The following is a 144,179-nucleotide window of genomic DNA, read 5'->3' as shown; positions in this document are numbered from 1 at the left end:
GAATGGTGGATATATTAGGCAGCAAGTGAACGGTCAGTTATTGAAGGTGATGTAAAAACAGCAGGAAAAATGGGCAAGCAGAAGGTTCTGAACCACTCTGACGAAACCCAAACTGTGATTTCTAGACGACTGGTCAGAACATCTCCAAAACATCAGGCAGTTTTGTTCTGGTATGCAGTGGTCACTCTCTACAACTGGTAAACTGGAGACATCTTTAGAGGTCTTGTGGAGTCCATGCCTTGATGAGTCAGATTTATTGTGGTGGCACAAGGGGGGCCTTCTCAAGACCTTCTCTGTGTTGAAGTTAGCTGTGAGCTGATTGGTGTATATCAATTGCAGGTCCTGTTGAATCTCTTATGCAGGTCCTCTCTGATGAACTGCAAACTGAGGAATTGACATCAGGATACTTTATAGTATCATATGGTCATTGTCATGAAAAAAAAAACATTGTGGCCAAATGTCATGATTAATGGACCAATAGAAATGCTGCAAATGACTTCCACTGAAAGTGAAGAAGGTTTTTCCCATTCTGTAAAATTGCCATTTTAGAGATACCATGTTTTTGTGGTGACACTGACAATATTAAAAAAAAAAAATAACTAAAATATGTGTTTTTCTGTTTACTTTCTTTAGTCAGCAGCTGTGCTGATGGAATGCAGGTATTACATTTATGTGGAAATGATGTGAACATTTGAACCAGATCAATTCAAAGCATTTATTTTTTGGTGTAAATTTGAGTGGTAAACATCACAGAAAAGGCCTTTAGCTCACAGACACACAAAGCTGAAAACAATTACTGTAGGACAGGCAATGGGTCAGGTTATTTTTATTCTCCCTCTCTCTCTCTCTCCCCCTCTCTCACGAACACTCGCTCACAAACATCTACTTTGTGAACAGTAGGTAATTTGGTAGATAATTACAAGGGTCTGTAAACTCGTACAGGTACGTGGAACATGTGTTTACGATCGCTCACAGGCTGGGACATGTGTGCTCACAGGGATACATGAACAAATGTGCGGAATGTAAAAAATGTCCCAGCAATGACAAGTGTATCAATTTCCCAAAGCCAGAGGATAGAAAAGACACACACACACACACACACACAGTGAATCACTGGAGATAAATGCTGTGTGTCTGTTGGTGTATGTCTAATGTTAAATCTAACTTCAACTGCAGCATTTCTAGGCTTTCAAATAAAATCACGCTCAGCACACTGCAGCTGTCATTACTCATAATACTGGTTAATCTCACTGTAGTTTAGTATAAATAAAAAGGTTGTACTTACTGTAATGTGGGATTTCTGGTGTTGTTTTTAAGTTCTGTTTAAAACCTAGAGCCTAGAGCCATTTACTGCAAAGACACTGTTGAGGGTTTTTTATACCTAAGATTAATATTGGAGCTGCAGACAGTCTTGATCACATCAAAAGAGCCCATTACGTTTGGTAATTTAGGTTTCACACACTACACTTAATGAACAAAGTATTGGGACATCTGCTCGTTTCTTCTGAAATGAAGGGTTTCTGCATCTGTATCTTAAAACCACTTCATATAAAGGCCAATGTGATTGGCAGCCTAAACAACATCTTGTCGCAACAAATTAGTGTGAAAAAAGTTTGATGTGATGATTGGCATAAATTTGCATATCTTCAGGAGATGAAAACAAAAACAACCATTTTTCTTTTCTTTTTTTTAGAAATAGAAAAGTAATTTATCTAAAGCCACTTTTTTTTCTTTTATTCTGTGAGCATTTCTATTGGTCCATTCATCATAAACACACGGTGTTAAAACTACTGTGGCTGTTCTGCTTATAATCATTCATGTACTTAAAAAATAATATGTAACTACTTTTGCATATAGAAAGTACAATTAAACAAAATGAATAACCACACTTAAAAAGATAAAGATGCAAGAAATAGATCTCTGAGCCATGCTGTTGAAGAACCACTTTTGGTTCCACAAAGAACCATGATTATAATAGAAATGTGTGTGAATGTGAAGAAGGTTCTTCACATTTACACATTTATTTTACACACATGCTTCTTTATAGAAGCAAAAAGTGTTTTTTCTGTGGCATCGCTCAAAGATCTATTTGTAGCACCTTTATTTTTAGTAGTAATTAGTAGAGTATACGGGTTAAACAGAAAGCTAAACCTGTTTCCATGCTTCCTGATTTGGAAATGAATCTCCTAAACTATTAAACTCTGAAAATAAAAATAAATAATTCAGTAACTCCTAACACTTATTTGCTACCATCAAGTTAACATGCAAACTATGCACTTCCTGTATTAGCCCCGTAGAGTTTAAGGTGAAGGTCAACAATGACACACTTTGTCTGGACAAACTGATGGTGCTTCAGGGGCACATGCTGTACAAAGGGCTACAGACGCTGTGTTAAACAATTAAGCAGTTAGCCTCTATGAATCAAACTGACACAACTCTTGGTGAGCTCAGCGGGCCGTCAGCGTGGATTGTGATTAACAAGTCGGCTGAGTGTATCGGCTCCCCGTCAGGCTGCCTGTCAGCATGAGCTCTTCCAGTGAATCCGAAAGTGGCCCCCTGGGGACAAATATTCTGACAGCACTGAGGGCTGTCAGTTAATCGCCCATTTGTCTGAGCTATGCGCCCATGGCTATATTTGGCATGATAGACGTGTGCCGGCAAGAGGTGTGTGTCAGCGTTCGGGACTGGCTGGGCGTGCAGTCACGTTGACCCACCATCCACACTGACCCATCACCCTGGGGATGAGCACACGGCGGCTTCCATACGTCACGCTCGTCTGTGTGTATGTGTGCAAGGGTGTGACTCACTCGCCCACTGGATATGAGTTTTAGCCCCACCCTGCTACTGTCTCGGGGAAAAGGAAAAAAAAAAAAAGTAGCAAATTTCCAGAAAAGGAAAAACGAGCGTCTCCTGCACGGATCTGACGTGATGTGGTTCACTGACGCCATTCTTCAGCCCTGCCGTACGGAGGTCAGTTGTTCAAACTGATATGTGAGACAAAGCTTTGAGTGGCGGTGCTCTTTAAAGCGGGACCAAACGTCAAAACAGATGCTGTTTGTTTTGACTGAAATCTTGCAGTGACAAGATAAATACAGGCTTGACAAATATAAACAAACATTTCGGATGAAATCAACAGTGAACGCCTGTAATACAGGGCTGCGCCACTGTCAGGACACCCGTTTGCTTTGTCACTCTGTCTACTGAGTGGTTAAAAATAGCAGCAAATGGAAAAAAAAAAGAAGATACTAAAAAGTCACATTTACTTGGAGAGACTTTGGTAAAGTTGTTAATCTCTAACCACCTCCACTGAATAACAGTGTAGATAAGACCATGATATACTGTGTTTTCACGTAATCCTGTTCTCACACAGCTGGAAAACTGTAAACAATGGATTAGACCAGTTCAAACACAAGCACACACGGTTACGTCTCCCCTTCCAGCAGCGCAAAGACTCCAAAAGAACGCCCCCTTCTGTCCGGAAGAAACAAGCCATTCCTAGCGAAATTTCCCAACCAACCATCCTTCAGGTTTGAGCCATGCCCATGCACACCTACAGCACTATTTGTTATGATGAGGACATCAGGGTTTTGAGAAGGAGACACCTAATATGGTAACATGCCTGGGATTAGACCCCTGTGATTCATTCCCAGGGGAAGCCCCATAGCGGATCACTCTGGAATGGCTGGATTTGTCTGGAGAACACTTACTGGTGTTGTCATGGTGGAATTTTTCAAAACAAACATGGAAGAGTTCGGGATGACGGCTCGCTTACCTGTCAACGTGCCTCTACCTGTTCTCTCCAGCCAGACACCTGCCAAGGTGTGTAAGGATGAGTTCATTTTTACAACCTGGGATCAACGGGATGTGATACGCTGTATGGAAGCCTGAAGCATGGCTGGGAATGGCAAAACCTTGTAACCTTGGGAAACTACTTTCTTTATGTCTGCATGAATCACAGGCATATTCAGACTATATCATAGAGCTGAGGATGACGCTCATCTACACTGTTCATCAGGATGCTGGTATAATGTATTCTTGTGTTGCTAATGGTGTGTGAAATAACCAAGTAATCAAGAGTACTATTAGGAAAAAAAAATGTATGCATTAAAATACATCAAATAAACCTAAAAAAAAAAACATCTGCTGGTTACAGTTACACATCTCACATTTGACAAAAGAGCCCAGTATGTAACATATGAGCTTTTCAGTGGACAAGTCAGAAAAATAATTACCTCCTAATTATTTAATAAAATAATTTCTGAAGAAATAAATCACTAACACTTTAAAATCAGGCTACATTAGTTAACAGTTATTACACCAGTAATAAACATGACTAATTGTTAACTATTAACACCAGTTAATGCATTATTAAGTAAATATCATTATAAATTAACTAAATGTTTAAGTAATGTCTCAGCTAATCTTTAATACAACTATAAATACATACAACATCAGACTTAAAACCATTAAACCCAAGTAGCCATTAACTGAAGTGTGGTGTGTAAATATTTGGTAGTGTCTGAAGCATTAATTAAGGCAATTACGGCATCTAAAATGTCTAAAAACAACTTCCACTGCATATTTAGCAGTTTCCCTGAAGTGAATCTAATCAGCTAGGAAGCCAGGCCTGAGTTAAAGGGGCTGTATTGGAGCAGGAAACACTAAGATGTGCAGGACAGGGGACTCATAATAAAATAATTAGAAATAATTAGAAATAATTATTTAATCACAGTTAACCACTAAGCAACATTTTACACATCTTCACTGGAGACACGGAGATACTGAGATATTACTTAAACGCTAAGTACTGCCACGTGATTTTAGGTACACACACACAGGTTGTATAATTCTATTGCCAAGATATTGTCAATAGAAATGGACACTCTACAGCCACCACACATGAGCTTAGGGGGTATTCAATTCCAGTTTTGAAGGGCCAGAGTTCAGCAAGGTTTGGTTATCTCCCTCCGAGAACACATCTGGTTTTAATTTGTTAATCGGCAAGTAGTAGGTGTGTTTGAGCTGGGAAATCCCCAAACCGTGTTGGACTCCAGGCCTTCAGGACAAGAACTGGATATGCCTGGCTTAAGGTGTCCCCAGCCCAAATGCCATGTGTCAGGTCGAGGGGGACAAGATGAAGGAACTCCTTCCAATACCCTTGGGGTAAGTTGGAGTGGTGCTTTTAATCCATAGCTAATCATCTAACATCTAACCGGACCTCCATAATGCTCCTGTGGACGAGTGCAAGCAAACCCTCTTCCAATATCTTGTGTAAAGTCTAAAGAGAAGAAAAATTATATCTCTATTAACCATCATGGTTTCAGAAGAAACATCAGTGTGAACTTCTGGATACTGTACATGCTTCCAACTTTTAATCAACATCTTCCAGCATCTGTCTGTCTGTCTGTCTGAGTGACAATGCAAGGTCTGGCACCTCCCCTGGCTCAGGCTATCTGATAAAAGATTTAGTGTCTTCATGCAAGCGATTCTATCTTGTGGAGTTCAGTGGTGGGAGTTAGCTGTTTACAAGATTACACCACTCCAAGACAGAACAATGCATCTGTTGTTTACAGAGATCCCTTTAATAAGGGCCACATTGAGACAGAGAGGTCTGGCCAAAAACAAACGCCCATCCCCTCCAATCTCTAACCTTTGCTAACTCACTGTAGAATCTGTCTGGTTTTGAGAAAGCCTAAACATTTGGAGAGTGGTACAAGCTCCTCAGACAAGGCTGTGCCCATTGACTGCTTTGTGGTAGCTTGTAAAGGAGATGTTTATGAAATGTATCTATGAATCATCACAAGTCTGTTTCCAACACTAAACAGTAGTTTGAAAGGAAAGACAAATGAGATTGTGAAGGAGATCTTTTAAAATAACAATTCTATGAAGCTTTCAGACTGTCGAAATGGACTGAAATCTGCTAAATATTCCGAAAAAAGTTTGATCACGACACCATTGTAATTTAATCTTCTGTAGACCTTTAAATTCTGTGATAATTGATGAGAACCAATGCTGAAAAATCAGTTTTCTACCCATGCTGATGTAATACGACTGGACCTGCGTCCTCTGAGGGGCGTACAGACCTGAGCTATGCAAGCAGGAAAATCTGCTCATTAAAATTTGATGACCTAAAAATCTGCACATTAATCTTCTGTCATTTCCGTCTTTTCACAATAATTGAAACACGCAAACTCATTTACAGCGATTGACTGACTAGACTTCCAGACAGGAATTAGCCATGGGTGTGGAGATGACCTCAGTGACACCAGCAGTCCAATTTGGCAGCTCTGAGCAGTTCATGGTTAACAGGAAGATATGGGGGATGTTGCTAACCGTGGCCTTCACTTTCCCGAAGCCTCTTTTAATGGGCCGGAGGCGCATGTGAATCACATGACGGGCCGAGGGTGGTTTCCTCCTGTTTGTGGCCGTTTTCGTGTGCTTAATCCCCGGCCTTTACAGCGTCTAGACTTTGCTGAGAGGGATCCAAGTTTGGCCCACTCGCGACTGACCCAACCGCTGTGATGAGGGGCGACTTCAGAGAGGCTCTGCGAACTTGAGACCTGAAGGTCTGTTAGCACTAAATGACTTCCTGAAACCCTGCATTCCCAAACCAATAGACTAAAGTCAACAAGGATGGATTTCCAATTTTCTTGGGGGAAAAAAATCATGTGGTGTCATATGCGGAGCAGATTTAGACAAGAGAAACAATGTCTGCATGGAATTTTGTCTCTGCTGGCCTTCGGAGCGCGTGTAAGATATTGTCGCTGCGTGAAGAATCAGTAGACGGCAAAGATTATATATTCCACTGGCCCGTTTGAAGAAGAGCATGGAACAAATTAGTGCGGTTGGAGTATTCACAAGGCGACGTAGACCAGTATAGCCCTTTGAAGTAATTTTGGAAGCACTGTGTTGGCAACACAACCTGTTCTGCTGCAAAACAGCATGGGAACACTCTGATATACAACATTAATTTATGTTATTTGTTTTGCAGTGATTTGGTATTGTGGTGATGTTCTCAGGCAGCAGAAGTTTCCATGGTAGACCCCAAATGATCCAGTTTTGTCATCAACATGTTTGTTGGAAGAAAAAGCAACATGGCTGAAAGACATAAGACTGCTTTTATTCATGTTTTGTCAAGCTAAAACAAGCATGTCTGTCCAAAACAAAAACTATAGGTAGACCATTTCATTCCACTGGGGTTTTTCCACAGCTAAGCGTTGCTCATTAAGGTTTCTGTGGGTGCTCTCACCTGGATACCAGTGTGTTGTATGCTTTAAACATTAGAGGATGTCAATGAGCACACCCATTCTGCTTCCACTTCTCTGGAAACTGGAAACACAGAGAGAGAGAGAGACAGGGAGAGCTGGAGAGCTAGAGAAGAGACTCCAGTCAACGACTCTAAACACCTTGAGTAATGATTCTATTTTGGGATCATCAACTCTGAAACATTCAAACATTCTCCTTCCACTTTGACCTCTCTTTCCACAGCTCTGCACTCACTCACTTCAGATATGAACCTAATACTAACACATAAAAGCACTTAGACACAGACTAACATTTGAATCACTTACATTGGAAAGCTCTGCAGGCCCTTACACCATGCTAACTCACGCTAACGTGTACTAGAGAGGCTCTCTGAGAAGCTGGCTTGGAGGGAAAAAAAGAAGGGAAGCTCTTTTACACTGCATTAGAGATGGGTTCACCTCAGGGACGGAGGGTCACCTCGTAATATCAGGCGCTGCGTCCATAAACGAACATGAAAACTGCCTCTGCCAACTTAGCTTTCACCGCTCAGACTTGTTTGAATGCGAGCCTCTGGCCTACAAAGGCAGAGCACGTTGCAGTTTGTCACTCCCGATGGGCTTATGTATGTGTTTATGTGGGGACACATTGAACTCGATCTGTGAACCAATTATTCATTCAATGGGAGCCCCGGGGAGAACAAACACTGCGTATACTAAACTCATTAGTAATTACTTGATGACACTAGGGGGATGTTTTGCTAGGGCAGATGTCAAACACTACTGAAAGATGTCTCTGGCTAAAGCAAGAGATGCTGGCTCACAAGACCACTCAGAAGAAATACTACAGGGAGCGATCCAAGAGTGTGGCACTGTCATCATAACATATCATATTTTATTGATTCCTAGCACTGCTCATGTCTTAATACTAGGAATGTCACAATGTTGCTCTTTCACAACGATTTATGCTGCTTCATATTGAAAGTATTAATACTGGACACTGCAGCACAGGTCTGAGGGGAGGAGGGGAGGACAAGCATGAGGAGTTTCCAGCCCCACTGTAGAGGGAAGCAGAAAAATGCTGATAGAAAAGCAGGAGAAAACAGTTTCTGGAGATGTCTTATGGTGAGCAGCAGTGTCCAATTCGGGAATATATGTTTAAAAAAAAAAAATAATAACCCCTCACCCTCAGGTGAGGTTCAGAGCCTTGCTCAAGGACCCAACAGTGGCAGCTTGTTGACCCCGGGTATCAAACCCACAACTCTGTCATCAATAGCTTGATACTAGGCTAAGAGGCTGAGGCTCGACCGGGCAAACCATCTAGTAGATAAAGGTAGTGGTATAAAGTGCAGATAAACCACAGACAAAAAATCATTTCTGAGAGGTAGCCCCACAATTTCTTCCCCTTGTGAACCCCCACCCCCAAGCAACGGTACAGGGAGTTTGGCCTCACCACAAAGGACATCAATAGAGTAGAGCAATAGAGGAGAGAAGCGAGCCAGCTAGTTTGAATAATGTTAGCTATAGGGGAGAGTGGGGTAAGATGGGTCGACCTATAACCACAAGCTCAGGACGTGTGGCATTAGCTGAAATCTTAGCAATGTTTCTAACTCAAATGGACAACAAAATAACAAAACAAAACAAAAACAAAAACAAAACGCTTTGTGGCTCAACTTGCCCCATGCTATCCAGCTGATAGGGTCAGTAGAGCCATCTGAGAAAACAGATACTAACTATATACTAACCAAGTCAAATTCCACTACTAACTATTTATTAAGCACGTCTCATTCGAAACATATTTAATATTTAAAATTCTAAATATTTATTTAAGATTTATTTATTCAATCCCCAAATCTGTTGTTCTGTGTTTATGAAATGCATATTTTCCATTAAACTCTCTGCATGTGTTTTCATTATTACACCATTCTGAGTAACTCTTGATACTGCTGTGCTAAAAAATCCAAGAGATCAACAGCTCTAGTAATACTCACACCAGTCAGTCCGACACCAACAATCATAACCCTCTCAAAATCACTGTGATCCCTTTTTGTCTTCATTCTGATGGCTGATGTGAACATTACCTGAAGCTGCTAGCTCACATCTGCATGATTTTAGGAATTTGTGTAAAGGTGTCAATTATAATTTCTTCTGTAAGCCTGTAACTAAGATACAATGTCAGTAATGCCCAGTAAACACTCATTTTAACACCACATGTTTGGCTTAACATCATATCAACATGAATAGGTAAACCACCAGTTCAACCTAGCCCCAAGACTCTGGCTCATTTTGCCCCACAGCCACAATGTTGGGAATATTTTAGCCTAGCAAATCAGAACTACACTTCTGCTAATCTTCTAACATGTGCTGGTTTATTAACATATCTGATATATTGTCCTACACTGAGATTAATAATGTTTAATGTAAGACTGAATATACCCGATATGCCCAAAAAGAAACAACAAAAAATTTATAGGCAAAAATGTGATTACATGGTTCAAACCTACATTGTAGCACGTAAAGGAATGTGAAAGACAACCGGCAGTGTGTGACTCCTAAATGAAAAACAATGGCTCAACATGTTTGGCGCACAACGTGGTCTTCATAACGGTCATGTAGTTTTTAGTGCTGAAAAAGCCATTTTCAAAACAGCCCCTTATATCCCTTAGAAATAAACAGACAGTTTTTGCACTGTGCCTTTAAGACTGATCTACTGTTTGTAAACAGTACAGTAATAACATGCCTATCTCATATCACGTGTCTATCAAAATGTAGTCCGGGCTAAAAAGTATGGAATAAAATTCAGACTAAATGAAAAATCCAGCATCTGTCAGTCCTCTTAAATGTCTGGATCCTTTAGAAAGCTGCAATAATGCCTTCATTTCCCAACAGACGGAAACAGCAACATTTAATTACTGTTCCCGCATCTTCCATTCCTTATTAGTTCACTGTAAATGAGGGGATCTAAAATGGGAATATGTGCGATATAGAAATGGAAATATCTGTTCACCGAACTGAACATTTCATTTACACGAACATTGCCAGCATTTAGCTGATGCTCTTATACAGAGTGACTTACAAGGTTACTCGTATTACAGAGGTCTTGCCCAAGGAGTCTTATTGGTGTAGTGCAGCATAGTCACCCAGACCGAGAATCGAACCCCAGCCGATTCCCAACCACTGAACGAAAGGCTGGGATTTTTGAAGAATGTGTAAAGTTGGTTCACAAGTACAGCAAAGACATACATTCTTCATTCTCCCACCTGACTCTGTAGAGTCCCAAAGCCTTTTCAGTTTCTAGTCCAGGGAATACCTACAGACCGCCAGTCGAGGTGGCAGTTCCGTAGGCCTCGACACTTACTACTTATTGAACTGTGGGCCAAAATCTGACAGGAAAACAAGCACACAGTGATGTCAGCTTCGTCACAGAGTTCCAGTGTGCTCTTTCTGTACTTTTCTCACAAGACTATAAAAAAGAGAAAGAAGGTGATGGAAGTGATGTCATCTGTAAAAACAGCAACAACCTTCTTAATGTGTGTACCCTGTCAAGGATAAAAGCAGGTTATGACGCACAAGAACGCAACAACGGCAATGGAATTTGAGAGGAAGTGGGCAATGAAATCAGGTTATAAGTCACTTATGATTATGGCTATGTTTGGTGAAGCATTGTGGAGGGATGACAGGTGAAGTGTGGACGCACGCTGGCCGCTGACGCAAAAAGAAACCCGTAAAAACCAGCAACTCATCCGCTCACCTCATGACCCCCGGGAAAGTTGCGGGATCTCATCAGTGTTCTTTATGCCACTCACCTTTTGTGTCATCTGACCCTTAATCTCCCCTGCTTAAAGGAATGGAAGGCAATTGTGTGCATATTTGGAAGATAATTACGAAAGGCATAGTTTAGAATGAGAAGCAGGAAGAGGCTTTTACAAAATGCTCTTTCGTGAACTTATTTGCGCATGGCATGAGTCATGTAGCACAACTGGCCGTGTGCTGGGAATTGTGTGCAGCCCCATTTAAGTGCTACAGCATTCAGCTTTGACCCTTTAAGCTCAGTGTGACCTTTTTGATGTAAAGGCATTGACCTGATTTCAATGTGTGAAAGAACAGGATCAACGTGACGCCAACCTGTCCACTTGACTGGTTCTACTAAGCAAAAAAAAAAAAAGTTAGATTGAGACTATACTGTCGTTGAGGAGGAGGTGGAGATGAATTTAATACAGAATGTCAGCTGGGATATCTGGGATGGTTAAAAGTGTAGTATGTTATACTATTTTAAAGATTGGCTTGTTAATTCAATGTTCTACCTGTGCCACTAGATGGGGCTTTGATTAGAATGGAGTAGAAGAATACATTAGGGTGGATATCCTTAAGCAAAGTCTGGCATTTTTAAAGTGGTACTTCCTCATGTGGGAGCACAGAGGAGAATGAGAATACACATGACGCAGGTACATATTTTCCACCTTAACCACATTGCCCACATTTTCTGCAGTTAGTGGGATACTGCAAAGGTCCAGCCAACGTCGGCAGACGTGTTCATGAAGTTGAGGGTAATCACATGTGTAATACTGTGCTCTTTCTTGTGCCCTTTTTGTGTATTGGCAGATCCATTAAGGCCAGCCACAGCTAATGCAACTGCACCGCAACTCATGAGTCTAAAATCTTCTGTGATTGTGAAAGATGAATAGATTTAAATCATTTTTTTAATTAATGTTGATTCTTCCTCGTGGCCTCAGAGAGAAGAGCTAAGAGACAAGGAAGAGATGCAAGAAAAGGAAAAGAAACTCAGAAAAAAAAGAATGACACCTGTTGAACTTGCCTACACACGTCTTTTACAGTCATTTAACCCCCATAGACAATGGACAAGACACACGATGCCCTCTGGGTCACTCTTTCCGTCCGTCACTCTCTGCCACTCTCTCTCTCCGGGATATTGCACATAATTTGTGAGCCACTACCAATCCCTGGGAGACTCCTGGAACTTGTGGCAGAAGTAGGATGTCTGATACTACATACACAACATGTTCAAATGTTTGTGGACACTCCTTTTAATGAATGTTTTCAGACAGACGGCAGGACGGACGGATGGAGGGGTGGACGGAGGGATGGATGGATGGATAGATAGATAGACAGATAAATATAGATGGCTAAATAAAAACACCAGGCTAAAACCTAGCACATCTGGAACAGCCAACAGTTGCACTGCTGCAGCTAAGCCAAAAGACCTGTATTGTTACCAACAAAGGAGTTGGTGGTTCTACTCATGAACATCATAATATGGGTGGTGCATTTGAATCAGCTCTTTTAAGGCACCAGGGCAAGGGTGGGGAACTCCGGTGCTGGAGAGCCAAATTCCTGCAGTTTGGAGCTTTTCCTGCTCAAACACACCTCACTCAATGTGTAAGAGCAGGGGAGTCAGCAAACTGTGTTGCACTCAGTTTGCCACAGCAGCACTAGAGTGAAAAGGAAAAAACCTTTTAATGAAAGTCAATATAATATTTTATATAATTAATTTTATTTCAAATCATTTCGAGACACTGTTGGTCCATTCATGATGATTTTTTGACACAATGTGCCACATTCAGATTGTCAAAACATGAAAAATGAACACACAAGGTCTTTGTGCAACAGTGATGATATACCTGTATATGTAACAGTCAGCAATTCCCCATGTTATACAGGACACCTCACCTATGGGCATTTGTGCTTACATTACCCTGTTACCTTGTTGCTGGTTCACTTGGTGTCCTTTCTTAGTCCAATGTAGGTAGGTACTGATCACTGCATAGCAGGAACACCCCACTAGACCTGTCTGATTTTTTGGAGATGCTCGGACCCAGTTGCACCCCAAGTGTTTCAGATGTTTATGCTTGACCACATGTCCCTGCTTCTAACACATCAGCTTCAAGAACTGACCATTCACTTGCTGTCTATGTATATCCCAACCCTTGACAGGTGCCACTGTAACCAGATAATTAGTGCTATTCACTTCACCGGTCAGTGGTTTAATGTAATGGCTGACCGGTCTATGAACATGTGCAGTCACCTGCAGACTGCCACGTAACACTTCTTCTCCATGCCAATTCTCAAACTGCTGTTTATGATTTTGGGCTTGTTCTTATTTCGGTCGAGTGTCTTTCTGCCCAAAACACTACCAGAGCATTTTCTTGATTCAAAGTCAGACAGAGGTGAGATTTTGAAGTTCCACCTATTTCCTGCATCTCTCCAGATGTATAAATCAGTCTTAACTAGCAACCTTAGTTTATTGTTTTTAGCATCTCATAGGGGCTCCTGAGTGGTGCGGCCATAAGCGCTGTACCCACCATCAGAAAACTGCAAGTGCGATCTCCAGTGATGCCACAGCCATCCGTGGCTGAGAGTCCACAACAACATAACTGACCCTCCCTCTCCTTCATCATTCCCACTGTTAGCCAAAGCGGTCGTCTGTTAGCTGACAGAATTGGCAGTCAGCGTTCTCTTCTAAGCAAGTTGTGCTAACGTCCTCCGTCTGCTTCTGGACAGCCAGGTGTTTACAGCTATTGGCAGTGTTTTGATTGACCTCAGTCTACATCTCAGACACATCCATAAAACACACGTGAGTGTTGAGTGACATGGAAAGGATATTCCGAGGCATGACTGGGGAATCCAGCTGTTTGTGAGAATGTGTGTGTGCCTGCACTGTTGTCCGTGGGTGTAAGTATGTGGTACATTAATAATGTAATCATAATGTCTGAGCTAGTCTCAGGAGCAAATGCTTTGTACTCAGAAATGTGTTTCTCTGGAACTGAATATAAGGATATCTGGTTGGCTGTGATGGCTCCCATTGCTCATCTGTCAATCCAATGCCTTTATGACTGCCCAAGTAGACTGTTAGCTACCTAGCAAAGTGTTGAGGAGTCTCAAAAAAATAAATACACTGGACAAAAGTATTGGGACATATGTTCATTCATCGTTTCTTTTGAAATAAAGAACATTAAAATGTTATACTTTTGATTTCAGAGTATAAAATCTTTCATTTGAAGTGTATTTGTTCTTTTTTCTTTTTAGTAGTAGTGTCTGTTTTGATGAATGCAATCAAATCCTTACAGCATTGCTCCAAAATGTAGTAGAAAGCTTTCCTTGGACAGTACAGAGTTATTTCCAACTTGATTGAACAAGTGTCCAAATACTTTTGTTCATATTGTGTGTGTGTGTACACATTATATATATATATATATATATATATATAGATAGATAGATAGAGAGAGAGATTTTACAGAAAAATACTATACAAGTCTAATGGAGAGATGAACGTGTGCCTCAGTGATGCAATATGAACATATCGAGGAGGAAGGGACCTGCTTAAGATCCAAAGCACATCACCTCATCTGTAAAGAGACAAAGACAGCTGTGGTGAAGTGAACAGAGCTTCTACTTGCCCAGGGCATCAAAGGTCATTAGTACATTTGCACTCAGCTTTAGGGCAACTATACAAAATATAGTACTGCAGCAACTGTTAAGCTTTTCATGGCCTAAAAGTGTTGCTAATTGATAAATCGATCAACTTGCACCTGAGCTAAAAACCAGACTGATGGCATAATGCCTCTGAAACAAGCAGGAAGCATACATTACATTTCTGAGAAAGAATTATCAGGGGAGACAAAGTCTATGGGGCACAGTAATCACTTGCACAGGGCATGACATTTTTATTAAAGATAAGATCATTTGTCCAATTACTTTTTGTCCCGATGCTAAAGCGTTTTAACAAGTGGAGCTAACACGTCATGAAAACGCTGGCTCTCTTCACAGCTCAATGGAGGTCTATCTTAGTTGGAGAGGTCAAAGGTGTACGAAAGCCAGTGCATTATGACTCAGAGACCCCCTCAGCCCACTCCCCCTTCACCACAGGGAGCGTGAATCGATGACAGGCTCTTTTTTTTTCATCTCTGTTCCTTTGTGATGTTAAATTCACCTTCAGTCACATCAAGGTGTTCTTTTTATCTCCATCTCTTTCCCTCTTTGCTCTCTCCTCAATGCCTCCCTCTGTTGTCTTCTGACACGCTGCCTCATGGCTCCTCATATGTAACACATTCACTTGCATGCCTCTTCTGCTCTCCTGTGAGCACGTTCGTGTGTATGTGCCGCTTTCAACGTATACCGGGCTGCTAATGCACCCATTCACCCCACTCTATAGCTCCCCTCTCTGCCTCTCTCTTGCTCTCGCTCTCTCTCTCTCTTTTACATCCGCACACTGACAAAAATGCTGCTCTCCTCCCTCTCCTCTGTCATCAGCATGCCCGGGGTGACAGCTCTTCCACGAGAGCCGCTCTCCAGTTAATTAGCTAATTAGCGGGTCTGCTAGGCCTGGCCATAGCACCGTGACTCACCGCTATAGGACCGCCGCTTCCGCTACAAAAGTGAAGCCGGGCACAACGGGCTCAAGCCACAAATTACCTCCTGACACTGGGGATAAAAGATGAGTATGTGACTATGTGTGTGTGTGTGCACGTGTGACTGTGTGTGTGTGGGATATGCACTCACCATACAATAGCAGGTCGCGGATGGGCTGAAAGGTCACTGGGATGTAGCGCGTAATGAGCTACGCTCGGAGGGGCCAGCGGGTTCTCGGCTAAATGCTTTTCATTTATAACGTCGCCTACGTATGCATGCACTCCTCAAACTCATGCATGCAAATAAGGCAACGCTTTAATTAACCCTTCCACCTAACAGAATCTAAAGGGGCCATGGGAACACGGCCATATAAGGGATATTTGCCATTTTCCACGAACCCAGGTCCATCCACATGGGTCGGCTGGAAGTGAATGTGAATGACCCCTAAAAATAGCCAGCATGCAGCAGGTTCGGTCAACTTTGCTTTCTGCCCAGTGGCAGAGGGGATTTTCATTCATGGAAAGTAAGACCATCCATCACTGTGCAAGCAAACGTCTCCTCCACGTGAACGTGAAGCCGCAAAAAATGATGTATGGACCCAGGCGCAACAGTTGCAGCCATGGTGCTGGAAAACAAACCAAGGTCCAGGGACCAAGGATGTTCGCTTATATCAAATAGACACACAGCGTTTTCCGATCCATCCGCCTCCTTAGCCAGGTGTATCTTTGCTTTAGTCATTCTTCAGTCTGCTTAAGATCTCCTACAGATAACGCAAGTTTGACCATCTATGTTATTTGTCACAGTACGCCGTGAAAACTCATCCCATTTTATTTGATTGGCAAAAGAAATGCAATATCTCTTATCTAAGGCATCCGATACAGTCATTTACAACTAAACAGCAGAACAGGTTGCCAAGTGGTGCTGTTGTGTAAGCCTTTTAGCAATCTATTCAGATATACATACGAGCAAATAGTAGAAAATAGACAGTTATACTTTTAAATGTTAGTCTTGGCTGACTCCCACTCATACCCTTTTCTCAGAATACTGCATCTAACGTTGAATATACACTACGTGCACTTCATTCCAAAGTAATTAAACAAATCCAGATCCCTTTTCACTGTGTAACCAATTCATCAGGAGGTGCATCCTCCTGTTTGACAGGTAACACCGCTTGGCTTGGGCGAGTTTGGAAGCCTCAGTCGGGCTTAGCTGACAGGCCGAGAGACGAGTGGCCCATCAGAGGCAAGTATTATCCATCCTGGCTGAGCTTAGAGACCACACAGGAGAAAGATATATCTGTCCACCCAGGGGAAACAATGTCATTCAGAGTCACTGTAATGAGGAATAGGATTTTCCTCAAGTGGTGGATGTTATACTGCTTTTGGGACAAGGAGAAGAGGGACGATGCTTTCCGGCTGAAGGCTGGCCATGTTCGGGACAGGGCGCAGGGCTTGAAAGAATTACCATACCTGTGAAGAGGCCGTAAATGAATGAGATAAAGAAAATAAAGTGAATGAGAGAAAATCTATATACAGTAAATGTTTAGAAACAGGCGTCAGCATTCTTCTAAATGGGTTGCAGTGGATGGCTAGGAATGCTTTATGCAGGAACCACAGTTGCCTTGACTTGGGGTATCAAGTTCATCAATAAATATTCTTCTTGGTTTCACTGGCGGCTTGTGAAACCTGCCTATGAGTACATTATGCAAGCATGCGCAGCAGACTACGAACCATGGGGGAAATACAGGGTCCACTGCTGCAGCTGGAAAAGGAACAGTTTGTAATCATGACGACGCCACGACACATCAGGAATGCAGGGGTAAAATCGCTTCGGGTCCCAGGGCCTAGGCCCGAGCCCCCCTCATGGAAGCAGAAGCAATAAAAGCGCTCATAGGAAGTGGCGTCGGCTGACAGAAACGCTCAGGCCGTCGGCCTCTGCTGCCCTTCCTCCTGTTACAGCACTCAGGGGGTATCCGGTCTCTGTCCTAATCTGGCTTCTGCCTCTGATCGGAAACACACATGAGTGCACAAACACATACACGCGACCCTTTTGGAGATTTTGTGTTCCGCATTTTTGCAGGAGAAAGCCCAACCTCATTAGTTTCGGTGACGTTGCTACACGTTCTCCCCGGAGTTCTACAGGCAAGGCTGATGAAAATGCTTGATAAATGAGCATATCCATCATTATCCACCTGAGAATAGCTTCAGCGCTGCAACATTAACTTCGGTAAGCACGAAAGGCCTGACTGCACCCTCGGAGAGCATGTCGGGTAAAGACCCCGTAACAGCATCCCGCTGAACGCTGATGAGTTCGCGACCCCGGCAAACAAATGTTTAGCCGGCTGCTGTGTGCACATGCAGGAGAATGAGTGAATGAGGAGTGTCAGAACGTGGGAAGGCAGCGGCGCGGGCCCCTGGATATGATGTAACGCGGTGCTTTCTGGCCTGTGCAGTGCCCCTGCAGCAGCTGGGCTGGGTGTTTAGACTGCAGCCGCTCCTCTGCTGTCCGAAAGAACTGTTCCCAGTCCCGGCCCACCCCTCATTACCCTCATGTCCCAGTAAACAGAACACACCCAATGGCGGGACTTCAGAGGGAGAGAAACAGACAGCCTCACACAAACTCAAAGACACATGCACATACATTCTCGGACTCGCTCGCTCGCACACATACACACACACACACACACACACACACACACACACACACACACGGGTGGGAGACAGAGAGAAACTGAAGAGTCATCGCTGCAGTGTGAGGTCTGGTGAGAGCCAGACTGCAGCTACAAAACATTGTATTTTTCCAAACTGTTTTTTCCCCCTTTATCATTCTAAAACACCACAAGGCAGTTAATCATCCTCTAAAGCTACAGCACTTTTACGCTAATGTAAGCAGGGGATATCTCCTCCATTAGTAGAGACATTAGGGAATTTAAAATGTTTACAGAACATGGTGGAGGAATTTTTATGGAACCACCTTCAGAGACACTTCAGAAAAGGGGGGATGGGCTGGTAATGTGGGGTTCACTGGCCAATATCTTCCATTTGAAATTTGGAACAAGCTCACTCTATATACTTATATTCTCCTTTAAACAAGACTTTAACAAGCCAATAACATCAATTTGACTAAAAACTGGAAACATGATATCCCCCATTACTTGTTAAATTACAGAAAGTATGTGCTAACAACAAATACTTTTGGATGAAAAACAGAAAACGGCGCTTAATAGTGATCATTTAATGGTTTAAACATGGGGAGGCCAAAAGCTTAAAACATTAGATGGGCACCAGACATGCTAAGCACAAACATTTGTGCTGAGTAGATGTGTGGGTGTATGAAACACTGGAAAGCTAAAGATGTGGGTCATATCGTTGATGTCCAATGAAAAACATGCATCTCCATGTGTGTGTCCGTTTTCCCCTTCGTTTGAACCCTGTAGTTGCCCTGTATGTACTGTGTAAGTAATTCGGGATGAATACACCAATAGAATAATTATTTTACATTAACAACCATTCAAAATTAAGACCATTTTCACTTTCTCCAGTAAAGTCACTATTTTGGAGATACATGTTTGGACAGAGGCCATATACAGCTATATGAAGAGCAGCTATACCACATAGAAGGCACTGCAGTAAGAGCACTAACTAGTGTCAAGTTCAGGTTTGTTCTTCTCTCTGTTTGTATACACATAAATCCACTAAATGATGTTCTCATTATTTTACACCTACTGTGCTCAATAGGACGGATATGAGGTGACTTGGCTAGCAATGCTAGCTGAAGTAATATGCTATTTCTGTCTAAATTTGTCTGATTACCTTAAAAACTTTAGACTGATTGCCTTATGCAGTGTACATTTCAAGCCACATTCTACTAAGGCACTGGTTACTTTAACCCCCAGATACTCCATATTGTTACTGCCTTCAGAAGTCGCTGATTAGCATTAAATTTGGTTTGGAGGTGAAACCTTTAAATATTTCAGACTAGTTAAAATGAAATCACAGATATCGCTAATTACTATTTTTACTAGTGAGAAATACATTATTACTGCTACAAATCGAAATTTCAGGCTAAACCGTCAGCATGCTAAGTTCCCCGTGGCTTGGAAGCGTAAGGGCCCGTGGTGCTACAGGTCAGCTTGACCTCAGGTCTGAGAAGCTTCTGATCTTGTAAATGTGGTGAATCCATTATCAGTGTGGTGGGTTATGTGTCTTAGCTTAGCATTGGCCGATCTGATTGAACAAAGGGGAGCACACTGCAAAGATCTGGTTTGTCAGAACTATTTGTGATTATCACGATTCATCCAACACATAGCAACACCCTAACAACCACCTAATGTACTGTAGGAACACTCTTTGAGCCATCTAAAACGTCCCAGCAACCACCTAGTAACCATTTGAAACACCACAGCACAGACATACCAATAATATGCTTAGAATAAGCTAGTCTTTCCTTTGCGGAGAAGCCTAAACAGTTTGAGGTGTGCCTCTTTTTCAGGATTGCCCGTTGTGCTCTTGGAGTGCTTTTACCATGACACTCACTCCAAGGGAGAGTACCAAGAGTCCTGAATTTGTAGACAATTAGTCCAACTGTAGGTTGATATACATGCAGGTCTTTAACAAAGATGTTGTACCCTTTTCCAGCTTCATGGGTGTCTATAGTTCACATACTCTCTCTAGCCTGCATTGTTTGTGTATAAGCTAGTCTTTCCTTTACGTTGAAGCTTTGAACAGTTTGAGGTGTGCATTTGGGCATTACAGAAGGGGTTAGTAAGGTAGGCTTAACATTTCTGTGCCTCAGAAAGAGATAAAACACCATAGACTCTGGCAGAAGGGCCCTCACAGCGAGGCAAACGGGCTAGGTCTTGGCAAAGCCCAAAGCTTCCCCATGGGAGCACCACACATCTCTGATATACATGTCCAACATGTTTGTCCCTCTCAGTGAGGTTACAGCTGAGAAGCCTCTAGAAGTTACAGTTAAATCAAAAAGTAAGTGAACCCTCTGGAATAATCTGCATTGTCTGCATTGATTACTCAATACTTTGGGTCAGCTTGAGGTCATGGATCTTTTGATACACCTTTGAATTCAGTGCTCTCTCAATGCACCATCTCTTCACCATGCTTTGCTGTTAGGATGAAGTGTTGGTGTTCAGTGTTATTTTCCCTTCAAACATAGCACTGTGCATTTGGGCTAGAACAGGAAAAGCAGAATATTTAAAATATTTTCCCAAGCATTCTGGAACATCCCGGTGGTCTTGGGATGGCTTTATCTTGCAACAGTGTATAAAAATCTAGTAAGCTAAGTAGTAAGCTATTATCATCAGACCTAAGATTATCATCAGACCTAACGGGTTTTATGGTCAGATGAGATACAAATTTCTGGCACCAAACACCAGACTTGTGTTTGAGTCAAGGTCATGCAGAAGTATGGTGGTGGATCTGTGATAGGGGCTGTTTTTCTTCCAAAGGCCCTGGGAATCTTATTAGAATACATGGCACTGTGAACTCGTAATCTAGCAGGCTCTGCCAGGAGGCTAACGCCGGGTTGTGGTCGGACGATATAAATCTACCCAAAAATGGTTCACTGACCACATAATCATGCTTTTGCAGAGGTCATTCCAGTCTCCTGACCTAAAATCCATTGAAAACATGTGGTGTGAGGTGATGAGGACTCCACAAGTGAGGTCCAAGAATAATCTACAGAGATTCTGCATGGTATGATGTGTTCTCCCATCTCGCAAAGCATCATAAGAGAATATTCAGTGTTGTTATCTTGGCAAACGGAAGGTACATAAAGTACTAAATGTAATGCAAATAGGCCAAACGTTTTTGGAATAGTCAAAATGTAACTCTAAGGTTAGATTTCTCCCATTTTTAGCAAGATCAGGCCGTTTTTTTTTTGCATATATCTGGGCATCAGAGACTGCTGTGACCCTCTTCCTCTCCTACTATTCAATGAGACACATCTGGCCCACTTTACACTCCCACCTCAACCAACAAAGGCTGCCAAGCATGTGTCGCAGCGTATCATGAAAACCGCTCTGGAAATCTTGCCTATATCACAGTTATGTAATGAGATCCGTTCATACACAAAAGAAGCAAAGCGCTAGCCCCAGGCTACTCCTGAGCTCACTACAGATGCTTTGAAACGGTCCGCATCGTCTACAATTACACTGACCACAACGAAGCCTGGGAGGTGTTGGTCAGGAGAGGTTAATCATAAGCAAACTTCACCTGTGTCTCAAAAACAAAGTCCTTGTTTTAATGAAGAGGGGCAATTTACAGCAGTTTGAGGGCCTACGGGAACACCTGTATACAATTGCATCGTGAAATAACACTGATTCGTCCAGATCTAGTTTCTGCGTCTGTGACTGCATTGTGGCATTGGATGATCAAGGACAGCTGGGGGAAAGGAGCAAAGAGGGTGTTTTGGAGGAACTGGCTCTTTTAAGTACGTATACTTGGGACCGGTTACCAGATGTTCATGATATCACAAGGAAGGGCTGTGCATGCTAGAGCGTCTGGGTGGACTTTGTGTCGGCACGTGTTACGGTGCTGTGATTGAGACAGAGGCAGATGGCATGCATTTCCAATGACTTCCAAGCCCAAATGTCAGATCTGTGGAATTCCTAACATTTTAACATTATATCACAGTGAAGAAAACAGGCTCAGAAATAACAATGAATGTAACTGATAATGTTCTCACACATAACTGCTGTCTAAGGTTTTGGAAAGGCTGCCAGTCACACCAACCCAATAGTGTAAACAGTACTGCTACTGACCTCTATTGTCAAAATACGTCTAGTCCAGGCGTTCAGACTGAGGACTTAGAGAGAAACTGTCATGTTAACAGGGATCATTTGGTGGCTCTTCAGGATGTCAACTGTCACACTCTGTGTTTAAAGCCTCTAAAAGCTTCTGCCTTCTGAAGATCATCTGCCTATCAGATGATCTAGTCGGAGTCAAAACAGGTGTCCATTCCCATCTTATCTGGTTCTTTTTGGTCATGGTGGGCCCAAAGCCAACACAAAATAATTGGGTGCAAGGCAGCAATATCCCCTGAACAGGGTGGCTGTGAATCACAGGGAATTACCTAGAGGACAATTTAGGGTAGGCCACACACTTACATTGCACATTAAATGTTTAGATATGATTATCTTTTCTATGGGATTTAATACAGGTGAGCATGCTCCCTTTGTTGGCTTGTAAAACCATAACATGCTGTTACTAACCAGGGGCTGGATTAACAAAAGCTTTCCTAAGAAGAAAACATATGAAGGATTTTAGGATTAACATTAAGTTCATAAGAATGTTGTTAAATGCAATTCTCCATAAAATCTTAAGAAGTTCTTAAATATGATCTTATGATCTTTTTAAGACACTCGTTGTTTTCTTATTACAAGAATTGTAACAGACTTGTATGCTGTATATTACATAAACAGTGCATAATAACAGCGGAGACAAAATGTAAACAGAATCAAACATTTTCAGTAAAAACAAAAGCTAGAAGTCATTTTTTCTCAGGTAGTAACTGTCAGAACTTCAGTTTCAACTATTTAAACTGATCATTTTAGAGGTGTACCTACTGAGGACAAGTGTGAGGCCATTGTCAGGTTAAGAAAATATAAGAACATTTATTTGAGAATAATAATTGTTCTTAGGATCTTTAAGTAAAAAGTTAAGAGAAATCAGAAAATTGGGAAGAATTTGAAAGAATATCAATTTATCTGATGCATGCAAAAAAAAGAAATATTTAAGAAGAATTTATTTCTTAAGATACTTCTGTGATTCAGGCCCAGGTTTATTTTGAGATATATTTGTGACAGCGCTTTCTTAAGGAATAAGTCCAAATGTGACATTTTATTTATTTGGACAAAAAGATTTTCAGATTCTAACAAAAGTGTGTGAATTCTGTGCTGTTATGCAGAGCAATTTAGAAGTGCTCTGTTCACTCATAAAATACATCCTACATACAGGCTACTCTGAAACACCTCAGCTAAGATACCACCATGCACAAGAGTCAGTACTGATACCTAGATAGAATGACATACAAGTGAATAAGTGAATAAGATGAATGAGTGAATAAGACATTTTAATAAGTGCAAGATTCATTTAAAGTTGTTCCAGGAGTAAACTGCAGATCTACAGAGCACAGATGGAGGAAAAAAACAATTAAATCAATCATCTGCAGGCTTTCACTTTCTCTCTGTCTCTGTGTTTCTCTCCCTGTCTCTATCTTTTACTCTCTCTTTTGACCCATGTCTACTGTCTGCTGAGTTGAGAACCTGTTACCCAGACGTTCTGCACCCAAGGGAGCCCTCAAAGCTCAAAAGTCAACTCCTTTTTCCTGTTTAACCAAATAATGACCTACTCTCCAGACAAAGGAGGAACAAAGCACAGCCACAGAGGTTCGGGTGAAACGGGGACCTTTTAACGGAGGGGCACACTTGCGGCATTTCTCCTGGTTCCGAATGACCAGTGCATGGGAGGACGTGTACAGGAACTTCGGGACATCATGAAAACAAAACAAGCAAAAACAACATGCCTGTTTCATTACATGATAACAGCGGAGACTGCCACAAACAGGACACAACGCATTTTAAAGCAATGAAAAATAGAGGAAGGACTTGGCCAGCATGAATGGATAGAGGTAAAAAGTCCCAGCCTGCAGTGTTTCATGAGGCTGGGTTTTTGCACATGCCATGCACAATGCTGTCCCAGTAAACAGCTGTATCAGAGCAAGGTCAATGCTGGTGAAACACTCATATCATGGAAGTGTCATTTATCAAAAAGGATGAGTAGGTGATGCTTTATTCCAAGTAAAGGAGCATTTGTGCCCACATGCTTCAAAAACAGCAACAACAACACAACAGGTTCCTTGGAAGGTTTTACGTTAGGCTTGTTTGAGCAATCGTGTGATTATCTGGACTGTTCCCCAGAGCTGGAAGCCACCAAAAAGTGAGGAAGGGAGCTGACTAACTGGAACAGCGCTTAAGCTTGTCTTAACATATATCCAGGGCTTGAGGTGAGGTCTAATGCTGTTGAGAATAATGCTGTGTGATGTCTCTTACGATGAATTTCACATAGCTAAAAACATTCTTGGTGTAGTCAAACGTCCTTCTCACTCATACACTCCATGTCCAAATGTTTGTGGACACCCCCTACTAATGAATGCACTTAGTTACTTCAAGTTGCACCCACACAGATGTGCAAATGCACACTGACAGCTTGTTCTAGTCCCTGTTGAGAAGTACTGCCAATAGAATAGGACTATCTGGAGCAGAAAAACATGAACCTATTTTCATTATGCCTAATCCCAGGTGTAGTCTAGAGGGGTATCATTGAGCTGTGGAGCAGTGGAACTGTGTTTTCTGGGATGATGAACGGTGCTCTATCCAATAGTTTTGGGATGAGTTGGGGAGTCAGGGTTGTGATGTTTTCCCAGCATAACCATTATCACTGTGCAGTAGGCAGGAACCCCCTGGACAGGGCCCCAGTTCATTGCAGTGTAGCCACACACATTCACTCACTCACATCTAGGGGCAATTTAGCATAGCCAATTTACCTACCATGTTTTTAGAAGTGAAAGGAAACTAAATATAAATGAATAAATAGACTAAATGAATAAATTAAACTTCATTTAATGTAAAACTCTCAGCTTGTGACATCCCTCTGTTGTTCACCCTGCTGACTCATGACTGTGTTGCGAAACACAGTTCTAACAGCATCATAAAGTTCGCAGATTATACAACTGTGCTGGGTTTCATCAGCAAAGGCGACGAGTCAGCATACAGAGAGGAGGTGCAGCAGCTGACAGACTGGTGTACAGTCAACAACCTTCACTGGAATGTAGAGAAGACCAAGGAAATGGTTGTTGACTTCAGGAAAACAAGACACGACCACTCTCCGCTCAACATCAACGGCTCCTCTGTGGAGATCGTTAAGAGCACCAAGTTCCTTGGTGTCCACCTAGCGGAGAACCTCACCTGGTCCCTGAACACCAGCTCTACAGCCAAGAAAGCCCAGCAGCGTCTCTACTTCCTCCGGAAGCTAAGAAAGGCCCGTCTCCCTCCACCCATCCTCACCCTCTTCTATAGAGGGACCATAGAGAGCATCCTAAGCAGTTGCATCACTGCCTGGTTTGGGACCTGCACAGCCTCTGACCGCAAGACCCTCCAACGCATTGTGAGGACAGCTGAGAGGATCATCAGAGTCTCTCTCCCCTCCGTCATGGACATTTACACCACCCGCTGCATCCGCAAAGCAACCAGCATTGTGGATGACTCCACCCACCCTTCACACAGACTGTTCTCCCTCCTGCCATCAGGAAGAAGGTACCGCAGCATCCGGTCCAACACGACCAGACTCTGCAATAGCTTCTTCCCCCAAGCCATCAGACTTCTCAACTCAACTCAACTTCTGACCTGATGTCTTTTCTGTTACATGCATCTCTCTCTCTCTCTCCAACCATTTACCCCAGGATAAAATGGGAAGCATTTTTGCACAAAGCATTTGCACTAATAAATTTACTACCTCACTGGACTCAATATTTATTACACACTGCAGAATTTGCACACTACCCCCAATTATTTATTATTCTCTGTCTGTACTGTGTTGTGTTGTCTGTCCGCACTTGTTTGTGTTGCACTTGTGTCTTGTATGCACTGTGTCTATGTTGCACCACGGTCCTGGAGGAACTTTGTTTTGTTTCACTGTGTACTCTGTATGTAGTTGAAATGACAATAAAACCCACTTGACTTGACTTGACTCTGTAAAGCACAAGTAATTCCTCAAGATGAGACACTAACAGTCAAGTCAAAACCTGCTTCTTCCTGGTCAGGGTCACAGTGGAACCTGAGGCTACTCGACAGGACTGGTGCACTCCATCACAGTGTAGTTTCAACATCCATTCACACCACGGGACAAATTAGCACGGTCTATTCACCTATAATGAGTTATTGGAAGGTGTGCGAACACCAGAGTAGCCAGAGGAAATCCACACAGTGACTGAAGCAAGGACTGAACTCACAATCCCAGGCTTCTGGAGCTGTACGGCAGACACACTACCTGCTGCACCATCCAGACGGAAACTCAAAAGCGGTATTATCACAGTGGAGAAACTAATTTTAATAAAATCATAAATTTTAAAACAACCTTTATAGCATAGCCTATTTATTCAGTGTTTTCTTTAGGTAATGTAGTAAATGAGCAGTCCAGTGCATTAAATCAATCCAAACACACTCTTCTGACATCTAAATTGTGGACACAAGTGATGATCCTCTTTTACTTCTTGAAGCAGATCCAACACACACTCCTCTGCAACAGCTGTGGTCTGTCCGGTACGATCAGCACACCTAACCCATCAGTTGACATGAAGTTACACTTACAAGAGCTCTTCCAAAATCAAATACATCCAGGTCGCTGTGGCTAGAGGCCAAGATGTCTTTTCATGTGCAGATCACCCTGAAGACAGTTCGCACCTGTCTTTCCTCTCTAGAGGAGACATCCCAGTGGTTTTGGGGTGGCTTCTGCTGTGTGTGTGTGAGATTGTCATCAGGCTTTGGTGCTGTCAGGGCCGCAACCATTTCCTCTCAGCACTCCCACACTCTCTTTCTTAAGTTACACACACACACACACACACACACACACACACACACACACACACACACACACACAGCTGAATTTCCCTCTGGATACTTGTGTTATAACCTGAGGCCCAAGCTAGCAAGGGGTCATAAGTGTCTCAAACCTGTTGCCACTGCACTTCTTTTCACCTTAGCATCTGTCGCTCCAAACTGCAAGCCCTCAAACACCTGTGCATGAGCTGATGCAGGAGCTGAAGGCAGCGGTTTCAGGATGGTTTTGGGATAAATCAGTTTTACGTCATGCTGTTATTTACATTATTTCTGGGGCCTGTTGCACTTGGCCGTTTAACCTGCTCCAGTCAGGATGGTCCTGATTTGAGAACACGAGGGCGCAACCTCTGCCTTGACTTTCCATTTGTCATAATAAACATTGCTTAGTAGCCATGTGGTTTGTGGTAGGAGTGGGTCCAAATGGCAAAGCTCTTCCAGCTGAATAACTGAGAGCTGGACCCTTTACATAACCTAATTTATGCAACTGTATACAGCTGCCAGAAAATGTCAAACAAAGATTCAGTGCTTGGTGGCTACAATTCAGGTACAAACACATTTAGGCTTGGGTTCAACAACTGTAGAAAGCTCAAAACGTGGAAGGATGTTCACAGCTTGAACCATGGAGGTTGACTGGAACACCATGTTGATAAGTGAGCTCTTGTTTAAACATGTAGGTGATGACTGCTGCCACCCTCAAGTTGAGGAAGTGCTTTGTAGAAGTTATGACCCTCATGTGTTAGAGATGCACAATAAAATCTTGACTTTTCACAGGGGGCTCCTACAGCCTCCTAGACTGTTGCTGACTGGGTCTGGGCTTCAGCTGGAAAGCGCTCACCTCTCCCTGCATGCAGCACGCTGTGAAGGCTAAACCAAAAGAGTAACACAGCTCCAGCTCCACCAAGCAGTCAGATGACTTTCCCATCCCACCTTTGCTTCTCCTCATCCTGCTCCACTCGTTCAGTTGGTCTCTCTCTCTCTCCGAGAGGGGTTCACTCCAGCTCTGCTTATTTCATCTCCTCGTTTCACCCGTCGATCCTCTGGAAACTATCGGTCGCCACGGCAACGGCGTACACACACGCAACTGGAAGTGACGGTGGTACGGGTCACCTCCCATTGGCTGGAGCTGGAGAGATGCAGCGTGGGACGCAGGGAGGGGGCTAATGTCAAGTGCAGCTGGCCGGGCTGGATAACCCGTTTCCTTCACCGACGTGTCAGCGGAACCCAAAATGAAAACAGGAAAGCACTTCCCAGTGCTCTCCCAGGACTCCATATCCGTGCGTTCTGAGGTCCACCGCAGAAAACAAGCAAACGAGGACCTGTAAACATAAACAAGGGTCTTTCGTGCAGCTGATTAAGAGCAGTTATCAAAGTCTCTCACACCTTCAAACTACTTCCAGGGGAGTGATAAACTCACACGTGAAACCAGCTGGCAGGCTACATATTTGACTGTCAGATTGATTTGTTTATTTCTTGTTTTTTTTTTGTTGCTAGCTCTCTCATGGGAGAGCAGCTGAAGGCAGAGGCAGACCCAGAAAGTCGTCTGCATCATCGGCTCTATTCACACAGACATAGAAACAAAACCATCAGGCGCTGATGTGTGCTGTCTCCTGCTAAGTTCCCCCATATTACTGAAGCTGACCCTCTACTGTATATTACTGATGCTTACATCTCTACTGCCAAGATGGTGCAGGTCCACATGCATTGGTCTGTGTTTCCAAAGGTATTTTACAACATATATGCAGGTACAATTTCTCAGCTACTTGAGAGTATATTTCACCGTTTCCTTGCTATATCACAGTCATTTTGTCACAACGCATTTAGAAAACCCAACCCTGTAATGTGTGCCACCTTGAATTTAAATCACAGTACATTCCTGGGCCGGCAGCATGCTATAGATTTGGCACCTGCACGCTTTAATTGACCAATTTACCAAAAGTAAAAGAGCTCAGAGCTAAAAAACACGTCTAAAGGCAGATTATGATTTGAGCTTTACTTCATCCAGGAGACTTATTTAAAAATGTCTCCAGTGAAATGAACTGGAACCATATAAACAGATGACTCATTCAGGAAAACTCCCTTTAACTCAGAACTGAGCGGGACTGCTTCTCACGGAGCGTCCAAAGCAAGACTCAGACCCTCAAAGCGCTCGGCTTCAAATCCGAACAAGACTGGGTCTCTAGCAAAACAACCCGCTACAACCAATCACGCTGAATGTGTAATAAAACCATATGACAGACGTGGGCTGAATGAACCTGATGGACTTTTTCCCACTAATAAACAATCAAAAGCAGTTGTGTGTCCTCTGTTGCGGTCAAACTCGTGACGCTGTCCTGCCGTGACCTAGTCTGTGTTTGACATCAAGTCATTTGTGCAGAGCAGACGGGAGGAAATCAGACATGAAAAATCTGGCAATTACTGACATCCGAAGCAACGCTTATTCCACTGAGGGGCTGAGGAACTCCACTGTGGGCTACTACAGACTCAGAAACTCACAGATCAGACTGAGCTGTGACCTTGGACATTGCACCTGTCGAGTTCATGGATTCATAGAGAGGTGGAGTCAAGCTACGCTCATGCAGTGTATAAACATCTGCTTGAACCAAGAGAGCAAAGTCAAGTGTAATTTTATTTCCCTGACATTTCTTACAAAGATGTTACAAGTTATGCAACATACAATTGTCTTTTTTCAGAACAAAATTGAAACAGCATCCCATGGCCTATGATCAGAATATCTGGGAGGGTCCATTAAGCTCCTGAAAACCAGGTTTAGCTTAGCAGATTATAGTCTTACTTAAGACAAACTGGTATCCAAATGATCCCCCTTTTACCAGTATTTCAGGCCACTGGCAATTCTGTAATACTATATAAGTATGTTTTCTGCTTAACTGGCTATGGAGTAAGTGGGCTAAACAACAGCTCTGATGAGAACAGAAAGCATATGATTATAAAAAAAAATCAACAACAACAACAAAAAAGCTGGGTCCAGTGACGGTCTTCTGGTGTGTGTGTGTGTGTGTGTGCTGTAGGGTATTTCCCCACTAGTTTCTGCATCCAATAAAATATGTGAATTTGGCAAATACAGTGATGGAAACTGAACTTGAAAGTTTAAGAGGCTGTCTGAAGAGTTTAGAAATGGATTTTCCTTATTCCCATTACTGGGCTGAAATACTTGAAAGATGTGAAACCTTATCTGGTGGTGAGTCAGTGTGTGTTATTGATCAATCAAATAGTGAGGAGTGTCTGAGCTGACGTGACTGAGGGTCAGAAATTCAGACAGTCTTCCACTGGACCAGCCAACTGGAAGCCCAAGACCTCAGAGTCTGACCTGCATGCGTCATTATGTCGTTATTGTTACATTTGCGGCTTGGTCTCAGATGCATATCTAACAGATTAATTACAAAAACATAACCACTGAATGTGGGAGGTAGCACAGGATTTCCCTCCACAGTGTCATGTGTATTTTAAAGGGTGGAGAGTGTTTATTTGGTTTGAGGCGGGTCCTCGTCATTTTTTCGCCATGTCTTATTCAGCTACATTAGCGCACCGTATTTTGAAAGACAGTCCGTGAAGCCAGAAGGCTGTTGATGACATCTTCGCTATATCCCAGCGTGTCTTTCAGGACTTCAACTGTATGTTGACCAATCACAGGGGGGGAGGTTGCCTTGCCAAACTGAAAACTGCTGAACCGGACAGCAGGACCTGTGTAAACAAATAATCACCAAATTGATCAAATGTGCTTGTAAAAGTCAGTCAATAAAAATATTTATAAATGTAGTATGTTAGTATTTGGTTGTTAGTGGCAAGCTGGTCCCAGTAAAGCTCAAACACATTCATGCCTAAAAGCAAATCAGCGACTGAGAACATATTAGATGATTGTGAAAGAAAAGGATGGAAATATCACATGAAAAAGCTATATTTTAGATATGGTGTAAATACCATTATATATAAAAAAGAAGTGTTTCTCAGTCCTGGACATGGTACCACCACCGCCAACATTGGGAGCCTCCCTAGCATTCTCAAGGAAATGCTGTTAAAAGTGAAGGGGAGAAGCTCAAATTGAGGTTTGTTAATGGACAGTAATCCAAATACAGCCTAAAAAGCACAATTTGGCTAATTTGAAAATTCAGTTGTGTGTAAATGATTTCCAGTAATGTTTATTTAATGTGTTTTAAAGGTTTACAGACTTTCTTTGACAGACAGACATTAGTGTACGTTAAGAATTTTGGTATCACTTCACTTGGTCCACCGTAGATGCCTTGTAGATGCTCACCTGACATTCAACTAACATTCACATGAATATGTATTAAATGCAAGTTGCAACTCCAAGTTGAATGTAAATGACTGTCTGTCGAATGTAATATCACACCTAACTCCAACCGTAACATTAAATCAGCCCTAGATCCTAACCTTTACCTTAATGTTCGGTGAGCACCTAAGAGGCATCTACAATGGACCATCCAAGTGAAGTGTTACAGAGTTAAGGTTCACAATATCTGAAAAACAATTTAAATAATAACTGTTGGGAATTGTTTTATATCATAATTGTGATGTTTAGTGTTTTCAAACCTCTTTATACCCAAAAGTGTATATACAGTATTTCCTGATGGGAATATACTGTATGCTACACAGGTAAGAAGCGGCAGTAGAAAAGGCTGCTCTAAAGGCAGAATGCCATCATCTATTACTGCCAAACGTTATTTACAGTAGCTGAAACCGTGAAAGAGGCCATATTACACACTGCATAACATCACAAGTGTTCTTTATGGTTACATAAATGAAGTTTGACCATTTCATGAATGCGATTTACTTTGGAAATATGAAATCATCTTCAGTTTGGACAGGTATAATTGTATAATTATTTGCTGGAATAAAGAATGATGTCAGAAACTGGTGATAAAAAGATGACAATAAGTAGTACTGTGTGACTCACTTCCTTAAAAAAAGTTCTGGGATTATTACAGGCATTAGCATTTCAGTCTTTTCTTTCCCAGGTCCAATTAGTTCTGCAGAAACTAATTACCAATCCTCTTTCACAGTCATATGACATAGCTTAGGCAGATGTGGAAAAGCAAATGGATGACTGATATTCATAAATCAGTTCATGCAATGAAAAGGTGAGCACCCACCCACATACTGTTTTAATATGCAGAACTGAGCAGTTCCTTTCACATTGCTTTGAACGTGTCTTCTCCTACGCACCTAGAGGTCAGACCCCCTGTGGATTGCTTTAGCCCCTTACTGGCACTCTAAAAACATGTTTTGATTGCTTCACCTCCATATTTAATGCTTCTCTACACCAGGACACAAAGTTTTCAAAGCACATGTCGGCAAGAGGTAAGGCCTGTCATTTGTTATTAATGGCACACTGCAAGCATTGTGTTTCAAACACAAAGTAAGACAACACGAGAACTAGGGAAACTTGAGTTGGACAAGTCACTCAGAAAGAAGGAGCCTGTCTCTGACCCAATCGTGCCATTTATAACTATTTCCCGATGTTCTTTTTTGATAGATTGTGCTTCTCATTTGACGCAGGGAAACATACGTTCTGGCCCGGCCAAAGACGCCGATGTTCGTGATGTCTGGGGTTGATGCCAGGGAGATGAAATTACTGCTTTGATTTAAACATTCTCAGTCAAGCAAAGAAATGTCCAAATAAATCAAGATGTGTAATAAGGACTATGTGTACTGGAGGGGAGTCGTGTTCTATATGTTTGAAACCCAACCCAAAAGACAGTGTCTAGGTTTGAAATACAGCGCTGCTGTAATCAAATCGTTAGGGACCAATTGGAATCCTCTTGCAGGGGAAACATATAGTTCCATCAATATCTTTATCAACATCAAGCAAAAAAGCCACGTGCTAACCACAGTGCTATGAATAGTATATACAAATGTTTGGCCACCGCTGGCCAAAATATCTGTTACTATAAATAGATAGATAAATAAACTAGTAAAAGACGACTTGGGGCCAGATTTACAAAACATCCTCCATACGTTTTTTTTTCTTAGAAAAGCTTAAGATAAACACTAAGAAATTGAAATGCAATTCTTTAAATAATCTCAATAATTTCTTGAATATTCTGTTAATTATTTTTAGCAGAGATCTTAAGACACTCGTCATTATTTTCTTATTAAGGACAGACATTATATTTTCTTATTACGTTTATGTAGTTATTCACAGCTTTTCATAAACAATGCTTAAGAGCATTTTTTCATTTCTTTTTTCAATATTGAGTTAGACCTGTGCAGTGGAGAGCAAAACCTTGTAAAAACAGAATCAAACTAAGCGATCAAACATTTTTAGAAAACAAGAGCTACAAGTGAATTGTCCTAATGTAGAAATATTATTTTAAGAACAAACTTTTAACCCAGTTGAAATTGACATTAATTCCACTATTACAACTATTGAAACTGTTCATTTTAGAGGCATACGCATTAAACTCTTACACTACAAGCTGAAAGGTTAAGAAAATATTAAAGAAGTTTAAAGTTTAGGTCACTTAAATGATTCAGTGTATAACTATACAGTTAATCACTGAACAAACAGCAGTAAAATGCTGACTGCTGTCTGTTCACATGAAACAAAGACAAACAACCTAAATTAAGTAAATAGAAATATATACAGAGATAATATATATGTGTATGTATATATATATATATATATATGTGTATGTATATATATATATATATATATATATATATATACACATACATACATACACACACAAAGTTTGCACTTCACACTTTTTTCAATATCAATTGTTCTTAGAGTTTTTCTTAAGTGAAGTTAAACAGAAAACAGAAGATTATTATTAATCCTGTGTCTTATCATAACTTTTTTTCTTAAACATGTAGAAAAGCACATTTAAGTAGATTTTCTTCCCGGCCCCTGATTTCCCAAAAATATTTAGTAAGATTTCTTTTTATTTTATCTTCATTTTACAAATTAAAAATAACAAAAAAGGAAAAGGGCCTGAAGAAAAATGTTGGGCAGGACTTAGTGAACCCTATCACATCATCTTAATGCATTTTGATGGGAGCTAGGAGTCCTTCAGTTCTTGTTTGGGGAATTTTTGCCAATTGTTCCTCAAACAAAAGGAAATCTATATATTCTGTAGTCTATTCTATCTATAATTTTGGGCCTAAACGATGTTTAGTCCTTACAACACTATGAATTAAAATATCAAAGAAAGAGGAAGTTAGAGTTTAATGTTTAAATTAAGATGCATAAAAACTTCACATAGTACAAAAATGCTTCGCTTGGCAGAAGGAGTGTTGAAGCGTTGAAGCTCGATGACCCAAAACAAAAAAATCACAACACCGAATTATTCAGTAAGCGCGCAGGGCAGTGAACATGGCTTCAAACGAAACCAGAGGCAACTGGGTGACGGCTGATGAGGATGAAACAAGCATTAAAATAAAAGACAGAAAAGGGAGGGAGATGCAGAACTTGAACATGATTGTGTGCGTGTGTGTGGTTTCGCAGCCTCAGCAGTTAGGAGCGATGCCTTAACCACATCCTCCATTTTCTCCCTCCCTCTCTCCTCCCCTGCTTCTCGTTCCTCTGTTTCTGCTCACAGTGCCACGGGCTCTTCATTGTCTCCAGTGTTAACATCTGCTTCTCCTCAGCCCATAGCCTGGCGAGGGAGAGAGACACTCCTCTCTCCTCCACAGGCATGGTTCAAGGGTTTCCTTTCCTTCTTCCGTAACAAAGCCCTCTCTGTCCTCTCACCAATTCAGTGCTAGATTCGTCCACTGCTGTTGGGGCTCTTTTCTAGGCTATAACAGCAGACTCAAAGCTACAGATCTCCTTTAGATGGGCATATGGGAGGGACCAAGGGGAAGGCAATCAGACTATAGTCATGGCAAACATATATCTTTGAAGGAAAATTTGTTCCTGCTGTCATATCATCAATAAAGACGTCAAGATGTCACTCTTTGTCTCCGCTTTGGAAATGTATTTATGGGGTACGATAAACCACCCTGATATGCTAAACGGACAACCACTAGCTGGGCTAAACGGCCCCTGACATTTTGTGAACGATATGGAAACTGGTGTCCTGTGGGCCTCTGATTGCATGTAAATATTAGCATCCGACCATGAAACACTATCAACCCCTTCCTGAATGGAAACGGCATGAGAGTAGTTTTCCGGCGTTTCCATGGCGATTCCCTGTAGCATTAGGGACACCAGCGCTGGGCTTTTTCCTGTAGCATGGGCAGATAGCAGTAATGATTTAATCTGGTGGAGGTTACCACCATTTCCACTGCCTAATACACAGAGCACAGTTTTACACACTTGTACAACGCTCCTCCGGCCAAGCTTCTTGACAAAATCCTGATGGTAAATCCTGACGGCTTTTAACCTGGACTCCCTGGGTGGTGCTTGGCTCAGGCAACAACATGGACAACATCCAGTGCAGCATAAAGAGGCAAACTAGAATCCGAGCCAGGACAAACCATACCTCTTACAAATTCGTTTTTAAGAGGCTGCTGAAGAGTTGAAGGTTTTCATCAGAAGAATTCATACTTGGAGGTTCTGGGCTTCAGGTAGATATTATCAAGGCTGAAAGCCAGGCAGAATTCAGAGAAAGTTATGAGGAAATGATTTCTAGGAAAAAACAAATCCCCCCATGATATTATTTATTATCTGGCATTAGGAAGTACACAGATACCTGCAAGGCTCATCTATGCATTGATGGCATAAAAAGAGACAAGCAAGAGAAAGTAAGATCCAATATGAGTGTTATGGTAGGGTTGAGCGGGTAAGAGAGCTTAGATGAGTAAATACATTTATGAATAAATAAATGCTAACAGTGTAACAAAGGTGAAGCACCACTGTCCTCCGTGGTGTAGAAAGGGGTACAAAAGTTTCCACCCAGGCAAACTCATCATCTTATACCAACAAGGTTCCTTGACAAAACTCCTAAAGCTGTAATATATATATATTACTTTTGAGGGTGAGAAATGCAGTGTCTTCAATTAGCACTGTAACCTGAAATATGGGGGTAAAATTTACTTTTAAGGTTGTTACTCAATTAACTTATTCTTTAAGCTGTATGTACAGTTAGTCCTACTGCAAAAACACCAGCACTGACTCTTCAACGCCTGATAAGGTATAAGAACACATCTGTAGCAAGACATTTGAGGGCATTCTTCCATGTAGAGTATCCAGGAATTGCTCACTCCCCTGATTCTCAGGCGATTCTATTAATCAGTCCTAAGTTTTGGCCTTTGGGCAGGAGCCTGGGATAGCTATTGCAGAAGCTTGATTCTGCAGTCAGTGCATAGTCAAGATATGATACAGTCAAATGAATTCAGTTTTTCTTGTCAATGTTTACCAAAATGCTGTTCTCACACTATAGGTGAGGTCTGGATGCACTTTATATATATTTGCTGTTGTAACAAAGAAGGTGTTTTATGTTCATATTATCTCAATCAGGCCGTATGGCTTTATTTAAAAGTGAGCATGTGGTAATTTCACTGACCAACCTGGAAAACACCTGCATTCTAAAACATAGAGTTTACTTGTTGGAATCAATGCGTGGACTACTGCAATAATTTAAGCAGGCGTAAAACTTAATTTTGAAACAAATAACTAAAACTGAGACTTCTTTCTCACGTAAGAATACACTGCTAGTTATCCCAGGCTCACACTACACAATCTGGAAGTGTTGTGACTGTAAGTGTGACTGTTAAGCTCTCTCGCATGGTAGTGCCTCAGTTCTTGCATGTTTTCATGGTAAAAGATAAAAGATGTAATTCCTGGTGTCACTGATCGGTCGTGAAGTCTGCAAACCCAAACCACTAAAATATTCCCTATCACAAGAAAACAAGTTGAGCAATGTGAAGAGTACAACCATCTGATGACTCTGAACGTTAGACCTGGCATTAAACAGATGCAAATATCGTCACAAACTGTTGCCTCAATTAAACTTAACTAATAAGCATGAGGTCATTTTACCTAAGCACAGGGCTGCATGTTGAGAGATCAATGTCTGGTAAGTTAAGTTGCCTCTGATATTTCCTCCACTGGGTTGACTATACTTTCATTAATTCTGCAGAGCTCTCTAGTTTGACCTAGAGAGTAGTTTGAAGGTCTACAATGCTCACTATTAAACAAAAATATACGCTTTGATTAAAAGATGCTTTACACAGCAACGTTCTCCAAAGCAAATTCAGTTTTGTTTCAGGATAACTGAAAAAACATTTTTAAATATTCTGCACTGGACATCTCTTTCTCTCTCTCTCCCTCTCTCTCTCTCCACTGGCTCTCTTCCCAGCATCAAACAGCAGAGGGACAGGATAAGGGGAGGGTAGCATTTGTGAGGCTTCACCGCGATCCCCCCACAGCCTCCAGCAATGACTGGAGCCGTCAGCCCTGGGTGAACATCTTCATCAGAGGTGCTTTGAGCCCACGCAACAAGTCGCCCCTCTCAGTCTCTTTAATCAGCCACCCTGTCTCTTTTTAACTTCTCTCTGCATCTTTAATAGGCGCGAGTGAGTGAGAGATGAAGAGTATGAGGAAGACAAGTGTGGAAACGGATCAAAGGCGAAAGAGGCATAAGGGGAAGAGACCGAGAGAAAGAGAGAGAAGAAAAGACCAAGGGCTTTCAAAAAGTCAATTAAACGGTACTTTTCAGCACATCAGTTTAATTTTATATTACAAGATTAAAGGTATGGTATGTTTTTTTTGCACCAGGTTCCAAAAAAGTATAAGTGTAGGTGGTGAGAATGTAAAAATTAAAACCAGATGAATTCATTCATGATGTCTGGAAACGGTGAGTCACTTCTGATGCTCTTTCACAAAGGTTGAAACAGAACTCCATTCATTCCAGTTCATGTTTGTGTGTAATGACTCCAGAAATGTGTGCCAAATGAGAAATAGGGGAAATCAAACATTTCCACAAGAGTAAAGTCCAAACTAACACTAACACACCTTCTAACTGCACAAGCCTTCATGAAGGAAAACGACTGACTGAAAGTGCGAATGGAAGGCTGTAGTCTTCAGCTCTAGTATGAAAGAAATAAAAGATATTTTACGACTTGGACAACTTAATCTTAAATGATCCCTGCCAAACCATTTAAGGTACACTCGTAATTCTAAACTTGAAATACTCAGAGGAAAGAAGAAAAAGGAAAAAGGAACTGAAGTAACACAAATTAAAAGCTAGACAACACCGTAACGTTGTATGTCTGAGAACCTGTATCATGACTAATAGATTTCCTGTGAGAAGTTGATGTGGGATGACCTAAATTCTCCTAAAATGAAAATAGCCAGAGGTAGAATCACAACAGAAAGAAAAGGGTTCCACCGACGTTTGATTTGAGAGAGGTCCCTCACTGCTCTGGGGCAGTAGCTGCTTGTGCTGAAAAGCAGGCGCCTTTCAGGTTGGGTAGCCCATGTTATCTGTCCACTGGTAGACATCAAGACTGAAGAAGTGTTTCTGGTTGAGAAATTCATAATTCTTGATCAAAAGATGTTTGTAAGGCATGTACATTACATTCTCAGCTTTAGCAAAGAGGCGATAGTGGCCTTAAGGGCCAGAGCACACAGAACGGATACACACGAACAAACGTTGGGTTGGTGTGCCACTGTTGTTTGTGTTCGCTTGTGTTTGTCCAGTAATGTTTGGTAGGACTCAACATGCTGAATTTGTGTTTGTTCGTATTTGATGAAGTTCAGACAGATCCACACTCAGCTGTGCATCCACTGAAACTCTGACAGGATCAGGGATTCCTCGATAATGCCATTTTTTTTGGACGGAGAGGATTACTTATTGTCAATACCTCAAAGCACTCTTCAAACGCTCCCCTGAAAAGATGCCGTCCTATTATTGGTGTCTTGTCATCTTATACACGGTGTAACTAACCTTTTTAAAAAGCTGGTGGTGCCGCTTTGGTACAAACTGTAAGAAGACAAATCCAGGTCTGTCTTTATTTTCTATTTTTTATTTAGCAATTTCGAAATGTTTAATATCCATTGGAGGAGCTCAGATGCTCTGAGACTAAATATGGCACGCAGCAACAGCCAAACACCCCCCTCTCCCCTCCGGCGTGAGACATCTACCTGGAAAAATACAGAGCTGTGACTCCGGACAGGTCTAAAATGATCAGCCGATTGGTGAGTTCAGCAAAAAAGGGGTTAATTTAGTCTGTAACGGTCCCTGAGAAAAACTCACAGAGGAAAGTCTTAAGTACAAAAAAGACAAAAAAGTCTTAAGTATTTTCTCATTTTTCTAACAGATGTGCTGATTGGTTCAGTGGTGTTTGACTGGTAAGTCACAGACCACCAGTAGGTCATTAAGATGTTGTGGACTGTTTTAGTGTGTTTGGTCGATGTGCTCTGATCTTAAGGATACTTACATATTATGCATAAATGTGTCTTTATCTACCATAGCAACTGTCTTCCAGCTTTTTTTAAGATGCATCTCACTGACTCCATAGATTTTTAAATAAACTGCATTACTCCGATTGTTTAGAGTCCTCATGAGAACTAAAGTTACATAAGTGAAAAAGTAGATCACTAAAAAAGGAAGTTGGATTTCCTTAAATCTATTCTCTGAGTGCACACCAGACTCCATTTTCAACTACCCACTTGTTCCATCACAGACAGACCTCTGTGACATACAGTGAGGGAAAATGCCACAGTGGTGACACTCTGAATGCTGAATAGTTGATGAGAATATAAACCACGGTGACAAGCACTGCTTCTTTCTTGTTCCTGACTGGAAAAAAAGTCCCTTGTCAATTCACATGACATCCCGATGTGCGACAGGGGAGAATGCCAATGGCTTCTGGCGGTCTGACGTGAGCTGCATCGTTCTCCGCCCACAGCCTCTCTTGCCATATTGCGACCTACCCCCCTCTACCTGGTGAAATTTCCCACAGGAACGAATTTCTTCGGTCCACCTCTGACTCAGCCCTGCTGCTAAAAAGAAGGTGGCTGCTCTCTCCATGACTTTGAATTTTGAGCAGACATGCATTGAATCTGTTGCACCTGGAGGACAGAGTCTACTTTAAAGCTCACTTTCTAATGACGGTAGATGCCCGGTTGACTTTTCTAAGACACGACTAAATATTAAAATGATTTAAAAAGGCTATTTAGACAACTGTAACACATTTAACATTGCTGTAAACAAAACTGTCCCTCATGTTCAATGGAATATAGTAGAAACCGAAAATTTGGTACCGGCTTTTAAAGTTCAGATCCAGCTGCTGCAGTGGCCCTACAGTCCCCCAGAGTTCATCTGTTAGCTTATTTTGTTGAGCAAAACAAAAAAGAGCCTTACTGGAACTGATAAGAGCGGTGGCAGCCAAAACAAAAGCTAAAATTCTAACTCTCTATTCCACCTTAAATGGTACCGCAGGTACAGTGTGTACATTTCAACAGCAGAACAGAACTGCTGCATTATTTAAGGGGGAACGGCGAGTTCAGGGAACAGCAAAACTTTAGCTTAGAGTTAGCTCAGATTGCAAATGTGATGCAAAAACAACAAACTGTTTTTACCTCACTTTGATTCATCTTAAGTTAGAAGTAACATTTTAATGTGAAATGCTCAACACAACATTGTAATAATGGCTGGAACATTTAACTAAATAAGGGTTTAAAATTTAATTAGAGATTAGTTTTCAAGTAAGTAGGCAGCTGGTACTTTGCAAATGACATACCATGAATTCATTCCCCTATTAATGCCTTCATGGCCTTACATAATCCACTGCATGTGCAACACAGAAGAAACAGAAATAGCAGGATGTTCTAGGTGAAGAGTAGAAGCGGCATAATTAAAGAACACATCAAACCCGAGATGACACATTGAACAGGGACGTAGGCAACAAATCTGTGCAGTGCAAGGTGTGAATCTATTGAAAAAGTAAACTGGGAGAATAGGAGAAGACAGTTTTCACCTATTGTTTCAACCTATTGGTTTTCTAGAAGAACTGAGTTGTGTGAAATGTGTGAAGCATGATCGTCTCATCTCCAATTCCATGGTGCAAAATTTTAAGATTAATTTACTGTCTGAAATGAAGCCAATTAATTAGCATATGTTTTGGTCAATTTTGTAGGAAAATACAAACAAGCAAACAATACTAAGCAAACAGGAACATTCAAGGTGAACAGAAACAGAGGTAAGCCACAGTTAAAAAGTCAAATCCACTCTTAAACTGCATCAGAGAACCGTTGTAAAAAAATCCGGCTCACAAACACTGCACATTAAACTCCCTGTGGTTACAGCACTCTCACCTTAGCTACACATATTAGCAGTAGGCTTCACAGGGAGCCGCACATCCAGCTAACAAGGTGGCTCTGCCAAGGCCGTTTAGTTCAAATAAAGGGGTTTATTTTGGGAAATGCCTCACAATAAACTGTTTTGCATGCTCACTAATGAGGAAGCTTCTCGCAATCAATGGCACAAAAACATCTACAGAGAGCGTGCTCTTTTTTTCGTGGCATTTCCCCTCAGCAGACAGAAAAAAAGGAGGAAATCTGCAGTGTGCTTAACGGGTATCTCAAGTGTTTCCTTTTTTTTTTTTTTTTTTACTGGGGATGCTCTACCAATAGTCTCTCTAGCTCACTTATTATTTCCATTCTAATATAATTAGCAATTCTGTTTTTGGAATTGAACGGGTGAAATGACCAAGTGATTATGTAATCTGATATTCAGTTGTCAAATTATTCTGGATGAACATTCCTGCTCTTATTATTTCTCAGTGTCTGCACCCTGATACCCATTACATAATGTTAACAAATGCATTCTCCCGGGCAATTAATGGACAGTTCTTTTCTTTTGTTACTTTTGTTGGGATTGCATTACTTGGTTCTGCCTTCTAAAAAGACAATGAAGGTGTTCTTTGGGAGTGCACGTTTTCACTGAGAAAGAATGAATGCAATTCAGACTGTCTTGTTCCTGGGATAAAAACTGACAAGGGGAAAAAAAACAGCACACCAATTACACTGGGCAAGCTATTAAATGAAGAGAGGCATGTGCTTTATTGTCCTTGCTTTCCTATGCTTGAAAAACAACACTTTGGCCACATGTGCTACAGGCCTGAACTTCTGCTGCACTTAGGCTGTGATGAAGGGGAAAAAGAGGCCTGATTGGCTGTTTGCTGCTATGCAAATAGCTATTGAAGATTAGAGGCTCTAAGTAGGTACAGGAGTGTGATGTATATGTTGGTGAGTTGATGGGTCAGGGCCTCTGGGATGGAAAAAGGTGTTTGTTGTGGTTTTGTTGTGGACCCTGCTTTGTGGGTCATTCTTCACAATCACTCTGGATTTAGCTTGGATAGCAAACAACAACGTGCAAACTTACGGAATGGTAAACAGCAGACTCACAGCCATCAAAGAGCCTGACTGATTGTACAGGATATCACTCTAAAGACTTGTTGACGCACAACACATTTGCCTCACAGTTCTGGAAGCATTTGGAATTTGTTGGACCAGTCTTCATTACGTGACTCCAAAGGCTATTCTGGTGCACAGAGAAAGTGTGAGGACTCTCAGAAGGTGCAAGACATATTGTTTAGGAATCAGGTGAAACTACAGGAGAAGTAAAAGATTCCATGGAGCTCTAAAAGGAAAAAGGTCAGGGGGGTTTATGAGGAATTGAGCAACTAGCCATGGAAAACGATTAGAGCTTCTTTCCTGTCAGTGTTTGCTATTTAGTCATACAGATCATTAGCAGAGTTCGGCTCATGGCGTCTACGCAAGCAGTCTATGTTTGTGTGTTCTGCAGGGTACAAAACTTCTACTCAATCTGCACTTTTCCTAAAAGAGACAGAGCATGAAACCCTTCCGCTGGAATGCTCTACAGACTGATTCCTTAAGAAACAGTGGAAACAAGATGACTTTTGGGGCATAGAATAAAAGTTCAGGAAGTGGTTGAGGCTTAAGCTCCTGAAGGCACAAACCTCATCCTTTGTTTTTATGACTGCTACGATATCCATGCATGTCACTGGGTCAAATTCACTTGCTGGTCTACATCTATCTTTGCAGAGTACAAGACTAAGAAATGGACACCTTATCTATTTATATACCAACTGTGTAGTATCTATCACAATATTATGAACTTAAGAAGTACACTTTCCTCCCAGTGGCCACTCAGTATGTACAGTATGTCTCTAACCCTTGGCAAATAATGCTTTTCTTTAGCCAGCATTCTTTCTAAGGTCGTAGGACAGTTGTTCGAGACATAGATGGCAGAAAAACCACAGACCAATAAATGCTTGTTTTGCATATGTGAATGATTGGAATGAAAAGGCCAAACTCACATAACTGTCTCATTGGGACTGCCAGATCCGAGAACTGCTGTGGTTTACTTCCTTGCTAATAGGAAAACCGCTTCACTTTCATAGAAAATGAAATAACATTCTATTGTTCTGGACATGAAAGACAGAGAGGTAATACATCACACATTCAGTGGAACAAAATAAAAGATGACAATGATCCTTTGAAGAAGAAGTTCATGGGTGATTTGGAGGTGATATAAGTAGTTAGAGGAAGAATGGCTTCTAAAGAGGTTAAAGGGATTTCAGCATTCCAAAGCTCAATGGTCAGCAGAACACAGTTTACTCACAGCTATTGACTGAGCAAAGCGATGGGGGACTGAAACAATAGAAATCAGACGACACAGAAGATGCAGTTATACTGTCTTCTCATACCTGGCACCGCGATTCTTCCTGATGTAGGGTGATCCAGCTCCAAAATCAGATCATTATGTGCAACCTGAGGAGAAAATAATTAAATGATTAAATACCAGAACAGCTGCTTTTTAGTTTCTTTTCAAAAATCAGATTTCATTTACATTTATGGCATTTAGCAGACGCTCTTATCCAGAGCAACTTACAAAAGTGCTTTGCTATTTACCCAAGAAAAACCTCCGCTAGTTAGAATATACTAAAAGTTCAAAGATATCTCTAAGCTTTAGACATTACTAAACACAAGTCAATAAGCTGACCATAGTACTCTGCTATTCGCCCAAGTACTCTCAGAAGAGGTGGGTCTTCAGGCTGATTTCAACAAATGTATTTAATGCATTTCAGTAACCTTCCAAAAATGTCCTTTGCAACGAATGTCTCATACTTTCTATTTTCTTTGTGTTGGCGTGAAATCCAACAGATTACACATTCACAGTCACATTTTGATTGACAACTACTGTATCAAACTTAACAGTCCAGTTTAGTTAAAAATATGGCGCAGGCCTGTCATACTAACCCTAATTTACATGTATCGAGTCTGAAGAGCACATTGATATTTTACAGATATCTGCAGATAAAATGCTTTAAACCATACGAAATAAAGCTGACATAAGAACACAAGTTTGCTTTACAAGCTCAGCAGACTGTTAATAAGCTAACAGGAAACTCCCATTATTCTCAGAGAAAGGCTTTAAGCCTACATGTCCTGTAAAAATGCAAAACACAGAGTAAGTCATGCAAATCTTACTAGCTTCAAAGTGTGTAAAAAGCATTGAGCATCTGGGAAATTAAACAAACAGGCATAAACAGTTATTTGTAAAGTGATGTTTCCAGTATGAAACTGTACAGCTGGCACATATTCATGACACTATGACACAAAGGTTAGATGCATGTATGCTTAGTGATGTGGCAGAGTGAGTTTATGATTTATATTATATATATATATATATAAATATTTTATTAATATGCAGTAGAAGGTAGACTCTGATTCACTGTAGTCAGTTAAGAGTTATGCCTATCAAATATGACATCAAATAACATATAAATTCCAAAAAGGAAAGTTCCAGTATATATTAAGTGTCTGCAATAACTGTGAAGTTACACATTAATAATACTTACAATAACAATGTAATATAAAAATAAATAAAAATAATTAGAAGAATGAATAAGAAGGGGCTTCACAAAACAAAATAAGGGTAGAGAGAGTAGGGCTGGTTTTCTTCACACATATTGAGTCTAGGCTTAATGAAGGAGTCACACTCAGCAACACAGAAAAGGGTAACTTGCTCTTACAGCCTACAACTGTAATCCAGAGGCCAGACAGTCAACCATTACATAAAACTTACAAGCACACATAAGTGAAGAGAAAGATGTATTTATGTATTTATGATGTATGTATAATGGAAAATATGTATTTGTTTGTTGAAGAATTTTTAGTGCTGTCACTTTTTTGAAGTTGTTTGCATTTAATAATTCAGAAAATAATTTTGCTTATTTATTTACATTTTTGTGTCATTTTTTATTAATATGCAGTAGAAGGTAGACTCTGATTCACTGTAGTCAGTTAAGAGTTATGCCTATCAAATATGACATCAAATAACGTATAATTCCCAGTCCCAGTATATATTAAGTGTCTGCAATAACTGTGAAGTTACACATTAATAATACTTACAATAACAATGTAATATCCTGGTGATTACTGCTATTCACTGGTACAGATGTCTTACAGTAGTATAGCCTGTGTAAATACATGGGTATCAACAGTTTTGACTACTGTAATTACTGTATCTGAATAACAAACAGAAAAAGCTATTCACTCAAATACAACTACAAATTTTATTTGAATGAAAAGCTTTGACATTGGACATTGATTTTCTTCCCAATTTGTATCGCCAATTATCCAGCTCATACATATTCTCCCCCCATCACATGGAATGCTCCCGACACTGGGAGGGTGAGTGCAACATTATCGTGCAATCAACGTGCTTAGAGGGAAGCGCCGTAGCCAGCATTGCACTGGAGTGATGTGGGGAAAAAGTGCCAGCTACCCACTCTGGAGTGAGCAAGGCCAACTGTGCTTTCTCTGGGCTTCGGCTGCCGATGGCCAACTAGCAGCATGACCGAAAGTGAAACCAACAATTCTCTGGTCATAGTGACAGTACCTTATTCCACTGGACCACTCGGGGCACTAATTACACATGTATAACCACATAAGTCAGACTGTTCTGTTACAGCTAATCTTATTATACTGTCATCTGCTACAGTAATGCATCTGTAACAGTAAATACATTTCCAGTAGTTACATTGTTGTTGCAGGGCTAAGTACAATGCGTAATTACAAAGTTATTAGAAACACTTACATACAATGAAAGACCATTTCAGATACTATGCCTCTTAAAATAAAGTACAAAAGCATATACCTAATGTAAGTAACTCATTTAATACATTTCCTGCATTGTAGTAAACAAGGAACAATGTTGCTACAGTAAGCAGTGAAAGCAACAACTGTTTTTTTCCAGAATCTACTTTTCTATGTAAAGTCCTGCTGTGATTCCATAGAAAGAAAACAAGGTCAAAATGACAAACGATGGCAGCCTTGTTTTAACAGTAGTAACTGCATCATTTTTAGGAAGCTATCTTGTTTGTTCAAGTCAGCGTGACCCTCTGAAATGAGCTTTTTACGGAAGCATAGCTGACGTAAGCAACACGTTTCCCGGCCATGTCACATTTGGAAAACAAGGCACTGCAAAGGAACAAGAAACTCCGTAATCTGTACAGAGTGTCTCTAGCAATGAGTACTAATGAATACTAATGGCACCCCCACTAGAGAACCAGCACCTTAAAACACAGCCAACATCTTAATTCACCTGTTCCCTCTTAGATGTATTGTGCAATTTTAATGATGTGGTGGCTCATTGAAACTAGCCGAGAAATCATATGTACTTCATTACACTAACGTAATTAATCGTATAATTACAGTATAAAGTTATGTTAGAATAGTAACATGGCACGGTTAACTCTAGGCATCCAAGGGCTTTTTCTCAATTCTGACTGTAATACATGTGGATGAAGACCATAAGAAAGGAGAAATCAAATGAAACAAACTGAAAAAAAGAAAAGTTTGAGTTTTCCACTTCTTTTGCTCTTCAGAGATCCTCATTGCTCCCATCGGATTCCAAGGGCTCTCTATCTTGTCTGTCAGAAAGCATTAGCACTGTACATGCACATGTCAGTGAGCCAAAGCCAGACAGTTATGTAACTAGACATGCAGAACACCAGACGTAGGTGACGCCCTCCAATCCTCCTCCCCTCTCTCTCGTTCATTCAGCCTTCCCCTTGTGACTCCATGTTCATCCTAACTCATCCTAAGAGAGTTGCTGAATAGAGCAGACAGCCATGTCGCCTCAGCACGTAAAGCACTTAGGCTGTATGGATATGTGGCAAATGCAGAGCATCTTCACAATTCTTTAAATTATATATATGTCGAATTAATTTCTCTTTTCTTCCAATTTGGTACTGCCAGTTAAGCAACCCGTTCGTACCTTCCCCTAGCACTAGCAATGCTCCTGACACTAGTGTCCTCGAAACTAAGCCACCGCTTTTTAAACTGCCGCCAAACGTGGCGTCGCCAGGCAGCAGACACGCTCGATGAAAAGCCCAGGGTTCCCAGCTCCACCATGCCAAGCTAACAGACACTTGTGCTGGCCATCAGCGCTTAATACCGCCATCTCCCCACCCAGAGAGATCTCGTCCAATTGTGCTCTCTCCGACTCCAGAGAGAGCGCTGATGGCAAAGCGCCATGGCTCTGGATTCAAACTCACAACCCCTGGGCCATAGTGGCTATCCAGCCATATCTGTGTAGGCTACATCAGCAGTTCTGTCCTACTCTTGCTCTCTCATTTATGAATCTCAAAATCACAAAAGTCATGTGGTCATGCTAGAGACATTGTGGAGGAGTTACAGAAAAGACCTGTATGAAATTTTGGCTAAATGAAGCTGTGGTTATTAGAATAATTAAGCTCCACTGATTTATAGGGCTTTGAGCCCGATAGTCTTGAATTACTGCCCACTGTTCACCTATTTATTTTCCCAACTAAACAATGTGCATTATATATATCCGTTGTTTGTTTCTCTTCCACTTATGGTTAATAATATGTTTAATTTACATTCATTTCTACAACATCGCTTTGCTTTCAAACTAACAAACAAATAAATAAAAATAATTAGAAGAATGAATAAGAAGGGGCTTCACAAAACAAAATAAGGGTAGAGAGAGTAGGGCTGGTTTTCTTCACACATATTGAGTCTAGGCTTAATGAAGGAGTCACACTCAGCAACACAGAAAAGGGTAACTTGCTCTTACAGCCTACAACTGTAATCCAGAGGCCAGACAGTCAACCATTACATAACACTTACAAGCACACATAAGTGAAGAGAAAGATGTATTTATGTATTTATGATGTATGTATAATGGAAAATATGTATTTGTTTGTTGAAGAATTTTTAGTGCTGACACTTTTTTGAAGTTGTTTGCATTTAATAATTCAGAAAATAATTTTGCTTATTTTTATTTTTATTTATTATCTTTTTTTTTGTGTCATTTGACAGTACAGTACAAGGTTTTGTATTCAATTAAACTTTGACCTTTTTAAATATATATTTTTCCATAAAATTAGGATTATTTTCACAGCATGGTCAAACAACCATTTCCTCACAGCCTTTAACAGACAATTCTCACTTGAAAACTACCATAAACATTAATTTGTTTATTTGTGACTTTATTATAGTCAACAAAACAAAAAGTTGAACTCATAAGTGTGGTGACGTTACCAGTTAGCAGCCAAAACAAGGCCGAAGCTCTAACTCAAAATATCTGTTCTACCTGAAATGACGCAGCAGTTGCAGTTGAAATGAACGTGAAACTGAATTTTACTAGTGTTTACTAGTGTTAACAGCATGTCTCCTTGCCCAAATTGTGAGGCTGCATTATTTTATATTATTTGTATATACACAAAGATTAGATTGGCAAAAAATCTTGATCTGGACATCCCAAATTCACAAAAAGAGAGGGTGGTGGGGTGGACAGACCCAGACAGGAAACACAAGAGAGCAGATGATATTCAACAATGTGTTTGCCACAACCGGAGACCTCAGTGAAAGATCCACTGGCTCAGTGTCCTTCAGAAAAGAAAAACAGAAAGGGCTCTAAAGCTTAATGTTGAGGAGGGGTCGAGGTTTAATCTGACCCCCCAGAGGCTGTCTAACCAATTCATGAACCATGCCAAACCTCTCAGGCTTTCAGCAAGGCTTTATCGACCATATGCTACAACACTTAAAACACTTCTGACAGTTCTGTGTCTGCCTGTTCATAAACATCATCAGGTTGTGTTTGACAAGTCAGACAAGGTCACCGTATCCCAAGAGCAGTTCGTTTGTTAGAAATGATATGTGCATGTTATAATTACTGAACAGAATCATGGTCATACAAGCTTGCAGACAAAAAGAGAAAAAAAAATTGAGACACCAATCATCACTTGTCACTTAAAGAGATGAAAAAAAAAACCCTGGCAAACCCAGAGAAAGAAATATGCACAGAAGCAACATCGGACATTGATTAAAGACAGAAATTATTCATGCACTGGACAGAAGTGCGTCCATGGGTTGAAGATAAATGGTGGAAAGTGCTCCCAGAGGCAGATCAACACCATGTCCATTCAGCTTGCACTACGCCATCACTTCACATAGTCCTGGATGCTGGAAACCTTTAAGGATTGGACTTGGAAAATAATATCTCTTCTTTTATAAATTATTCGTCTGTTTGCCTCAGACTGGGGTGAAGGAGGGTTGTGTTGACCTGCACCAGGTCAATGGCTTGGACGTTGCATCAGGTGAGCATGATTTGGAATGGCGGGGGGGGGGTGTCTTTTTTATGGGGTCTTGTGACTTTCTGGTTCTGGTTTTTCAAGAAGAATTTTGAGATGAAAACAATGTGAAAAAAGTAGGACCTTTATATAGGGCAAGGTAGTATGGCTCCAAAGGAAATCTAGATGCAAACAGAGAAATCTGAAGAAAAAGATCTCATTACTAGAGACAATCTCTGTTTACAGCAAGAATCTCACTGTAAAAACTTTCAAAATTAGGGCCTCTTCTAATTAGATCAGCCGCTTTTCAACCAGTAGCAGCCTTTCCCTTTGAGCAATGTAAACAATGCGTAATAAATAATAATAAAGAAAATTCTAAAGAAATGTACTGTAACAAAAATGGACCTTTTTCTGTGTTTAATGTTTGGCAGGTCTCCTGTTGAGAAGTCTGTTATGTAATTTATTTGACATTGATTGGACTGTAAAAACTTCAGACTTTAGACTCACACTGTAAACTGGTATGGTTCTAAACCCACGTCTCTAAGCAGCTCTCCACCAAGTGAAACAAAAACCTGAACAAACCTGTAATTAACAGACAAGCTACCCTAATCCTCTGGATAATGGTGATATTTTTAATTCAGCATAATTCAGAACTGTATGTTGAAGACCACACACAGCTCATCACCACAACTATTAATAAACAGTTTTAAGGTAAATTCTACTTTAACTGAGTTAATGTTAAAATATTCTTTTTAATGTGTCGAATCATAAATAATTATTAAACAATGAGAGGTAAACTTAGCTTTTCTTAACTTGGCTGTTAAGGCGGCTTGATAAAATAATCCAATTAAACAGGACTGTACATTTGCATTTTTATTAAAACATTAAAAGCAAAGACAAACACTAACTTGCACAGTTGTCATAATCTGCATGGCTAAAATTGAGGTAAGTTAATTCATATTTTCCTATTTTATTTAGACATGCAGAGTTTTTTTTTATATATGATAAAAATGCTTTAAATGTACTTCTGTTTGTGCTTTCAAACTGTACTTCGTTTTACCTTTGAGTCATTAGCGCAGCTGATTTGAATACTACCACGTGACCCCATGTCACCAAACCTGACCACCAGCTGGCACGGTTTTAAACATATTAATATTAAAAGTCATTTGGGGAATGAAATGAAAAAAACTGCATCTAAATCTTGTCTATAACCTCAAATAAACATTAAAAGCAGTGGCCTACTTAAGTAATATAGTAAGAAAGAATGAAAAGCTGGCCTTGTAAATCCCAACATAAGCATAACCTAGTACTACATGTGACCGCCGCTTCCGACTATCTAGTGAACAGCATTAAACAATCAAGCGTAATCACTGCGACCACAAAGTCAGACTGAATAAAACTTTAGCGAGACATGTGGATAGCAAAACTGCAGCCCGGAGCCTGTGACTGTGTGTTAACCTCTTGTACTGGAGAGCAATAAAAGCCTAAGTGCCAGCAAGCGACTGGCACAGCAACAGCACAGCCACATGTGTCTTGCTGAACGGATTAAAAACCAGATTGGACTCCGGGCCTCAGCGTCTGCGTGCAGTAAAAGCCATGTTTATTTGTGTTTCTTGCACTTTTTAATGGCCGACTCTGGAGGTTGCCTTCCATTCAGCAAGTTCCGTCCTCACTGCTGTTCCCTTCCCCATATCGAGACGCAGTAGCTGGCAAGCTGTGGGGTTGCGTAGGTGGAAGAAGGAGGGCTGGGGAAATTAATAAGGTCTCTGCATTGATGGATGGTTTTAATTTAAACTTCATACATGTGGTATTTTTGGCACATTAAAATGTATTACCTTATGTGTATTATTTAGATTTGTTCAGTTAATTCAGTGCTTGGGCACCAAGACCATGTCAAAGCTATTCGAAAGCTACATGTATTGCTGGGGCTAAAAAAATAAAAATATAAGGAGCCATTGTGTCCATTGCTGTCAGCACAAAATCTTGGATTAAGACAGTACAATTCAATGCAAATTCATTGCATGTTTGGGCAAAGGCTGTACCATGATGTACGCATTAAAGTACCAAACTACACCCATACTCTAAGTGGCTTTACATAAGCTTCTGTGGCAGCCATTAGACAGTAAGACACGCATATCGACAAGCACATGCAGTGGCAACTGGGAGAGTACATGTGCATCCAACACTGAAAGTACTGTACTAAATGTGACAGGGTAATGGAACCCAGATGACCATGTGACTCATGAGTGAATGAGGTCTAGAAAACAAACTTCAGATCAAAAGTATGAATTCTAACATGAGGGATGTGGTGTGGAAAGCCTGGAACGAGAAGTAAAAGAGAGAACACAGAGGAGAATTGCTCTGGTTGACCATTCACTGGCCAGGGCCGAAATCCATGCTGTGAGCTGAAAATGAATCCCAAATGAATAACTGCCTCAGAAGTTCCAAAAGGCTGAGATATGGCATTCTGCTTCTTACTCTTTACTTCACTAGATGCAAAAGACTGAACAGCAAGATAGACCAATAAGAACAAAACCAAAACAAAACAAACAAAAAAAAAAACACTAACAAAAAACAATGGGCATACTTTTGTAATGCGGTGGATTTTTAACACACACTTACGCAAACAGTGGCTAACAACTCTTGATTAACCAAAATGAATGGATAGTTTCCATCCAACAGCAGACAGTATTTAACTACCCTAATCTGGCATATGATTATGTATTGTGAAACGTGTGGTGTGTGTTCTTGGGAAAACCTCAACTTCCACAGAAGGAGAACAAAAGAGCTTTGAGATATACAATTTTTTTTAGAGCAACAATGAAACATGCGGTGGATCTGTTTTATCCCATCATTAATCTTCATCATCATAGCCTAGCTAAAAGTGGCAAGCATGACAAGAAGGTAGGTTAAAGTAGGGTAAAAGCATAATGTCATCATTTACACCACAGGATAAAACATATCCGATATCCAAATCAGAAATTATTCAAATATCCAGTACGCTTTTTAATTACTGAATTCCGCTACTTTAAATTGCACCCATGGCTAACAATTGTATTGGAGTATGCGCACACAGCTTACTACATACTGAAGCAGACACACATGAGGCTGCTCTACAGTACTGAGGAAACGTTTTCCTGTGCAGTATGTGTTTATTAGCTCAGAAAAACACTGATATTAGAATACAAATAGACAATACAAACAGCAGAAAATCTGTGCTCATTAGAACATCTCCAAAGCTCTCCTAATGGGAGTCTAGTATTTTTTGTAGTTATTATCCAACACCTGGTTTGATGGTAAATCAGGGCTTAATGATGGTAAATCAGGTGAGCTGCTGCTGCTGATGGAGTTGAACACATCCTCCACGCTGTGCTGGCTGGATTGGGGGGCGTCCAGGAGAAACCTGGCGGAACCGAGCTCTGTTCTTTAGACTAGCTCACCGACAAGATCTCACTACTTTCTTTCTTCAGAATGAGAAGCTCTTGCTCATTTTTACTGTATTTATGTCCACCTGCATCTGTTCTAATGGGATCTGAAGCTTCTACAGCAAAAACTCTTATTTCTGAGAGACAGTTATAATATATTGCACTCAGGTGCCTAAAACCTCTATACAGTACTAAACCAAAAACAGAGGTTTGATAAGTGAAAAAACAAGGACTTTGGTAGTATATGGCAAGTCATCAGCAGGCACACAGAAGCTCGGAATGATTTCACTGATTTTGTCCAGGATTATAAATACTGGCTCATAAAATAATAATAGATTTGGTGAAGAAAATATTAAGGGTCAAGCACAGATTACAGTGCCAAGCTCCACTGTATTGAGTGCAGCTTATTTAAGAGCAGCCCTAAAACTATGAGTTATAGTAATGAAAGTCTAATGCAACACAGATGCACACTCTTACATTCCAGATCAGACATATTATACACAGCTTTTCTTCACTGAGTCGAACTACAAAAGGGGAGCGGTGTTTCCATATCTTTGTTCAAAGCAGGGGATAATTATGGAGAGCTAAACACAAAATGCTAAGATGTAGAGGTGAATAATTAGTCAGAATTCTTTTATATTTATAGTTTTTATAGTAAACCTGATAAATAACGTTCAAATTTACACATGGACATACCAATTAATAAGACCTTACATGTTAAACTGACAGTTGCCATATTCATCTTCAGCTGAACTGTCAAATCAAATTACAGACTAAAAACACTGTTCCAATTAATCTCATGATCTCCACCTGATTTCCTTTTCCCTCACAAATGTCACCTTAATGAACACAAATGCATCACATTAACAATAGTTTACAACAGTGATTACACCATAATCCAGGCTGAAATTTGAACCAAATGCTTGTCTAAACCAGTCTTATTATATTTCTTGCAGATGGCCTACTTAAGCTCCCGTTGCACCTAATTGCAACCGTATGAATACAATGTGTCATGAACGCATCTGTTCACAGTCTCAGAGATCTTGCTTTGCCAGTTGCTCCTAAGCTTTCCACAAAAGCTGCAGAAGCACAGGGTGTGTTAGCTTCACACGGAGCATCCAAAACATGGGTACTTTTTGCCTCTATGGCTGTGATGGAGCGCCTGATAATTAAGTAAAGAGAATGTTCTGTTCCTAAGGCTTCGATATCTCACCCTCCATCTTTTTATTCTCATTCTTTCCACCACAATCAGACCCTCCACCCAAGCCCTTTTACTTTTTTTTGTTGAGTATGAATACAGCTTATTGAAAACATTGATCTGCATGATCCTAAGCTCATGCTAGGTATGCCAAGGTGTATACATCTTTTACTATGACATTTAATTCTTATGTAATTCTTACTTGTAAGGCATGTTTCATTATCATTTGAACTGGATGAAATCAAATCAATCAAATCAAATGAACAACAACAACATAAAAAAAAACAAAAAAACAGAAACTGGTACAGAATGTAAATTCAATGTAATTCTTTTGTTTTTGTTTATGTATATCTTCACAGTCACGCAAACATTGTGACATTGTGTCAAATGTTTCATGATAAATGGATCAATGGAAATGCTCTTTTGACTTCAGTTAAAGGTTAATAAGTTTTTTTTTTCCTGTAACAATTTTTGCATGGCAGAGATGATACATTCATAATATTTAGATAATTAATAAATAGAATACGCAGCAAAAATAACTTACTGAAGAAGAACTTGAATGGAAAATGCACAAAAGCAACATAAAACTGTTCTATACGTGTGCACTAGGTGGAGATTCTGCTGAGAAGGAGGGGAACAGTAAATCAAATGCTTGGTTTTTCAGTTTCCCAACATTTCCTCTTTCACAAAGGGCCAGCGCCCAGTCCTGTAGAGGTCACACCAAGGTCTTAAACATGCTGCCCTAGATAAAAGAGGATAGCAGATAAGTATTTTGCTGCCTCGCAAGCGTGCTCATTGAGTTTGCTTTGATTTCAGCTCATTTCTCCAAGTTAGACGCCGCCCGGGCTGAGTGCTGGCCTCATCAAGGAGCATGTGGTGGGGGTGGTGGGGACTAGTAGGGAGGAGCCAGCCCAATCACCTCTGGGTCATTGCATAACTCTCTCTTCTGTACATCAAGGGCCTGTGCCCAGGCACACTATTCGTCTATGCCTGAGGTTATACTGTAGCTCTCTACACAAGCTAATGAAGACGGGTGAATCTCGGGAGCTGTTATGAATAATGAAAGACTAGTTAGAACATATATGTATGAATTTTTATGCGAGTTCAACTAATGCTTTCCTGTAGGACGCAACACTGCTGTGGTACACAAATCAAAACACCCTCTTGTTTGTCATGGCATTAAATCAAAAAAGGATTTCCGGTGGACAGATGTGCTGATAAATGTTTGATCATGAATTACGAGTAGTGCAACACTGGATTATGGAGTTGAACACATGTTAAGTGCAGAACTATTACTCATGTCAGCAAGGTTTACCTTCAGGCATAATATAAAGCCCCCTATATGAGTGGTTCTCAAAGCAGTCCTCAAGGCCTCCTAGATGGTCTACATTTTTGCTCCAATCCAACTCGCTGCACATTGGGCCCAGAGGACCAGTTTAAGAACCACTACTCTGTATGGACAAACTGTAACAGAGTGCATCCTATACAGCATTTAACAGATGAATTGGCAGGTTGCTTAACTTATATTCAAGTAGAAAATGAAATGTGCTCCACGGAGATCCTGCCCCATCTTTTAAATTTATGTTTTAGGGCGTTTTCACATCAAAAACCCAAACCAAAATTTATGTTGTTTACATGCAATTTAGCGAGTGCACTAAAGAACTTTGCATGATATACCTACGTCCCGTCGTCATTATATTTAGAGGGACCAACTTTTGATTCTTTGGTCCAGACTGAGTTCTGAGGCACCTTTTACACCTGCTAGTTTGGTTCGGACAAAATTAGGAAGCTGTTAAAGCACCCTAAATCTAAAATATCCATCACAGTGGGTTACGAGCATGAAACACTTTTGGCTAAGGTAGCACCGTTTGAGTGGCAACACAATGTATCCATTTTCCGATGACAGCAAGTGATACTTCCCATTAGGTTTCGATCATGGCCTGCAGGCCTTGTGCGGTTAAGGTGTATATTAGGTCCTCAAGCCGCAGCTGAACTTTGACTCTGCGGTTAAAAAATCCCTTTCACCAGACACATTCCTGCTGCTTCTTGTTTCAAAAACAGCAATGGTGTTAGTAGCTTAGGGACTCATGCCGTGACCTCGGCAGGACGTGCATGGGCGTAAGGCATCCGGGAAGTCAGACCCTGCTCTTGTGGGACAGGGATCGAGTACTTCACAGCTTTGCTATTATGGTTAGCGAGAGATTACTTGTAGAAAGGGGCAACTGAAGCCTAAGCTGGCTACTATGTGTGTGTTTTGGAGCAATGCACAACCCACATGGTTGACTGGGAGACAACTGCCTGCAGAACGGTCAGTGCTGAGGCGCCATGCTAGGAGAAAAGGAGGAGGCAAGGTGTATGTGTGTGTGGGATGTAAAAGCTATTGTTGACTAATGACTGTCAAAACATCATCTGATACTTCTGCTGCCTTCCAGATGGTTAATGATCCATCATCAGTTAGGGCATCTGCTAAGCTAAGACTATGAAGAAACTTGGCACAACCAATCTCCAAAGTCGCAGGTCATATGAGGCTTTGTGAAATTCGTCATTTACAATTTGACACGTTGAGCAAACATGTGGTAGGATGGATCTGGGCCATAATACACAAAATGAGATTTGACACTGAAGCCAATGATGCATGCGTTCCCTTCTATAGAGCACAAGACAAATTCACTTTAAATGTATCCCCACTGCGCAAGAGGGGGGGTATTAAAGCTATTACAGTCTACTATTATCTGTCAGTCAAGGCTGAGGGATGTAAGAAAGGAAGCCATCATTTATTAATGTCTCGCCTTCATGAAAGACAGCACAAAGGCAACCTCAGGGGGTTGAAGCAGTAAAGCTTGGATTTGACTTACTACAATACAGAATGAATTTAGATGCCTTCTCAAAGCAGTCTTTAGGGGTCCTTACATACAGGCCTTACAGAAAATACCAGCATTCTCTTAATCCCAGTCTTGGGGGTGGGTGGGGTGGGGTCACAACATGATTTAAAGTTTAGCCACCTTGAGGACAAATGTTTTGGTTCACGAAAGACTCGCGGCCTGAATCGGATGTACTGGAAGGACTAAACTGCAATACTTTGGAACTGCAAGCGGAAGCGCAGAACTGTGACCTATGGAGAATCCTTTATAAATAATTTCTTAAAAAAGCATGGAGATCAAAAAAAGCTCTAATCTGCTATCTTTAGAACTTCACAGGAGACATGAGGCTAATAAGCAACAGTGGTGCTTGGAGCAAGAGAAACTGAAGAAGAGAAGAGGAAATAAAACAAACATTTCTCAGAGGAAGAGGAGGGAAACCCCTCTGTCAAACCGAACTTCCTTAACTTAACGTGCCCAAGAAAACAAAACCTGGCAACCGTGTCCAAGAGGCCAAAGCAAAGACAGGATCTACCTGGTGTTTACACAGGTGGGCTTCTATTCAGCCATATGGTTGGTGGAAAGACCAAGTGGAGTCTGGGACGGAAAAGAACAAAAGCAAGAAGTCACAGAAAGATAGAGATGGGAAAGAGAGAGACAGAGCCAGAAAGTCATGGAACTGAAACAGAATGTAACTGGGGGCTGAATACAAGCGATTCTGAGAGGATGGGTGGAGGTAATTGATTCACTGACACACAGTCCCTGCAGAGAGGATCTTTTGGTCTTTTAGCTCAATCCACTTAAGTGGCTTTAGAGGTCGTCTCTAAAGCCAAAATGCGTGTGGTATTCTCTTTTTTCTCCTCTTTAACCATGATTCCACCAAAAGCGCTGGAGACTTCATTCTGACAAGAAAATGTGCTGGCATTCCAGGCATGGACATCTTTGCATTCAACCACTGTCCCCACTGCGACCACACTCCCACGCCGGGCTTTCGAGAGTGGGTGAGCGTGCGTGTGTGTGTGAGTGTTTAGAGGTTAGAGGCCAAAGCCATGTGTCTCCAAGATCCTAGCGTGTGTTTGTGTGTATGAGAAAGACCACAGGAGAAGACACACCTCCTCATCAGTTGGCCGACAGTCAGTGTGGTCTCTAATTACTCCGGGGAGAGTTCCGTTCACACAGCCAATTACAAGCCACCATTCTTCACTCCATATCGCATCATTCGGACCCTTCATTGGAGTTTGAGGGAAGCACACTGAAGGGGTCATCTGGTTGGAATTGGCAAAGACGGTTCTCAACTGAAGCCGTCATACGGACTACTACGGCATTCAATCATGAATAAACAAATTGTTCGACTCATGATGTCAGAGTACATTAATAATGCTCCCTAAATGCTTCTCTGTGAATACCCCAAGAAATATGATGAGCTCATAGGTGAGCTCATATAAAGACGGGGAATTCACAAGCTGTACAAACTGCTCTCAAATAATCCTAACTTCACAATGTGACCATTGTTTAACGGCTTCTCTTTGACTGCACTCTAGGAATCTCATTTGTAAATAATAACATATAATTTAGCAGGTTGCTACAAGCTGTTTCCAGCAAAGAATAACTCCTCACCCAAATAATAAAATCCCTATTTTTAGCTTGCACAGACAGATGCATATCTGGGTCTGGGTGATTATGCTGCGCTACACCAGCTGCTCTGTACACTGTGTAACTAATTCTGGATGAACTGACCAATAGAAATGTTCTAAACTGAACTGAGAACTGAGGCCTTACGTTCACCAACATAAATGTTTTGTTGGATTAGGTCTATAAATAGCTAATATAATGTAGAAAGAAGAAATTATCTATATTTAGAGCTTTCACCAGTCTTTACCTGCTTATACAGACCTTGTTTGAATATTAAAACATGCTTTATTACCTGTATTAGTAGAATTTAAAACAAGTTATATAAACACTGTCTATGGCAAGAAACAGGCATGCACCAAGAAATTCTCTCCACTGGCTCCTACACAAGGTCGGCAGGCAGCTTGAGAGATTGACGACAGGGAATGTGAATGTGTAGCAGATCATAGAGGTGAGCTAAGGACAGGAGGCTGACCCAGATACAGATTAATGCTCTCTTTGAGGCCACTTCTTGCAGGGAGGCACTCCTGGAGTTCACTGACTGGCTCCTGTTCAATGCAAGAGCACTTCTCTGGAATGAGCTATCTCTCTTTAACCTGTTCGATATTGTACTGGAATATGCTTGAGATTTTGTTACTACAGATATTAATATTTCCAAAAATAGCATAGTACCTAAAAAGCAGACAAGTACTAAACGTAAACTTCATTTTGACAAAGTCTGCTTCAAAGATTCTAATGTAAGTCAAAGTGCAAAGCATCATTAATGACGTTATACTGGAATGGAGTTTCATTGGGATTCTGTTACTTTAGTGGGGTTAATGCAGATGTTTTTACATGCATGCTCTCTGGAGAAAAGTAGGCACCCACACCTGCTGCATAAAGACTTTGGCGCTTATATCTTACATCATCAAAATTCAAAGCAACAGCCTCAATAAATCGCTTGCTTAAACATTCCTATGCCCGGCACTCTTCCGACTCTGAAGTGTGTGGGAGAGACCCGCTTTAGAGAGAGGCCCAGATAGGAAATGGCTAATTGCTTGTAACTAGATCGGTTCTAAATGAAACCGTGTGGTGATATGCTGGGTTTTATGCATTAGGTCCAATTGGTGATGATTGGATAACGACTGAGGTTTCACTAATCTCTAGGATCAGTCAGGGAGCGACCCATGAGCCACGGCGGCAGAGCTGTGAGCTTGAGATCTGGCAACCGCGGACCACATCTGCAGACCAGCAAAAAGTCTATGCTGATATCTTATGCCCCCAGTGTGAACTTAGAGGAACACTTTATCCATAAATGAGCTGTTGAATAAGTTATGCTCATGCCGTGCCGGACAAAATATGGTCACCATCTTGCCGAAAAAATAACTTAATGAGTGAACGGGTCAAAGGAGCTGGACTAAGAAAAAACAAACAAACAAACAAACAAAAAAAAACAAACATATAAGACAATCTGTGTTATCGTTCCCAGATTAATGAACTATTACATGCAGAACCAAAACCAGCACTTCTCACATTCTGTTGTAATTTAAATGTCTAAAGACATACTGGTTTTTAAACCATTTTCCACCATCAAGTGTAGCTGTGTCCAGTTCTACCTGATAATTCTCCACTGACACTAGTGATTTATTGCTATTAGAGGAACCCAAATTCTTACGGCCAGTCAGCCGAACAATTACATCATGATGTTGCTGGTCAACAATTGGCATGGTTACATAGAAAAAATATAATTAAATGGTGTTGATTAGTGTCCTTCCAGTCTGCCTCTATTAATCGATTCCCTTTTGTTTTATTATAATGGCATTAGTGCAGCATTTAGATCACACTTCAAATTATTATGATTATTATATTATTATCATGACATACATAAAAACACTGTAAAAAGACAGAAGAATAATGTTTTAGGCACCTAAACACTTTTTTTCAAACCATTTTAAACAAACATATATTTAAACCATTTATCTGGGCAATAAGGGGATGTGTGTTTGTAGAAACCCCAGATCACATTAGAACTGATGCAGGGAAACATTAAGTAAAAAGGAGAAATATTTATATATATATATATATATATATATATATATATATATATATATCAAAACTCAATCTGAATCTTGTGAACTAGTCTCTCACTAGAAATCTTGTGAAGTTTGGTTCCAGATTTCTCCTAGACACTCCAGTACAGCCAGCATAGCGTGAATGTGTTCAATTACATCACCAGCTCACCTGATTTACCATCATTATGCGCTGATTTACCAAACCAGGTGTTGGATGATCAATGTGATGATGAATGTTAGTAGTATTTATTCTAATATTAGTGTTTTACTGGGTTAATAAACACATACTGCCCAGATAAGGAGCTTTTCCATCCTAATTTTCACACATGCACAAAACCTTTGCACAGTACTGTATGTTATAAAATCCAGGGAAAGGCTGTGCTAGTGAACTAGTTGTTTGGTAACTTGACCCATACACAGACTGACTGGAGAGCTTGGTCATACTGCTGTCATGAATGTGCTTCCTCCCACATGTCACCAAATCTCCTCAAACTGCAGCTAACACAACATCAGCTGAACATGCTTAGAGGAGAGCGCTAACTGCCAATTCTGTTAAATCGCCTAACACACTTGTGCTAGCTGGAACTGGACTGAGCTTTATATTTTGGACTCCCAGGACACGGACTGGCTGTGACATCTAAAGCAATACTTTATTTCAACCCAAAACTATGCTGCTCAGCTGAATGTATGATTATTAGCTTTACAGGTAGCATATAACGTCGCAAAATCTTACATTATGAACAACAGCAAATGAAACATCCACCACAGATAGATCTACTATACATTTTATAGCATTAACCGACAGAGGACCTCATTAGGCAGCACAGGAAATGTTTGTGGTGATAGAGTGCTGTATACCTTTAAATTAAGTCCTAATTAGAAATGTCAAACAAAAAAACGGTCCATCCATATAAAGACTACCATCTCTCAAAGCCGTTTGCAGCACATTCTACTTTTATATTGAAGATATTAAAGATTTCTATTCCTGAGTGTGAACTTTACTAAGGCTCAAATGAGTAATAGAAGAGCCACGCGTGGCTCACAAAATCCCAGAGTGGGCTGAGGTTTGAATGACTCATCCCGCAGAGTTTAGGGGAGTACCAGTCAGTCAGAAATCTGTTGAACGGAGTTGGTTTGCTGGCACAAAGGATACTGGTCTGGTGGAGCAAACTGCAAAGACTAGGCCTACAAATAGCATGTGTCCACCAAAGCATGAAGCCAGATTACTCAATTTGATAATTAGAGCATGAACGTGCTGGGACTCCATTTTAAGTAAACAGCCATTAGAAGCTGCCTCTGCTCATCTTTGCTGGTACAAACTGGTCTTTGCAATCTGTTTGTCAAAGAGCCCTTCTGTTTACACGGTAACCCGTGGAGTGGATCACTCGACTCATTTCTTGACCACTATGTAATTGCAAACTCTACACATATGGTCTAGAGTATGGATACAGCCGCTAGCACTATCCACAGGATCCCACGGTGGAGTTCTGTTGAGAAGAAAGACTCTGACAGAAGGGCTTCTGTTCTTAGACTGAAAAATGACGCTTCTTTCCTGTCCTGTAAAAGAAGAGTCTACAGGTCATTTGGGGGGGACTCTTATTGTCCTCACCTCAACAGTAATCTGCCTCAGCTGCTGCTCATCTCCAGAGCGTACCAGACAATGATTTTAGCAATTTTGAGGTTCCATCTGTTTTCTTGTTCATAAGACTGGTACTATCATGTTTAGAAAACATTAGTTGGAACATACAACATACTCACAGTTTAACTACTAAACTATTCAATTCTTGTGTTCTAATATGGAGAAACGTCCAGTATTGTCTAGTCACTTCATGTCATTTCAGATGTTCTGCCCAATGAAAGAGCATCCACGCTGACAGGGTCTGTGTGAAGGGAACTGGACAAAGTCTCTCAACAGTCTCTGCCCTCTTCCCAGGAGAGGTTTCCGGAACACGTGATCAGCTTTTAAGTGCCTGAAGCTCGTGTAAGATTCATCCTTCAGACCACAAACATTTGGGACGGGGGAGTGTGGGGCAGACTAGAACTGAGGACATCAAAGAGGCAGCGAGACATGCATGTATCAGGGCAACTCTGAAACGTCTGCTTCGTTACCAGGCTTTGTCTCCAACGGTCTCAAAGAAGGTTTAGTTCAGTTTACTTTTTCCATACCGGACCATGTATTTGATAAACCTCACAGAACTGCACCGTCTAATTCTAAGCTTGTGTAATCAAAACCAAAACTGTACACTCGAAACAGCAATGATGGTTTATTAGTTGGTCTCTTGCGAAACAGTAAAGTGTGTCTGTACAGTACGTAGTGCATATGGTAAGTCTCTTTGAGGTGGGAGTGATCTTTATGCATCAATCTACAGCCACTATGACACCTTTGACAGCTAAAGGTCTCTGTGGACTGTTTATACATGTTCTAATGTCTGTCTTTTCTCATTCAGTCTTCACAAGGAGTGCATATTCAATTTTGTACTTAAAGCAAGATGCATTTCAAGAAATGGAGAATTTAGTTATATTTTTAAAGGTCAATGCAAACACTGCCATTTCCATTACTGCTATTTAAAAGGTTCCCCAATGCTGTTGTTGCATTTACCAGATTTGTAAAGAATGCATTGAAGCAAAGCTAAAAAATCTGATATTTTTGGTGTTCACATTGCAATCAATCCTCACTTTGATTAAACAACATTAATACAGTTTGTATCGATTCAACATCTACAAAAAAAAAAAAAAAAAAAACCCTTCTACATGATGATATATTTTACTACGTTTAGCTTCGACATACGTGTGGTATGACTCTTCTGGCAGCAGAGTTAAATGAGGGCAAGCTTCACCAGCGTTTCACCAGGGCTATAAAGCATGAACGTTTAGTTTGGATTTGCAAATCTGTGTTATATTACATTTTATGCCTTAACATTGGTGCATCATCAAGAACGCATTACTAAGGCTGTGAATAAGGAGGCAGCTGTATTTTGGCTGTAATAATAACCAGTGTAACTAGTCTAGCTGATTTTAGATAGGTTAGGCAACTTGAGTCTTTATTATCATGCAACGCTGCACTGGTTACCTCTAGTGGTGGACCATTAACTAATCTAAATAGGCAGCCTCCATAAACTTTCCAATTACTTTTTTAAAAGTAGAGGAGTTAGAAATGTCTTATTTTTCTGTACAGCCGTCCTGATCCGATACAATGGATCGGGGACAATCCAGCTGTTTTTTAACAGGTATTTTAATCTCAATCCAGTTCCAGTTATTTGTTTAACACGCCCTCTGGCGTCCTCAGGAGCCATGAGCTGTGATTGTTCTCAGTAGGTAACAAAACAGTTTCATCAATGTGGAACTATTTTACAGTGAAAAATGAGATAATATTATAAGAAAATAATAATGTGGGGGCTGAGTGGTCAGGGAGGTCAGTCAGACAGGGTAAGATATTTAACACACAAAAATGTTAATGTCAGAATGTCACAATTTATTATACTTAAAGTTATTTAATGTCTAATGTATGTTTTAATCATGCTATGTGTGTCGTTTTTTAATCATTCACTGCATTTAGACCCCATATAGCTCAAAGTCCATTATAACTATATATATTCATATCATATAGTTATAACTATATTCTTGAAGCATCTCCTGGAACATGGAAGCTGTAGGCTGCAGGGTTCTTTATACAGTTGTTATATTACACTATTATACTATTATATCCAGTTTTATTTTTTTAAACAGTGATATTAAAACTTTTAAATGCTTAAAATATAAATACAAATTATATAAATACAAATATATAATAAAGTAATAAAAACATTTTGAATTTTCCCTCTGACTAAGCTCTAGGCTCATGTGTCTGGAATCCCAAAATCTCTGTGCTGCAGGTCAAACTGTATGAGTGCAAGCTCATTGAGTTTGATTGCACATAATTGGCCAACAATGGTCTCTCAGAGGGTAGTCTGAGAGACTGCCCGGAGACTGACCAACAGGCCATTGCATTGAGCCAAACTTGCATGCTTCAAATCACTGCCTGGATTTAAAAAACTTAGGGGGTCTTTCTTCCTCACTAAAAAATTAAGTATTATCACTTGTACTCAAATGCTTTTGTGGCAATGTGGCTTTGTGTAGCACCCCTGGTCCCACAGCATCAGTTTAAACTGGAATTCAGAGTTTCCAGTTCTTATTAACATATTATGACAGATCTCACACTATTGGGATAAACCAGATAAAGAAAAACAGATACATGTTGGAAAATAAAAAGTTTACACAAACACACACACGCACACACACATATTTACATATGAACATCACTATAGGCCCTGCACTGGTGACAGGACTGTGGAGAGATGTTGAGCAATTTACTCAAACAAGGCAGGATTCCAAAGCAAAGGAGACCTCTATGGACAGAAGAGGAGAATACATCTCCCCATTTCAGACAGGTAAGAAAGGGAATGACAACTCAGCATGACAACTCTGAGGGTAAAAAAATGTGTCTCAATAACTTGAGAAACACACCAGTTGGAGCCAATCTATCTGAACAGCTTATTTTCCTTCCTTTACTAACAATGATCAACTTGTTACCCATGCAGCAATAAAAGAAATAGTTCCCTGATAATGTTTGTTAGAAATATACTGTATATGGATTTGTTTTGCTGTGACAAAATTATCCAACATGGAGACATGGATATACATATCCTGTGCAAAGGGATTCCACCAGTAACGATGTTAATATTCAAATGGTTACTGTAAAAGCTTAATCTTATGTTAAAATCACAGGCTGTATTTTAAACTCCTCTTACAGCTTCTTAGAGGGATCTGACTGGCAAAATTGCTTACCTGGAAACAGCAATCTCTATGGAAGGTAAGAACAGAACTATCACAAATCCACTGTGCCATGTTAATTAATGAGACGTAGACCAATCATCCATATCATTAGGACCAGTAATGTGAAAAAAAAAATGGATTATCTTCATCTACAGTAGCGGGATGACAGACAGCAAGTGAACAGTCCGTTTTTGAAGGCAATGTGTTAAAAGAAGGAGCACATAGCTTGACCGTCTGAGTTGCCTTTGAGGTGCATCCTGTATCAGCCACGCAGCTGATGTCAGCCCAGCAACATTACACTTGCCTAGTTTGTCATCTTATGGATGTGAAAGTTGGGCAATCAAAACAGACACAAAAAACCCATCATAGTGTGTATTAAACTGTGTTGTAGGACTACTAAAGATTAAACATGATCAATATTTTAGCCCGTCTCAGTGTTCAGTTCCATTGTCTGCTCTCAGTCTGAGGTGGGGCTTGAGTTTGTGAGCAGGCAGCTACTTCTTTCTTGTAAGAAAAGATGCAGTGCACGCAATGACCAATGCATCAATAATGGCCCCTCCACAGACAGACTCAAAACTAATAGGCTAATTATGGATGGATGGCTGGATGGATGGGCATTTAAAAACATGCTTCCAAAGTTTGACAGGTATCTCCCAAACCAGTGTCAAGTAAAAGCCCATTGCTCTTTAAAAGAGTGTAATTGCAAGAACAATAAATAAATATATAATTACATCAATAAAGCAGTGACACAAAATGGTCACAATTATTTTGGGACAATATTTTGTCCAAAACAGTGCAACGTCTCTCAAAAATGAAGCAACCACATGTCCAGTGCCTCTGCTGGCTGGTTGCAGTACGACGTGCAACTCCACCTATCCCTGTACGTTTCAATGAAAAAACAGCCCCTTTTCCACCTCATTTTTCTCCTCTAAACTGTTGTTCAATCCAAAATCCAAACAATTAGTTTTCCCTGTGCTAATATTGGCACATTTTATTTTCCCTCAGGAATCCATTTTTAAATCTTATTCTGAAAGAAGTGATTGACATTTCCATTCTATATAAGGTGTGAGTTGTCAGGCAACTAGCTAGTTAATCATGCTTTTAATCATGTCTTGGGTTGTCGGTTGCATTAACAGGTACAAAGTCCTTTGCAGTTTTTCTGGCAAGTCTAATGTTATCAAAAAAAAGTGATTGAATTAGTTGTTGCCACCTAACATTAGAGTAGTTATGTGCTAGACTCAGTACTTGGTCTTAATCAGCGCTCTCGCACACATTATTGTCTGTGTATTTATGACCATTATAGAGAACAAGTACACAAACAAATTGAAAAGTTCTATCTAGCCTCATCTTTTACTCACTCTTAGGTTTTATAACGCATCTTATTTTTAACAAATTAAAAGATTAAACAGTTGGAAAAAAATATTCAAATTTTAATTACAAAAGAAATTCACTTGCTGTCACAACCTGGCAGCATGTACTCTTAAAAAAAAAAAAAAACTAAGGATTTGTGAATTTGTCACAAACAATGACAATGGGGTCATTGCACTTTCGCAAATAATGTAAAAGAAATCTCCAGTGTTTGCAAACGAGTGTATTTGTACATGATTCTGAAAGAGCTCTTGGCCATTTATGTGAAGGATGTCATGCACATGAGGGTGCCGTTACAGGACTTCCATGCCTGTAGCAACTGTTTCAGTGGGAAACAAGCAGTTAAAAACTTAAAACAGGGACCTAAATAGGAATTGCTGCCGAGAAATGGACTTCCCAACTGCAATGATATGGTTTTGCATACCTCAGGTCCCTGAAATGTCTAGACTAGACCATCAAGGCACTTTACATTTTTTAAAACTTAAATCATGTTGTGTTTACTGTGGGACTGATTTAAGTTCTGGTAACATGCAGCTTCAAACAATACCCAGGCTCAAGATCACAAGCAGTATCAATTATACCTTGCTGAGCAACCAGCCACAAAAACTCTGAGAAGGAGATGGTAATAGTGATAGGTGAAGCACGGCATTTCTAAGACATTCCCACAAAGACCTGTGTCTGACTGTTGTGATGTGAAAAAAGAGAGTGAGAGAAGTTATGGGGATTGAGAGAGAGAGAGAGAGAGAGAGAGAGAGAGAGAGAGAGAGAGAGAGAGAGAGAGAGAGAGAGAGAGACTTCAGCAGATGTTTGTCGACGGATGCAAATGTTTCCCAGGTGCCCTGAGAAACAGTCATGAGAAATGAAAATGCAGTGGCGGGGCAGCATTGACTGAAGGTCATTCAAGGACAACTCCCATGCACGCCCAGGCCAAACAGGATTGCGTGTTCATGGACTGTAAACAGAGAGGCTCGGATACACTCAGCACATACTCCACGCATCCATATGGCAAAGAGAGCAAACATAGATGGTGTGCTACACTGAGATTTGTATAAGATGTGGATGAGTCACAGCAAGCATCAAATGAAAGCAAAAGCTCCATTGACAGCTCCTTTGGGAAAAGGCTACCACCTCCATTGCTTCACAAAAGTTTAACTCTGTGTCACTGTCAACATGAGTTACAGGCTTCAAAGCCTCTGAAGGATTACAGAGAAAAGTCAATTTCTGTGAGCGAGAAAATAGATTGCAATCTGAGCAGTGTTACTTCTGAGCTCCTGAATGCTTAGAACCGCAAAGCCCCAAATAGATGGAAAGTGTCAGATTTCTTCTCATGATATAAAGACAACAAGATCAACAACAAAACCACATACAGTTTGTCAGCAAGAGCTATCTTAAGTCTTGCTGGGGATTTAGATATTCCGCCTGGTTGTACAACCTCCTTATGCTATTTAAACTAGCTAAATAAATACTGTAATTATTCACACCCTGACCCTATAGTTATTTAAATTGATTAAAGATGCATTTATGTGTTAAACTGCTGAGGGGAATGGAAATGTTCAGACTTATGTCACATCACAGAACCTAACTGCTTACTCACAGCACCTTATTATTATAATAATACTATGTTTATACTATGTACTAAGAGATATTATTCAGAGAAAAGTCCAGGAGGGTTAGGGGGCTGAGGGGGGCTTAATGCGAAGAAGCTCTTCTTTCTTTTCAGCATGCTCAATGTGGTGCACAGACCTTTTCTTTTCCATTTAAACTGACAGAACAAGTGATTTCTATATTGGCAGCAGATGTAACTTGCCACAAATACGAAAAAAGCACCACGTGATAAAAATCCAAAAATGTTGAAAGTGTCCCTGAGTGTTTTGTGTTGTTTCAGTGCAAAAATAAATAAATAAAATAAATAGAATGAATAATAAAATAATTTGTAACTACAACAAATGTTTGTGACAAAGTGGTGCTTTTTTCAGTATGGTGCTTTTTCAATATTTTTGGCCATGACTGTACATAAATACACAATAACACTCTTCTTAATAGTCATTTCTAAAAAAAGAGAAATGGCGAGCTAGAGAGAGAAATAAAAAAAGAAAGACAGAAACAGTGAGAGCTGCAGAAGGTCTCCACCTGTAGCTCATCATGAAGCAGTTGTGCACAGCTGTGCTTCTCAGCGCCAGCACCCAGAATCATTAAAACAGGGCCTGCATTTACTCGGTGAAGGTGGGTGGGGTTGAGGGGTGAAGCACACATAACAGACGAGACAAGAACCCTCAAAATCATTAGAAAGAGAAAAGACAAGTCCAAAGGTCTGAGACCCATGAGGAAACCACCTCTGGGGCTAGCACATGCTGGACACATACTGACATTTACAGCACTACAAAGACACACAAAGTCTACTTCCAGAGCACAGTTTCACCGTTTCCTCCACCCTCTCCCCCCCCTCATGGGATGTGGGGAAAGTTTGGGGGCCACTTGGACATATAAATGTCGTCCCAAAAGGAGGCGGGCATAAATTATTCCGTATCACGTAGCCATTACAATATATCAGCCGCTGCTCTCAACTCATCTCCCAAACCTGAGTGTTTCCTTTAAAGAGGACATAAACTCACAAGCCTGGGAAGAGAAGTCATGGAGAGTCAACAGCATTCTGTGATGGGATGACCTTTAATGACCCTACTTCAATAAACCACTGCACTGGTGTTTGTGATAAGGGTTGGTCATGATTTATTCATTACTCAAATTCTATTCTTTTTTGCTCTTATTTTCATTTGACTTCTATGCTTAATATGGTGGCCATTCATATTCTATTTTTGTATATTAATGGATTTTTTACATTTCTATAGAATGCACAACGTGTCAAACCTTGAGCTACTACAGCAGAATATCATGTCAGGTTCCACTTCTCTCAGTCAAGAACACAAATCTGAAGCTGCAGTACACACAGGTTCACCCGAAACTAGACAAACGTTGCCTGGTCTGCTTAAACCTGACTTCCAAGGCACACAAGATAGTATAATCAAAATTTGGCACCAGCAGCATGTATTCATGAACCCAACCTGCCTTGTGTCAACAGTCCAGACTGGTGGAGCTGTTGCAATGGTTTGTGAAATATTTCCTTGGCACACTTCGGGTCTGTTAATCCCTTCAAGGCCACAATTTACCCATTGTCTAACCTATATATTGTTAACACTAGAGAGACACAAACAGCCAGAACATATTCCTTACATGTATGGCCAATAAATCTAATTCTGATATTATAAAGTAGTCTCAAACTGGTTGCATGAACATAACGTTGTGGTTGGTGTGGCGCAACAGATAACACCACTATCTGCCAGTGAGCTACACTGGGAGACTGGGGTTCGATTCCCGGTCTGGGTGACTGCGCTGCACTTGAGTCCTTGGGCAAGACTCCTAACACTACATTGGCCCACCTCTGTAATACGAGTAACCTTGTAAGTCACTCTGGATAAGAGAGTCAGCTAAATATATACATATATGGTATTTATTTATAAATAAATACAATAAATGTAAATGTAACGATGAGATCTGTGTTGTTGGATGATCACCACCCCTCCTCATCCCACACTTGTCCCACAACTTATCCCAAAAGTATTGGATGGAGCACCATCATTCCAAAGAAGACTCAAGTTCCACTGCTCCACAGCTCAATGCTGCCCAATACCCATCTAGCCCTTGCCTGCTCACACCAATCATAACTCATCAATGGCTTTCAATGGTGGAAGGATATCTGTAGCATACATCATTAATAGAAGAAAAAAAAAAACAGTTTAGATCAGAAGAGCCTTTATCTGTTCAAACAGAAATTATTTGAGCTCGTTTGTTATTTATGAAGTCCTTCATGTGTTGAATGAAGTGTTACAGATGAAAAACAAATTTTGCACAACATTGGAGTTCTGAAGTATATATCTAATTAAAAAGTTTTATAGGCTGCATAATGAATGCCATTATGCCTTACAGTCTATGCAGCAAGAGAAGGGAGACGTCTATAACATTCGATGCAGCAGGCATTTGGGTTCCACACAGCATGCCTCGACAACCAAAACCTTACACACTTTTACACCAGCTGATTCCTTTCAGCAGCTGCTCAGGCTAATTGAGTATGACCACTGGGCGAGTCCTGCTGAAGTATTCACGAGAGACATCACCCCTTCATGATTTTCCTGTTCATTCCTTTCATTCCCTCATCCTCTCTTTTCCTCTCCAGGAAGTGCTGAAGAGCTCCTTCCCCAGGCACCCAAACCAAAAAGCCTCATGTGCCTGCTGTCACGCAGACAGCATGGTGACTCACCAGACAAACACATGCATGTAGAATAGAGAATGGTAGATTAAATAGTTGGAGTCATGTCATGGTTTGGTGCAGCGATTAAAACTGACATAAGCATTAAAAGATAGGAGCTTCGATATGTGTAGTAAAAAAAAAAAAAAAAAAAAATAATAATAATAAAAAAAAACCCATTAAAAATTAACATCTGTTACGAACCACTTTGGCCAATTCTTTATAACAATAAAACTCATTAATGCACAATTTCGCTGTGTAAACGACTTTAGCAGAGTCACATGTCCTTATCGGTCCTAATCCCAACTTAAGCGTCTTATCTATCAGTCAGTTCACAGAAAGTAACTCAATACAACAATATCATGGTCAGGTGGATTCTGGACTCAGTCCTTGTGAAAATCGGTTGCTTGGGAATTCCACACTAATTCACACCAGACCCTTCTCTGTCACTCACACAGTCTCTCCAAAATATCCCATCACTTTATGTTTGTGCCGCATTCCCCAAAGTGTACCACTCAGTCCAAGAACAACTAACACCACGGGAAAACTAACACCCAGAACCACAGTCACGGGAAAACTAACACCCAGAACCACAACCACGGAAAACTAACATCCAGAGGGGCAGAGTTGTTCAAGTTATTTTTCTGAAATGTTTCCGACCCAGGCTGGTTTGTTTCCTATTCTCACTTAGCTCTAGCTTATTTTGGTCATGCAACGAAAACGCTAGCTGAACATGAAACTGATGAGAAAACCTGCTGAACTTGGGTGAAATCAATCAATCAATGATTATGATCCATTTTTCAGTCGTCCCCCTGCTGAATTTTCTCACCTGAAGCTCCATTCATAATTCTGTTACTAACAATGACACAAACTGAAAAACCCAGTGACCAACACAGCTGTTTCTGACCTGTGAGAAAACAGAAGCAATAGTTTTTCACCTGTTTTCTGTTCTAGTGCTGGATCTAAAAGAGTGGGAGTGTCTGAGGATAGCATAGGGAGGGGAGCTTGCTATCCGGAACAATGGGATCCAGAGAAAAGGTTAAGAGTTGAACCAATACGGTTACAAAACATAGCATCATTTTCACAGAAGCTGAAGACCACAAAAATGAATCTGGGCCTGATTTCTTTGGCCAACAAATTGCAACTGTAGCTAGCTTTCACACAGCATACAAAAAGGGGAGTAATAGAGGTGAAGGAGCTCTCACAAGAAATCCAATGCAGAAAAGAAGACGTTTAACAATTCCTGCTTTCTACACACACAGTATTGTCCCATCTTTGGCTTAGCAAGAATAATGAACATATCAAGTACCTCATTGACAAGGCAAAGATTAAGCTATAGGAGATGCTGAATTAATTAAACTTACTAACAAGCAGAGAACAAGTAACACCATCAGCAAAGCATCTTCTTACACAAAGAGATTCGGTGTGAATAAAAATAAAACAATAAATAGGCAGAGATGGAACGTACTACTGAAAGTTGCTCACGCAGTTACACCGGCGTTAAACAATCCATTATTTCATATAGACTAAGTCATCAATGGGGTCAAAACTGGTGCTTGAACTAAAAAAAACTAGAAGAAAGAGTACTGTAACCTGTGGAAGTCAACGGTGCCTGCAACATCTGTTTAAACTCGGCTGCTTGGCTGTTGGCTCATTTGGGTGCATTTGAAGGTCCACGGGGCCCGGAAACATCCCCTTGCTTGTAAACGGTTGGTGGAAAAGTCTGCCGTGAGACACCACCAAGGTCAGTAATTATCTGTTATTGTGTGCAGCTGGATACGTCTAAAGGCTTCTCTCTTGTTGGCTAAAGACGAGCATGAAAAAAGAGGGAAAACCTGCCGGCTTTAGGACCTTTGGCAATAATTCAAAAGTGTTGAAAAACGCTAGCCTAGAAATTATGTTTGTTGGCCACCTTTCATACAAGCTATTTATAAAAGGTTTGCTGCATGGTGTATGAAGGAAAGTGCAATGGACAAGGTTAAACTGTTTTAAATACAAAGCTACTTGTTAAGATACACAGTATAATGGGCAATTAGCAATGGCTAATTTTTCCTATAAATAGAATTTTTATTAATAAGAGTTTTTGAAGAAGAAATCTAAAAAGACTGAATTAAATAATATAACTTTGAATTAGTAGATCAGAAAGAATTTAGACAGCAAGTGTAGCTCAAAGGAAGTTGAAGCATAAATATGATATTCAGAAAGCTGAGAACACTGATCAGGAAAAATAAAAAAGTAGTATGAACTGTAAAATGATTTGATTATTCTTTATCTTGCTTTAGCATCTTGGTTCCTCTTAGTGTTTCTTTCTCATCATCTTATGGATTGTTTTTTCCAGCTGAGCCTGGATTTCTAAAAAACAGCTTTCAGAGATTTTCTGCAGTAAAAAAACTGATAAATAAATAAAACTGAATTAAATGAACTCATTTACATTGAATAATCTCAGAAACAAGCACAGGCCCGTGCTTAAGCCTTTTTCTCCATGATATTTAGACCCTGCAATAATGCAGGGTGCAGTTAGCAACTACTGGAAGAAAGAATAAGGGCCTTCTTTTGTCCGTGAGAATATTTAACATTCATCCGTTTTCATATCTGCTAGCTATTTCAGTCAAGTCCAACATCTGTGCAACAGTGCTTTGGAAACATCCAATATTAATATTAATATTTCTGCGGACCGGATCCAGGTGTGCAGCTTGGCGTGGAGATAGTGGATAACCTGCTCGTTTGTGAACAGCCACTGGCTTTGTAAAGTCAAGACACTGATCGACGATCCAGAGGCCAGGAAACACCAATTGCAGCACCAGACCAAAACATAACCTTGCTGTCACCACTATGATTTATGGAGATGAAGTATGAGCAATGTGATACATTGCACATGCCAAACAGAGAGGAAAACATAAGTGCCAAATGAGCGGACGTCATTGGAAATCATTCTTAAGAGTAAGTATCACGAAGCAATGTTAATGTTTATTTTATAGACTCAAAACTGAATCCATTTTCTTCGTCATAGAATGAGAGGTGTGGGTGAAGAAGACGACAGCCTTTGGTTTCTACAAACTAAATGGATGACAATACGTTTTCCTATTACTTCTGAGTTCAACTGGGCAACATATCAAGCTGAAGGTATTAGGTCCAAACAGGCTTCAAAGAGATGAAGAAAGGCAAAAAAGTGAGCCAAATGTTGAAATTCCTGGTGCTAAATTCCAGGAAACCTCCCTCTAAATGCTCAAAAGGGGGAACAATGGTATGGTTTTGTGAAACCAATTGCAATGATTTTGCTAAGATGACAGCTGATTCACCTGTTATTTAGCAAGTATTATTTTTGAAACAAAACAATAAAGATCAACATGACTTGTACTAAGAACAACATACTATACTATAGCCAGTGTAGAGAACATTTCGTAAACTATAGAATGTGAGTGTTCCTAAATGGTAATGGTCATGTTCTATGCCCTTTAAATGAAAAAGGTCTGATGGAACTACCCCTGCCTGAATATACAGGTTTGCATTGCCACACAGCATTTTCAGCACATGAGGAATCTCTGAGGATTGACCTGGAATTTAAACAAACCAAAACACCTCAAAATTCTTGAATAATACTTAAAGTCATGTAAGATACTTGATCACTTCTGATTTCACAGAGAGAAGATGCACAGGAGACAGAACAGAAGCACCTTGAGTTATAGGTTGTCTAAAAAGCTGACTTATAGTAGACATTTCAAAAGGCTAAAGTTACCGAACTTCCAGTTTGAGAGGAGGAACCCAGAAAAATGGCTACAGTTGAAGATTTATTGGATGAGTTTCCATTTCAGGTCAGGTCACAGGGAAAGACAAGTGTCCATTATAATAATCTAGTGGGTCAGTTCATCAAGTCAGACAAATACTCTTTCTAGGAAAACATGACCTGAACCTTCATTTGTGTCCTGAATTGAGTCGTCTGCTTTCCTCATTTGTCTTGACCTCGCTCCTCCCGTCCTCCACTGACTTTCCATCTCACTCACTCGTCTTCACCTCTTAACCTCCATCTCCTTACACTCATGCTCTCCATCTGGTTTTCTGCCGGCCACTAGTGTGGTCCCTGCTCTGGACTGTCGTCTCAGCTCGCTCTTCACGTCCGCTGGCTAATTTCCTCCCTGCCCCTACAGCTAGTGCTGATTTCTCCACTGAATCAGGCATATGTTCGCTTTCCTTCCTTGAGTAGGGGAGGCAGGCAGGCCTGAATCAGACTCCTACACACATCATCACCAGATGTAGACATTATTGTCAGAAGCCAGAATTTCACAGGCCGTTTCTTGCGATACATCCAGTCTGTACAGACTCTCAATTATGGGGGTAGGGAAAAAATAAAATAAATTATATATGTTTAATTGTTTTTGTTTTTTTCTTACCATAATGGAGAGTCTGTACACACTCATGTATCACAAGAATGATGTGCATATCTCTGGCTCTATTTATGCTTTCATCGCCAGGTCAAGTCATACCAAGAATGATTATTCTTAAAAATAATAAACAAAATATTTCTCTTTCTTTTTGAGCGGTTCAAACTGCCAATCCCAGCACACCCAGAAATCAATGCTGGCTGAGCCACTTATATGTTGTAGGTGTGACAAATTAAATATGTGACCTAATCACAAATGCTCAGCTCGACCAACATTGCTCTAATGTTTTCCATGTAGAGAGCAGCAGGGTCACATGCACTCTCTGACTCCCTTACATGGATAGATATTAAACTGTTAAGTTCAGGCGATAAGAGACTAAAGCCTGACCCACACTACAGGATTGTTGGGCTGATTTTGAAGCCGTGTTGCTCCTCCCAACAACCACAAAAGGTCTCTTGATGTCAAGGAGATCTTAAACTATGATCTTCACAGATTATCCTGTAGTGTGGGGGTGGTCCTCCGATCTTTTCCCAGTGAAGTCAAGGCTGCCCAATAGTGCAATTTAGTACATTATTCAATACATGTTTAATATTTATGGCTCCATTTCCTGTAGTGTGTGGTGGATGCAGATTTTTTTGGAGTGTAACACAATGGTAAAAGACCATCAACCAATGAGAGCCAAGCTAAATGAAACCTGTTAGTGTATGTATGGGTGTATTCGCCGCAATGTAGGACTGGTATCTTTCTATTGTACTATGATCTGCATTCAAACCTACAGCACTAGACATATGAGAGACCGGTATAAATGAAGAAAGCTGAATAGAAAAGTACTACATAAAAAGTAGGATGCATGTAATCCTCGCCACGTCTGGGCATTTTTGTCTCCCAATCTAGGGAGAGAGCTTCAACATGCAAACACGTCTTCACAGCAACTGTAATAATCAGCACATTTACTTTGCTTACCAACATGTGTTTTGGATTAGATCATTGTGTGTAAGAAACTTCTGTATATTCAGCTAATGTGAACAGGTTCACATTCCAGTGGTGCCCAGTTACATCCCGGGGGTGGGGGGGTGGGTGAGTGCTAATATGCCAAATAGTGTTTCAGTGTCAGTGGCAGCAGACACTTTTGTGCTTAGGTGCATGTCCCCCAGTTTCCCAAAAGGACCACAGTGCTAAGAACCTTATTAGAGAGAGGGTTGAAAGTTATATTGTTGTGTTCTCTCTAATTTATCCCAAACACTCTGTTTGTTTAATTCCCTCAACAGCACACTTGATTTAATTAAATGAAGAACTGCTGGGCAGCCTTGAGAAGCAGTTAAGGGATAGCCAATACACAGACAGTCATAAAATTTCAGTGTGCTGCATTAACTGTATTAATATTTGTTTATCAGTATTATAAGCATACACTTTTCCAAAACATAAAAAGAATATGTATTATGGATTAAAACGTAATTCTGCACAAAGACCTTAGCACAGTGTAGTGCATTTCAACATTCATTATAGTGTTATGTTTGGATATTAATAGAGTGCGAGTGACCGTGCCACTCTTAAAGGAGTCTAAGATTGAGAATGAGAAGGCTGACCTGTGGGTCAGAGAACACCTGCTGGATGGTGTTGATGGGGCCGCAGGGGACTCCAGTGCCTTCAAACCGTTTAAGCCACTCGGCAGTGGACTCCTCCAGGAACCTAAGGGAAGAGGACATACTGCACACTAATACACCATTTCAAAGAAACAGAAAAGGAGGGGGAAACAAGCACAGACACAACAATATGCCCTGAAATGCGAAGCACATGTGGTCCAGACGCATCTAGTACCTGCACCCTTAAGCCCTAGAGCTCTTCTCCCAACCAAGATAGTCTCACACACACACACACACACACACACACACACACACACACACACACACACACACACACACACACACACACACACACACACACACACACACACACACACAAAATCTGGAAGATATGCTGATATTCAGTACTGTGGAAAGCTTTAAGGAAATTGGACATTAGAATGAAAAAGCTCCTTATCTGGGCAGTAAGTGTGTGTTTGCTCTTATTCATTCAAAAGGTAGTGACTCCAATGCTCTCCCCATGGGAGTCTAGTACTATTTATAGTGATCACTACAAATCAGTTTTGAATTGGGTCACAACATACTTTTGTCAACATTAGAAATTCTTGTTATTGTTTACACTATTTGTGTTTTCCTGCATTTGTTCTAATGTGGCATGGAGTCATGCTGGTTGTAAATAATCTGCTTAGGTGCTTAAACCTCTGCACAGTACTGTATATCAATATGTCAGACATTATTTAACAGTATCAGATTGAGACAAGTGTGTAATAAGTCAGACATGTAATTCTATTAGATCCTGTCTCCATATGGCCAAGAGTACTCTTGTTTTAGTACACTGGTAGCAATTTGCACTAGAAGGACAGAAGGGTTTATGTATTGGTGCATCTCTACTGTATTATATATTTACAAACTGCTTAGCAATAAGTAGTAGTAGTGGTAATATTGTTGTTATAGTTGTTGGAAAGTTTCCAAATCTGTCCGCAACCACTCAAATAACACATTTCATCACCTGGTGCAGTCTCTCTTGCTGCTTTGGACAGGTGTATAGCATGCCTTCACTCATTCTCTGAAATAAATGTGAGCATCATTTCTCTTCACAGATAAATACTGGCACAGAGAGGTGCTTTGTTTAATAAAAGTAGTACATCATGCACAATATACCCATGACTGTTAATGTGTGCAAATGTTTGGTGTGGTCATGTGAACAGATTATAATGCACAAATGTGGCACAAAAAATAGTATAATTGGTTGTCTGTGAAATAAAGCTGAAATAAAACAGAAATACAGGACTGGATACAAATGCCACATGACAAGGCCACTAAAATATAGAGAGCACATGAACAGTTTTACTCACACACAGGCTTATGAACAAAATCACTGGTATGATGCATGCAATGTATCTGCAATTATTTGACATATACTTATGTTATTTATACAGAACTGTGTAATTTCTTACACAATTTCTTGTCTTTATTTTAAATATGCCAACCATATTGTAATTTCCAGTAACTGAAACCTGATATCTGGCTGCAAAGCCTGGCCCCCACTTCTAAAAGGCTACTGATGGTGAGGATTTGACCTGATGCTCCTGTAGCTGTCTGCAAAGAGGTCAGGCTGCAAGTTATTGACAATGAAAAGCTGAAAACTACACTTGACAACATGGCTGTGCCTGGAACAGGAGTCTACCTTCCAAACTCTGACACTTTAACCTTTAACAGGAAGCAGAGATACAGCCTAATGAGAACCACTAGCTCTCGGAGAGAAGGTGAACATCTGGTAATTTGCTGGATTTCATCATGTTCCTGGCTGGACATGGCTGGAGGAATGTCTCTGGCCATCATAATCCTCTGACCCACTGCATAGTTGTCACTGCTGCATGCCTGAACAGCAGGTTGAACTGATAAGAGAGCCAGTTTACCTGTCAGACAAAAGTTTCAACAGGTCCTTGCGGTGCTGCACTCGTAATGTGTTGGTTTTGTACTTTGGATTTTCTGCCAAGTTACTCAGGCTCAGGACCTGGATGCCAAGAGAACCAATAGAGGAACAAGGTCAGAAATGCAAATGTGAAATAGCTAGTTATTTACACTTAAACAAAGATTTGTATAAAAAGAATATGCGTTTATCATAATATTTAAAATATGTAAGGTGTCTTGCTTACTTTGCACACACTGAAAAACTGATGGTCATTTCCAGCAGCCACAATCAGATATCCATCTTTTGTTTTAAAGCCCTTTTATAATATATAAACAAGGGGGAAAATAGTCAACAAAAACAACAGAAAATGTAAAGTTGAAAAGTTTCATAAAGCACCTGCTTGTTCTAAACTTGCAATATGCTCAAACTGAAAGTATCTGTAATTTTCCTATTTACTATCATCTGTAAAAAAAAAAAAAAAAAACAACAAAAAAAACAAACAAAAACTTATGTACACTCCATGTATGACTAGCTTCACTATTTGGCACTATTTGGAGTTGAATGGGTCTTGTCTTCTCTCAAAGTCTTCAAACAAAAGTATTTTTCCCCAGCCACATTTAGAATTGGCAGCACAAGTATTCATTTCAATTTTCTGAAATCAACACAGAGTCAGAAATACATGCCATTTGTGCTGCACACATGGGAATTGGTCCTCTGCACTTCCCATCCATGCAGTGAACAAGCACACTAGTGAGCACAAATGCCCAGAGTGGTGGTCAGCTCTAGCTGTTGTGCACAAGGAGCAATTGGGGGTTATATGCATTGCTCAAGGGCATTTCAGTCGCATCCTGGTGGTTTGGGGGATTGAAACGCTTCTCTAACCTTCGGCCACAGCTGCCCCCTCAGGCCACAGCTGCCCCATTTGCACCTTGACCAGATGATTTTGGTAGCATCAACATCCTCTGGCAGAATTTACACATTTAGTACTCCAAAATACCTCTGGTTAATGTGGCCAAACAACTTTATAACAAATACTTCTTCTTTGTCTTTGTCTATAAACTTTAGCTGAGCTTGAAAATGTAAATTACTCTCGGATAGCAGCCTCTCAATCTATGGCAATATAAAACGGTCTTTACTGAAGACAGTGACAATGGTGTTCCACCATCCAGATGCTGGCAATGGTGGTACCACTGTAGTTTGGTCCTCCAGTCTGGTCTTCCAAACCTTGGCAAACTGGCTACACCTCCCAATAATTAACTATACTTACAATAGTTTGAATTCATGATCTTTACTGCAGTTGTTCATAAATGGCTCAAATAGATATTCCTGTGTAAATCGATGAACATTTTCCTCAGATCTGCACTAAGCTACTTTGACTTTCCTATTATACAGTGTGTTGGTTAATCCAGAGAGTGCTGTCAAATATATTTTATTTGGGTAAAGAGAAGCAATCAACTGTAGTCAATCATGATCACTTACAGGAAGTTAAAAAGCTTTAAAATATATTTAAAAGCAAAACTGGAATAATAATCTAAGTTGGTATATGTATATTTCTGACAGAGTTTTGTTAAGAAATATATATGTGCACCAATGTTTTGTTTTATGCTCTATTAAAGATGTAACATTGTTCACTCATTTTGTACATTTCTGACCACAATTATAAACATTATAAATGGACTTAAAGCACTCAGCGCTTACCCTTCCATTTACATGGGTAAATTAAGACATCAATAATTGTCTCTTGGCCATAGAGGCATATCTTGAAACAAAGCCTGCATTCATGGCTCAATTCTCACTTAGGGAAAGTCCATTTCTATGTCTGTGCGTGTGTGTGTATGCTGGTGCCCCCACAGGCAGTACAAAAGGGTAAGCGGGGAACAAAGTGCACACACCACAGTTAATGAGACTGTGTTTTGACAAAATGTAACCCATCAGATTAAATGATTTCAAACGAAGGAATCAAGCATGAGCCATGAGGCAACATTGCTGGGCACCGATGCTCTGGAACAGCGGGGAAGGAAAGCCTGTTCCGCAACACAAACACCTTTTGAACTACACACACACTCACACACTCGGATCCTGGCACAGCATGGATATCTGACTGACCTCCAGAGCAAGACTACACCTCTATCTCCTTCATCCCAGGATTCCTCCAAACTCATGCAAAGCAGCCTGAGGCTGGGAGCAAATGCACAGCATGGTTTCCAACTGCCTTTAAAAAGGTGAGTGCCCTTGCTCAGTGAAGTTAGCTGCTGAGGGTCAGTCACTATTTAGAGAGTTTAGATCAACCTCAGCAAATACAGAACTGTGCAAACGTCTCAGAGGCCTCTGAGGTGATCTGTCAGGCAGTTCGTCTTGGCTTATTTGTTAAAATAGAAGCATTAACATTAGTGTATATATATATATATATATATATATATATATATATATATATATATATATATATATATATATATATATATATATATGAAACCAGTAAAAGTCATCTTTTACAGACATTTTAACAACTTTTGCAAATCACTGTACAATACATTAATATAATCTCACAAGTCACTCCTTTAGCTCAAACAATGGCAGTCTTACAATATAGCAGGAAAGTAACTGTACCCAAAAATGGCTCTGCAATTATTATAGTTCTATAATTACATATAATCCTTTCTGGCAAAATACACAAGCCCTTTTAGGGGTCATATGGTCTAAATGTAATCCGATTATCTATTCTGTAAATGTAGCAGTTTTGAGTGATATAACAGAAAAGTTCTGCTTTAACTTCACTAACATGCCCCCCTCCCTAGCACATCTTTTACAAGTTGGACAATTAATATACTCTAATTTCAGTTCCTAATCTAATCATAGTTTCTTTTGGAGTTTTTAACAAACACTGGTATGTTCCTCTGACCTTTAGCTGACCCTGACTGGTGAACATGGCTGAATAATGGTCTCACACTGGACAAAGGGCTGTGGTTCTGTAGCCCTTTCATTCCCATCTCATCCACAGGACATTCAGCTTGGAAAAGAGACAGCACATGCCAGAGTAGGGCAGCGCGCTGGCTGCAGGCCCAAGCTGAAAAACGTGCAGCGGTATGTGGCTGCACAAAGAAAAGGTTGAGAAAGTTTAATGTACGCTGGGCTCTATCTAAGCACATGCCGCTAAGCCTAATTTAGAGCAGTGACACTTCACAACTGACAGGAGTTAAAGAATCTGAATATAATACGGCACCTTCACAGGTAAGTAGATGAGCTGTTTCAGAGGCACGCAGATGAGAATGGTTAGGCAGTTTAAATGGTAAAACTTTTCTGAATAAATACAATTAGAAAAGAGGGTTCTCTTCAAGGGTTCTTTAGTAAAGGCAATGAATCCATATAGAACTATGACAGGTGACAGAACCATTGCAATGCTGAAATAGTTTTTTGCCTGATTAAAGGGTTTTTCAGGTATAGTTAGTTATAGTACCAAAAAGGGTTCCGCTACTGTTGCATGTTAAATAGCCCTTTTCAGTAGTACCCATATGCCTACACAGTGTTGCACTATTCAGGGAATTTCTAAAGTTGGGAAATTTATTATTGGGTAACAATGGGAATTACCAGGAATTAATGGGAATAAAATGGGAATATTCTAAGATAAAAGTACAAAACCTACAAACAGTTGGCAAAAATATTCTGAAGCATAATCTAAAAATAATTAAAAATTATACCAAAACAGTTAGAATAGCAAAGCTGCTCCTCAATCCTTGGCACATTACATACGGAAGGGGTACTGAGACCACACCCCCTGCATTCAGCGTTCATTCCTCCATCACATGTACAGCATATGTCCAGATGATTTCTAGAAACCTGACACTCACTACTAGCTTGTGAGGAAATACACTTTATTTGATTTGATGTTAATAATGAATGATTAATAAGTACTAATTCTTGGTTACAGAAACCCGCTGAGGCAAAAAAATTAGGTAGCTATCCTATGCTTGCCTTGGTAAGCTAACCTCTTGCTAGTCTGCTAGCCTGGGTAAACTAGTCTCAAATGAAATTGCTTATTAAGCTTTTCTGATATACCAGATAGAATCCCACTGTTACTATCTTTATTTAATAGTTGCTAAAATGTTTCAATGATATTACTGTCAATAAAAATATTTCCTGACTTTAGGCAGTCCTTTGGTCCAAATGTGTGCTTTCAGTAGTGGTCAGTGGCAGGTTTCTAGAAATCATCTCGACATTTGTTGAACATGTGATGGAAGAATGAACAGTGAACATGTGCCTGGACTTGAGGTGCAGCTTTGCTATTCAACTGTTTTGGTATCATTTCTAACTATTTAGCAAAGAAATATGATTCTGTATATTTTACCAACTATATGCAAGTTTCTTACATTTAGCTTTGAATATTCCCTTTGTAGTCTCATTAACTCCAATAAATACATGTTTATTCCCATGCTAAATCGTTGTATTGTTATGCCTTCATGTCTGCTGAGGACAAAAAACAGTACACTGATGATAGTGTATGATATAGTTTCTTTAAATTATCCAATATTTCCTATTAATTCCAATACATTTTAATTCCAATAACATTTTCTAAAGTTCCCAAATTTTACATGGAAAGTTTACATTTTGGAAATATTTCCAAAGTTCCACAACTAAATTTCCCAAGCTAAAATTCCCAAGGAAGACTGGAAATTTATCGGAAACTTCCACCCCTTTGCAACCCTATTCCTACAGGTCACTCAAGTTCACGTTTGCGCCATATATCATATTTTGTAAAATAGTAAAAATGTGTAAAAGATTTTGCAGATCCTTTAAGTCCTGCAAGTTGTGAGGCGGGACCTCCATGGGTTGCATCAATGACCTTAGGTGCCCATGACCCTATTCAGTGTCCTGTGTCCCTTTGTCCACTGTATGCCAAAAAAGCCCCACAAAACCTGCCCCGTTTTGGAATTGTCTAAACATCACAGTTTGGCTCTTGTCAGAGTGGTTCAGATTTCCACGTTTGCCTTTTTTCAAGAACTGATTTCACGTATGCTACTCTAGATTACTGTTATGTGCGAGAGACCAAACAAAACTTACCATATGTGTGAAAGGCAAAGCGATACAAGAACGGTCCCACAACGAGGTTCACAAGTCTGGGACTACAATGATGCATTATGATGCATTATGATGTATGAGTTTCTTATACTTCCAAAACAACAAGCTGTTCTTGGTTACACAAGTAGTTGAATCATCGTTTAGTCAGTTTAGTGACGTGGAGTGGAGCTACAGGAGAAAAGACTACTGAACTGAGTGCGATTTTGGTCTGTATTTTTTTTCCTTCAAAAAGCTCAGAGGAGTCTGAGAGGAAACCACCAGAGCAAATTTTCTGGCAAGTGTACAACGAAATCTTTTCCGCTCGTCCACCACTAGAGTAACTGAATCCAGCAGCACTGCAAAGGGACAGTTTCGAGTTACGTCTGGGCTGATAATCATAAAGCATCGTAAAGTAAAATATGACTTGGAATCTGTTTTCTGTGCCTGAGATCAGCACTCCCACACAAGGTATTTAGGAAATGAATGACTGAAGGAAGCAAAACCTGCCAACTAGATTAGATCATTATCAGAAAGATACTTTTAATAGAAATAATAAATAAAATCAGATATTTACCTGTATTATTTCTGTAGTATATTTTTTGTTTTTTGTTTTTAAACAGAGATGAAATTACCGCTCTCTGATACCTTCAGTGTCAAGACTTCGGTGGCCATCTGGTTAATCTGACAATACTGTAAAACACATGCATTTATCATTTTTCATTGTTCATTGATTTCACATAAGCCCTTTTGTCTTTTGTCTTTCCATGTGCTTTGTGTTGAGCGCAGACAAGGGCATATAATTCTCTAGGTCCCTGACGAGTCACTTAGAGTTCTAGAATGGCATGAATTCTCCCTGAGGCCACCAATACACTCCAGTAAGAGGTCCCAGAGCGTCCATGGCCATGGGACCTGAAGCAGCAGTCTGACCTCCACTCTAAAGACCTGGTTAACCAGCATGCTTCCTCTCTAATGGGGGGAACCCAGGCAATGCCTACAGAACACAAAAACAGAAAGCAGCCATCTCCCAAACTGCCGCTGCCCTTTCACTCGAACAGAGGCTTTAGGGACACAATAGTGGGCGCGGACATGAATGAGCTGTCAGCACCGCAGCTATTCTTGATCAATGGCTTTGAGTCTTGGAACACAGTAGACAAAACCATTGCCTAAGAGAGGACTGAAATGAGTCTTACGGACAAAACAGGAACACATGGATGGCATGACCTCAAAGTAGTAAAGCAGTGTCAAATCATGACTAGTGCCTACAATGTGCATGTGCACCAAACTATCATTGAAAAGGTCCATACAAGTCACATGTTGGGGGTAAAATGTGTGCTTAAACAGAAAGAAACAAATGTATCATAACAAGAACAAAGCAGGGACTAATGCAAATTTAGTGCTTGACCTGACCTCTAGTGTCTGATCTACATATTTGCTTAAATAAAAGAGTGGTGAAAACTACAAAATAGTTAAAGAAAAGTGCGCTAATACAACATGGCTGTGTTACATGTGGTTTTATGGATCTTTTAAAGTGAATAATATTGTTAAAATTTTATATGTAACATCACTATTTAATGTTTTGTATTGTGCAACACATCATTGCAATATTGGACAGGAATTTAGTGCAGGGGGGAAGGGGGGGGGGTCTAAGATTAACACATACAGGATCATAAATACACATACTCCCACTTTATTAATTCAGTGGTGCTAAAAATTCCAAATTCCTCTTAACATCCTGTCAGTGATCATGATTGACTTCGATTCACCCACATAAAAGTGGTGCATCTGACAGTGCACTTTGGATCAACCACCACACAGTGCAATAGGGATGTCAGTTCAGATCTGAGAATGAACATGCCTCTTGGAGTCAGGTCATTTCATGCACAACTGTAGATTTCAATATCATAAGTTCGAACTACTGAGTGCAAGTACAAGCTTCTAGAAGCTGTAGCTAGATTGCCAGGATCTGGAAGAAAACGTGAACGGTCACCTAAGAAAAAACTAGTTTAGTTGGTTGGGAACAACCCAAGAAGCTGTTGGAACACTAGATTTACCATTCACACTTGAGCAACATTTAACATTACAGCTCTTGCTCCAAAATAGACATATGTTTGCAGCTGACCACAAGACCTCTCTGAGGCTGCCAGTACACTTTGTGCATTAAACAAAGCAGATAAAACATTGAAGAAAGAGAACTAACTTTAGATTAAACTCTAACTATCAGCTACAAGTTTAAAACTCGGATACAACTTGGTTTTCCTACAGGACGATCATAGGTGATTTTGGAATGGATAAAGCAGACTAAGCTTTTGGAATGGCCTTTCCTGACCCATCAAAAATATGTGGACTGCACTTGAAAGTCCAGAAAAGACAGGAAATCAACACAAACAGCATTCTGCCATAAGCTTGGTGATGGCTAACATTAGGCGCAACTTGCTGAGCAACATTTAACCAAATATTAGGTCATTCAATATTTGATCATATTACTTTTAAATAATATTTACATTACATATTAAATGCTCTGATACTGGAACTAGTAAAGACATCACACATAAAAGGTTATATCATGCACTGTGTACTTTGCTCTTCAACAGTGTTGAAGGCCACAACAGAAAACATCAGACAATAATCCAAATCATGTAAAGAAGCAGATCCCCATACTTTAGGAACAGTTTTGTTTCATACATTTGATTTAGTGTGGTGCACAATGTTAAACACACAGAGAGAGCAGATGAAAACGAAGCAGCAACCCAGCTGTCTTCACATGCTCTCAGGCTGCTTAGTTCTAGTCTTCGCCAGCTCAAACAGGGCAGTCTGAGAGACTTACGCACACAGCTCGCTGTATTTCTGTCAACCTCTCTCCGGTTGAGGGTTTCTGCTTATTCGTAAGTTAACGGTCCAAGTAATGCAGGACAACCAAAGCAGCCAGCATGGAGAAAGAGAGTGTCAACAAGCATATAAAGAGCAAGATGGTGAACTGCTGAATCACACTGATGTGGATTTATTTATTATTTTGTGAAAATTATTGTAGTGAGTTCATCAAGAAACCTTTTAGAACCCTTTTTAGAACTGAAAGAATATATAGCTTATAAAGGAACTAAATTTTCAGAATCAAGTGTAGTCGAGTGTTTAATCCATTAGGGAAGGAGTTAACTTGCATGTGCAATTAACAATGTTATAGCACTGGAATAAACCCTCAGCACAAATATGGAAGCTATCAGAGCCCATATATTTGATGTCTTAAAAACAGAAAAGAACACTAAAACAAGTCATACTAGCTTGCTGGAAACTTTGTGTCGCATGCCCTCATCACGTCACACTTCCATTCTAATTTCACCAACACTGTACAGGAGCAACAGCAGCTTCTTCAGGTTTTCTGTTTAGGCCAAGTTATTTAATATACCCTGAGCAGCAGCCTCCACATGATGACATCTCAAAAATTATTCTGTCAAACAGAGAGGTTAACCACTGACCAACGGAACAATAGTCAAGAGACAAAAGGCATCCCCTTTACCACTCCATTCTCGTAGTAGTGCACATAGCTGGCCTAAAGGAATTTAAGTCATTAAGGATATGTCTCCTGTCTGTTTTGTCAATGAAGGCCAAATCAATCACAGAGAACACTCTGGATGACAATGGCTAAAAACCCAGTCACCCACCCAGGTGAGAGCTGATTCCTGTTGGTCTACCATTCCAAAAGGAAAATCTAAGCATTAAGAGTGTGCTGAGTAAAGAACGGGACAACAGTAAACCAACATTATTGAAGTGACTGGTTACTCTATCAATTAGTTTTTTTGTTTTTTTTAAATAAACTGCATATTGGATTAAATCTGAATTTAATTAAACACTGTTTAATGTTTAGACATGTGGTCACCAAGCCTGATCTAGGGAATCACTGAAGATAGCGAGGAAGCCGATTTTGGTAATGACTGATAGCAATGCTTCTGAATGACCTAATAGCAATGCTTCTAAAATGATGGATTATTGTGGGAAAGAAAACTAAGCAATAGAGAGAGCGAGTCTAATTTTAAAGCCAATGAATCTTGTTATTGATTAGGTGGGCCGATTATGGTTGAACTTCTGTTGTACATCACTGCAGTATGACTGTATATAGAAGTCATCCACAGCAGAACACGAGGAAACCTCAGCACGGTCTGTTACTGCTAAAATTACTTTTTAACTGTAGTAAAGAACATGAAATAGTGTGTCAATGTTTACTTTTTATCTCTGTTATAGTTCAGCAAACACAATAAATGCAGCTGGCTGAAGAGATGAGCTGCGTTCTCGTCTAAACTCCACAGTTAAATTCTACTTACCAGTCATCAAGGCTGCCAATGCTGACAGACTTCCCCACCCACAGGGATACAGATACTTACTGAAAACGTTTTTTTATTCCTCCGACATTTTTGACCTCCTGACCACACGAAAACTATGTTTTGGGTTACTGAAAACTGAGCTTTTGGAAGATGCTCTCCAGGGTGGAGGTTTTTGGAAAAAAAAAAAAAAACTGTTCTGTTTTCATGCAGACGGATGTTTTTGCAAAAAGCTGTAGCTGTTTCTTGTGTGAGGACCTGCTTTAGGACTGATGGTCGTGGGAGATGCCCAGACTGTTTATGTGCTCCGTAATGTCAGATTTAATTGCATAAGGTCACTGACCATAGTCTATTTCATTTATCTTTGTTTTATCATTAAATGTTAACTAGTTTGAACAGAAATGTAGAGTACTTGTGGAATCAGCCAAGTAATTATACTTAACCAGTGAAAAACAATGACTAATTTTAGAGATCTTATCAGAGGAAAAGGAGAATGGTTATGATGTGGACTAGCTGTTGCACCCTAATGTAAAATGAGGTACTGGTCTACTGTGTATTTAGAATTTAGACAAACTGAAGAACAGGGTGAAGGGTCAACTTCTTCAGGCACCCAGATAAATACTGAATTAAAAGACATTTCAAATCAAAATGCCAATGTTAAGGAGATAAAGTATATTTAAAATATGAGGAAGAAACTCAATAAATGAAACAATTATTAATACTATTATAAACTTTTAGATCTATGCTATCTGCCATGCTATGTGAAAATTAAAGCAGCCATATGTAGAAATTAGTATTTTTTGCGTCAGTGCTCCCCCCTACAGTTGGGTAATATAAGTCACTTTTACTCCACTGCGGTAAATACAAATTACACTTTAAACACCCTCTTGGTAAACATGAATTTAACAACTGAATAATACAGAAGTGGCATCTGAGGGGAAAAAAAGAGCAAACAAAGTAATACAGTGATATTTCAGTTTTGGCGCAGTTCACACGCAGCTCCAAATGTGAACATGATTCTGTAGCTGTAAAAATGCTAATTAATTTTGCTTTAAGTGATTTTCAAGTGAGAATAAATAAGCATTTGGGGGTATATTATTATTTTAGATATAATTAGGTATGATGTGATGAAGGACATTGGCCAGCTAAAGACACATTCTCTACACATTCTCCTAGTACCTGATAAGGGACTATGCTCTCATGGGCAGTTCCCCATCTTCTGGCTTCTTTTCCCGCATTGAGATAGTTTGCAGCAATGTGAGTGAGACAAGCCACCTGAAAAAGAAAAAAAAAAAAATAGAAAGAGAAAGAGATTTAAACCTCAGTAAGTTCATTACACCCCACTGTTTTGTGAGTTCAGGGAACTCTCGCATGGCTGACACAGCAGTTTTATGTGGCTGTGGTAAAAAACACTGCTACCCCTGGAATCATGAGCCATTTCTGTCTTTTTGGAAATCTGAACCAACAACAACTGCCTCAATGCTCATGAAATTACTATGAGCTGACCTCGGCAGCACACAGAAATGAAGACATATTTAATTTACTTGTAAATGTCTGGTTGAAGACAAAAAAGATTTTTGTACTGTTGGATTTTTATGATGCCCAGGTGAGAGAAAGAGAGAGGTTGGGCAGCTGAAATAACATTTTGCGATGTGAACCAAAGCTCTTTAAAGCTGTGGATGCAAACACTGAGAGGAAGACGGAAAACTTGCTGAGATTAAAGCAGGTTTGTGATGATTTGACATAGTGCGAGGGACGGTGGAGTATCCAGTAACACGGCCCATCTCCAGCTCCTTCTCAAGGCCAGCCAGACCTCCACAGCTAGCCCGCCTGGCTCAGAGCCTTGGAGAAAAGCCATTCATCACATCACAGCTGCTCTGTTCCACTGACCACCTAACATTAGGGTTTTTTGTTGACCTTCTTTGTGTTTAAGGAATGCTGGTTGCTTCCTGTTGGGCGATTTTTTTTTCTTCTTTCTTTCTAATATATAAAGTGAAGATGACTTTGACCATAGACACTTAAACATAGTGTCTTTATAAAGCAATCGATAACTCCACTGGAGACTGTTATTATATGGCAAACATACATCTCAAGTAAGATAATTTGAGCTTATGCAGGTGGCGTGAGAATGAAGCGCATAACTCTTTGATTTTAACCTACCAAAAGATTACGCTCGGATTGCATTACCTCCATCACTATTGTGCTTTAAGGCAATGTCCATACTCATTACATTACCGTTTTAAACAGATTAGCCTAGATCCACAACTGCTTTCAATTTTGACCAATGCTGTTCCCAGTGGGAGTGGTTTGGTGGATATGCAGACTGTCATTTTCAAGCAAAGCCAAAAACAGTTCACACCATTTTCACTTGGACTAGATCAAGACAACTGTCCAGACATTCATAACACAGCACCCACAATGGGACTCCCAAAAAGCCAAGAGTCCATCCATTCACATTACATTCACAGCTCTTTGTGGGCAGTTATCAGTCTGTCTTCTGTGACTCCAAATTAAAACACAACTGTTTGAATTAAAGCAACATCATGTAAACTGGACTTCTCACTGGAGCGTAAGGCTTGTACTTGGCACAACATCTAAGCCGATCTAAAACGTCTGAGCAGTTTTCCTTACCAGGAAAAGAACCATTCCAACAGATATGCAAACAAATCTCCAGTTAATGCTCAAATCAAGAAATGACTTTTTACGGTATGTCCTTATTGTCCAGTTGTCTTTAGCATCAGTAGCAGCTCAGTTATCACAGCAAAATCTACACCCAATGCCAAAAGAAAATCAAGCATAAATCATGTTCAATAGCTCACCACAGAGCTTAAGGATTCAATTATATAACTCTCAAGAAAACAATTTCCACATACCTGGCTTCAGAGAACTGAATCAATCCAGTATGTTGGATTGTATTTTAAAAACAATAGACATGGGCCTGAATAATAAAATAAATCAAATACTAAATAGTGCGTGTGTGAGTGTGTGAGTGAGTGAGTGAGTGAGTGAAAGAAATGTGTATATGCATGCAGTATATACATAGAAGAACCATGAGATCCTCCGCCAGAGGGCAGTGTAGAGCATATGTATTATGCTTTGGTTAAGTTTCTTAATTGTCAGTCCAAAGAAAGTAGCACAGAAAGACCACTACAGCCAGCTAAAGGCTACCACTCAGTAGAGAAGAATCTCCATGTTGTGTGGCCAGAGGGCCTCTGGCACCACAAAACGACAAACCCTAGTTTTAAAATGGTATGAAATAAAACTTAACATTATTTAGCGAATACAGAGTGTGGTATCAGTTAACCACTTCTTCACACACACACACACACACACACACACACACACACACACACACACACACACACACAGTTGAAATATAATGTGATCAGGCTAATATTAGTCGTTTATTTTATTTGAAATTGACAACTTTCAAATATGATGCCGGTAATAATTTGTCTGATCCTGCTCAACTTTATATTTAGCAAAAGGGAAAAATGTATGCAATGTTCATTTGCCAGGGTGGCTTTATGCTGATGACTGCACTAGGCCACCATAAAATGGCAGGAGGGTTAGATTACTATGGCCACAAGAGGAGCACCATGGAATGTAGACCGTTGAGAAGAGAAAGGGGGTGCTAGATATGTGGAACAAGTCACTTATCTTGGGTCTCACCACAGCAGAGATGATTCCACAGAAGGCCTGCGAGACCACATACTAAACTGATGCATCCTACACTTCCTCTTGAGCCATTTTAAAACCAATAGAATGAAAACAGAGCTATAATAGGGTTCCTCTCCATGTGGCACCAACCCTCAAAGCACCTAACTTCAAAATCAAGCACAATGAGCCATACAAAGCAACAAAAAGCGGGGCAGACAATTAAAAACTCATGAAGAATAAACGACGGGAGGGGGAAAAGAGTCCAAGAATATTCACACAGACCACAACAGAAGAGCAACAAACAATCGCATTATGGAAATCTTTCCTTAAACCACATCCTTCATTTGAACTTGTAACATCCAAGGGACAAGTGCTCCCACTGGTTAGTTCTAGGAATGGTTCAGTAGCATTATGTCAGTAAAGCGAAGAGAACATGAAAAACTGTAAACTTACACTTTTCACTTTTGGGGGGGGGGGGGGGGGGGGGGGGGAGATCGGAGGGGTCTTAACAGCAGAGACATGACCAACATACAATCAGCATTTTTTCTTTCAAAAAGTGGCATCTTTAAAGAGATGATGTTGTTCAGATGTCTTGCATACACACGTGTATATATACACACATATATATATATATATATATATATATATATATATATATATATATATATATATATATATATATATATATATATATAACCCAAGTGTGCAAACGTTTAACTCTAAAGTGTAACTCTCTAAAGGAAACAGAGGAAGACTTTATGCTTATTGAAATTAGACTGCACACAACACTAAACCAAATTCCCCAAATGACTGAGAAGGTGCAAGTTAAACAATAAGGTTCCCATAAATAATAAGATAAATATTGTGTGTAACAGATATAGATTATTATTTCTGAAATGACTGGATTAAACAGATTATTATTCTTGAGGTGCCCGAGTGTAAGTGAATTGAATTCCATGTTATGTTAGAAAACTGATTTTGGAACAGTGTATTCAGATCACAGTGTATTTTGAATAAAAGAAAAAGCAAGCCTTGCACATTATTGATCTCTCTGTCCAAACTCACTTGAAACAACATTTGCAATTTTTTGGGACATTTTCTTTTCCCAAATTCATGTCAAACATAAATTAAATCAGATGTTCGGTGGAGCAAACTAATTTCTATTGTTCTGAAAATAAGTATGCGTCAACATGTGCATCAATGAGTTCACACCTGTGTTTAGTGAATGCAGAATGTATGTGTATATGAAGACAATAAAAGTCACTTGAATTTGAGGAATGGTGGCATTCAATTCTGCTTTACATTAGGACATATGCAATTGTACAGTGCCTTTCAAATCAGATCAATCCTTAGTCTAAACCCATTTCCGTTCCATTAGCACTTCCTGTGACAGTGCACTGAGAATGACAAACAATACTGCGGTCAACCTTTGGTCAGCTTTGAAAACGGTCAGTTTATTTATTTAGTTATTTTCCCTGAGCCTTTCAGTCTGCCTATTAAGTTGATTTGGTTGCTTTCCAGTGGAAGACCTGACATCATAAGAGTAATTGAACTATAATTTAAATACACAGTAGGCCATTTAGTGATAAGTCACACTAAACAATTTCAAACAACCAAGAAGTTAAGAAACATAGACCATATTCCAAAGGTCACCCTACACTTAATTAAAACACCAGGACATTGTGCATAAGCTTTTAATACCTAACACGAAAAGTTTGGAATTTCAGACTGAATAATGTTTATAAAACTCAATCTATAAAAAATATATAAAATAAATATATAGGATGCATTTCAGAACGCCTTACTACACAATTAAAATACATACATTAATAAAAAACAACAATTTAAAAGAACAAAGAATCCCATTAGCTAAGGTTAGCTGCACACAGAAAGGCAATACTCTGCCCTGGCCAGCGGTTCTAGTCCTAGCCCAAGCAGAGGTGAACTGTATGTCGTCTGTTTACAACGTGTGAAACACACGAGCAAAGCATAAAGTATTCACCAACAGCAACAGTGTCATCCTTATGACTCATACATTGCCATGGCGCCTAATGAAACCCTACTGTTAAGTAAACTCTTCTCCAGGATCACAGAAACATACTGTCAAGAGGCGACCACTTCAGCATGTAGACATGTAAACTGTGTGGTGCTTCACACTCTATTGATATCTCCAGTGTTGGGGCCTGAGCTTTCCCCCTGGTTTGCTCTGATGGACAGCAACAACAAAAGACCACTACGTGTGCATTTCCCATTATGGTATGTCCTTTCTATTCAAGGTCCTTTCAGTTGTTAATAAAGTGTAGAAAAAAAAAAGAAAAAAGAAAAAAAGAAATACCTCATAAAATATACATTAAAGTATTACATATTTATTTTTAACATAAACCTAAAAAAAAAATCAAGTATGGATATATGTGGTTGGACATCCATGGTCAAATTACAAATGATTTACTGTGAAAGAAAGTCAAAATAACATAATCAGAACAAATTTCTGCACATTTTAGTTTAGAAGTGTTTATTTGCTTACGTTAACACACTGAAAAAAAGCAACTAATTACAACAGACATACCAATTTTATCAACTGCAGAATTCAGTAAATAATCTACCAAACGACTGAAAAACACGAGCAAAGCACAAGTATTTACCAGCAGCAACAGTGTCATCATTAACCCATCAAATACAATAACCATTTTATTGCCAAAACACCAAAAAACTGATCAAAACTCAGTCAGGGAGAGTTTTTTAATAATGTATATTAAAATTCCTACTTTCACCTTCATGCTCTGTGTCTAACAAAACATGGGTAAAATTATTTACGCTTCGATAAAGGAAATCGGTGCCATGTATGAGAAGCGAACAACAACAACAACAACAACAACAACAGCTTCAATTCTTGAACTAGGGCTCCCTCTTGCTCTCTTGTAGCTGAATAGGTCTTTAAACGCTATTTTTTCAAAAAAACTCTAATCCCAAATAACAGAACCATAATACCAGTAATGGCTTAATTACTTTGAAATGTAATTCTTTAGATTTAAAAATACATTTTAATTTGTTATGAACATATTTCAAAACAAATAAAAGATAAACTGTACTGAAACAAAGGTAATCTCATGCAGATAGGAGGTGAATCAACATTAATGCTATATTTCAGTTCAAAACTAAGTCTATATAGAAATACAGAAATTATGATTTATTGTGAATTAGAATTAAAAGATGATAAGACTTACCTGTGAGGAGAGCAGGTTGCAGTCAATGTGAAGGCCTTGTCCAGTCTTCTGTCTCTGCAGCAGGCCAGCCATCACAGCTCCCTGAGCATACAGGCCAGTAGCCAGATCAGTCATGGCAACGCCAGGGCGAACCGGGTCTCCATCCTGCAACATTAGTTACACATTTAAAAATGTTATGTATCCCACATGTTATATGTAGCCCAAAAAAACTATTACCTCACAATCTATTAGTATGCATGTCTCTGTTGGGATAGGTCTGTGAAAATGTGATTTTTACCAGTCAACATAAGACATGGTAGACTAGGGTGACACAATATAAGCTCACCTCAGGGCCTGTGATGTGCATCATCCCAGAAACAGCAGATGCTATAGAGTCATATCCAGGCTTGTGCGACTGGGGTCCTGTCTGACCATACCCTAAAACAAACACAGCTGTTTGAACAACTCTCTAATCCATATGAACAAACTAAACAATCATGCTCACATAGACCTTTGTGCAAATCTCCAGCTCTCCTGTGTATTTAACCACGACTTGTACAGACTAAGAAATAAGCTCAGAAAAACTCCCAGCTAAGACATACTTTCTTCAAAAAATTATTTTCATGAATTCCAATAACCACTGAAGCAGTCCTCTTAGGTTCTGGGAGAGAGGGTCTATAGAGATAAAGGTTCTAGGCCTGTATTTATTGCTCTGGCAAGAGGTACGGTTTATTCAGAACCTGAGTAGCCCCGGTTAAACCATTGTGTGTGGTCTCTTTTTGCTTATTATTTTTTTCCCCATGTGTCTTCCAAAGGGCGAAACCACCACTACATTTCATTTCAATGATTCCTTTAACAAATCTGAGCCAGTTTTTATTTTTAACTTAAATATTTCCAACCTTAATCTAAAGTTTTATGGGCTATCAAAACTACACAAAATAAACAAAACAATATTAACCAATTACTAGTGTCCACACAATATTAATTGTCCTGTATAACTAAAGTTAACACATGATAGCGGAGCACATCCAGAATCCAATCAGCCTCACTGAAGAAAAAAGGGAAAACATACCACCCAAACTGCTAGTAAAGCTAAACACAGCAGAAGGAAAATGAGCTGCTCCTCCTATTCACGCTGCCCACAGAAAAGGCATTCAGAACAGACGCTCAGGCTGAAGCCATGGCTGCCAAAGCAAAATAAACTCTCAAAGACTACAAGCACAGCACAGTTTGTTTTCCATGAATCAGATGTTTGAGAAAGGACTGTGGAAGAGGTAAAAGAAAGCCGCCCCCCCCCAGCCTTTTTCAAGGCAGGCTTGAAGATGTTTGTTCAGAGAGGTCAATCAGAGAAACATTGAGGACATTACTTTAGAATTCAGAACATGGACATGAATGTGACACTAGAGATGCACAGTGACTGGAATCACACCAGTACGAATAGATAACTGCTTAAAACAACATCAGCATTGGAGAACTGAATTCAGTTATCGAAGGTGATGTGTTAAAAGCAGGAAAATGGTTCTGCATAAGAGTCTGAGAACTAAATTGTGAAGGCTAAACGACTGGGTCAGAGCATCAGGCAGAGCTTGGGGGAGTTATCTGGTATGTAGTGGTCCAAGAAAGGACAACCAGCAAACTGGCCAAAGGGTCACGGGCACCTAAGGCTTATGAATCAGATCCATGGGGGCCCCACCTCACAACTTACAGGACATAAAGGATCTACTGCTAACCTCTTAGTGCCAGATACCACAGAATGCCTTCAGAGGTCTTGTGGAGACCTTTGATGATGGAATGAGCGCCGCAAATTAGTGAACAGCATCTTTTTCAGAGTGTCAGTAGGTCATCTACTAATAAAGGAGCATGTATGTTTAACACATATTTTGTCAAATGAGGTAATATTTTCAAATAGCGATATATCAGGGTCAAGGAGTATCTTTATCATGCTGATCTCAACAGAAAATGCTTGATCAAATATTGGAGGAGGAAAAAAAAAAAAAAGAATGAATCTGATCCGATCCTGAAACAAATCTATACTGAAATCACACACATTCATACTGTGTGAGATCATGCTGTTAGCTCTGTACTGAGTAGTGTTTGAGAAGTCTGAGCCTATTTTCATGTACTTCAATAAAAATCTAGACAATTATTAGTTAAAAGAAAAAAAAATATTGTGCCATATCTATATATTGTGCACAATGCAACTGCTAGGATAAGAATTTTTCTGTCCTAGCAAAACAATTACAACAACTACATCTACAACCATAATCAACAATAGACCTTTTGCCAAATGTTCATCAAATGTGGTTCAGGTTCTGCTATGGCAACTCTGACACAATGTAGAAGGAATCCTGTCCCAAACCTCAGCGTGTCTGAGTGTGAGGGCACGCCTACGGAAAGACACGTGTTGACAATAACTTGTGTTCCCAGACGCCACTTAATCCGCCTTAATTTGCTGTAAAGAAATTAAGCCTGAATAGTAAAATGAAGGGGATGGGGGCATGGTCTCCTCTGTGGAGAAGGTGGTTTCAATCACCATGGGCCATGGAGACCTCAAACATCCAGTGGGGTGGGAACGAATAGTGTGTGGCATCTCCCTTCTATCCCACACTAGGTACACTCAACCACCAAAGCCTTGAAAGTTCAGCTGTGCGTTTCTGGGAGTTTAAGTGTTCGGTGTTCAGCAGATCTGGTGGTGCGTGCCTCACGCTATAAAGGCACTCATGCTATAAAGGAACATTTGTGCTTCACAAAAAAACAAAACACTGTGAAATCAAAACCATTATCTGACTGTGTGGGCAAATTATACAAGACATAAATAGTGCCCATTCAGGAAAAGTTGTTAATGTAGATGTGGCAGCACTTTTGGTTGATGCTCTTGCTGCAATGTGGTGCCATGATGGAGGCACCATGCTGCAGGCCTACACCATTCCTACAACAGAAATGCAACAATGAAATGTGTACAAAGACCATGTAAATTGTAAACATCAAGGATGAAAGGATTTTCTTCATCCTGAAGATATGTACACATTAAGGCTTAGACTTTCAGTTGACTGATACAGCCACTTAGGACCTGGATATGCGAGTTAGAGGATTTCTATATAAATAAAGAAAAAGATGCTAGTTGTTTTTCAGTGAGGTTTTACTGCATGCATAAAATAAAATGGTGTGGAAGGGTTTACAGATTTAGCCAGTGAACTGTGTCCTGTGTGGCAACCTTTGCAAAGTAAATGTTATCTTTAGTGATTTTACTGCAAAACTACTGGCTGAATTATTTAAACATGGTCTTGTTTTGATAGATGTGGTTGCATTGACTGCACAGAACTGTTGAGCACACAGTAAATTATGATTCTCCCAGTCAAAATGGCAACACAGACATACAGTGAGGTCACATGAGACAGAAGAAGCGTTGATAAAAAAAAAAATTAGGATGCAATAGTGTTTAAGCATTCCTTATATGCTAGTTATTGCCATTAATTGCCATCTAAGCTCACAAATGTCTGACCATACCAACTCATAATATTAAAATACCCATACATACTTTATATCGCTGTTGTTTCCTATCTATGTTTCATAGGGTAAGCATGAACTATTTATTTAAAAAAAAAAAGAAAAAGTAAAGTAAAGTAAAGAATACCCACCTCACACAAAAGAAGTCATTATCAGACTGGTAATTTCTGTATTAAATACGCTGAGATATGAGCAAGATCAGGTCAAATAGTCAAATAACTAGCACACTTAATCCCTAAGAGCAGTAGAAACAAGTGAGATGTGAAGTCTTCACAGAAGGAAAACAGCCTCTCTAATTCAAAGCCCCAGGGGCACACTCTGGTCAGCCTCCCACCAACCATGACAGAACTTAGTGAGAGGAGTACGAAAGCTGAAAACAGTGATGTCAACGTCTGATTAATCCCCTTTGCTCGTGACCTAGGTCTTTGGAGCAAATTATGCCTCGACACAAAGCGCCAGTTCAGCCTGTTGCCTGCCAAGTCACGGGTTTAAGATCCCCAAAGGAACATGGCTGGTTACATAAGCAATCAGACCGCACAGGGTATTGGGTACCCATCTGCTGACAAAACTGGACATCAATAAAAATGGGTCAATCCAAACCACTGTCTTGTGCCCCCTAGGGCTAAAGCAATCAACCAAGCACTGACAGTAAATCATGTGAATGACAGTACGGGTCAGTTTGATACAAATTACACAGGAGTGGGGACAGAACTAACAATTTCACTAAAGCTGTCAGTGTAGGCGACACATCAACTGCCCATGAATTAATGGCTTCCTCCACTCCTGATTGCGGCCTACAATTAAACACTAATTAGAACACTACTACATCAAGCAGTAAGACAGGAGATTGTGAGTAATGCTTTTTTAAGGGCGAGGTTAAAGAGCACACATCCTTATATCTGGAATTTGGCTATGCCTCAGTTTCACGACCAGTGTAAGATATAAGCTTGCAGACACATTCAGTACCTTTTTTAAAAGGTCAATATTAACAATCAGCCCTAACAAATGCTTAAATGTAAATGCCTCATTAATGCCCAAACAGCTCACCCTTGTTTTTGTTTTTTTGTTTGTTTTTTTTAAATGTGATAGTCGGGAGGCAAAACAGGTAATTAATGCTTAATTTGGCTCAAGTAATATGGAAATACCACTCCAACTAGGCTGTTTCCGGTTACAACAGAGTTACCATGGTAACATCCTTTGCAATAAAAACTAATTTACTTCCACAAAACATTTTATTAGTGCTGGGTGGTATGACAAAAAATGATCACATTATTATTTTTTTTTATTGTAGCTGTTTTATAGTATCATAAATCATTTTCTTGTATAACGGTTGTTCTTACTGTTGATGTCTGAGCTAAGTCAATAAAACTGCACGTGGACGTTGGATGTATTGGATGTTGGATGCAGAACAGTTAAAAATGCACAATTGTTTGAAAACAATTTGAAAAGCTAAGTGACCGGTAGCAACATCCATTACTCTATCATGAGCTCACATGCGGTAGCAAACTCTGTCAGATATTTGAACATCTCACTAGTTTGTTTCCAACAAATTGGAAAAACTGATCAGTGATTATTTTACAACAAAAATTAATAGCAAAAGGAAGTGATCAGCTATGAAGAAAGCATTAACATAATGCAAGTCTATACTGTCTGCAAAAGGCTATTCAAATGGCATATCTGAAAGAATTACTCATTATTATTATTATTATTAATATAAAGAGCAAATGAGAGTTAGTACAACAACCTAGAAACTCTTGGTAAAGACATGAAAAAGCACTTTCTATTATTCTTTTCAGCAAAGTAATATCCAGGAATTTGTTCAAACAAACCACTGTAAATAAGCGAGCACCATGTCCCCCCAGGACATGCTCTGTGTTTATAAACAGAGAGCAGAATAAGCTTAGTAAATGGTCGTAGTAAATGGCTGAGTAGTAGTTATTGTTGTGCTGTTAACAATGTTGTTTTAAAGTTCTTGCTGTTGCTGTCAACATTCAGCTTGCTAGCTGTCCTGACCACCAAGTGTCCCGTTCCAAACTATCTTTTCAAATTCATAAGAATGCCATTGAGTAAAATATAAAACAAGGCTATCGGTAACAGCCACAATTAAACCAGTCATCAGCTATTCATAAAACTACATAAAAGCTATTAACTGCTTTATATTAGAGAACACTGACAGACATATGGACATAACTTCTTATGTTCATATCTTCTATTAAATGTGTGCTTGAACATCAGGCTGAGTTCATATCTGGGCAAAGCCTTGATCTCATCTCCACTCACTATTGGTTTGGGGTTCAGTCTCAGAAAAAGGCAGAAAAAAAATTAAACAGTGTAAGATGAGTACTGTAAATCACTTCAATTTAACTGTCCACCATCCTCCATTTAATGAGGTCTCATGGGCTACGCCTCCAGGCGTATGAAGGGGTGGGGGGAGAGAGGCTGAAGCTGGAGAATTTGGCTGCAACTGTGACCTTCACATGCAGAGAGAGGAAAATTTGATAAATAAAATAAATCAGTTATTTGCATACTTTCCACCGCTCACCATGAGAGATACAGCTACAGCCCTGATTCAGAGATACCTCCTGACCAGAGATAAACATGGTTCTTGTTTTTTGTGTTAACTGTATGCTGGGTATAGGTCAACATTGCAGCGGGGTGAATGTACCAGCAACTGGATGATTTTGTTCAAATCCCTGATGAGTAAATGTAAGCATGTTTCTCATGAGAATGAGAAATTCCAACTACATAAGAAATTTTGCAGAAGAAAGTGATGTTTTGAAGAAATCTGAAAGAAAACACTCAGATCAGATTTTCATGTACAACAATGTCTTAAGGGTAACTTCAAGTACAGTTCTTCAGCGCCCTCCTCTGTTTACCAAGTGTCAAAAACTTTCCTCCCACAAGTACATGACTTGAATTAAGCACAACCACAACAATTAAATGTTTCATTCAAATTGATATACTCATGATTTTATTGCACTGGTCTTTGATCATTCAATTTGAATTTGTGCAATAAATCAAACTCTCATAACAATGTGTGTCCCTGGACTTCCTCTAGATAACGAGAAAATCAAAGTAAACAATGATATGAGTGAATTTTGTTTTCTAGGAATGTGTTATTTGAGATGTGTGTGATGTACTGAATCCATGATGACCACGCGTGCGCCCTCTCTTACTTTGTTGCTTATCGAGTGTGACTTGCTTAGGGATTTATGGGAGCTTGACACGTGAAACCGATCTCATGGCAGCCATTATGGTGACAAAGCCCATCCGCTCCAAATTAGAGTGGCAACAGAGCAATTTTCAAATAAAGCCTTGTCTCTTTCATGAGTACACAAAAAGCAGACAGTAAACTCAAACTAGCCTTTTCACAAGCCCAAAATGTACTCATCCGTTCATCAATATAGATGGTTTACAGCAAAGCTGGAATTAGGACATCACAAATTTGGCCACATCAACAATGAGAACACATTCTCACTGCATCTGTTAATTGCTCTAATTGAAGACATTAAAGTCACTGACTGCATATCATCTCATTTAACGGAGCCTATTCTTTGGTCAAACATGCACGCCAAAGCGTCCCAAAATTACAACCCACCTCCGTTTTTTCCTTTGTAATGAACTGCTTGGTGTTGGACTCAAGCATGCAAACAAGGGATGTTCCGATCCAGTTTTTTGCCCCAGATACAGGTTGAGTACCTTACTGCTGAGTATCAACAGATAATAAGCCAATCCAATCTTTATGTTTGTATAGATAATACAGCCACACAATTAACATAGGTGATGCTGCTCATTAATACTGAACTGAAGTTACTTGTTACTCATACTTTTTAGTAAAGGATTCATATAATGTGATTATCTGCACTGATTTATTTTGTTTGGCAGCCTACTTCTACTTCGTTTGACTTTGACCATTTTATAGTGTATTTTATACCTTATAAAACAGTGTGTCTGACCTCCCTGATAATGCAGCTTCCAGCTTTTTAAAAACACTGTAGCGAAATGTTTGATGATGCACTGTATGGACAAAACTACAGCGTCACCTGCTCTTCTGTAAATCTTTCTGTTTCTTGTTTCTTCGTTCTGTAATATCTCTTCTGTTTCTTCTGTAAATCAAGGGTATTACAAAGAGTTTATCCAGCTATTGTTGGAGTAATTGTCTCTACTGTCCAGAGAAGGCATTCTACTAGATTTGGAGCACTGTTGTGAGAATCTGTTTGCATTCAGCGACGAACATTAGTAGCATTAGCACCCCACCTCATTCATAACTCCCCACCATAACCAAATGTATTGGCTGGAGCACCATCATCAGAGAACACAGTCCCACTGCTTTAAAGCTCAAAGCTGGGGGACTTTATACCCCTCTGGACCACACCTGGCATTAGGCATGGTGTCAACAGGTTCATGGTTATCTGCTCCAGAGAGGTCTATTCTATTGGCAATAGGTTCTGAATGTGCAGTACAAGGCTAGTCTTATGGTAAAAGTGCTAAGTTGCACGGTATTTAAATTCTATTCCTTAAGAATCTGTGCTGCTATGTTAAAAGACTGATGATGAATATGAAATGAACGGTGCTCAGCACCTGTTTATTGTGTTAATGGACCAAAAATCTCAGAATCAGGGTCAGATTCTAATGAAATAAGCAAACGTGCTGTTTAGAAAAATATGGCAACAAACAAACAAAAATGTAAACAAACACAAATATGGTATGTAACAACAACTTTCATCCGACATTGAAAAGATGAGGAAAAAGCATCCAGATAAACATGCAGTTTTAGCACTTGACAGAGTTTTAGTTCTTTGATTCTTTTCAATCCTGACAGAGATTAAATTTTACATTGTTATACAAGGAGATTTTTTGTGCAAGTAAAATATCTCAATGTCATCTGAAATCATCTCCACAAAAGGTATCCAGTGCTGTGGTAAAACATCAAGTACTGAAAACTATGTTGTTCAAATAAGAAGGGCATGTGTACCTGAGATGGAACAGTAGATAAGTTGAGGAGCCACTTCACTCAGATGCTTATACCCCAATCCCATTTCATCCAGCTTCCCAGGAAGGTAGTTCTCCACCAGAATATCACAACTTCTGGCAAGCTGACCAAAGCACCAAGACAGTAAAGAAAGTGAGAGAGCCTGTATGTGTGCACCCATAAACACTTTCACAATCCAAGACATACTAGCATAAACAGTGGGCAATATAGGAGACTGAATCACTGAATCAATATTATAAGTGTCAAACATTTACCTCTGTTACAAGTTTGGCCCCCTTTGCATCTTTAAAATTAACAGCAATGCTCTGAAAGAAATGCATCATAAATCACAAGTTAAAGGTACTAATGTGGTTTTACTGTTGACTATTAAATGGTGTAAATGTGACAGCAAGCTAAGCAATGGGCCATATAACCAGTGCCAAAAACACTGTCTCTATAGTAATATAAACCAAAAAGACAAATCCAAAAATTACTGCCACATGGATATACAGTATCACCATCACAGTTAAACTAGATGTTGCATAGTGTAATGCATTACTTGACAAGGATTAAATGAGTGTAATAAAAACATTTCATTTCTTTCATTAAATCATTGTCAACAGTGCAGCTTCATCCAGAATAGAGTAGCACAAAATCAAAAGATCAACATTTTGGCCAACAATTAAATAATCTGATGTATTCATTACTTTCATTACTCCTATTACACTTCTCCAATTAAATAAAATATAAACATCTGACATTGATAAAAAGGGGACAATTTAAGAATAAGATTTATCAAGTTTACCAGGTCCAGATAAAGGATAAGCCTAGACTAAAACAATTTCGAACAGTGAATGACCACTGATACTTCATTTAGTTCTAGATTAGGTGTAATTATTGTCCAGGAAACTGGACAATAGTGTGCGATCAATGACAAGTGAATATTGTGACGCTCAACTTTGTATTATTATTTAAAAAATATATATATACAATTCTGTAGTTTTCGTAATTATGGTATATAATGAAGCTTACTCTGACTCTATGAAACCATTCAATAGGACTGTAATGGTGCTCAACTGCAGTGCAATTACCTTTTTATTCCTGTTCACGCTGAGAAAATAAACACTCTCTTCACCCAAGAATGGTGGTCCCCATGCTCTTGTGTCATCTCCAGGTCCTGTCATACATACAATCTTCTTTTAGCAAATGTCACAAAGTCTGCTTTCAAAAACAGAATTGTCTCCATCTAATATTTCTTATGTCTCATTTCTCATCAGGGTTTTGTATAGTTTATTTTACAGAAAAGTAATACACAAATATATCGCAAAGCTTTCCCTAATATAATACTAAATAGCTTAATCAATCCTGGGTTATCAGCTCTGAATTACATTTACAGCATTTAGCTGATGCTCTTTTCCAGAGTAACTGACATCTGAGTCATGCCACACAGGTAGGAAAATGAGAATTAGAGTAAGGAGTCTTGCCCAAGAACCCTGATTGATGGAGAGTGGCATCACCCAGCACCAGGCATTATATGGACATCTTTTGGGCTAAATCTGGTTGGCCCGCCATGGACTTTATTTAGCTCAAAAAGAGATATTGAAAGGCAGACTATGGTTAGTCCGTCTGATTTGGTCCAAATTTAGCCCAAGTTGGACCACACACAGCCCTAACATAACCATTAATTAATCTTACAAAAATGTTGTGTACAAAACCAAACTAGTCTTCCTGAACGTAATGACCGCTCTTTAACAACATAATATATTGCCAACCTGAAAAGAACAAGATGCGAGTATCAAATCCCAGTCTAACAGCATTTATCTGATAAAAACATGATTTAAATATGGTTTCAAGCAAGCTGTGAAGTGAAGGGATTTGACTGGTCAGCTTGTGTTACATATCGCTAACTCTTAATTATTAAAGTGAAATGAACAAATTAATTTAATTTCCTGTAAAACACAATAAAACCAGAATAAATACAAATAAGCATGGGTTTTGTGAAAAGTAAAAATTGTGTCTTGTTTTTAGTAAAGTTATTGATATGTTGGTTTGAAGAACCACAGTTTGGTTTCTGACTTCTGTGTATATTCCAGCCACAGTATAGCTTATCTGATTTAATTTAATAAATGACTGATTAGATTAACCAGGTATTGGATGGCAAATGTAATACTGGAGAAGACCTTTGGTCTAATGTTCCAGCCGACTGCCCAGATAACTGTATGCTTAAAAATACTACCTTGGCTTTAAACACAGTACATGTTTATTCATTCTCAAACTCACAGAAGTGCTGATAAGGGTCTGCTGGTTGTCCCAAACTGCTTTCACATACACATACCTGGCCGCTCCACTTTGATCACCTCAGCACCCAAATCTCCCAGGATCATTGTGGCGAAAGGACCAGCCAGTACTCTGCATGTAACAAAATATACTAAGCATCACCATCTCTAATATCTCACAACCAACAGAAAATCATGGGCAGTTTTAGGTTCTAGTACAGGCCTGCTAATAAAACATGAGAAGTACTTACCTGGTCAGGTCTAAGACTTTGATGCCATCTAGTGGTCTGACTTGCTGCCTACCTAAACATGTGCAGAAAAATATAATAATATTCGTTATGTTAATGAGTAATAACTCCAGTATGTTGTTTGCTGGCAGTTCCTTGTTTTGTTCTTTGGACCTGCACCAATAGACAGTCATGCTTCATTGCTGTGATACAGCATTATGTGGATGATTAACAAATATATGGTCATAAACTATTTGTAAGGCCTGGACAGAAACAGTAGGATAATGATTTGTGGTTACAGGTTGCTGTTGGCAGTGACAAAAACACAGTTTTTAAGAGCTAAACGTTTCATTTGACTAAACAACTCAAATATGCTTTGGATAATTGGCTACATAGTGGGACACAGTGCATAGTCAAACGTCCAGCATTGAGTACTGTATAAACAACCACATTAACCAGCCTACAGAATGTACCAGCTGTATGTCATGATACCTTTCAGGTCGGACGTGCAAGGCCTTCTTGAATGCGAGCAGTCGGCCTTAATCTGAAGAACACGAGCTCGTATTCTCGTTAAACGAGAGAGGAGTTTAGCGCACATCTCCACCGACATGTTGCAACTACTGTCTGGTCAGAAGAGGAGGGAGGGCTGGAGGCATCCTGGCTGTCCCGCCCTAAGAGTCACTCAAATAAAAGGCAAGTCACTTTCAGGCACTATTTCAGGTTTCTACAAATGCCTCTTCCAGCTGTAAGGATAGCCGGGGTCTCGCAGGGCTGACCTTGGTAGAAACCCACGTGGAGACACGAGAAACACCTACTAACCCGGCTCGAGAAGCTGTGCAGAAGAACTACACATCCCATGATGCTACAGGGCGCAACTCCGCCCAGGCCAGCAAACAGACACGCCTCAATCCACTAACCCAACGCTGGAGACCGCCACAGGGTTGTCGATCATGGTATTTATAACCAATCACAGACAAGGAGGGCGTGGTCTTCCAGCGAGGGGGCGTTTAAACGTTCAATTCAATCGGGGGTAGCTTTATTTGCATGCCTGCCTGCCTGCCTCACGTACAATATTAAATGCAGGTGAATGCAAGTTAAAATGCATGAACTAACTATAATAATGTCATAAAAATAATAAAGAAATACAAACTTAAATATTGAAAAGCAAATGAAAGCAAAGCTCAATTTACAACTTTTACTAATCACAAGACATTTGCTTTCAATTTAGCCAGCTGATTTTGTGATTTTGCTTGTAAACCATACCTCTTCAGCCCAGACCATCAAACCTAGCTACATATAGCAAAAGCTAGACACTAATCAAACTACTGCTCTGGCATTAAGGCATGGTGCCTATACGTTCAAGACCATCTTCAGCCATGTCTCAAAAAACAAACAAACAAACAAACAAACAAACCAACAAACAAAAACATGTAGAAACAGTTTGCTACTCCAACAAAAGCAGGATAAACTCGTTTTAGTCCCCATGATAGCAGAAGAACCCGTGGATGAGCAGGTGTCCCAATACTTCTGTCCATGTAGTGTAACTAGCTAGCATCCGGGTATTATGGACTAACCTAGTGGCCTGGCTTGTGACTCACTCTCTCAATCACCTTCAGCAAGATTATCCACAAGGGCAGTGTTAGTACTAGTACTGATTGCAGCGCCCTTGTATTTTTTGTTTATTTATTGTATGTTGTTTTTATGTATTTTTGTAATTATCACACACCTATGTCAAGTGACACAGAAAGGAAATTAACAGAGACAGGCATGTATATTAGAAATGAGTGAAATATGAATAACTGCACCAAATATATGCATTTATAAATAGGACTAGCTAATATATATATATATATATATATATATATATATATATATATAATCATACACAAATGTGCATTTATAGATAAGACTAACCATCTAGTTATTAGACCTAGTAGGTCTAAGCACCTCATGAACCTGGCCTGACTTGTAACTCACTCTCTCAGTTACACTTAGCAAGTGTTAATACGTAAATCTTTTGCTGTGCCCCTTTATTTTCTGTGTGTTTGTTTTTTGTTTGTTTGTTTGTTTGTTTAATGATCACACACCTATGTGTTCTCTCCCCACTGCTCATCTCTCTCTATACCAATTAAGTCATCATTGAGTCATCACTGAGTCACAATTGAGTCATCACTGAGTCACAATTGAGTCATCACTGAATCACAATTGAGTCATCACTGAGTCACAATTGAGTCATCATTGAGTCACAATTGAGTCTTCATTTAGTTACAACTGATTCACAATTGAGTCATCATTGAATCATCATTGAGTCACAATCAAGTCATCACTGAGTCACAATTGAGTCATCACTGAGTCACAATTGAGTCATCACTGAGTCACAATTGAGTCATCATTGAGTCACAATTGAGTCTTCATTATATACAACTGATTCACAATTGAGTCATCATTGAATCATCATTGAGTCACAATCAAGTCATCACTGAGTCACAATTGAGTCATCACTGAGTCACAAATGAGTCATCACTGAGTCACAATTGAGTCATCACTGAGTCACAATTGAGTCATCATTGAGTCACAATTGAGTCTTCATTTATTTACAACTGATTCACAATTGAGTCATCATTGAATCATCATTGAGTCACAATCAAGTCATCACTGAGTCACAATTGAGTCATCACTGAGTCACAATTGAGTCATCATAGAGTCACAATTGAGTCTTCATTTAGTTACAACTGATTCACAATTGAGTCATCATTGAGTCACAATTGAGTCACAATTGAGTCATCATTGAGTCACAATTGAGTCATCATTGAGTCATCATTGAATTATCTTTGACTCACAGTTGAGTCATCATTGAGTCATCATTGAATCACAATTGAGTCATCATTAAGTCATTGAGTCGTCATTAAGTCATTATTGAGTCACAATTGAGACTAGATAAGACTAACCATCTAGTTATTAGACCTAGTAGGTCTAAGCACCTCATGAACCTGGCCTGACTTGTAACTCACTCTCTCAATTACACTTAGCAAGTGTTAATAAAAGTGTTTTTGTTTTTTTAATGATCACACACCTATGTGTTCTCTCCCCACTGCTCATCTCTCTCTACACCAATGACTGCACCTCAAATGACCCATCTGTTAAACTGCTGAAGTTTGCAGATGACACTGCAGTCATCTGACTCATCCGGGATGATGACGAGTCTGTATATGTATATGAATGCATAGTACTCTGGTGCAGTCAGAACAACTTGGAGCTGAACACGCTCAAGACTGTAGAGATTAGAGTGGACTTTAAGAAGCGCCCCCCAGCTTTGCTGCCCCTCACTATCTTCAACAACCCTGTGTCAGCTGCAGAGACCTTCAGGTTCCTGGGTACCACCATTTCACATGACCTGAAGTGGAAGCCCAACGTCTCCTCCATCCTCAAAAAGGCCCAGCAGAGAATGTACTTTATGCGTCAGCTGAGAAAGTTGGGTCTGCCTCAGGAGCTGTTGAGCCAGTTCTACACTGCAGTCATTGAACCCATCGGTGCGTCTCTGTCCTCCATTCAGGACTTGTACTACTCCAGAACCAGAAAACAGGCAGAGAAAATCCTTACAGACTCCCCGCACCCCGGTCACAACCTCTTTCAGCTGCACCCGTCTGGCAGACGCTACAGAGCGATGTCCACTAAGACTGTCAGACACAAGAACAGTTTTTACCCTCAGGCCATCACCTTCATCAACAGGACACATATACTACTGACACACTCTTATCACTCTTATCCTACAGTTACTGCATTACTGCACCATTACTCACTTCATCTGTACACTGCTGTGGTTACATAATATTTAATCTGTATATATATATATATATATATATATATATATATATATATATATATATATATATATATATATATATATATATATATGTATACTGTGTATACTATTGAGTCATTATTAAGTCACAATTGAGTCACAATTGAGTCATCATTGAGTCATCATTAAGTCACAATTCAGTCATCACTGAGTCATCATTGAGTCCCAATTGAGTTGTCATTAAGTCGTCATTGAGTCCTAAGTTGTCTTTGAGTCACAATTAAGTCATCATTGAGTCACAATTGAGTCATCATTGAGTCACAATTGAGTCACAATTGAGTCACAATTGAGTCATCATTGAATCAACATTGAGACGTCATTGAGTCATCATTAAGTCACAATTGAGTCACAATGGAGTCACAATTGAGTCATCATTAAGTCACAATTGAGTCATCATTAAGTCACAATTGAGTCATCATTGAGTCATCATTGAGTCACAATTGAGTCATCATTAAGTCACAATTCAGTCATCACTGAGTCATCATTGAGTCCCAATTGAGTTGTCATTAAGTCGTCATTGAGTCCTAAGTTGTCTTTGAGTCATCATTAAGTCATCATTGAGTTATCATTGAGTCACAATTAAGTCATCATTGAGTCACAATTGAGTCATCATTGAGTCACAATTGAGTCACAATTGAGTCACAATTGAGTCATCATTGAATCAACATTGAGACGTCATTGAGTCATCATTAAGTCACAATTGAGTCACAATTGAGTCATCATTGAGTCATCATTAAGTCACAATTCAGTCATCATTGAGTTGTCAATGAGTCGTCATCAATTGTGACTCAGTTGTGACTTAATGATGACACAATGACGGGGGACTCAATTGTGACTCAATGATAACTCAATGATGACTCAATTGTGACTCAGTGATGACTCAATTGTGACTCAGTGATGACTCAATTGTGACTCAATTGTGACATCATCAATTGTGATGATGACTCAATGATGACTCAATTGTGACTCAGTAAGTCACAATTGAGTCATCATTGAGTCATTATTAAGTCACAATTGAGTTGTCATTGAGTCGTCATTGAGTCCTAAGTTGTCTTTGAGTCATCATTAAGTCATCATTGAGTCATCATTGAGTCATCATTAAGTCACAATTGAGTTGTCATTGAGTCGTCATTGAGTCCTAAGTTGTCTTTGAGTCATCATTAAGTCATCATTGAGTTATCATTGAGTCACAATTGAGTCATTATTGAGTCACAATTGAGTCATCATTGAATCAACATTGAGACGTCATTGAGTCACAATTGAGTCATCATTAAGTCATCATTAAGTCATCATTAAGTCATCATTGAGTCATAACTGAGTCATTGAGTCACCATTATGTCATCATTAAGTCACAATTGAGTCATCACTGAGTCACAATTGAGTCATCACTGAGTCACAATTGAGTCATCATTAAGTCATATCATTGAGTCATCATTGAATCATCATTGAGACATCATTGAGTCATCATTGAGTCACAATGGAGTCATCACTGAGTCACAATTGAGTAATCATTAAGTCAATATTGAGTCATCATTGAATCATCATTGAGTCATCATTGAGTCACAATTGAGTCATCACTGCGTCACAAGTGAGTAATCATTGAGTCATCATTGAGTCACAATTGAGTCATCACTGAGTCACAATTGAGTCACCATTGAGTCACAATTGAGTCTTCATTTAGTTACAACTGATTCACAATTGAGTCATCATTGAATCATCATTGAGTCATCACTGAGTCACAATTGAGTCATCATTAAGTCATCATTGAGTCATCATTGAATCATCATTGAGACGTCATTGAGTCACAATTGAGTCATCATCAAAGCAGTAATATACATATTAGAAATGAAAATATAATATAATATAATAATATGAATAACTGCACCCATTATCTTTCTATCTATATATTATATTATACACAAATGTGCATTCAAAAAATATATATCACAGTCTAACCCACTAGTTATTAGACCAAGCAGGTCTAAGCACCCCATGAACCTGTCCTGGCTTGTAACTCATAAAATAAAAGACACATTATAAAATCTATCAGGTCTAAGATGTCTATAGCGATAATAGTCACCGCAAATGTGCTGGCCACTTATGAGGATGAGTCAATACTACTGTGACAAATACAGTCCACTGTCAGGAAATAGGTACTGTACAGATATTGTTATGGTCCCTAAGGTACAAACAATATAAATATACCTTTAAAGGCTCTTAAGGTCCTTCAGGTTATTACATTTACTCTCTCAAGGGAAAGCTGCACATTGTTTGTGCAAAGAATGTGGTACCCTAACAAATGTTTCCAAACTAAAGGTACTGAACACATTCCCTTGAGGCAACTCCCACTGTGATAGTCCAGTCTCTCTAAGCACAGAGCTGGAACTGAGCTCACTAGTGCATTCCTTCTTCTTAATGATATTCCACACAGTTGATTTTGATAATCCCAAGGCTTGACCAATGTCTCCTATGGTTTCATTTTTGACTTTCAGCCTCTTAATAGCTTATTGACTTCCACTGGCACTAGTCTTGTCCTTGTTGAACATGTTGAACAATGACACCTATAGACTCCAAAAGCTTAGAAGCAACCCTAGGGGGGATTCTCCAAGTTCGGACTGGTGTTCTTGGTAGCACTGACTTGTCAAGTTCAACCCGTGAGCACAAACCCCTGAGGACAGCAGTGCGGTGCATAATGCATTCTGGGATATTTGGCTGTACCAAGTCTACACTGGTCTAAATGTGAACTTTTGAATGGAGCAATTCTTGGGCTGCGACTGATGATGTTTCACAAGTTCACAGTAACACAAGTACAGACAAGAATGCAGATTGAGATTCGGCCTATGTGTCTTTTGCCTGCTAATAAACCAATGGATTAAACATAAACCTGTAAAGCCATCTTTTACAAACATTGTGGTGCCCTGATATGAAACTGTGTAGAAAGTGTTGTTATTGGTTCAACAGGGTGAAACTGGGCTGTCTGCAGATATCTTTAAATTAAAGTCTTGAATGTGAACTTTAATCACATCTGATTGGTTTAATATGAAATTTTAAACTGTGGAGCAGAATGGCATATCATGGGTGATTAGTCCCAAAATTATGGAGGATACTGTATATTCTTCTTGTACCTGTGCTTCTGATGTTGGCCATATGGTGGCAGCAAGGCACTGTATAAAAACAAATGTCCCTGTGTCTTAGCATTTTCACCTCCTCTAAAATTCATGAGGCTCTGTACAGAATTCACCACCATTGTGGGTATCTCTCCCTGAGCCCCTGTTATCTCTTTGCTAGCTGGCTGGTGTTATTGCATAACCATGTTTGAGAAGTAATCTAGGTCTGCTTCACTGACTAGTCTTGTTTTATGAGTTATGCTTCTGGGCCTCCGTTGTACAATTTTAGGGCTATGTAACAGTGTGCAGAACTAAATGAAACATGAGTGACACCACCTCACCGCGCAGAAATGTGGAAGTTGCTAATAATCCCACTCCCTCACGCCTGGGGCAATGTGGCCTGCGACTGCAGGAACACTCTCGTGATATATTTATGGGAGTACCAGGATGGCACTGGCACACGCTACGAGGATAATGGAAATTAGGTTTCTTCCTTAGGGCAAGATATTTACGCCTTCGGAAGGTGGGCACCGTGTTAGAATATCGTAGTAGGGGGCTGATGCAAGATACCGCGCAATTCCTCCGCAATTACCAGTCAGCCGAAACTTTCTGGCAAAGTCATATTCTATCATACAGGCTGCTGAGATACTGCAGTCATGCCACTGAGTCTTCAAGACAGCCTGCAACTAATTATGTTCAGCGGGACAGCGGCCTTCGCAGTACATGTTTGCAAACAGTAGGCAGCTAAACTGTTTAGGACTTGAACGAAGGATCTCTAGTCTCGGTATGCCTGAAAAATGCAGTAGTTCTGACGATGCCTTTTATGGTTTCAGTATGAATCTACTTGGAATATGCAATACAACCAACCACTCAATCCACATCCAAATATCTCTCATGAATTGACCCCCAATGGATTGCGTTTTAAGGATCTACACACAAAGGAAATTGGTAATTTTACTGTGTAATCATGCACATGGTCACCAGAGGCATAAGGGGTCATGACTTACCCAAGGGCACAACCAGGAATATCCAGTTAGTGCTGCGATGTGAACACATGCCCTTCTGGTTGCTGGTTTCCCTTTCTAACCACAAGGCTACCAGTCAGCAGTGATGGTCAAAAAGTCTGAGCTAGTCACAAAAGCACTAGTGACAGCAGTCTGGGTAGTCCAAACATATCCCTTTAGTAAAACCTCCTTATAAACATTGAGGCAACTTGTTTTCAGCAAGGCCCATATTTGCCACACTTATCAGAGTAAGAATTCTAATCTGGGGTCAGCCTACAGATTTTCTATAACACTGCGTGGAATTACGTGAACAGATGAAATCTGATCTTAGATCAGTGTTCCTACTTTAAAATGCTTGATAAATATGGGCCAGTGTGCGACAGGACTAAATTCACATTTAGTTGACAAAAGCTCTTGATCCAGATAATCTTTAGGCTTGTGCTAGAAAGAGACTTTCTGAGAGTCTTCTGTGTGTATGATGAAAGTTTGCAACAGAGCTAATAACTCTGTAACTGATTCTCAGAGAAAAACACTGCTTAAAGATCATGATCAGTTTTGCGGTTCTTCAGCTCCTATCCCCAATGAGCTTATTGACCTCCGTGCACTTTGATGTATAATGACTTAGTTTTAGGTGGTAATTATTTTGAATTCAACTGAAAAATATAAAACTCCACATCAAAAGTATTGCTCATATTTCACTCCTATTTCAAATGAAGTTAATTTGGCACATATCACCTTGATCACCACATGTACACAATATGTTCAAAAGTTTGCAGAAACCTGCTCATACAACAGTTCCTCTGAAACATGGGGAAGGCTTTACATTAGATGTTGAAACACTTCTATTTGAATTTGATTCCATAAAGTCATTATCAAGGTCACACAAAATCATCCCAAAAATACTTGATGGAGCTCCATCACTTGGAACTGTGTAAAACTCCATCTCTGTAATTTCTTTTATTTTGTCATCCTAATGATGACCTCCTTCATGTGCATCAACACCTCTTTGGACTGCATATTGAGAGTTCCCAGGAACAGTTACCCAGTGCAAATTTAACACTTATATTTTGTCATGTGACAATGATGGGACAGGCCACACCTGGCCATGAAACTGATTATTGTCCAATTACCTTGTGGCCTGTGAAAATGGAAAAACTGCAGTTCCTACCAAGTTAATGTGATATTCTTGTTAACCCCCTGGAGGTAAAGCTGAATGTTCACACTTCAATCACACCTTGATTGAAATGACAAATACTGTCTCCTTGTCCAAATACATTGCATTGTTCATGTATTGAAAAATGTCACTCACAGTCTACCCCTAGTGCCACCTCATCACCCATCACTTCTAGACCTTCTGCAATCAAATGAAACCCTTTAATGCAGCAGAACCCTTCAAAGCTCATTGGTTTGTGAGTGAAGTGGTGAGTTTTAGAGACTAACTGGCCTGGCTGTGTTTTGGGGCCAGCCTTTTCAGTCATGCTCCCTGATTAGGGAATAAGCTGGGCCTAAATATTGTTTATATAAGGCTCAGACTGCTTTCATTGGCCCGCACAAGCAGCCTTTGGTGGTTTGTGAGGTCATGCTGTTTATAAACCCTGGATCTGCTAGACTCTACTCATTCTTCTCAGTTTATGCTTTTAATTTCATGCAGCACCTCCTTATTACATGCTCTATTCATTAGCAATGTAAACTCAAATTTAAACCAAATACTGGCAAGCTAAGATGACTTCACCTCCATTTAAAGTGCACTAAAAAGGCTGTCTGTACTACAGCATGGAAAACCGCTGTGGTAAAACTATAATCCATACAACTACATCCATTATCACATTCACATTTAGAAAATACTGTGGTTCATTTAAGTGTTTACAATTCTCCGGTTTATAACCCATCTGTGACACATTTCTGGATTACTATTGATTACCGCAGTCACTATTTTCCCTGGACTTAGGAAAGAACAGAAAACTTGCTGACTCGAAATCTAATTACAATAGAAGCCAATGGGCAGGTGCTTGCTGATGTTTTAAATCATCAGGTTTTCTGGTCCTTTTGTAAGTACAGGGAAATTGCTGTCCATGGGAATTGGCTATACACTACAGCTGTGCCAAGTAAGTAATTCATGAGGTAAGTCATTAAAAACTAATAAACTAGATTTTTTTTGTCATGGTGTATGACCTACAGTGTGTTATTTTGTATCTTAGAACATCGTTGTGATGGATGAAGACCATGATTTAAAAACACTTGAAAACACAAGTGTTCAAATTAATTTTAAGAGAAGACCAAATGTACACTCAGTAACTTCAACAATTATACACTGATTGATCTGATTAAAAGGTAGAATAAGGACTGGGTGGACTTTGTGCCAAAAGCAGCTGGACATGGCCAGCTTACATCAGCCTCTGCTAATCTTCCTTTATAAAGTCGAGAAAACATGGTTTCAGTTATGCTGAGGTCACCCTTTGGGCCTGGCCTGGCCTTTGAGAACTGCATATTAAAACACACACACACAAACACACTTACACACTGAGAGGCCAGAGAGACCAGAAATTGGACCCTCATTGAGTCTCAGTCAACAACCTGCCAATGCGAGAAATGGCCAAGTGCACACAAGAGCCAGATTCATTTAAAAAGAACAAAACTGGCTTGTATTGTCTGTTTAGTGGACTTAAGATAGAAGGGCAAAACAGATTATCTTAAGGATTCACAAATATCCTTATTTGCCTTATGATAGGATATAATAGCTGCAATGAGACAATACAACATCCAAAGACATTAAATACTATAGATAGTTTGGTGTGTAATACATATGTTTAACAAATGTTGTAAATAAATACACTATGTGTCCAGAGGATTGTAGATACCTGCTCATGTATCTTATAGAATCAGTGGTACTAATATGTAGTTTAACCCCCTTTGCTGCAGTAACAGCCTCTACTTTCTTGAGGTTGTACAGTGCAGGATTTGGCTGTATTCAGACACCTGAGCATTAGTGAGGCCAGGTACTAACAATAGCTGATGGAGCTTAGTTATTTTATAGATCGGTGATCTGTGAATCTGCTCCACACCCATTGCAGTGTGCTGATGCTTTTGACTCTTCCCAAAGGTATTGGATGGAGCTTCATTGAATGTAGTTATGCTGCTCCACAGACCAATGCAAGGCAGCTTTTTACTCCTCTAGCCAACAGTTGTCATAGGCATGGTGACCTTAGGCAAGGTGCGGTTGCTCCGTTGTGTCCCAGAGTGCTCTACTGGAAGTGTTTTCTCATGAAAATATAAGATACAGGCTGCATCCTGAATAAGATGCAGGTATCAGCAATGCTAATTTACCATAAATTAGCTGAATTAACAAATTGAAAGGGGTGTGTGTATAATAAAAAGTATTGGGACACCTGCTCATTACCAGAGTAACCAGAGAAGACTTTTTACTAGAGTTTGGAGCATTGCTGTGGGGATTTGATTGCATTCAGGGTCATTAATGAGGTCAGCATGTTGGATGATCACCATCCCACCTCATCCATAACCCCTCAACTCATCCCAAAAGTATTGGATGGAGCACCATTATTCCAGAGAACACAGTTCTTCCACTGCTCCACAGCTCAATGCTGGGGGGCTTTATACCCCTCTAACCCATGGCTGGCATTAGACATGTTGCCAATAGGTTCATGTTTATCTACTCCACAGAGTTTCTACAGGGACTAGACAACCTGTGTGCTTGCATTTGCACATCTGTGTCGGTGATAAACGCAACCTAAAGTAGCTAAATGCATCCATTAGAAGGGGTGTCCACAAATATTTGGACATATAGTGTAGTACACTGATCAGCTCCTCATACTGTAAGGGCATTAGTGTGGCAAATATTTGGCCTTTATATTTATTAATCTTTGCAGATGTTCTTTATCCACTGGTTTCTTAAATTTATTTATATTATTGTTTTAATATTGAATCTTTAATTAGTATTTTAATTTAATCAGACTGTTTAAGTTAGAGAAAGTTATTACAGACCTATTTGTGAATCTGCTCTACATAGTATTTATGAATGCCAACAAATGGCCATTACAGTGTGCTTTCCTGCTCCTTTGCCTCTCTCTCTCTCTATCTCTCTCTCTCTCTCTCTCTCTCTCTCTCTCTCTCTCTCTCTCTCTCTCTCTCTCACGCGTGCTTTCTGTTCCCCCAGCAGCTCAGGGTACTGACAGCTATTACGGGGCTCATTAGTGTGCTGCAGTGGCAGAGAGGCTCAGAGGAGGGGGCCAGAGTCCCCGTCAGCGCCCCAGCTGTCAGGACCCGAGACAGGGAGGAAAAAAGGCTCACCTTCCCCTCCCCCTCCCTCTCTTTCCTCCACCTCCACCACCACCACCACTTCATCACGGCTCCGAACGCAGGGCCAGGGCTCCTGCTGCCTAATGAGAGTGAGAGGGGAAGGTGATTTAATACAGCCTGGACCCGGAGAAGGAGAAACACTGCTGAGGCAGCCGCACAACACCTCCACACCATCATCTCGGGACACACTCTGGAGCGAGCAGCACTCTGACATGTTTAAAAACCATCCGGCTACATTATTTCCCCCTCTATGTCTCTCTAATGCACCTTAATGTGCATATTTCCATGCCTCCTCAGCTCAGGTTGTTTGGTACAGTTGTGGGAAATATGCACAGGGTTGAAACAAGCTCGCTTTGGACGCTCTTGACATTTTAAAGTGAGAGGAAAAGGCAAACACACGCAGCATTGCTCACCGGATAATCCAATCTCACCTCGCAAACGGCACAGCTGGAGACGGCCTAATGAGGTCACTGTGTACAGACACATCGTTTCGTGTCAACAGCTTACAAGTAACATGCCACTCCACTGCTCCAAATGTCTTACTGTAGCTGCAAATATGGCCAAAGGTACAATGACGTTATAATTTTTAATAACGACTGAAGGGAATCTGCTGCACGTCTTCTTTTGCTGTTGCTACAGAGATATTTTTCTTTTACACAACAGAAATGTTCAAATTATTAGCAAATAGCCTGGCATTCATTCTCAGCAGGAAAAGCAACATTATACAGTAATTTTACCTCCAAATATCAGCTTCAGAATCATGTTAATGCTTCACTGACTGTAATGTGGAGAATGGCATCGCTGTTGTTGCTGCACTATGGAAATTTGGAGGAACTGAACTGCACTAGACCTCTCGCAGAACTGCATAATGCTACGTAACGCATATTCTGAGAGTCATATTTGTGTAAAATCCTGTGATAGTCCTCTACCACCACAGTCCACATACTTCTTGCACTTCAGATGTCGCTTCTGTGTCTCCCAGCTTGTCCAAAAATGCATGTGTAGAGCTGTCCATGAGGAAAGTACAAGTGAATTGCACTCCTTAACTCCTTTGCATCAGTGGCTCTGTTTCCACTTCCATAACATTTGTGCAAAAGACATTTTACATGACCATTCAACCCGCCTTTTCCTAAGACATTTTACAGTAACAGACCCTCACAGAGATTAAACGCCTGGTTGTGTACCCCCTTTTTATCTGTAAGTGCACATAAATACATTACACATTTGTTTTCTCCACAATGTCATCTTTACAGGAGAAGGAAAAACCTTCTTAACTTTCAATGAAAGTTCAATGAAAAATTATATTAATAAGCATTTCTATGAATTCATTCATCAACAACTGCCAAATTCTAATTATATAAAAGAAAAGTCCAAGACACTAAAAATGGATACAAGGTTTGTGCAGGACAGTGATAATATCTAAGACATTTTCAACACATCAGATATACAACGGACATTTGTTTGTTGTACATTTGTTTGTTGTAAAACTTAAAAATACTGAATAAAAAGTTTGGGATAGGTCTGTATTACTTTATTGTAGGGGTGGTTGACTCTGGACAGAGCACAAATATGAGGAGAAGGAGTGAACTTTCTCTCATTTCTAATAACAGAGGCAGCAGTACAGCCAGTGAGTCAATATACTGACACTTAATCACTAACGAATGAGTCTTTGGCTGTAAATGAGTAGTGAATAAAACAGTGTTTTCTAACACATGCCACAGATCACTGTAGCAATGCTTAGCATTGCTGACTCACTAGTACAATGAACTAAATTTGGTCAAATTTGCTAAAAAAAAGAAAAAGTGACCTTAACGTAACACAGACAATCACACAGACAACGGCAAATGGTGATGACTGAACTTTTCTGAATGAGTAATAACATCCACCGAAAAAAATAAAGCCCCTTCTTCTCCATTACAGTATTTTACTCAAACAATAAACACAAAATCTTAAGTGTTATTCTAACTGTGTGCTGGATGTTATAAATACCAGTCCATGTCATGGAAGCATAAGAGTAACTCCGTTGCCAGCTAATGGGATGACGTTACATGACTGCTGATGTTTTAAGTACCCAGAGGTTACTGCGAACACCCCTGGAAATACATATACCCTTGCCTGGGAGCCACTGCCTGAGAACTACACAGGCTGATTTTTTTATTGTGCCTTTAACTTTAACTTTATGCCAGAATTCATATTTATTGCTCCTTGCTCCTTTTGTAAATTTTACTCCACTGCTATAAAAAATTAATACCATTAAGAGCTGTACACATGCATTTGTTGACAAGCTGAAAGATACAGACGTGGCTTCTGAGGTGGTGGAGTAATATTACAGGATTTTACACAAATATGACTCAAGTTACACCAGTTTTGAGTGTTGAAGCCCAGAGTGGCAATGACAGAGAAGCAATTCTCCCTATTACAGTCAGTGGAGCATCAACATGATTCTAAAGCTGCTGTTTTAAGGTAGGATTGCTGCATGATGTTGCTTTATGAATGATATCTGTAAAGTGGCTACTAAACACACAACTAAACCTGCAGCAAAAGAAAAGCAAAAGCTCACCTGCTTTTTCCCTGTTAAGGGAAACATTAAACAAAATAAAAGGGCACTTACCCCATGGATTAATGGGTTTGGTAAAGTGTAACAAAGCTAACCAGCTAACAGAGGTCAAGTGCAGAGTGCCAGGTTGGTCTGAACAGGGTCGCCTTCCAGATCATCAAAGGGGAGGAGCGCTGATCATCTCTCTTTCTGTGTTTTTCACACTGTCCTTTAAAGTTGACTGTGCCCCCTGGTCGCCTATAACAGGACTTTGCACTGCCAAAACAACAACAGCAAAAAAAAATACAGGACAGCAGCAGCCACAAAAAAGGAATGTTACATCAGGGGATTGTGACACTCATGTTTAGTAAGCTAAAGATTCTTCACAATGGGGTGTTGTTAGTGCTCGTTAGCTCTTGGTGCTTCACATTAGTGACACTGTGTGTCCTTTGTATGCTAATATCCAGTCAAATTCACTACAAAATTGTCCACAATAATACTAATGTGTCTTTGTGCAAAAGAGAATCAGTACCACCCACTACTTGCCACATTACCGCTGCATCACACTCCACTGCAACAAACCACCAAACAAAGAAAACATACTATCTGGGGAAACTTTTATTTTGACACAGTATTCAAACGTTCACACCCCTGAGAGTGTATAAACCCACAGTGGACCATTAACTAAAATGTTTCCACACATAGTGTCATCAAGTCTGAGGTTAGAAGTACACACTCTAGCTGTGTAGATCCTCTTGGCCTCCTGATGCTTTTGTGGCTGTAGCCCTTTGTGGGACTCGTCAGACAGGGGAACGACTTTATCATGGCCCGATTGGGGTGGAGGGGAATCCCTCCAGACCCCCTGCTCCATCTGCCTCGGCCGGGCCTCGGCTGCCCAGCCTTCTGTTTGAAAGCGTGATGGATGGGGCTCGTAAATGCGTTTCAGTTCTGGGCGCTGCTCTCAGGTGGCCTGTATTTCAGCTTCATCCGGCCCTAACCCCAGCCCAGCTTGGACAGGAACGCCAGGTTCTCCCCCTCCCTTTCCCCTTTCTGGACATATGCCAGACCAATCCATCAGGAGAGCGCGTTTCCAGGAGAGGGGGGATCCACTGCTTCCACTGCTTATACATCTCTCTTTCTCTCTTTCTCCATCTTTTTCCAACCTCCGTCCAATCCCTTTCACGTCCCGTTCCTTTCTCTGCGGTGAACTTGCCATACGCTAAACACATTGAGTGTGACGAGTGCTTTGGAGTGTGGAGAGGCCGCTAGTGCACATTTGGAGTCTGCATGCATGCATGCATATGTATGCGCTTGCGGCGTACGTGTGTGTATGTGTGTGTGTGTGTGTATGTGTTGAGAGTCCTCTCGGCGGGGTGGTTGAAGGCTGTTGACATAACTCTAAGCCGTGGCCAGGCAGGAGAATCTGCTATCTGTATCAAGTGCGGCTCCAGAAGGATTTCTTCCTCCATCTCTGCCAGCAGTGTTGCTCGGCCAATCCCAGCGAGCCATCAATCTGAATTTAGCCACCAGGATCTGCCGCCCCGCGCAACAACTCCTCTCAGGTTCCTGTGTGTCCCCGCTGGGGTCCGTGCGAAACGTCCGGGAGGGGAAAAAACAAACACCCGGAGCGCACGGCTCCAGCAGCTGGGAGGTATTAAGTCAGGTTTCCCAGAGCACTAAGCCATGGCCTCTCTATTCTCTGCCACTAAATCACAGCCGTGGCAGCCTGCACCTCTGCATAAACTGTTTGCATGCCAGTGGGGAGAGGTAAACGCGCAGCCGACCACAGTCCACCCGCACACATGGACACATCTGGCTGCTCATGCAAATCAGCGGTGAAGGTGATGACACGGAAGAAGCCATCGATCCACACTCATTAGTTCAGGATTGCCTTCAAAGTGATGAGCCAGATTCAGCTCGGATTAGAGATGCTGAAGAAACGACTTGACATCCGCTGCCTGCTAAGTACATCCTCAGCATTTGCTGCTAATTGCACAGGCACTCAGCCACTGGCAGTTCACCAGATGGCCACTAGGAGGAAGCAGAACACCACCGTGTGCCGTGTGCCTGCTTCAACCTTTTGTGCCTTGACTTGCGCAAGCTCCCTCTCCACAGTAGACAAAGTGCGAAAGCTGTGAACAAGTTTTCATAAGGCTGCATGTCTCAAAACTGAGACCACAACCTTGTTAGTTACAAGGAGAGCATTGGAAATATCCTCAAGGCCTTTGCTTAAACACAACAATGAATGCTACATTGATTCCAAGGCTAGCTTGTTTCCAGCAGCTCTGACATAAGTGGATTTGGCTTTGTAAGAGCAAGATTTTGTTTGTGTCCCAACAGTGAGGGTATGTGGGTTTCCTGCTTGAGATGCAGGCCTCCTGACCCAACAGTGAGCTTGCTGCTTATTCGATATGAAGGTTTTAGCCTCAAACCCTATGGCAGGCCCAGCAACAGGCCTCTAGCAAATCAATACATTCAATCACAGGGGCTACACTTGGTGTGAGGGGCGAGAGGAGGGTGAAAACCCAAAGGGTGCACTATTTGTTGCACCCCTCAGTTGTATTATTAATCATCTCCTTGCAACAAACTGAGAACGAACAGCCACATGTGTCTGGAATGCCTAAAAAGGGAAGCCATTATTTTCATAAGTAGTTATATATTAGGAAGTAATTGAGTTTACAGCATTTTTGCCCGCAACAAGGGGAAAGGACTATGAGAGAGAGAGACTAGCGTGAGCAAACTGGAGCTGAGACTGCACTGTAAAAAAAAAGTGTGTGAGTTTAACCCAGAAAACTACTTCTTTTGTGTTAGCAAGAAGCAATTAGCAACTACATTGGTTTTATCCAACAAAATTAATTTTGAATGAAATAATACCAAGCAGAATAATTAACCATCAATATTTTAAACCAATCCACAGCTCAAAAATCAAATAAACCTCTGCCCCTGTTCTTTAAAGAAGGTTTTAGACTTGTTTCTGTTTTCTCACCAAGTCTTTTTTGGGACTTTTTCAAACCCTTTCTGCTAAGAATGTAGTTTAGTCACATTTGGCTCAAAAAAGAACATCCAACTCTATGGTTTACAGAGGAGCCACTTTTGTAAATGAGAAGTGCAGGTCTAAGAAATCTTAACATTTTTGAAGAACCCCCACATAATGGAAGGGTTTCAAACCAATTAAAGGCTTCTCCTATACTTTTAAACACAACGTTTCCTAAATAGGGTAGCACTGTATTCTGGTGGTCCCCTGTGGATTCTTGGTGAAAGGTCATTTTATCTTATACTAACATTCACCTAAACATCTACAGAACAGACAGAATTCTATTAAATCTATTACACCTAATCCTAAACCTGGAAGCTTCAACAGATAGTTTGCTGACACTTCGAGCATCTATAGTAAATCTACTGGTAACTCAAAAACATACATTTACCCAGTGCAGAGCCATTACAAGATGTGCACGTCCTTTAACTTTTAAGTAGGTTCTTCACACTTGCACCCCTATTTACTAAAATGCCATTTCAGCTTTCCAATTCCAGTGAAGCTGATTTGGTTCTGTTGCCCGGTCCTTTATAGATCATGCGATAGGATGAAATGTAATAATGTGGCATTTGAGAGGTGAGCGGGCGGAGTCACATGTTAAAAGGACGCATGAGGTCATGCATGGTTTCTCTCATTCTGGCTTGTACAGAAGCTTGTTCTGTCATATCAGCGTGATCTAGATGGAACAGAGATGATAGCAGGTCAGCAGAAGCCCAAGCAGATGTGCCATGTGCTACGCCATAAGTTCCGACCACAAGAAAAGCCCTTGGCTAGATGCTATCCCAGCGTGCTCTTTGTAGTTTGCCGTATGATCATCCGGTGTGTTTCTTCACAATTTTTTCCCCCCAAATATTTGCATGCTAAATTCTTTAGTCTGCCCAGCTCCTCTTTTATAACCAGTTCTTTGGTCTAGTAGTTATCTGTTTGGTTTGGCTTGGAGCTCGCTGCGGTGCAGCAGTTGGAATGTGGCATTCTGTCCATCAACAGCTAAGCACAGACTGTGCTTTTGTGGGCTTTGGGTAGAGTAATTGTGGGCTAATCTAAACATGTCAATAGCACATGTCACGCCTGCCTCAGGTTAGCCCAAAACAGGTTGCACTCACCTCTGGTGCCAGTGGAAAAATTACGAGCATGCGTTTGTCTTCTTAGACATAATTTGTTATATGCCTATTTTTTTCCTGCCATTACAAATTTACTGCACCTCCCAGCTGCTTTACACCAAAACAGGGTGTTAAAATTAATACACAGAAAGCAAAATGTGCCTTTGACATGCTCTGACAAGCAGAACCTACACTGTTGGGTTAAAACAGCAGCTTTTACTGTCACGCTAGAGGTGATGCCGTGAAGCTTATTTCAGTTGTAAAAATAAACCTTCGGTCAAACCTACGTCAGTTGCAGTATCAAATGTATTGATGATTTGAATAGATGACTGATGAACGTTTTGTAAATGTTCCCATTCATGAATCTAATATATGGATTTTAAATAAATGACCTAATAGAATATATGGAATTTTCTTATAGCCAACATATATTTGTCACCTGCTGAAATATATTTGACATTTAACTTATTTGAAAATGGTCATTTATCATCAAATATGGGGCATGTCTTGGGACACCTGCTCATTTATTGCTTCTTCTGAAATTAAGGGGTTTAAAAAAATATTATGTTGCTTTTGTGGGAGTAACTGGCTCTACTGTGCAGGGAAGAAGGCTTTCTGCTAGATTGTGGAAGAGCATTGCTGTGAGGATTTAATTGCATTCAGCAACAAGAGCGTTTGTGAGGCTAGGATCTTGGATGATCACCACCTTACCTCATCATCCCCAAATTATCCCAAAAGTATTGGATGGAGCACCAGAACACAGTGGAGAACACAGTTTCACTGCTCCACACCTCAATGCTAGGGGGCTTTATACCCCTCTAGCCCTTGCCTGGCAACAGGTTCATGCTTATCTGCTCCAGCGAGTCCTATTCTATTGGCAGTACTACTCTTCAGGGACATGACAAGCTGTGTGCACACATTTGCACATCTGGGTCAGCAATGGGTGCAGCTCATAGTAGCTAAATGCGTTAATTAGAAGGGGTGTCCACAAACATTTGGAAATATAGTCACTCTTTCTAAAAAATGTGCCAAATTCTTTGTGCTTTAAGAACCACTTATGGTTCCCCCAAAGTCTTTTAGTGGATGGTTGTTTAGGAAAACATTTTTGTACGTCAGCTGTGTGAGTGTGAAGAACCCTTTTAAAGATTAAAGAACGTCTACATAATGTAAAGTTCCTATGATATGGTTCTTTAGGGAACCAAAAGTGGTTCTTCTAGAGATTGGCGTAACATAGTGGGTCGCACTCCCTGTGGTGGACATGGGTTCAGTTTTGTGGCCAGGTAAGAATGCCACACTACGCCAATAAGAGTCCTTGGACCAGACTTCCGCACTTCATTGTCCTACCAGTGAAACTCCATTCACATGTAAGTCTCTCTGGATAAGAGCATTGACCACATGTCATAAATATAAATGTAATATTGTAGAACAACTGCAGGGCCTTTTCTTTAATGATGTAGTTTGTGGCGTTCTCCTGTTTTCAGGACGTTTGGTCTAAAATTAAATAATAAACCTAAAAATTGAGAAGAGTGACAGCACAAAGCAGTACAGAAGCCGTTACCAAAGCAACATAATGAAATTAAACTCATAAATGAGTAAACTAGTAAAAAATTTATTGAACTACTCAGCCCAGGCATGAGCTTTTGAGCGTAGAGTAGCTATGCTGGTCTGCATCATGACATGTATTGCAGTTACACTGACACATAGTGCCCTCTGTCTAAACTCAAATGCTGTAGATGATTAATCACAGTGGCCTCATCAAAGCTCTGTCAGGTCCTGTCCTGGGCATCATGAACTGCATTGGACCATGTGGCACTTTTTACAGCATCTATCTTTTCCTTCTAACCTGGTTATTGCACCACTTTGGAGCCCAGCTGCTTCTTATGTGACATCTTTCAAAAAATGTGAACAAAGACAAATTAGCTCAAGCTCATTTTCCTTATCTACAATCAGACTAATGAGTTCTTAAGGAGGATGATTGTCCATCTGGCCTCAATCTATTCTTCTATTCTACTATTCTATTCAGGGTGCAAAATGTAAGGATATACAGTTTCTATTAAAAAGTATTCACCCCTTGGATATTTTTATTATTTATTGCTTTTATGGTGTTTTATATAAATATGAATAAATAAATATCAATTATTAAATATAATATGGAGATTTTCGTATCCATCACCGGACTTTTACTCTAGTGTTCTTTTGTCTTCATGGTGTTTTGCAATCATTTATTTTGCAGCATATATTGGTAATTGCTAATTTAATTGACATTACTTTGTAGAAATTTGTTTTCAATTTGACATCAGAAAGTTTTTTTGTAAAAATAAATAAATAAGTAAATAAATAAATAAATAAATAAATAAATAAATTGTTGACCATGATTTTTTTAATCAAATAAAAGATACAATATCCAGGGGTAATACTTTTATATGCGCTGTAGAGTATTATTATTATTCAAATTTGATAAATAAATATAACAACAGTGACAAAAGGGCTGAGCTTTGTTCAGATCCATCTAGTGTTTCTGTTTCACTGCCACTCCAGGACACACACAGTTAAGTCGGACTTGTATTTCCCGTAAGGTCTAAAAATGGCAGCTTGCATGCGTCTGAGTCTAAACATACTCCTGACTTTTAAATGGAGCAGGACTCTCTCTTTCTGACAGGCATAGGTGGTATTTTATCATTTCATTTCATTTTGTCTGCTGGAGAGCTATAATTACTCACAGAGGCCATGGAAGTCTCCGTTTAAAATTACATGTCTCTCCTACTGTAGAGGATAGTGTTTCCCCCGTGTATATTCTTACCCGCTCTATTTAAATCCTATGTTATTATTTTTCAGTTGGAATTCTTTTCTGTAATTATTGCACTTACATTCGGGGTGTTTTCCTCACAAAGCTAACCTGACTCAACGTTCAGATACAAGGCAACTTTCTAAGCATTTTTTAGGGAGTAGTACAGTATAGTAATGTGCTGCTGTTGCTTTTCTTTCTTCCTCCTTTTCGGTCCGAATTAGAACAAATTTGATTGTCCAAAGTACCGCAAAAGACCCAAACCACTCATTAGAAAGTCCAGAATATCTCAATTGAATCAGGAAACTCTGAATCCATAAACTTCTGCAGAACATTTCTCTCATGATGATAAATCAAATAAAAGTCTACTACAGGTATCCTTAAAAAGGGTTCTTTACTAAATGAATACAATGGACATATATACACACAACAATTCTTGACTGATGATTAATGCATGGTTTTACAAAGTAATAGTTTAATTAAATTATAAATAGTCAAATAAATGACTGCATAAATACTCATCCCTTTTAAAGTGACTGACCTAATTCAACAGAGGTCCTAAGAGTGGTCATAGGTGTCTTCCTGGTCACCCTCACTAGCCTCCTTCTTGTGAGTTTGTGAGGATGGCCTGCTGTAGGCAGATTTACATGTGCCATGTTCTTTCCACTTCTTAAAGATAGATTACACTGAACTCCTGTTACTCTTATTTAACCTAAGTAACTCTTAAGTGTTTTTTATCTTCATGTTTTATATTTATATATACATAATGCATGTTTTTAAAAATGGTTCATTACACTGTTTTGATATTGAGTCACTTATAGACAACATTGTAGTGTTTTACATCTCAACTTTAACTAGCCCATGCACTACAACTGATTAACTACCAAGATGCATTACCCATTCTTTTATATTGCACTTCTGCAACCTGCAAACAGCTCTGAGGAACCATTTGTGCAACAAAAAGTTTTTCCTTGTTTACATAGTTGCATCCTGAAAAAAAAAACCATACACATACAAAAAGAAACCCGTTGTGGTTTAGCCTAAAGTACTTCAAAAATGAGCAGGATGAGCAGTAAGAAGACGTGTGATGAAAGAAGCCTCATCCTTGAATTTAGAGGGAAAGAAATACCATATTTCTGGCTCTGCTTCTATTGGCAGGACCGATCCTGGAGAATATGCCCGTCTTTTTGTTTACAGTCAAGCTTCGTCTGTGCTTACCACAAATTAAGACGGGAACTCTGTGTAAACAGGCTGACCAAACTGCCTGTGCACCGACCAACCAAAATAAAACAAGGTCGCTGCTCCGCTCCACCGCCCTCTCTAATTCTAATTCTGAGTTTGAGTGCAGGCCAGGCTGGCCATCTGAACCCAACACTGCACAACATGCTGGGCTGGGAGGAGTTTCCGAACAGTTCCCGTAATCGGGGTGCAAATTACAAGGCGGTTTGGGGGAGTCTGACCCTCCCTAATTAAGCCTTTAACCCCTGCAAAGGAAGTAAAGACAACGAGTCAGGAGGGGTCTCCTAATAATTACTTGTAGTCTATTATTTTAATAGAAAAGCTAAACTATGCTTCTCCAGTCGTGTCAGAAAAAACACCCAATATGATTTTCAAATGTCCTATAATGGATTATACCATTTCTCAGTTGTGTGAGTGTGTGTGTGTGTGTGTTTGCAGCACAGCTCTGGGGGTCTGGGGTTGTGTGTTCAATTTTTGCTTCAATCTTTGACTGTGAGAAGTTTGGTGTGTTCTCCCTGAGTCCATGTGTATTTCCCTGGATACTTGGGTTTCCTCCTAACTTCACACCAAAAAAAAAAAACATGCTAGTCATATTGACTATGCTAAATTGCGAGTAGGTACGTGTGGTACTCAGCAATGGACCAGTGCCCTGTCCTTGCTCTTACAGCCTTCAACACGGAGGCCAGACTATCAACCATTATATACATTATTAATGTACACCCAAGAGAAGGTAGCCTGGGGGAATGACTACACACAGGCGGGAGGTAACAGGGGTGAAGGACTTGCCCAGTATGCAAATAGATGATGTGCAGTGCCAATGGAACATTTACTTCCCAAATGTAAGGCACACCCTAAAGGTCATCATACATTATTTCATTGAAACATCTCAGCTCACTGAGTCAGTCTAACATAGTTGAATGAACTGAATGATTGATCATACTCATGTTAACTAAGTGTGTCTCTAAACTGTTCAATTTTAGAAGAGTTAGTCTGGCTTAATCAGGGATCCCTAAGTTATAGTGACTTAATTATTAGAAGTGCAGTCAGGTTTTGTAGTGTATGTAAGTGATCCTTCTAATGCCATAAATCCACTCCAAGCACATCTTTCTATTGCTTTGCATCAAAACTCTTCAAATCTAAGTGGGCTGTCTAGGGATACAGTTGTTTGCTATGTTTACCTGGTGAGCTGATAGTATCTTGCTAGCTAGCTGGCCAAATCATGTATGGTTTACTAAGTGTGAGGGATAACATTATAGGTACTTAAATAGAAAATGTAATGTCAGGCATCAGTTCACTGAAGCATTCGCCTACTATGATCCCTGTTCAATTACTGTGGTGAAAAAAGGCCGGCCCCCTCCCCACCACATGCAACCTCATATGCAAATACAGATACACAAATTAATTCGCTTGCATATACAAGCAAGTACAGACACTTTAAATCAAATACACACACACAAACACAGGCACACGCACACACTCCCTCTCACATTCACTGGCAATTACACGCCTCTCTGCTTCTCCTTATATTAAAAGCTTCCTTTGTTGGGTGCCGCCCACTAAATAGCTTGCATGTGCAAGTGTTTTCTTAGCTTTATCATGCGCAGCTGTTGCTGGAGTGAGGGGAGTGAATGGGAGCCATCATTACATTAACCTGCCCATTAACCCTGCCATCAGTGGGGCAGCTAAACACAGGTGCAGCGACAGAGACGGCTCTGTTATCAGACCAGTCACTGCACAGCCTGCAGCATCACTCATCACAGCTGGCAGCTTCGGAAGGATGCATCGCGCTGCAGGAAGCGTCACTCTGACACAGTGGCTTATTTGGGTGATTTATGAGCCGGTCTTGCAATCTTTCGACCTGTGACTGGTTATGAACAAACACATTACGTGGCCCCTATTCACAAATGATCTCCTGGTAGAGGAGCGGGTTGTGCATGAGCTTCACCTTCCCATAAGGTTTGAGCTTTTGTATTTTGCAGTAATTGTAAGGCCATTTGCACAATGTGGTGTGTCCATTTTGGGTTCTTTATCTGTTAACAGTGGTAAGAAGGAACTGCAAGTTTCTTGAGATTGAAAAAACTCATGTCTCTGTGATTTTTGACCTTTTTGACCCTTTGTTGACTGTAAATGAGGCTTCAGGTCCTTGAGTCAAAATGTACAGCAGATAGCACCTAAAAACCTTCTCTGAATGACTGTAAAAAACCTAATACATTAAAATATAAGGCAAAAAAGGATCAGTCCAAGTGTTTAAACTGAAAATTACATTTATTAGTGTTAGGTGTAGTGTGGTGTGTTTGCCCAGCCGAATAATTGAACCTTAGTCTGCCACAGGGAAGGCAGTGTTATTACCTACTACACTACCCCAAACTAGATTTTACACCACCCAGACAACATGCTCATGTGGGTTTCACACGGGCTAGGTGGGTTCCAGGTCTAGGGTGTTTGGACATGCGTTTTTACTGGGACCCAGTACTAGGCCAACTAAGCCTTATTGTTACAGCCCATTTTAATCTCACATGGGTCTCATCTAGGCCCTGTATGCAATGTACAACCCAGACGGGACCCATGTTTACCCCTCCCCACCCCAAAAAAATTATGAACCAACTACCTTGTACCAAACATACTTGGCCAACACATTTTCTATGGGTGTTTACTCAGTTACTGAATGTTGATTAATTGTTGCTGCACAATTTATCAGACCCCCTCTACCCTGTCCATCAGATGGTGAACTATTTCTAGAACAGCATGTTAGTTGCAAAAAAGTGTGTGTTATGCTGGTAAGCTGGTAAGAGTGTGTCTATATGTGTTTACACACTGTGTACTATGTGCTCTTAAAATAAAAGCTGCTGGTGTAACTGCCTCAGTGTTGACCGCATCATCCATGTGATGCTAGCTAATGTGGACTGTGCTTTAGCAGCATTTCAGGAAGAGGCAGTTGGCTGGCTTCATGTTTTGGAAGAAGCACATGCTAGCCTTCACCCTCCCAGTATTGGTGGCATTCTGTGATGGGACGAGTACCAGCTAGCAAGAGCTAATTGGCAATGATAAAATTGGGGATGAAATTGAGAGGAACATCTATGTATGGATGCACAGACAGATAGACAGAAACATTTGCTAGTACATAAATTCTGCAAAAAATCCATTCACCGGTACGGTGTAGAACATTTACACTATGGGAAGGTTGCTTAAAACCTTATGAAAGTTCTTAGTGCTTTATATCTAATACAAATAATGGTTTGACCTACTAAAATGTTTCCTTTTTCAAGGAAGACATGCTAGCTGAGGTGTTTCTGATCCATATGCTGTTATTAAGGACTGTTAAGGACGGTCTTTGTCTAACTTCCAAAATGTCACATCTCAATTTAAAAATAACGGTTCCTGGATGGTTTTTGGCCAGGATGAACAGATCTTCAGTGGTTCTTCTATGGCATTGCTTTAAATAACAGTTGATGGCGTCTATATGTTTAAGAGCATTGGAAAAGCCAAGTCTTAAACAGTTGTTGGTTATTTTGACTTGGCCTGTCGTCGTTCATGGCCAGTAGGTTTTTCTTGAAAGCGGGTGCACTGTTGGTCTGTGGCCAAATGCCACAGGAGCAGCGGCTTATGAGTGAAGCTGAACAGAATACCTACAGCTGTTATTAAGATTGCCTTTCCTTCACAACCTCAATCATTATCAGCCAAGCTCTCTCCCTATTCCGAGGGCTGTTTCTGTAGCTTAGCGTTTAGCCAAAGCCTACAGCCACGTTTCAGAGCAGAGGGGCTGCCTTGGACAGTGTAGCTCACAGGAATACGGATTTGTGAAGCTTACCAAAACATTGTCATCAATTCCAGTTGTAGAGTACGTTTTATTCCGAAAATAAGCCAAAGATTTGTTTCAAGTGTGGAATTCTGCTTTTGACACAAACGCAGGTCAGTTGTACTTTGCCAAGTAAAATGCTGTCATTTGGATCCATATGACTGTAGCTGGTTTAGTTTGATTACTGCTATGAAATGACGTACCTACACTCTTAAAAATCAAGATGCTTCAGAAGGTTCTTTGAGACATTTCATGCAACTTTTGGTTCCACAATTTTGGTCCGTCACAGTCACACACATCTTCTACAACCTTATCGGTTCTTATGGGCCGAAAAGTGGCTTTTCTATGGCATTAATGGTGAAAGAACCATCTGAAGCACCTTGATTTTTAGTTTTGGTGACTTGAGGCGCCACATCTTTGGCTTTAGAAGGTTCTTTGAGACATTTCATGCCATTTGGTTTCACAAGAACCACAATAGTGTGAGTGTGAAGAGCCTTATAAAGACCCAAAGAAGCCTGACCTTATGTGAAGGCTCTTTAAAGGTTCTTCACACTCACAAACATCTTCTACAACCTTAAGGGTTCTTATGGACCCAAAAGTGTTGCTTCTATGGCATCAATAGTCTCAAAGAACCAACCGAAGCAGCTTGATTTATTAGAATGTAGGGCTGTGGTTCTGATTTACTGTTTTGGAGACTTGAGGCGCCACATCTTTGGGCTTTACCCTGCTTTAAACACCAGACTTGGAGCTCATGAAGGGCTTGATAACTGATGAGTTGAATCAGGTGTGTTAGAGCAGGGAAAAGCGCAACAGTGTGCAGTGAATGGTGTCTCGGTGGCTGCAATTAAAGGATCATGGTATGCATTAGTGAACAGCCTGAGAAAATGGTACCAGGGTTTATATAATATGATAGCATGGGGAGAGGCTAATAGCAGAGGATCATCATGAAGAATCTGAAACCCGATGTCCGTGCGCTCCGTGGCTGGGGTTATGTATATTCCCTATACAGCAAGCTTTTACGTCAGCCAGCACAGCCCACACACAGCATACCAGAGGCTGTCGGATCAAATATCATGTGAACGTAAAGCGGGAAGCCAGAGAATTGGCCTCAAATAGCAACCTTCGCACTGATATAATGTCCTGTAATGGACTTTAATCAAAGCAAACAGAATGTCCAGAACTGGAATCAGCATCTTCCAGCACCTGGGATAATTTCAGTTACGTAAATGTTCAAATGGTTCAGTGATTAAATCACTGTAATATGGACTTGTCAGACCTTGAGTACACATAATATCTACTTTTGGATCAAGTGTCATCTGGCTGTGGCTGCGTTCTGTGGAGGCAGACCCAGAAGTTTGAAATCACCCCAAATGACCACTAGGGGGAGTCGCTGGACACAGAACCAATACACAGCAATAAATCCCAAGTTTTAAAGAAGTGCCTGACCCTATTAGAGGTGGGATGGGTTCACATCTTGTTAGGGATGTCACTGATGTGTAACAGACTAGTGACACTTTGAAACCACGAAAAAGACATTGATGGAGCGTGTTTTTAAAAGTGAACTTCAGTAATATGACGACTGTAGTGGACAGTGCCTAATTAGATGGAACCCTGGTTGTAAAGCAACACTTTTTCAGTGCATTCTTGTCCATAATTAGCTTCAAGTGAACTGCATCTCAGTCTACTCAGAAAAAAAAGAAAAACTCTGTTTCTCCCACTTAGCAATGTGGAGTAGCGAGTGTGTTTTTCACAGATTTTTTGGTTGAGTAGCTCTCCAAATTTATACGGATCCATAAAGCAGGCTCTTCCTCATGTTTCTACCCCAAGGAGCTTGTTGAGTATTGATCTCCACATAAATAATTGAAGAGCTTAGGAAAAGCAACTCAATATTGTTTGTATGGCTGGTGCAGAATACTGGATCAGTGTTCAGGGCCAACAAGCCCGTTCCACCGCTCCTAATACATATCAGGTTTCAAATAGCAATTACTTTTTTCTACTTTTTCCTCCCTATTGGGAAGAGTTAAACACGTTTCGCTGGAATGCGCATTGTGAAAAATTGGGAAGGTGGAATGCAGCGCCCATTTTGGGGGTGTTTAATGCATTTCCCAAATCCGCTCTTGGAGCAGGAACGTTCAGCGAGACGGAGAAACTGACAGGAGTCTGTCTTGAGAGCAGCGTCTGTGCGGAACGGAAAGGGGGGGTTGAAATGAAGAAAGAAAGGGTTGAAAAGGAGGCCACTGTACCCTGCGTCCCGCACACCAGCTTGACGGCTTTTAAGAGCCCTGTGCTAACACACAGCGTGTAATTAACTGAGGGTTAAAATGTATTAATTTACACCGTTTCCTGATGTTAGCTCTCGCGGCCTGCACGTTTATTGTTTTATGAAACAAGCACATGACTGTAAGGTAATCACACAGGCCTCCCTTTCCCAGGCCTCTATTCTGGCCTGCTCCTAGAGGGACTTATTAAAATCCATATTTCTCTAGCAGACCACGTAAAAGATTTATACGCACAGGAACACCTGGTATTCCTGTAGCCAAGGTGGTCATTAGGGGTCACACTGGGTTGTTTGTCAGCCGGACTGTGCTCATTGGCTGCTAACATATGCATTTGGTCAAGTGGTACATTTGGTTAGGGGTGAGTAAGTGAGCAATGCTGTGAAGAAAAAAAAATAACATCAGTACTACGGCAATAAAAATATCTGCAGTTTTCAATCATGTTTTTATATCTGCAATTACTTTTTTATACTTTGCTGTCATCTTGTGCACAGTGCTACCATTGGGCTTCCTTACAATACAGCAGCACTGTTAGTTTTGGTCTAATACATGTGATATTGCATCATTTACTCACATTTCATTACTGATAATTCTATATTTAATATCAGGTTCTCGTGAGTTTGTCTCTTTTTTGTTTTTTTCTTTTGATATTGAAGTTCTAGAGCCATGTCTTATGGACAAACCTGTAGACACATGACTTTAAAGATTCTAGGTACTCTGGAGTAGTGATTCCCGACTCCAGTCTTGGGGACCCCCTATCCTGAACAGCTCCAACTACATATTTCCCATTCAGCTCATTTCCCATTCAGCTCAAAGACGTATTATGAGATAGGACATAAGAGAATTCCCCTATGAGCTGGAGTGCAGGTCAGTTGTACTTAGCCAAGAAAAATGCTGTCATTTGGTTCCTGGATCAGTTTGCTTACTGCTATGAAGTGACACACCTACACTCAGATGGTTCAGATGGTTCTTTGAGACATTTGATGCCATAGACGAACCTTTAACGGCCCAAAGAACCCTGACTTTATGCTAAGGTTCTTTACCAAATTGAAGGTTCTTCACCATCACACCTTGCAATGCCAGTTCAGAGTATTGGAGAGTTTGTGAACATTGATTGTAAACTCCTTAATGACGTATTTCATATTTACAGGAACATTATGTAGCATTTTACCACAGAATAGCAGCTTCAGGATCATGTTGATGCTCCACTGACTGTAATGGCCTCTCTGTCATTCCCACTTCAAGCCGCATGGTTCTTTACCTTCCTGTGCCAGTTCTGTATCTCTCAGCTTGTCAACAAATGCACGTGTCCAACTGTCTATTAGGTGGAGCTCAAAGAGTGACCTGTATTTACTGTAGAGGAGTAAACCTACACTCTACAACTATAGGGGGAGCCCAGAAGCAAAAAATACAAATTCTCGCATATTGCCGCTCTAACGTATCCAGTAACAGATGCAGTGTCACTGGATCCAGGGTCATATGGGTTATTAGGAACCCAGAATTGGTTCTTCTATGATATCAATGGTCTCAAAGAACCATCTGAAGCACCATGATTTTAAGAGGGCTGTTGTTCTGATGTACTGTTTTGGAGACATGAGGCACCACCTCTTTGAGCTTTACCCTGCTTTACACTAGACTTGAAGATCATGAAGGGCTTAATGAATGATAATGGGATGAATCAGGTGTGTTGGAGCAGAAGACACATAACCTTAAAGATTCTAGGTACTCTAGAGTAATGATTCTCAGCTCCAGTGTTGGGGACCCCTATCGTGAAAAGTTCAATCTTTCCTGTTCAGCTCATGAAAGACTTATGAGAGAGGATATAAGATCATTCCCCTATGAGCTGGATCAAGTGCGTTGAGGCAGGGGATTCTCAGAAATGTACAGGTCAGAGTCCCCTGGACTGGAGTTGAGATTCACTACTCTAGAGTACCAAGAACCTTTGAAATCTTGAGTCTTGAAGTCTTGAATCTTCTAGTTTGTCTAAATAAGGGACTGCAGGTCCAAGCTGCTTTTCCTATGGACAAAATGAATCACAACAAGTCAAACAATCAAATTAACGTTTATTTGTCACACACACATAGCCATTCATGGTACAATTAGCAGTAAAACCAATCTAACCCCAGGAGACATTACAAAGTATTAGTGAATCTATAAATAATGCAGCATTCCCATTCATTTAATTGCCGTCACATTACAGCATGTCTACTAAACCTCAAGACTATTGTATGAAACAACAACCACTTAAACTGTACTCTACCACTGTCACAGAAAGGGCAGTCTATGGGGGTAGCTGTGGCCTAAAGATTAAAGAAGCAGGCTAGGGACCAGAACACTCCAGGTTTAATCCCCTGGACTGGCAGAAAGTAGGTGTGGGGAAGTGAAGGTACAGTGCAAGGCACTAGCAAGGCACCTAACTCCCAATTGTTCACTGTGCTGAGGTGGCTGCCCATAGCTCTGGGTGTGTGTTTGCAATGCACCTAGTCACCAGTTTGTGTATTCACTGCCACAGATGAGTTAAATGCAGAGGCTAAATTCTTTTATGGTGCTATGCAATGGCTCTAAGGGTTCATCTTAATCTCAGACCTAACTACCACACTTGACCAAGCTAGTTTGTTTCAGGGTATTTTGGAGAGTTTGTAAACAATGATTGTAAACTCTATAATAACATATTTCATATTTACAGGAACATTTTGTAGCATTTTACCACAGAATAGCAGCTCCAGGATCATGTTGATGCTTGACTGATTGTAATAGAGAAAGTGGCCTCTCTGTTATTCCCACTTCAGGCCGGAACACTGCTACTCACTATGAAACTTTGGTGGAGCTGAAAAAGACCCCCGATTAGAACTACGTAACACTGCAAAACCGTTTGGACGTAAAATCCTGTAGTATTACTCTACCGCCTCAGTCCACATGCTTCTTTACCTTTATATGCCAGTTCAGTATCTCTCAGCTTGTCAACAAATGCATGTGTCCATCTGTCCATGAAGGGAAGCTCAAAGAGTGATTTATATTTACTGTAGAGGAGTAAACCTACACTCCACAACTATAGGTAAACATTTTTGGTACTAAAACTATTGGTAAAAAAATACCAATTCTCGCAAATTGCTGCTTTAACCTGTCCAGTTACAGATGCGGTGTCACTGGATCCAGGTTCATTCTAAGGAAAAAAGTTCACAAAATGTAAACTAAATGTACCCAAAGCGTACCATGTACCACAACACAAAAAAGAGTTCCAGAGTTCCTTATTCGTGAACGAAACATGTCCCTTATTGATTAGCTTCTTCATATGCATTGTAATGTACAGATATTCTTGCCAAATGATAAATGGAAGACTTGGACCTTTAATTTGATGCAGGTTTTTTTTTTTTTTTACAAAGTTTTGTAAAACTCAAAACATCCAAAACTGAGGCTTTGGGTTCAACATATCCCTTGTTTTCTTATCCTATTTCTCCAGATGAAATCTCAGAGCTAACGCACTGACGGAATCAGGTTAAAGTCATGACAAACACTAAGACAAACATCCTGTCCAGCTCAGCTAAACAAACTTCCCACCTTCTCCTCAAAGTTAGATAGTCTGACCGCAGTATGTCCTCACTGTCCATCACGCAACCGTAAATTACCCATCGCTGCTTCCAGAAGTACACGCTGACCAGAACTCTGTATTACTGTTGACACCCTGGGATTTGCCAGATTTCATGAAAATTGCTTCAAAATACCTTCAAAATAAGATTTGAAACCCACAAAAAATAGTCCACTGACAGCCACTGGCCCCTGAACAGGCTTCTGATCAAGAAAAGGCTGGGCTGGAGTGTAACCAAATTAGAGCTGAACCAGGTTCAGATGATCTGTCTGTAGAAGTGATCCTACCCTTCACCTCTGACTCTCCTTTCGTAGGCCCCACTATCCTGCACATCTCAGGCAGATGCCTAATAGGAGGAACATCTGTCAAAGCTGTAATCCGAAGCCACAAGTAACAGTTGGTGAACTGAGAGCAGAAAGATACTGTTTCTGTAACAGCATGACTGAGACATCTACAACCCATGACAATTAGAGAAAACCCCACGCAGCGAGGATGAAGGCACTTACTGGTCGTACAATATCAGTCAGCGTATAATATAAGAGCTCAATTTAACTGAATGACTTTTTGATTTCACTGTAGTCAAAACGCAAAAGTAACGCTTCAGTTTGAAAGATCATGCCACTTTAAGTTAAATGGGTGTTCATTATGGTGCATATTAGATTGTGCCTCGGACCCGCGGGCCTTGTGTTTGATACATGGGGCTTACAACATGCACAGTGTGCATAGATTGATGAATGTATATACACTGTGTATAAACAGTATATACATATTTCATTTCAGAAGAAAGAAAAAACAGAATGGGAGTCAATGTACAAAGAGTTATTTTAGAGAATTCCAATTGGTCCATTTATCATAAAATGTTTACCTAATGTAAAGAACAATTGTGAGATTCAAATTCAGAGGTTGGAAAGTGGAAAAATATATGAATATAAATATATATTAAATTAATGAATATAAAAATTAATTTATAATATAATAATATAACAATAATATAAAAAAATGTAATATTAGATGGTTCTAAATAAATATGCCTAAAATGTAATTAGATGGCTAGAATCTTAGATGGCTAGAATATATATATAAGATAGAAACCATTTTTCTCAGCCACTTTACTTGTAAAAATCCATTAAGCACTGATTTACCAAACCAGGTGTTGGAGGAGAAAGAATACTAGACTCCACAAGAAGAACTTTGGAGATGTTTTAATGAACACAGTGATAAAAAAACATAACTTTTTGAAAGAATGTTATTAGTATTTATTCTAATATTAATGTTTACTGAGGAAATAAACATGTACTGCTCATATAAGCAGCTTTCTCACTCTATGTTTTAAAAACTTTTGTACAGTACTACATAATAATAGGGCTTTTGTTTGAATTTTATAAACAAATAATTTTGCTTAACACAGCACATGATGCCACCTTCAAAAGTGATTCAAATACAGATGCAAAACAAAGTCATTGTAATCTACCAGTCTGTAAAGGGTTATAAAGGCATTGCTAAAGCAGTGCACTACAGTGAGAGACACACATTATCCACAAATAGAGAAAACATAGCCTATATATTGGCTAAGGTAATGCTAGAGTCTAGTTTATTTGACATTTAGTAGGTCTTATTTTTTAATTACTAATTTATTTGCATTCAACATGTTAATATGTACCTCTTAAATTACTTGAAATAAGTAGGAGGAAGCACACAATCTTAATCTCTGGCCAGTAGTACAGAGCTGAATATATATTATTAATATATTTTACTCAACTATTTTATAAACAAATAACATTGTTGTTATTGTTGCCTGATTGACATGTCTGCAGCAATCTCAGCCCATAGTGTGCTACAGCAACCAGCAAAACAAAGGACTTAAAATCTTTGACACATCTGCCAGAGTCTAATAGAGTCCTTTCTTATGCGACTACAGTAGTGTGTCACTGATGGGCCCAAGTCCCAGTACAATCATCTCAAGGCCAAGCATTAAAACTCGCTTCAGCTGCATTAACAGAATCCTCTGTCTCAAATCAACTAACATGTCATAAAGAAACGAACGAACAACTTTTTCCAGCAGGCCGCTCGCGCTGGTGGGCCGTGCCCCAGCTGACCTGTGGATTAAATCAGCACGCATATGGAAACTCTCAACTGTAGAAAAAAGGAAAACATCAGACAATTACTTTGAGCTTGGTGTTACCTTAAGTGGCCCACTTACAGCACAGTAGGTTTATTGGGGTGATTTGTATTGAGCTACAGGCTGCTGTAGGTCATACTCTAGCTTTTAATCATCTTCTGCGCCCCAACACTGGCTAATAAACCTGTCCAAAGACGGCCTGTACTGCAACCCAGAACAGACTGTAATCGTTTATAGAGACGCAGTTAAGTTTATTTAAAACTGATTCCCATTTGATTTTACTACATGGCAGGGAAACGTTTTAGATTTCTTTTTAAGGGAAGTCATTTTATACTGAATTGTTCATAAAACATCTTCCCACACATGAAAAATGAATGTGCTGGAATGGATTGCCTACATCAATGCCATTATTTTCTGAACTCAAAATCAAATGATACTAGAAAAAGAAAATACTGCCTTTACTCAGAGCTGTGAAAAAGTAACATAGCACAAGATCTTCTATTTCTTGCATATTTGTCACATTTAAATGTCATCCCACTCATTTTAACATAAGATAAAGATAACAGATTTATTCAAAGCCTCTATCACCCATATGAAAAATGAATTGTCCCCATAATAGTAATAACTGGTTGTACATCTATTGGCAGTAACAACTGCAATCAAACTTTTGTGAAAACCTGGCCCACTCTTTGTTTTAATTATTTTACATTGGAGAGTTTCTGAGCATGAACTGCCCATTTAAGGTCTTGCCAGAGCATCTCAATGAAATTCCAGTCAAGGCTTTGACTCCAAAACCTTCTTTTGAGCCATTCAGAGTTGGACTTACTTGTGTACTTTGTCATGGTCCTGTGTACATTGTCCTGTGGCATTACCCAACTGCGCTTGAGATTTAGGTCACAAACTTATGAGACTGTTATGATAAGATGTTCTTTATGGTGGACTGTTCATGGAATTGTTGGCTTATGGGATCTATGGGTCTTTCAAAATGTTTCTAAAACTTTTGAGCGGGGTCATCTAGAGGTTTTTTAGCAAATGTCAGATGAACCTTTGTGTTCTTTGTGGTCAGCGGTGGTGTGCACCTGGCATCTCTCTGATAGTGGCTACTTTTTTAAAGCCCAGCCCTTTCTTATTGTGGAACCATGTACAATTACCTAAACATGAGGCCTGCAGTTTGTTAGATGTAGGTCTGGATTCCTTTGTGTCCTCCTAAATATATGATGCACTCTTGGTGAAAGTTTGGTAGGCTGGCCACACCTGGGAAAGTTCACCACTTCCAAGTTTCCTCCATTTGTGGATAGTGGCTCTCACTCTGATGCGCAAGTCCCAGAGTCTTTCACTGGCTTCATAACTCTTTCCAGACTGGTAGATTACAATGACTACAATGTTTGAGTTCACATAGCCACTCAGGTTCTTTTCAAGTGTTATTTAGATCTAACAGGTCTGGCAGTAATCATGCCTGAGTGTGGCTGGTAAAATTAAACCCAATTGTCAATTTGGTTTACTGACTGATTTAGTAGTTAAGGATGCAATTATACTAACTTACAGGAGTAATATAGTAGGTTTTGTATAGGTATAGTTGTTCATCTTCAATAAATAAATGGTTATTTAACAGCTGCATTGTGTGTTTATCTTATTTATATTAAAATTAAAATAAGTTGGATGATCTGAAAGATTTAAATATGTAAAAATGCAAAAATCAAAGAAATTGGGATACTTTTTCACAGCATTGAATCTACCCACTCTGTAAGGCAGCTTACAATCACACTCAGCCTGTTTTTCAGAAATAGCCAGACTGACTGCAAATTTAATGGACTGTCCGAGCAGACAAACTCGAATAATGAATGACATGTTTAAAAAGCGCAGCAGTGTTTATTTAGCTCTTGCGTGTAAACAGATGAACTAACTGCCCAGAGGATCCATATTGATAAATAACATCTGTTTCTATTTCTCCGAGTGCTGTAAACAGTAGCTAAAGGCTGTGACGCCGTGTGTCACCGTTTACAAATCAGTGGAATTTCCTCTTTCTGTAAATATAACACTTGATTGACAGTTCCATGACAATATGTTAAAAAAGAGTGGGTCTGGCATGTTCTGTACCCTCGTGACCTCCACCATAACACCCTTGGGGTTAGCATTGGCCCGGGTCTGTTGCGTCAGGGAACGGCTTACTTTACCAGCATAGCTGCATTTCTTATAGCTGGAGAAGCACAGTTTAAAGTAGGTAAGTGTCGTGATGTGGGGCACGCAAAGTCTGCTCGCCGCCTCTAATTAGAGTATAAATATTCATAGGGTTGCACATTCTCCACTTTTTGGGGGAGGTTAACCCCCACACACACACCATCTCAGCTTCTTCTGGGACCCTCTGGTGCTAATGTGCATTCTGCCCTTGGACACACGAGCACACAATCACACACACCTACCTGGGCTCAGGGGGCGCTTTTACATAATTCATAAATATGGATAACTCCTTCTGAGATTTTTTTTCTTTCTAATTACCCTTTTCAAGGTTTTACAATATCCTTCCAGGTCATTACCTTATTAATCTGGAGGTCAAACATAAAAATGTTCATGTTTATAGAATACAGTATGTAGTGTTTTGTTTGTTTGTGTGAATTTGTATGTGTGCACTGCTTATGTACAAGACGATTTAGTCATATTTATATGGTTTACAGTCATTTGTAAGCAACTATGATTGTCATAAATGAAAAAATTACATATTTTTGCTGTGCAGCAGACATAAAGTAAATCAATTTGTAATTTATCTCAGATATCAAGGGATACCAGTGATGTATTGACTCACCTGCCTTATTTTACAATCTCCTTATACAACACACAGAGCATGCAGAGATCAATACTTCTCCAGTCCCGCTCTCGGCAGGACACATTTGATTAAACACAGTGT

General features: G+C 40.0%; 1 protein-coding gene across 2 annotated transcripts; it reads right to left on the bottom strand.

Annotated features, from left to right (window-relative positions):
• Positions 1-29,845: 29,845 nt before the first annotated feature.
• On the bottom strand, positions 29,846-107,129 carry sugct (succinyl-CoA:glutarate-CoA transferase). Of its 2 annotated transcripts, none has more exons than XM_072678697.1 (14): positions 107,012-107,129; positions 106,544-106,595; positions 106,352-106,425; positions 105,108-105,193; positions 104,292-104,342; positions 104,020-104,140; positions 95,884-95,975; positions 95,559-95,702; positions 89,854-89,949; positions 79,557-79,628; positions 79,317-79,414; positions 77,401-77,503; positions 43,897-43,960; positions 29,846-30,936 (listed from the first exon to the last, which is right to left on the bottom strand). In XM_072678697.1, exons 1-14 carry the CDS (start codon positions 107,127-107,129, stop codon positions 30,773-30,775), a joined length of 1,335 nt encoding a protein of 444 aa, XP_072534798.1. In that variant the 3' UTR covers positions 29,846-30,772. The 2 variants fall into 2 exon arrangements, with proteins under 2 accessions (XP_072534798.1, XP_072534799.1); XM_072678698.1 differs by having other exon boundaries at positions 77,419-77,503; positions 107,012-107,118.
• Positions 107,130-144,179: the final 37,050 nt, after the last annotated feature.

Source organism: Salminus brasiliensis, chromosome 5, assembly GCF_030463535.1.
Source record: "Salminus brasiliensis chromosome 5, fSalBra1.hap2, whole genome shotgun sequence".
NCBI lineage: Eukaryota > Metazoa > Chordata > Actinopteri > Characiformes > Bryconidae > Salminus > Salminus brasiliensis.
Note: the sequence above shows the minus strand (reverse complement) of the source record. Positions and strands in the feature narration are given on the sequence as shown.

What these genes read in the sequence shown, in the direction of transcription:
- sugct (XM_072678697.1), bottom strand. Translation starts at nt 107,129, where the DNA reads ATGTCGGTGGAGATGTGCGCTAAACTCCTCTCTCGTTTAACGAGAATA. An exon ending in GATCAAAGTGGAGCGGCCAG is followed by an intron (nt 105,194 to 106,351) that starts GTATGTGTATGT and finishes TATGTATGACAG; the next exon opens with GACCTGGAGATGACACAAGA. An exon ending in AGAGCATAGTCCCTTATCAG is followed by an intron (nt 79,629 to 89,853) that starts GTACTAGGAGAA and finishes ATATTATAAAAG; the next exon opens with GGCTTTAAAACAAAAGATGG.